This window comes from Nipponia nippon, unplaced genomic scaffold, assembly GCF_047370975.1.
Source record: "Nipponia nippon isolate SJK-2023a ecotype South Korea unplaced genomic scaffold, ASM4737097v1 scaffold_2, whole genome shotgun sequence".
Taxonomy (NCBI): Eukaryota; Metazoa; Chordata; class Aves; order Pelecaniformes; family Threskiornithidae; genus Nipponia; species Nipponia nippon.
The window spans coordinates 13,743,047-13,887,225 of NW_028262336.1; the positions used below are offsets into that span (position 1 = coordinate 13,743,047).

The 144,179-nt window shown below is 39.5% G+C and overlaps 4 protein-coding genes across 12 annotated transcripts; 2 read left to right on the plus strand and 2 right to left on the minus strand.

The window, feature by feature from the left end:
• Positions 1-23,731: 23,731 nt before the first annotated feature.
• On the minus strand, positions 23,732-59,484 carry PROS1 (protein S). The gene is made up of 15 exons (XM_087758833.1): positions 59,327-59,484; positions 54,621-54,778; positions 53,536-53,560; positions 53,118-53,204; positions 49,129-49,251; positions 48,847-48,969; positions 46,794-46,919; positions 39,189-39,310; positions 36,533-36,651; positions 34,262-34,451; positions 33,106-33,273; positions 31,883-32,051; positions 30,140-30,288; positions 29,116-29,329; positions 23,732-26,194 (listed from the first exon to the last, which is right to left on the minus strand). Exons 1-15 carry the CDS (start codon positions 59,403-59,405, stop codon positions 26,049-26,051), a joined length of 1,998 nt encoding a protein of 665 aa, XP_087614959.1. The 5' UTR covers positions 59,406-59,484; the 3' UTR covers positions 23,732-26,048.
• A 665-nt stretch (positions 59,485-60,149) lies between these two features.
• Positions 60,150-111,967, plus strand: ARL13B (ARF like GTPase 13B). 7 transcript variants are annotated; one of them, XM_087758743.1, is made up of 11 exons: positions 60,150-60,357; positions 65,269-65,444; positions 67,168-67,238; positions 70,529-70,778; positions 96,097-96,202; positions 99,512-99,714; positions 102,153-102,249; positions 103,485-103,716; positions 104,198-104,314; positions 104,764-104,832; positions 109,855-111,967. In XM_087758743.1, exons 2-11 carry the CDS (start codon positions 65,386-65,388, stop codon positions 109,929-109,931), a joined length of 1,281 nt encoding a protein of 426 aa, XP_087614869.1. In that variant the 5' UTR covers positions 60,150-60,357; positions 65,269-65,385; the 3' UTR covers positions 109,932-111,967. The 7 variants fall into 7 exon arrangements, with proteins under 7 accessions (XP_087614869.1, XP_087614870.1, XP_087614876.1 ...); XM_087758744.1 differs by having other exon boundaries at positions 65,272-65,444; XM_087758750.1 differs by lacking the exon at positions 104,764-104,832 and adding an exon at positions 106,505-106,548 and having other exon boundaries at positions 109,855-109,945.
• STX19 (syntaxin 19) lies at positions 80,193-92,273 on the minus strand. Of its 3 annotated transcripts, XM_087758116.1 has the most exons (4): positions 91,984-92,273; positions 90,381-90,479; positions 88,739-88,818; positions 80,193-81,798 (listed from the first exon to the last, which is right to left on the minus strand). In XM_087758116.1, exon 4 carries the CDS (start codon positions 81,712-81,714, stop codon positions 80,836-80,838), a length of 879 nt encoding a protein of 292 aa, XP_087614242.1. In that variant the 5' UTR covers positions 81,715-81,798; positions 88,739-88,818; positions 90,381-90,479; positions 91,984-92,273; the 3' UTR covers positions 80,193-80,835. The 3 variants fall into 3 exon arrangements, with proteins under 3 accessions (XP_087614242.1, XP_087614240.1, XP_009465012.1); XM_087758114.1 differs by lacking the exon at positions 88,739-88,818; XM_009466737.2 differs by lacking the exons at positions 88,739-88,818; positions 90,381-90,479.
• A 4,604-nt stretch (positions 111,968-116,571) lies between the features above and the next one.
• Positions 116,572-135,830, plus strand: NSUN3 (NOP2/Sun RNA methyltransferase 3). Its single transcript, XM_087757346.1, has 6 exons — positions 116,572-116,673; positions 118,059-118,168; positions 119,789-120,132; positions 121,871-122,025; positions 122,568-122,689; positions 135,565-135,830. The coding sequence occupies exons 1-6, from the start codon at positions 116,572-116,574 to the stop codon at positions 135,824-135,826; spliced, it is 1,095 nt and encodes a 364-aa protein (XP_087613472.1). The 3' UTR covers positions 135,827-135,830.
• The last annotated feature ends 8,349 nt before the right edge of the window (positions 135,831-144,179 follow it).

Genomic DNA, 144,179 nt, shown 5'->3' on the forward strand with positions numbered 1-144,179 from the left:
CTGAAAAATTGTTTCCCTTTGTATCCTTGATTCCGTCTTTGCAGAAAGGGTGTTTTCCTGTGTGTGCGTAATAGGAAAGAAATATGTACAATTTGACGACATATTTCACGCATGAAGTGCTGACAAAATTAATGTAGGGTTCTATTACAATTTATGGTGCTGCAACTGGCCTCAGTGAATGGGTTCCCCTAGCATTTCTCTTGTGCCTCTGTCTATCCTTTCTCTCCAGCCAGACAGAGGACACTTTTTTACATAAAATTCTCTGAGTAGAAGGAAATCTGGGAGGAAGCCCAAAGAATAAAAATCATCACATACAAAAAAAAAAAAAAAATTAATTCTTATAAAATTGTTCCAATTAGCCTGATGTTGTGGTTAGTGGTTAAAACAGCCATGGCTATACCCTCTTTTCATTTAACGTTCTTTTAACACTGGTCCTTCTGTAACCCAGTGTATTTGATCGGATTTTATGTTACTAATCAAGGTATAGACCAGGCTTGTCTTTCAAATCAAGGAGTGCAAGTGAGTTGAACCATAAAATGGCTTCAATTAAAATAGTTTGGGACAGAAACTCTAAGATGAATCTGAAGAGTTTTTTAAGTGTTGCTTTTTTTTCTTGCATTCCCCAGATTAATGCACTCCTCATTTGGTGTTTCTTGAACTTCTGTGTTACCTCTAGTCTCCTGTTCAAACAGTAATAATTTTACTCTGTGAATTCAGGTAGAGATGTAAGTATTTATTATATTATAATAATAAAACAACAAATGATAAAGAAACACAAAATACAAGCCTTACTTTCAATTTAGGAAGGGGGAAAATTTTAGCTAGAAGAAATCATCTGTTTAGTACTCACCAACTTTTTATGGACAGTAACGCTGAACTGCTTAAAAGCATGGTATCACACAGAAAGTCTGATCTGCTGATCATATTGGTGATGTCTTTCATTTCCCAATGGGACACTCGAACGTTGATGTGAATCTTTTGCCTTGTGCTTTTGAAGGGCTTGATCATACAAACACAACTTCAGAAAGTGTCTGTAGTGCTGCACTGTGAACCTTCCTCCTGGTTCCTAGAGAGCAGTAAGGAAGGAAAAAGAAATGTGTTCACTCAACAGAAGAGTTATATTTTGCTCACATTTCAGTATAAGCCTGCCTATTGTGTTTGTGAAACATACTGAAAAGGCAAAAGCTGAAATTACAGTCTGATCATCAAAACAGACTGATTCATGGTTTATATGCAGCTAATTGCCTACTACTTAACCCACTTCTAGCTACATCCCCATATGCAGCCTGTTTCAGTCTTTAAATGCTTTCAAGTCAGCTGAGGAATATTAATTTGTTCCTCAACCCAGAAGGGTGTCCAATTGTTGGGTCAGCTGTTAAGAAAGGGAAAATAGTCATTTGCACCAGGCAGCTTGCTTTCTTCCATTTGATCAGATTACAAATGATTAATCAAAACTATAGACTTCTTACGTGCAGGCAGTTCTCCGTATTTGAGGAGAGTCCACGTTATTTAACTCACTATATGCCTTTTGTGAAGAATCGTTTGCCATTATTTTGTATTATTTATCCAGTAGCAGCCCCTGAATGAATTAACTCATACTCTGCTTTAACTTGTACCATCAGAGCTTGTGGTTCAAACAGGAACAGGCGGCCCCTATATTATTTAGGTAAGGGAAGTTTATTACTTTACATTTATAGAGCCTTGGTGCCCTATAATCATAGAGGCCTTTTACTAGCATGACCAGGAAGTGAACTCACATCCATTTCTAAAGGAATCCAGACTCTTGCAGCAGCTTGAACACGAAATTACAGCTTCTGCTGCTCTATAAGAATATATTGTGACTCAGATGACTTTCATCCTGTTACATTACAGTGTATTTTAAAGCCATTATGGACAGTTTGGCAGCTGCTAGAAGTCAGTGTATTGCTCTCAAAGCCAAATGAGTTTCGCTTCTTAGCAGAGTTTGCTGGGGACTTGGCCTCTTCTGATTCCTGCAGAGCAAGACATTCGATGTGCTCTGTGATTTTGGAGCATGTCCTGCTGATGGTTTCAAATGTGTGTTCCTGAGTTCCTCAGTCCATTTGAAACTCTCAACTCCTGAATCAAAAATGGAGAAAGAAAACTAATGTGTCAGGTTGCACTTACTTGTTCAGCACTGCCAACCTAGAATAATCACATTGGCAATACTTGAAGTTCCTCTGGATGGGCAGTAGTGACATTTAGAGAACAGGCCTGTTACAGGTGACTTCATTGCTCTCTAAAGAATCTGTATGCTTGTAAAATCAAACAGGTTGTCGTTCTTCTTGTGGCTCCCCCGTTCAGGAAGTGTGTTTCCCATCAGTAATCTAATTCCATCTTGATAGAGGCCCTTGATTACATCTCTCTGTGAAATTTGCTTAGTTAAAGGTTCAAATACCTCTTAAGAATTTGATCTGGGCAGCCGATATGTAGCTTGTCTCTACAGAGATGTAAGCCATGGGGCAAAGGCTCAAGAAATCTTTGCTTGCATTCATCCTCCTACTCGAACGTTTGTGCGTGGGCACAATCAGCATTTGTTCCTAATGAGGCTATAGCTGCCCTGGAGCGAGAAAGCATGCTGGGTGGAAAGCCCAGCATCAGCACTCACACTGAGCGCTGAGGCTGGCTTTGTACACCGCGACCCTTCGAAGAGTAGGCGCATTGCATTTTGAAAGTCCACAGTCCCTCAGGGATTCTGATCCATGTAGTGCGAAAATGAAAGATGAATTTTCTAAGTACAGGCTTGCTCTCAAAGGAGCACGAGGGTCAGCTTCACAGTGCTGTATGCAGGTACTTCAGTAAATCAAAATGGTTTCCAGGGGCTTCCAGCTGTGTTACAGCTCTTCTGTTGCTACTCCTGGAATATTACCGGAGAGAAAGGCAGCATCTTACACAAGGGCTGTGATCCTATAAATGTTGCTGCTCAGAATCCACCTACATGGAAGCATTTTTGGGGTAGAGAACTTTGGTTTCTACATGAGTAACCAAAATCTCTAGCTCTCTCTGGGTTTGCTTAGCCTGATGTAGTAGATAGGAAGAATGAGGGAAAGATCTTGTTTGCCCAAAGGCAGGATTTTTGTTGTTCTGTCTGAAATCATAAATGACTAGTTGCATGATAATTTAGGGGGCTAATTCAACATGACGTTTCTGTTCATTTACCTCACTGAGACCTGTTAATAGCACCTCAGACCTAAAACTTTTGTGCCTTAATAGTCAAAAGTTGCAAGAAAGCAACATAAGAAAAAAAAAGGCAATTAATTTTTCAAGATAATGATTCACATTAGCAATAGCTTCCATCTTGTGTTAATATCTGCCTCTCGTGCTAATGTACAATCTTATTTTCTAACTTTAAATTCATTTTGAATCCTGCCTGTTTAAGCTCTGTAAAATTTCTAGTGGTGACCTCTACTTCTTGCATAATTACTGCTAATGAAAAGCTTAAAATGCCTCATTGAGTTGGAAAGTTATTTAAATATATGTTATTCAGCCCAAAGTCTGAATTTTCCCCATTATCTTTGTGTACTTTTGCTTAGAAGGACAAGTTTATGAGTGCTAGCAAACTGGCTGCACTGGAGAATTGGTCCAGCTGTCAACTACAGGTGGAGGCTGAGTGGAGGCTCAACTTCATCCTAAATGCGATCCATGCTCCCTTCATTTGCTAAAGTAATACGCTAGCAAAGGCAAGATTTTATGGAAAATAGGGAGGGGGAAATAGCGCTGCTTCTCTACCCTCTCTCTCCCTTTTTCATGATGAGTGTCACCTTTTTTCTGCTTTACATGACTCAGTCTCATCTGGGTAAGGGCTACATATAAGGAATAAGAAGTAAATATGATATGTGGGCAACTCTTTGGTGAAGCTGTCTTGGTTTGAGTGATTTTCTGCACTTGAATAAGTGGAGGATGTGGCCCAGAACATTCTCTCTAGCTGCCCCTGACTGAAATTAGAACAAACTGAGCTTCTGTGGAGAATTAAGGCTTGAGTCTTGGATCTGAAAGCTTTACCTGGTCTTCTTTTTATTAAAAGGGTGTTCAGATATCATCTCCTGCCTCCAAACCTGACTGAAGAAAGAGTGGTTGAGTGGATGAGGCACTCAAGACTGGCCTTTGAGAACCTGATCTGCTACACCACAGGGGTCCTGTGTGACCTTTGGTGTGCTACTCATTCTCTCTGCACCTCAGTTTCCCATTTATTTTAAAGGTGCACGTCCCTGCTTCTGGGAGAACTGTAAGGACAAGTACGTGAAAAATTTCTGTAGTGTCTGAGCCTTTCTGAATGGGGCTGTTACAGAGAGAGGTGAGAGCTGGTTGGTTGGAAGAGGCTGTAGTGGCACAAAAGAAAAGCCATTGCCTTAGCCTTTGTCTGGTTGGGAAGATTTTGACATCCATGCAATACAGCATGTTTTTTCAGCATGGCTCCTGCTATTGCAAAGCATACTAGTCTTGGTTCTGATCTTTTCCCAGGTGAGAAGCTGGGGATAATGGTATATCAGTGAGCCTTACTCATCCCATGTTTAGCTGGAAACATGGATAAAGGATAAGAGATTGGCTGAAGCTATGAGAACTGATTCCTGTAATTTCCCCAAGAGGTGGACAGGTGGAGAATGCACCCCTCTTCCCCGACAAATATTAGAAATGAAAAATCAGGAGTGGCTAGAGAAGCAAAACCTCCTAGTTTTGAAGGAAAAAAGTACCTCAGGAAGGAGGAGCTGAGGAACTTGTTTTTATTTAACTGCATGGCCAGACAAGACCAAAGGAAATTGGCTGGGACAGAGGAGAGACAGACGGCCGGTTTAACCGTCTCCAATGATTCAGAGAAAAATTATAAACTGTAAGAGAAAGATTGAGGACATCTCTGAGGACTTTGCCCTAAGCCTAAGGGTGCTCCACTTTGGTGAGGAAACATAAAAAAATGTGCCCATTTTATTGATCCACAGCCTTATACCTCACATGCATCTGTCTTTTGTTGAAGACCCATTCACAGAGGCAGTTTGTGCCCCTCAACTCTCATTTTGCCCTGGAGGGTTGTTTGTAAGCCCCAGGGTAGGTGGAGGCTTGAGGGGCACCCCCCCTCTGGCAGAGAGAGTGTGTAAGCCCTGGGCTTGGTGGGGAAGGAGGGTGAGTCATCACAGGGTCTTTGGGGCCACACATGGTGACTCTGTGCTCCCATTCCTGTGAAAAGAGACGCTGTACCCTCCAGGGAGGTGGGCAGGCCCTGAGAGGACTTTGGACATGAAGGGAAGAGTACATCAATCCCCATCAGCCTGGTGAGAGCCTGAATGGAGGGGAATTCTATGTGTTGGGGTAGGTAGGGGCATGTGCTGAGGGATCGATGGTAGCAGCGGTCCTGCCTGTATGGCAGGATGCAGGAACACCTGGTATGAACGTGATCTCGGGTCACGCTTACCACATGACAAACCTCTTGGCTCCAATTTAGCTTTGTCTGGCTTTTAAGAAGAATCAGCGCCTGCTAACTCTGGCTGGCCACCCACCTCGTGCTCTCATCCAACTAGAGTCTGTCACCTTCCCACTGTTGAGTCCTCTGGCTTCATGAATTTCACAATATGGACTGTAATCTGGTTTTCACCTGAGAATCTCAGTTTTTGTTGGAAAAGAAATACATTTTTGGCCCTTGTGGCTTTAGAGAAAAATCTGAAATATGTGAACTTTATGTACTGTGAAAGGAGGTGGGCAGATTAAAAGAGCTAAGCATTTATTATTTTTAAGTCTACTTTTTAGCACATCTCAGGAATTTTGAGACTTGACATATAGTTGGGGTTTCTTTTAACACTTTGAGGTGATGGTGACACATCTTTGAAACTCTTGATATAGCACTGTGGAAAAAGCAAGACATGAAGAGGCCAGATCCTGCTCTTTGCATGTGTTATGTGTATCTGGAGCCATATCATGGAAGTGAAAGGGATTACTTCTGGTAAACAGGAGGTATATTTCTGGCCTCTGGATTTGGGGGAGAGTTTCTAATCTCAAATTTCCTTTATATTAGCTCATGTAACCGTAATTACCAGACACTGGTCCCTCTTATCCCAGTCCCCTATCTGACATCTGCTCAGAACTCTGAAATCCCAAACATGTTGGTGTGGATCTGTGCGATTCCTCTGGTTGTGGGATTTTTTTTTTTATTTGGGGGTTTTATTTCTTTTTTTCTGATCAGGTGCACAGCACACTCCTGGTTCCCACAATGGAGAGGAAGCAGTTTCTTGGTGTTCACTCTCCTGGGCAGTAATTACAATTTGTCAGGAATGCAGTTTATTTTGTAATTCAACATTTCCCCATAGCACAATTGTGTAACACCTATACAAATATTTGTTCCTGTTGAAGACTTGGAAAAAAAATACAACATTATAGTGGAGGTCAGAATAGGCCTAAGCTACTTACAGGAACAAAACCTTTTCTTTCCCTGCCCTTGAACCTGGTCCAACATTCATTAAAATCACCAGTAAGACTTCCATTAACTTCTATAGGAATAATTTCAGATCCTAAATATTTGTAGTTCCTGGCGGATGTTATATTGACGGCCCTAATCTATTTATACATTCAGGTGGCATAGTAGAGGTAAAACAAGACTGTCATCATTGGCTAAGTATAAATCTTAAGGGACAGCAGCTGGGCATCAACATGGACCTCGGTTCCTGTGCTCCTGCAATCAGTGGTTTCTCTGATTACAAATCTGATAAAGGAACCAAAGTAATTTTTTCTGATTAATTTTGTACTGAAACTTCTTATGGTGTCAGGATAGTACAATTTACACCATCTTTTATACTCTGTCAAACAGCCCCAAAGAAGAGGTTAACATGACAGATACAGCAGTAGTGGTTACTACTTTCTGGGCCTCTTTTAAGTCCTTAAGGGTAAATATTTAGAGCGGAAGAAAAGATGTGAAATCTGGTAGTTGCAACCCAGGATTTCTTGTGATCATTGGGTAGTTGTAGCATTATGCAAAACAACAGCAACAAAGTCAGAAAATGAGAATCTAGAGCAAGCAGCTGTGACTTTTTCCTAATTTTCTTTTTAATTTCATTTGGAGGGAAAAAGGCCAGGATAAGAAATGGTGTAGGAAATATATTTTATTGAATATTCATAGCCTGCTGGTGAAAAATGACGTGGTTATTAAAATATCTGCTGCTCTCATATGGAAATAAGGCCATCAGATGTCTATCCCCATCAGGAAGCAATGCAATTGAAATGACTGTCAGACTATTTGCACAGTGATGGCTCTCATTTAAGCTGCCACCCCTACCAAACTCCCTTCAGTATTACACCCCTCCACTGCCTCATGGTGTCCCACAAAACAGGCAGAAGTGTAGACACTTCTAGAAGAAAAAAAAAATGTTCACAAAGACTGTGGGATTTCTGTCCATGTTTTGGATGGACTGTATGAACTATTTGAAATGTTGTGTTTTGGTGAGTGACATTTCAATATAATCCATTTAAGTGGAAAAAAAATCATTCTCACTTTTTTTTTTTTTGAGCACATACTCATTTGCATGAAGCTTTTATTTTTTTAGGAGTGGCTCCTTTTTGTTTTCCCCATATAGAATGGGAAGTCGCGTTAGCTTTCCTGATTAAGTGATAAAAGTGTTTTATCTCCTTGTGTCCCACTCATTCTGTAGTGTCTTCTAAGTCCCCGTAGAAATCTGACTGGCAGTCTTCACACTTTGAATCAGGGCACACAGAAAGCACAGTCTTAGTATATTCTGCATCTTTTTTTTTTTTTTTTTCCTTAAGGAACTAATGCTTTTTGCAGACATAACGCCTTTTCATGTCAAGCAAGATCCCTGCTCATAGGTGATTTTTACTTGGCTCAGGGGTCAAAAACAAAATGGAAGACACATCCAGTGGTGGAGCAAACAACTTTCTTGATGTTAGGAGTACCATTAGGAAATTTTGAAGGAACTGAGAGCCAGAAAGCCAAACTGGGGCAGAGCATTCCAGGAAAGCTTTGTCATGTGGGAGGTACCAGCAGCACTCTGAAGGAGCCACCTCCCTCTCCAAGGGTGGGGATCAACCGTTGAACTGAGTAAATACTCCCCATTAGATCGCTCCATCGTGTCTCTGGGTATGTGGATTACCGTAGGGCTGGCACCACTGTGACACAGCTGCTGTTGTGTGACTTTGCCTGCATGCTTGAGCCATGCTTGACTTGTTCATGAACCATAAGAGGCTCAAGAGCCCTGAATTCATGATCCTTCATCTGGCTGATTTCTGTACCAAAGATTGTCCATTGAGTTCCAAGCAAAATAAAGTTGAGATTCACTTTAGCTTTGTAATTTTACAATGCAGCTGGAACTTTATATTTTTGTGTCAAAGAGTCCTAAAGGTAATGACATTTCAAATTGTTCCTCTGAAGCACTTTGGGTCCATAAGAGCCAGATGAAGCTATGATCCCCTATATGTGTGTGCATGCACGGCGCTTACAGCGATGAGAAGAAATCAGATACAGAAAGCTAGGTTTTGGTTGCCCTTGACTGGAAAAAGGGAGATAAAAATAACAGCATTCTCAAGTGCTCACAACTCAAAAATGAGTCCCTAAAAGCTAGGAAATGAACCCCAAATCAGAAGTTTTAAATTAAATAAAAAGAGATGCCATTTATTTGGATTCCAGTGTTAAGCTATTAAGCGGTACATTTCCAAGTTTTTTTCAACAACCTTGAGGGCGACATGGCAAATATATATTTTACTGTGTTTTAATAATAATTGTATTTCTGCAAAAGATATTTCTTCTAGGTTATCTGATGTACTCTAGCCAGGTCCCTGGTGGCAAACCCCTTGCCTTTTTTCTACATTGGACTTCTGCATCATTGAGCAGCTTGTTTCTATATAAAAAAGGTGACTGGAATTTGCAGGTATGTTAGTTATTGGTGATTTCGCACTTGCTGTGAAGCCAGACCTTTGACAATTATAAACAGATGACTCTGTAACACATTTAGTTCTGCTCAAAAAGTGGAAAAGTTGTTTTATCCTCTACTAGAATAATAATAGTAGAACTATATCTTCGCTGTGAGTAGTAAAACTTATGTAGTTACAGTCAGGAAAAAATCTTCATGATAAAACTATTCATAGTTTCATTCAATTGCAGTATTTTCTGTTTAACTCAGTTATTTAACTACACTTTGTCCAGTGCAAATATTGAGCAGAAGTGGAGCTGGACTGAGGATGTTAAACCTGTGATTATTCGTCAAGAATGACCATTGCCTGGAGCTGCAGGGCCAAATTCAGTGGGTCTGCAGACACAGATTGTACTATCTGAGAAATATTGCTTGTCCTGTGGGGCGGGGGGGCAGGAATTCAAATATTCCATGTAATAATACCTGATCTACAAAATTTTATCTTCTGAACACTGTTGTGTTGTAGTACTCTAGAAGATAGACACAAATGAGCTTCCAAATTGAAACAGTGACCCAGACGTAGACTGTAATGCCTCAGTTAACTGTAATCCTAATTTAAAATTGACTATGGGCAGAATAACTAAACCAGAAAAATCTTAAAAAACTAAAATAAGTACTACCATCTAATGTTTGAATGTTGTTATAGTGGTTAATAATGCTTTGCAGTAATGTGTGTGCATTTCTAGCTTTTCAATAATAAACAGATTGCATAAATACTACACGTAGAAGCTCCTGTAACCTGATGAGTCCATTATGGAATTATACCTTTAACTCACGTGTAAAACTAATCATATGAAGAATGTTCATGCTGCAGTTGGTTGAAAAGAACAATGGTAAGTTAAAAAGCTTTTTGTCTTTTTTTTTAATCTGCTGGTGCTTTATTCTATATGAACTCACCACTAGAAGACATCAAAAATCTTTAAAAATCAAGTTACACAGGTAACAAGACTGGGATGTACACAGAAATCTAAGTTTTGATGTATTTATTTTTAATTAGCGAGTGCTTTGTGTAGTGCAGTGAAACAAACTGTGTTTGCTAGTGTTTCTCCATTTAATGTGCTTTAGGAGAAAAGTCCACGTTTTGAAGCATTTAAATCAATCTAATTGCCTTTGACATGTCTGCCGCTTTTCGTATTTTTCTCTCCAAGGTCTATTTCTCTTTTTGGTACCTGATTCTTCCTCTATCTCTGTTCTCTTTCATCTTCATATGCCTTTCCTATTGCTTTCAGCTTCCTTTTCTTTTCATCAATGAAGTTTCAATGGACAACATTCTTTGAATCAGAAATTTAACACCACTGCACAATGAAGGACCAGACACCATAAGGTTACAGGCTACTCTACAGTCATAGGACAATAATGTAGATAGCCACGCTAGCTTTAAACTGTCTCGCTTGGTTAACAATACAGGTCTAGCCACCATATGAATCAGCACGAGCTAATGGAACCTCCTAAGAAAAGTCTGCATAATAGCTGTGCACTAAATCCTGCAAAACCTTCTTCGATGGGAAATTACACTGTGCGGTGATTTTGAGGATCCCTGTTTAGATCAGGATTCTCAGGCTCGGAAGATCACTGCTGGGTGAAAAAGTGAAATCTTTTAGCATCTCTGGTGCACAAGTATTTGTAAGTCTTAGGCGTGAACTGTCTTTCCACTGCATCTGGATTCCCGAAGGGGCTTTCCTTCCTCTCCCAGTCAGACGAGGCCATCTGTGCTAGAAGAGCTTCTGGTTGTGATCTGGATTCACACTTCACATAAGTGTGGAGATTAATTAAGTGAGGGACGGATACCCAAGACACTTATAATTAACGCCTTAAGTAAGTTATAAACCAGGGCTCCAAAGATGAAAGCTCACTGCTTGACTGATTTACTAAATCACATGTTCCCTCTCGACCACTGTTTTAAGGGCACAATCTTTGCCAGCTCCACGCACGCGCTTTGAGAATTATTCACTTCAGAGCTTCTTGCATTATCAACATCACAGCATTTTTTCCCAAGCACTGCAGTTCATGCTCACGTTAAATTCTTTGAACTTGCATCACTTCGCAAGATCTGATTAAACCTTTTAGACCGGCAAGTAGATGTTTTGCATATTGAAGAACTTAATCTCATACCTAAATCTTTCTGCCTCCTGGGGTTCCCCACATGAAAGGTATTCTCCGTCAGCTTCTCAGATGCTTCTATTTTCATCCTGGAAAACTATGATGACTTTAGGGGGGATCTAAGAGGGAGCAAGTCACTTTGAACCTTGGTTTTCTGCTGCAGGGTGGGCGTGCTTTTCAGTTTCAAACGTAATTAAAAAAAAATAAAAATCTGGCAGCTTTCAAGAAGTTGGGTATTTTTTTCTTTTTCTTTTGGCATTTTCAGAGAGAGGATTTGGAGTCTGGTCCAGTACTCCTGAAGTCTAAGAGAACTGAGGATGAGAAGGGGAGCCAGTATGGCTAAAAGCAAACTAGGGAGGTTATTAGAAGTAAAAAAGACATCCTTCAAAAAGTGGAAGTCCAAATGAAGAATATAGAAAAGATAAAACTTCTGGCGAGTTAAACGTGAAGCCATAATAAAACTGGACAAAAAAGATTCTGAGGAGCAAAAGTGCAAAATCTAACAATAAAACCTTTTTTTTTCCAATACATCAGAAGCAGGAAGTTTGCCAGCAAGTTGATGGGGCCAATATATTACTGAAATGTAGAAAGACCACTGTAGAAGGACAAGTCTGTAGCAGAAAAGCTTGAAGGTATTACATTTGTGAATGCTCATTACGGAGAGGCTGAAGGCCCTGTTGGAGCCAATTGTTGGGGACTGTCCTGAGGAACTGCTGAGAGTGAAGTGGTTTGATAGTAAAGGGGATGGGAATAAATCAACACAACAACAGTGACAAGGGCTGTGCTGTAAGTGTGCAACTGGTGCGAAAGCTCTGAAGAAACTCAAAGAGCAGTCAGCTTTTCTTACATCTTAGCACTTAAGTCAGCCTTGGTTTAGAGATCTATCATATTATGTATCTGATGCTGCTTTTCGAAAAGGCTTCAGGACAACCAGGAAACTACAAATGTGTGTACGACTTCCATATTTCCAAACTGGTATAATCTTCCCTTATTATAGTCAAAACAAAACCAGAACAACAACAACAACAACAAACAAACAAGCCCATGCTTATTACAAAGCAAACCAGATCACATTTCCAGCCTCATTTCTTTTGTATGGATAATTGTTCCAAAATCAGTTGAAAGTTAATACTGGGTTTTTTATCATTGCTTGACTTTGGACAGGAGACTACCTTTTATTCTAGCTTGAAGTCTTACCAGGTTCTTCAGTCTGAATCAGATTCATGCACCGCACAGTTAGGATAAGGAGTGGAGAGGAAGAAGTAATACTACCGAAAAACTGAACAGGGACTGTGAGACATTTGGTGGTTCGTATGTCTGGGAGAAAAGCTGGTGTTCCCACTTCCCTGTAGCATTAGTGTAGCTGATTGGAAAGACTGGCCTCAGCTCTGTTCCTCATCCCTAGTACTCAGGGGAAAAATAAGGATTAAGGTTATTGTAAGTGATATTTTTGGTTAAGACATACAAGGGCCACCTGGTCCCTGCCTGATCACCAGCATAAGTCAGAACAGCCAGTTTATATCCCATTTCCCCTGGTCCCTGTGGAGCTCTGGAAAGCAATGAAAAAGCCTAAAGCTGTGCACTTTATCTTCTCTTTTCTCCAGCACTCCCTCTTCTGTTCCTTAGTGCAAAACCTGCCATCCGCATGGGGGACTGAAACACATTTGAGGATAAAAACGCATTCTGCCCATCTTGTGCCTCCTAAGAAGCTTCTGCATAGGCAATGACTTCACCTGGCCTTTTTTGCCGTCTTTTTTTACAGCCAGTGGCATATACAGACTATACATAAACATTCATATGACCTGTGAATAGGTAAGACCTATGTTGGTAGGGCTGTGTTCAATAATAGCACAGTCAAAGCTCCAACTACAGTGCAATAAAACTCTTGCTGTCTGTGCGGTACAGGGCTATGGCTTTAGAGACATTTTGCATGTGAAGATGCTTCCCAAAATGCCTGTTGATATAAAGCAGATGTGCTCATTTCATCCCAGCGCATTTTGACTACAGAGAACGTTGTTGATCATAGTATGTGGACTTGCTACTTTCATTTTGGGTTAGGGTTTAGTTTTACTTTTTATGCCAGGGTCTTGATGTAGCTTTCAGAAATAGGGTAGGTGTTTCTAGCTAGAAAGTTTTGACAGACCTATCTGAACATACAGGAGACCCTTACCAGAAATGGTTGATGGGAATACAGCTGTACAGAACACGATCTTAAGCATTAACTTCTGATCCCTTAACACACCCCCTTTCCCTTTCCCTTTCCCTTTCCCTTTCCCTTTCCCTTTCCCTTTCCCTTTCCCTTTCCCTTTCCCTTTCCCTTTCCCTTTCCCTTTCCCTTTCCCTTTCCCTTTCCCTTTCCCTTTCCCTTTCCCTTTCCCTTTCCCTTCCCTTCCCTTTTCTTTTTCCTCTCCTGTCCTCTCCTCTCCTCTCCTCTCCTCTCCTCTCCTCTCCTCTCCTCTCCTCTCCTCTCCTCTCCTCTCCTCTCCTCTCCTCTCCTCTCTTCTCCTCTCCTCTCCTCTCCTCTCCTCTCCTCTCCTCTCCTCTCCTCTCCTCCCCTCCCCTCCCCTCCCCTCCCCTCCCCTCCCCTCCCCTCCCCTCTCTCCTCTTTCCTCTTTCCTTTCTTTTTTCCTTTTTTTTTTTCTTTTTGCTTTTATCATGAATAACGTATGGAGCCATGTAACTGTAAATGAGCATCTCCAGGTGGTTCTTGCCTTTGTTATACCTTGAGCAACTGCTTTCAGCCTCCTTTACAGTCAGATACAAGACCTTAGTTTGGGTGCTGCGGGTGCTAGAATTGCCTGAAAAGCCTTCAGGAATGACCAGACCATCTAGACACACTTGAAAATATAGCTGGAGAGTATCCCCTCCTTACCTGAGATTACCATCAGAGTATATTGCCAGTACTTTTTTATAAAACATTTTGGGTTAGCTAAAAAACAAAAGTAGGTAGTTTCTGCCCAATATACTTCAAATATTTCTTTTTCATTTGTGAAGATCGTAGCTGTCCAGACTAATGAATTCTTTGCTTTTATCCTTATTTGCCATTTATAGTGGTTTTTTTTTTTTTCTGATTTTATGTGTAATTTGTAATTGTTAAAACTCTGAGATAGAACCTCCTTAGCCCCCTTTAATTCAAAGACAATACGAGTAGCGGAAGGGAGGACGAATTTCCCCAGATCACTTCCGATGTGCTAGAGTTACTCCACGAAATCTTCAAATGCTATTTCAAATGTTCACCCAAACTAAATGCCTGCTTTTTACAACGGTGGGGAGAAGCCCTGTTTGCCCATAAATAAAAAAGAAAGAATGTTCGCTGTGTGTTTACAGGACTTCGCAAGTCTGAAAATGTCAGGACTTTCTGAATTTGTACTGTAACTCTCCTAGAAGATGAAATGCCGTCGGTTTCTCCCGAGAGCGTTTCTGTACAAAGAAGGAATCACCGTTTTGCCCTCGTCTTTTTCTTGCTCGAAACGCCGCGGGGACCGAGGCTGCACAGGAGGCGGCGGCGGCGGCGGCGGCGGCGGCGGCAGCGCCCCCGGCCCCGCCCCGGCCCCGCCCCGGCCCCGGCCCCGCCCCGGCCCCGCCCCGGCCCGGCTCTACTGGTCCCGCAGCGCCGCCGCGCGGCTCCCGGCCCCGCGCCCCGGCCCGGCCCGGCTTCCCGGGAAGCAGGACTACTGTATGCCCTAGCGTTCCCAGCCTGCGGGAAGCGGGGAAACAAAAGTCTTTAAAATGCTTACTGAGCCTTTGCAGGGAGTGTGAGCCGGGTTTAATACGACCTTGTGCTATTCGGAAGCTCTGCCCTCTCTTCCTTCTGTTTACCCCACTGACACGCTTGGCTCCTGTCTCTTCTAGCTGGAGTTGGCTGGAAGTTTCCTGGCTGCGGAACTGAACATCTCCTCTTGTGATTTGATGGGAAACAAACTGTTGGTAAAGCCTCTGAGCCCCCAGAGCCCCACAGCCAGGCGGGCGCCGGGGAGCCATCCCGCCGCGGGGAGAGGGCTCGGGGGGCAGCTCCCACCCTGCCCACCCAGGACACCCGGTGCCCAGCTCTCCACCTACAAGAATCATCTTTAAACACCGCATAATATTTCCTCCAAAGCTGAATTTCACAAACTTTCCCCTTTTCTGTAATTCCTTCACATTTCTCGATTTCACTTGCAATACAAAAAAGAATTTTGGAGGAAAATCAAAGAAGTTTTTCATAGATGGCAATGCATGCACATGCATTTTCTGTACCTTGTGTAACCTTTAGAAAGTGACTTTATTTCTGGAAACCTGATTTATGGAACAGCAAATGGACGGATAGCTGATCCCCAGGGAAAAAATTTAAGTCATCACTGACAAGCACGTGGAAAGACCACCAAATTCCAAGTTGATGTTGCCAGGCTGACAACTGTATTAGCAAATATTTTATATAAGCCTATCTTGTGTGTTCCCTGGTAACTATGTTGGTTTTAACAGCTTACATAAACATAACGGATACAAGCTTTTCTTTAAGATCTGGTGTATCACATTATATCAAAGCATTGAGTGAGAAACTGGGAATAGGTCATCCAAAATAATGCTGTTAGACATGAAAGGAGTTTTGTCAGCTAAGGTAGAAGTTCGCGGGGGACGGGGGGGGGCTATGTTTTGTCCTTAAAGTATCTGATTCTTCACACATACACACTCCACTGACAGCACGTCAGTAGTTAGCCGTGTGAGAAACACCCATTTCTCATTGGTTTTAGTCTCTTAATTAAACATATTTGACCAACGAGGCAAAGGCAGAGTGGCTGAGCGGACACGTCGCTGCAGCTGGTAGATGCAGACAGAAGTGCTACACGGCAGATATATCTTAATATGGGCCATCACCTCTTGTCATGCCGTAAGCAGAAGCTCCCCTGCCCCACAATGCAGATGCTTTGTATAAGACATCTTATTTGCGCTGCCTCAAACCATCACATGCTTGTGTTTCTTTTCAGATGAACTTCAATTCTGACCCTGCTGAGGGTGTATTGCTTGGTTTGGAAATACTTGCAATATCCCTAGAATGTTTATTTTCCACCCCAATACGCTGCTACGTTCTTGCAAGCTTTCTCTGGTTGTAATGCAATGCTTGGCTGGGAAACAGAGAATACAAATGAAAACCAGTGCCCCAGTCTTGGGGAAGCATAATGAACCTATGACAGAAAGTGTTCTATTGGAAACAAGACAAAGATTTCCAGAGAAATAATAAACAAACAGCTGGTCAGCATCCTCGTGAGACCAGCAACTTCAGATGTGTGTTTCCTGGAAGGATCAGAGTATTTTTTTTAATTTTCTTCCTCTGCTTTCAGCAGGTAGGAGAAGCAGAGGGAAGGTCTAGTGATAATGTTCCAAAGCAGATAATTATTTAATAAGCGTAGCAACAATACAATTTCACGACCAGCTAACCATCTACAGATTTTTTCCAGTAACGGATCCAAACCGCTAGCTTTCTCCAGGTATTTGTTGAAGACCAGCACTTAAACCAACAGGAGAGAAAGAGTCAGGCTCCAAAGGGTCAGCAGTGGGAAAACACTTCTCCCCTGCAATGCTATGCAAGAACTTGTCCAACATCAATGTTGACACTAGGATCCCTTTTGCCAGGGTAGTAGAGTATTGGAAGGGTCACGACGAGACCTGTGTTTTCTGAAACAAGGGCTCAACCCCTCAGCAAAAACCCAGAATTTCCCAAAACCAGTGTCAGAGAACCTGAAAGCAGACCCTGGTGTCCATGAAGTCATAGCACCATCAACTCCCTGCACGCAGGCTAGATAGAAGTGCAGCCATTAAGGTGAGTCCAGATACAGCGTCAGACCTGAATTCAACAACAGCCAGTTATGTCACCTGAGAGGGCTAGACAGGAGCCTTGCTGCACTGTCACTACCCTGACAGTGCTCAAAATTCAGGTTCTCCATGATAGCTAACATCTCTCCCTTCAAAACTGTGTCACAGAGGGACACGACATCTCAGAGAAACCCTAGAAGAAGGACATCCCCTTCTGATAGACCACAGATGGGTCCAGGGGAACAGCGGGGGATCATGTTCTCCCATAAGTGCAAGTACAGCTTGCAGAGCTATATAACCGAAGTATTAAAACTAAAATGCTGTTGGGTGGCACCAGGTGCTTTGAATCCCACTTTGTGATCAACAACAGAGGAAGGGAAATAAGTGTGATGCAAATCAGAAAAGGAGCCTCAGGTAGACATTTCCTCATTCAGAAGCATGAGGAGACTTGAAGAGCCTGGAGTTCAGAAAAATTGAATGAAAGGGCTAGAAATGAGGAGGTTTTACAAATGCTGAGAAAGAGGTAGAGTTCTATTGGTCTTATATAACCAATCCAGTCATAAGAAAGTGAAACAGATTGTTTTCTTGTTTATGAAACAGCAAGGGAATTGATAACTAAATACCAGTGGTGGGCTCCGCAGTGCAGATGGTGCCTGACCCTGGAGGAACGCAGCGTGCCTATTACGCTGCAAGCGAAGCTGCTGCGCTGGCATCTATCATAGCCATTATTTTATCGCTAAGCTAAGCAGGTCAGATATGTACATTCACTGGGATCTCAAAATGCTTTGTTTGTACTCAGATGAACTTCGTGTGAACATCCAGTGAGCAGCAGCACATCCACGGATCTGCTTTCACTGGTGTGGATGATGGATGCGAAACCTAATACATGGAAGGAGGGGACTAACATAGAATAGCGAATTTGCCTTCAGGACAGTGTTTGGACAAACTTTTTCTTGCTATAAAGGCAAAATAAAAGGGTCAGAGAGTAGGATTGGCTTTTGTCCTGTAAGGAAAGGTAAGAAAATTGTACTCTAGCGAAAAGTCAACCTTGTGACCAGCAGGACAAAGCAGACGAATCCTTGTAGCTAATATGAAGACGCAGAATTGCTGTAAGAATATTTGCAAATCAACACAAAAACATTGCAGTGTCTGTGGAGACAACGGACAGGTAGCCAGAACAGCCGCAGCGCTACCTGGGCCTTTTCTCTCCTTTACAAGGCAGCGCAAATGGGCTTCCACCATGCTGCGTGCTGGTGTCAAATACAGCTCGTTTAAAGCAAGATGGGTTATTGTAACACATCATTGCTTCCTGGAGTGTAGATGTATCATCTATAGGCTACACATCCTCTGCGCTCCGTGCTACGCAACAGTTGAGCATCCAACGGTACCTCTAGGCAGCAAGCCTTCATAACCACAATTGAACATAAACCCCAACCAACCAGATGCGTACCATCAGCTTGCTCTCCTCTGCTTGCCTCACACGGCCAGCCAGCATCTCCTTCCTGCTAGGAGGACTGAGTGACAGCCAGCTAGCTCCCCTCCAATGCTCAGAAACAGCCACGCCAAGAGATTGGACTTTTGAACTCCAGTGGAACAGGCATGGAGATGAATTTTGCTAGCATACTAGAGTCCCCAGCACTCGCTGGGGGAGGGGTGTATAAACCTAGCTGCGATTTGCAAAAGGCATTAGTGTCATTGCAACTTTCTTCATCAGTAGGAACTGAAAATCTGGATAGAAAGTTTCTAGCAGGAGTTTAAACTTGGCATTGCTGTGTAAAGCCAACATGGCATATGTTCAGCACTTAATACTTAAAAATGTATTACACTATGCTTTTATATATAGTACCATGTGCAACAGACATGGGAAGTCATCAGATTTCTGGATTGTCTGGAAATTTGCTTTCTCACTCTCTATATGCATCATACTTAGCAGGGACAGGTTAAAATTGGTCTCTGAATGCAGTACTGTCACAAGCATGCTTTATTTTTGTTTGAAGTCAGAGAATTCTTGGATCTATTGCATTTCTCCTCTGACTGCAAACATAAACCTCTGTATCTGTGCCCAGGTAGATCCTTGTTCTGGTAAAGAATAGCACACGACTTAAGTTTTGGCTTTGAGATACTGTGTGTAGATCAGGTTCTTCTGGCTGTGTAACAAGACAGATTTTCAGAGGCATGAAGGGTAGCGGGGTGGTTGACTTTCAACAGCAGGTGGATGCCTAATGTCCCTTTGCACCTTTGGAGAACATTCCTTCATGTATGGTTTTGCCACCTGCCTACAGAAACACTCTCTGCAATTTAGGAGTTAAACCAACACTAGCAGCAGAAAAATCAGTGCACATAATGAAGAAAACCCAATTGGTTCTGGGCAAAGGCACAAAGTGCTTCGGGGGTCTGTTTAGTATTAATTGTGCATATTCCTGAGGAACTAATGTCCACTTTTAAAGTTTCACTGGTTGGTTTTTTGGGGGGTGGAGGGTGTTTTTTATATCAAGACCTACAACAGGGTATGAGGTAAGACTGATTAAATCAATTTCATCTTTTGCTAGCAGCAGTTTCTTCAGGCTTCTGGCAGTAGCCAGACGTTTGAAATATTGGCAAAGTCTGTTCTTACTTTTTCATAGATAAGCTAAACTACATTTTCAGCCCTTGAGATCATAGGTCATAGCTCTGCTTCACCAGCTTCAGCTAATGGCATCACTGACACTCAAAACAGAGCAAGGAACTGCTGAATGCATCAACTGCTAACATCACCAGTGGTGGGGAACCTGGGACTCCTGGTATCTTCACTCTTTGATAAAAGTCCAAAGCCAGTTCAGAAGGTTGTTACAGAGCACAAACAGGTGAGAGAGTAACCATTTAAGTTACCTGCTTTACAACAGCAGTAAAAAACATTTTATTTTCTGCAGGAACAATATATGAAAACAGGATTCACATAATTTAAAGCAACGATTGGGCTTTTCAGTGACATGTAAGGAACTTACTAAACCATCTTGCCCCAAATTATTGTGATTACATTCTGTCCGCTTGTTTGAAAAAAATTCAGCCTGTATTGCTAATTTTTGTCAGGTTATTTCTTTAAAGTCTTCCCCATGTAATTAAAGTTCAGAAAATAATAATGCAAGGCTCATCTTGCTTCAAATAGACCTACAGTAACTGTGCTCATCTTACTTGAAATGTTTGTTCTTGTCCATCACGTATTTAAAGAGACAATCTTTTTTACGTGGAGCATGTTTGGAAATATTGTTCCTTTATCTTTGTCTAAAAAGCTAAGTGCCTACAAAAGCAGCCTTCACTTGCGAAGACAGGACACCAGTCCCTCTCTGGACTGTTGGATCCGGACTAATCTCACTTCCCGTACGGGGTGGAGCACCCCAAGGACTGGGGCTTTTGGCCCACCTCAGCGGATGGAGGGACAGTTTGGGGCAGGCCCTGATGTCATCCTGGTTCACATCTGTGGAAAAGAGCAAATGCAGAGTAATGACTTCACTATGAAGATTTTGTGAAGCTGCCAATGAACTACTTAGGAACACTCTGAAAGACTGTGAGAGCATGTTATAAACCTTCACCAAGACACAAACTTCAGTTCATCTGTGCAGCTTGCTTAATGCCTCTATTGGCCAGTGCGGTAATATAAAGTCATGAATTACAAGGTGATAGGGTTTGCCTGGAACAGGCAAACAGGTTTGTTAAATCTACACGACCTTCTGTTCCAGAAGAAACCCTTTAAGCAAAAGGCTGGCTTCCACCCAGGTTTAAAAGAGAAGATTGCTTTTCAATGGGCTGCGTTAGCAGGAGTCCATGACCAGCTGGTGGGAATGATCAAGCACTCTGTGATAGGCTAGAAAAGAGTAAGCCTTGCTCTAATGGCAGCTTTTTTTTTTTTTTTTTTTTTTAAAATAGAGCTTTGGTTGATGGGAATCATACTAGAACTTGAAGAAGGGAAAAACCTTTCCTGGAAAGGTAAGTTACTGCTGAATGGCAATCGGAAATATTGGCTGGTTTATACATGAGCTGTTCTTTCTTGGGGTTTATCTTAAACAAAGCCATTTTTATTCTGTATCTTCTGTGCTACCCAAAACTTGCAACAATTCACATATAACTTAGCATGTGTCTTATAGTGGTCTTCTTATGTCCTGCTAATTAAGACCTGACCTTTAATTAATATTTTATTTACGATATCATAATTAAAACTACTCGTAAGTTCTAGAAGTATTGCTCCCCAGTCCCATGGCCCTCACCACCTCTTCAGCTTACCTAGGCCGGGAGTCAGCATCGCTGTTAGCACGTGCTTCCCCACTGGTGCTGCAGTGGGTCTTCAGCAGAGGGAGTTTGACCCGATCAAGGGAGAATGAGGCTGATTCTGGCTCTGTCTCTAGAAAACCTAATTATATGTTTTTTTGTAACTGCAGAATAGTGTAGGTATTGTTGTGTTGGGTTTTACTTACCTCTTAACCAGAGGGAAGGGAAACACAGCACCTTTATGAGCATTAAGATAGAAGGCACTACTTTGGAACTCTTAAGGCTTGCAAAAGTAAAGCAAGATTTTCAGAAGTGCTTCAAGGATCTATTTTGCTTACGAGGAAAGATGAGCAAGAAACTCGATCTGTAGCAGGTCTGGCATCACAAACTAGAGTCTTTGTACGTTCAGTGTCTTTGGCTCCTCTTCTAATGACAGATAGTCAAGGGCAACCTGAAGTCCTTGCTCGAGCTCTGGTCTACTGCAAGCATGCCTCTTTAAATACATGCATTTGTAAAGCCGGCCTCGGGGAGGCGGGGGCACAGCCCTGACTTTTGAGCAAACTGTTGCTGTCCTGGATGATGTAAAATTGCTGAGTGAGATTAAAAAGCTGCATTTTTTTTGAGAGAGGTGTTTATGTGTTTGGAGAGGCATAGAGCAGGAGAGAGGAAAAGAAGTGAAAACATCTATTGGATCAAATTGGCTTGTGGTTTTTGGTGTGTGTGTTGTTTTGTGGTTTGTGTTTGGTTTGGTTTTTTTTTTTGTTAGTGTTGTTTCTGATGTTTCTTTTTTTGAGTGTGTGTCCCTCCCCCAAGTGCTCAGCTAGGCTGGATAGAAGCCAGCGCACCAAGGCAGACTGTGTTTCTGCCTTCTTGGTGCTTCCAAAATCAAGGGACAGAAACAAAGCACTATGCTACTTCAAAAATCTTCCGGCACAGATTGCTGCATAGCATGCTTTTATGTTTGTATATGAAAATGTCAATTATGCCAACAGTACTTTTAAAAGTATTTTTGCACATCTCTGACTTTCCCCAAATGCACCTGCTTACAGGGAGGGGGGGCTGTTGTGCTGTGGTGTGTCTTTTGCTTTATATGTTGTTGCATTTCCCATGGTCCTCATCCTGAATGAAATGACAAGGCGGAGGGGGGGAATTTGTGGCTCTGCAAACCTACCTTGTGTGATATTGGTTTCTTGTTACTTGTGTCTTTTCTACTTTCCTAGTTTGCTGAGATGCTACAAATTCCTAAAAAAAAACCCAAACCAAAAAAAAATCCAACAAAAACCAAACCAAAAAACCCCAAACTTTTTTTTTAAAAGTGACATAATTAAGTCCTGACTTACATACAGCTGTGTTGATTTGCAGCCACTTGATTGATTTGATACAAGTGTCTGTAAGCAACATACTAGCTCCCTTACTTGGAACCAGCTTATGATTTAGCTGCTTATTCACATGTTCCTATTGAAATGTAACTACCCTTAGAGCAAAAGGGTGCGACCACTGTAACAATGTGGGCATAGTCATTTCGTGGATAGGAAGCGTTTTTTAAAAACACGAATGGTAAACCCTGTTACTATGAAGTTTTCGTAGGTAGTTTGGATGGATGTTTCTGTAGATGCTCCTTTAGATTTCCAATGATAGCACTGTAGTATTTTCATCTTGTTGGCATTTGCACCAACATGTCAGGTAATAAGCTATCTAAAATGACAGGAACCAAGGTCATTGAGCTCTGAACTGCTGCTGCAGGACCGTGGTCAGGAAAAGAATGTCAGACAAAACCAGAGTCTGAGTATCTCAGTTCTTTTTTATTCACAAAGTGATGCCTGCCTTACCCCTTTGGTATTAGCTCCTATGGTTTTCCTTGTATCTAATTTTTTTGGTACATAACTGTTCTTTTTGGCAGATGAAACACGAAATTGCTCCTAAATCAGGGTGATTATTTTGATATAACAAGGTTGCTGAGGCAGCAAAATATTAAGCATGTACACATGACTAACGACATTGAACGAGCAACATCAGTGCATTGTTCAGTGATAAGCAGGAATAGAAAGACTGAAACTGAGTCTTTGAAACTTTGTCCTCTCTCTCTTTGACAGCTCTAGAGCTAATCTTGAATATCAATAGTGGAGGTGTTTGCACACAACCTAGCCAGTTACCTCTCTCAGGAGACATGCAGGCATTAAAGCAAGTAAAGTCAGCTTAGATCAGGCATATAAGCAGGAAGCTGCTCTAGTATAAATGAGAACCTATTCCATGACTAGATTTCATTTCGAAGGAAATTAGGACTTACTGATTGGTAACACTTGGTGCACAGGAGCTGAAAAAGCCCAGAGGAGGTCCAGCTGTTCTGTGTAAACACTGAATGGGCCCTTGCTGAAATGCTTATGCTTAAAAATATAATTAAATACATCTGATAAAGGGGAAAAGATAGGAATCAATAACTTCCACTGATCTCCTTTCTTCCACATGCAGTTTTAAGCAAAGCTTAATTTCCTCAGGCAATATTGAACAATTAATAAACTTAAAAGTTTATCTAGAGAATATGGATGCCTATTTGCAGAGCGTATTATTTGAGCTAATTCTTTTCTTTGATGAAGATTATCACAACCTCCTGAGTAAGCCATCTGACCACTAGAACAAGTCTTGCACAGCGACAATGAAGAAAGATATGCAAATACAACTTAGAATGAAAAGAAACTTGCAAATGCTGCTTTATTTAATCCTTACAATAGGGAGGCACTTTTACATTAAAAAAAAAAAAGTTCAGAGGTTTCATTGTAAGTATAATACTCTAAAATATTCTTCCATGAAAACAAAAAGAAATGGTGTCTGCGTGGGAAAACTAAGTGATTTTTCTCTTCTTTAATTTCACCTCTATACCACTTATTACATTTAAACAAACAAAAGCTAAAAAACAGAACAAAACAAACCTTTTCTTCTCCTGTTTGCGCAAGCCGACATAAGCATTTAGAGCATTGCTGACACTTTGTGTTCCTCACATCACCATTTCTGTGTTTGTTGTACAAGGCAAAGAGGCTGACCCAAGGGCTTTCCAGAATTCAGTGAGTGCTGCTGAGATGCTATAAATGAAGTAATCGTGTATTTGATGTCAAAAGTCTCAATTCAGCCCCGCCTTGCAAACAAAACCTGCTTACTTCAGTCAAGTTACTCTTCAACTTAGGCCCAAATGAAGAACGTGTGTGTTGGGATGGGAGGAGAGCAGGGAAGGATGCTTTCCCGCAGTTATTTCCCCTCCGTGGAGTCTGGAGAAATCAAAGATTTTTTTTACATGCCATCGTAGAAAAGTAAACTAGTAGTTCACTTTTCTAATTAGCCACTGGGTGTCAGCTGTATGGTATTCCTGCTGATAAGCTGCTATGTATGTACCAGTGCTGGACAGATTCAGAGACTGTACTGAGGGTGGCTGGTGTGAAAGTCGGAGCAAGTCCTGTATTACATTACACAAGTGGGAAGTGAAGTTAACAATAACCTCAGACAAAGCAATAATGTTGAAAGATGGGTTCAGATTCTGCAATACTGATGTACTAATATTAGTACTCAACAATGAAAGAAACCTCACTAATGTCACTGGGAATATCTCTGGAGAAAGGCAATCCTCAAAATGAATATTGTCACAATCCATCCTTCTGTACATACATTTCCACTTCAATGTCTCAAGCGAAGAAAGCAAACCTCGGGTCAAGAATCCTGGCAGATAAATGTCTCTCTGATTGATGGATGAGAGTGTATATTCATTGCTCACAGCAATTCTTTTGCTATTTATTTGGTTTGGGGTTAACAAAACCACTAGGTGAGCTGCGCAGGGAGGCTTCTGGTTGTGGGAAAATGAGGTTGGAAGTGGAAAGAACGCTCAAAGGATGTTAAAGAAATATTAGAAATGCTTGAAATGAGCACACCTGAGGAAAACAATACTTTCCTAATTACCTGTTCCATTGAAGTTGGCTGAGCAGAATATGGCTTTACATTCTGATGTTACTAGCAAAATTTAGGCTTTCAAGTATGTCGGAAATACAACTGCAACAGGCTCACAAATAAACCTCTTCTGGGGCTCTGCGAATGCAAGGTTGTCCTAAATAAAGGGAATACGATGGACCATTAGAGGGTGCTCATATTGAAGAGTGCTAGATTTGTCACGAATGGAAGAAATGTTTGTCACAATTTCTCAGCTTTACTCAGCAAATTCCAGTTTGATGTCCTGTGATGAAGACCAGAGCTCCTTCTTTCAAGCCATCTCCTCTGTTTGCCAAAATTGTCTGCGGTGTACTTTAACCCACTGTGAAAGTAAATTACCTGACCCAATCCAGAACTCTCTTAAGTCTACAGCTGGGTTACTAAGACAGAAGAATTAAAGCTGGTACCGTATAACAAGAGCTATTTTCAAAAACTGAGCTACTTACAAAAACATTTCAGTTCTGAAGTTGCTTAACCAATATTGATAGAACTTGTAAACATACTCACAGAGAGCTTGGGCTCTGGATTCTGGGGTATTTTTCCTTTACCAAAAGCACATATTATAAAACCTGTAAAGATTTCTCTTTGTATTTTATGCTTGGAAAAGTTTAATGAGACTGGTTTTGTTTAGATTCAAATACATTAACAAAATTTGCAACTCGTAACTTTGTGCTGATATATGAAAAATAAGAAGTAAAATTGGTTCTAAACAGAACTTCCTGAACTTTCTCTCCAAACTAAATATATCAAGGGCATACTATGAACATGGAAGATAAATCTAACTTTAAGATTTATCACTGATATGAATAAAAGAACATTTTATAGAATTTTAATCTTGATTGTCTCTTTACAGCTGAAAAGAGGGGATTTTTTTTTTCCCCCATTCTATATAAAAAGGGAGGAAAAACACGCTGTTGATTATTTTCCTGGCACATCTTGAATAAAATAATACAGGCTTCATTATGGCATGAGACTAATTACGCAAATTATATCTGAAAGAAAAAAGTTAAATTAAGAACTAAATGGTTACTGCATAATCAGTGGGCACGAGTGAGATCTAATGTCATTGTGTTTAGAAATGGCTTCATCCAGATCCAGCTGTCTGTTGTTGACCTTCACCTCCATGCAGCCGTTATAAAAAGCAGTTACTAACGTAGCACCCAGAGGAACATCTGCACAGAAAGACATTCAATTTATTAGGCCAAGGCATGCAAATTCTTATGTATTTTTCAGATTAGCAAAAACATGGGGAATACTCCACTCCCTGTCCATTAGTCAGCCATGGGAGAAAAGAGCGATTTGGCAGGAAACGCTTAAGTTCTTCTCCCTTTTCTTTAAGATTGAGATAAAATCGGCAAAGCTGAGAAAGGTCAGTAAAATTTGAAATATGCGTTAGAAGTCTACTCCCATCCAGAAACGTAACCACGTGAGTGTTTTTCATAGTAGCATTTCCTGTATTAACAACAATAGTTTGTTTCCCGGAGTCCACTGTTTTTGTCCTGACCTACAAACAGATGCGTATGGGTTTAGAGGTCACAGAAAGAACCATCTTGCTTTTGCCAGAAAGCTACTCTGGATTCAAATCTGCAAGTTCTTGGATAGGGGACCCCTGGGAACTCCATTCATTTTACTGCCTCCTTACTGCTTCTTCGAAGTGAATTCTCTGTAAAAGACTCACTTATCTGTTGCTCATTTAGGTATTGGTTGCGTTATGGCAACATCAGATCATGGATAAGCTTCCAGGAAACAATATGTTAAGCACAAAATAAAGCAGGCATTGCTCTGAGGTCTTAGGGTACAAATGACCCAGGTACCTTCAGCAACTAGAATGAGGATGCCTAGAAGCTGATCTCAAGACCATAATCTTTTTTTTTTTTTCAGATGTTAGTCATCCTATCCCTCCTACAAGACAGACTTGATTGTCTGGGGAACAGGAAATGTTGCTTCCTTGTGACTTTGTTTTGCTGTAAGCTGAGGTACTGCACAAACAGTCCTGTAGAACTGTGCCCTCCTGCTCTTTCTACTCCAGTGATGGTAACACTGCTGTCATAGAACTGTGCAAGTCTCATTCAGCCTACACTGGTTGTGCTGAATTAACATAGAAGCATACTCTCAACACTGTTACTAGTTTGAAGAAATGTGTATCAAAAATGGGGACTTCTGGACTTCATGAAGTGGGTATTTTGTCAACCTTTTAACCATACAGTTCTGTGCACTGTAGCTCAGTGTGGGGATCCTTACCTCCCTTTTTATACTGCTCAGTAATCCCAGAGGCTTTTCAGGGTTCAGTTAGAGTGAGTAAATGAATCAGTGTAAGCCAAACTGGCTGTATGTGGGGACCTAAAGTAGTTTTCCTATATTACTTTTTCTTCTCTTTGGCAACAGAGGCTGTTGTGGAAGAGGTTCCTTTGGATAACATGGGGGGTTTTGTTGCTTTTTTGACACCTCTAAGTGGAAATTCTTTATGCATACAGAGTTTTTTGTTTTAATTGCATGTTGAAGATACCTTTTAAAACTGAGAGATTATACTTACTTTTAAGGAGCAGCAAGTACCTAATGCTTGCTTCTTATCTATTTGGGACGCATGAGTGAAGCCAAGGTCTTAGCTCTTAAGATGCCAATTACTCTGTGGCTAGCAACACACTAGAAAGAATCATTTAAATACCACAAAGATGAAGAGGTCTAAAAAATGAATCTGAGTTAAGTTACTATGGTTCAGTTAATCCACTGACTCACCTCTACTAAGTAAATACTAACTTAATTTCTCTTTTAAAAGTAAGCAGGTATTACAAAACCAGTGATGCTTACCTACTGTGGTATGTGATGGTACTGCACCATTAGTGCATTCTCATTCTACATATTCAATTTGAATTGAACTCACCTGGTTACCTGGTTTCCAAGATATTGCATATCCATTCAAAAACAAAATTAGAGGAGAAATTGCCATATTTGATTCCTAAATCTCGTAATATTCTTGATTACTAGTGTATGAAGACTTGTAGAGAACAAGTGAGTTCCAACATATGGGCCTGGATACTGAGGCAACCACCACTTCAGACAGAGGCTGTGGTACCTGCATGCTGCGCTAAACACCTTGCTTCTATTTTGGCAAGCAAGTCTAGAGGGTGGAACCATAATTCCAACTTCCCCTGTGTACACTACCTTGGAAGAAATCCCTAGAGAGATAATCTCCAGTTCCTCCCTTTTTCTACTCCTGTACAACCTTGTCTTCTGCAGAAGAAACATCCTGCAGATAAAGACCAGCTATATCTGGGGCAGTGCTATGACACTGCAGCCTACATGTAAAATGGATGTCAATTCAAGATTCTGTTAGTCAAACTCTTAGAATTTCCTTAGGAATTGTGACTTATTCTCCCTAAAATGACTTTAATAGGGGGTATAGAAAAGCTCTGCGAGTAGTACTGTTGTAACCATGGTGTCTTTCCTCTACCAGTTTTCAAGTATGAGGACCTTAGGCTTTGAAAATTCCTCATCTGTGGCAATACTATTTTTCTTCATGATTCACCATGAAGTACAACTATTTTACAGACAAGCACATGTATACTTCCTGTACAAAATAATGCTTGTACATGTTTTAAGACTGGGGATACACTTGCAGGTTACTTTAAACAAAATATTTGCTGTTTCAACATGTTTTCTGTCTCATAAAGATTGCCAGTCATCTATTGCCTGGAGTTTAATTGCTGAAACCATATTCCTGACTTCTTCTGCACTTCTGACACTTAATTTACTGACAATTGCCTGGCTTTCTTACATGCTTGATGCAGTCCTAAATCATGCCAACTGGTGGCATTTCAGAAATATGCAATCCTCGCTCCTCCCCAGCTCAAAAATCAAGACATTTTCCAAATTCAAACCTCTAGAGAGAGACTCATGCCTTTCAGGCCTAATAATGCTATTGTTGAAAAGCAGGCTCCCTCAAAAGCTGAATAGAATGGAAGAAACAAGAAGCGCTTGGGGAAAAAAATCTGTTTCTTTTCATACAGTGGTAGGCTTTTTCTAGCTTGAGTAAGGCTGAATATTATCAGGCTTGTACAAGTAATCAAATTAATGGAAAAAAAATATAATTCACCTGGCAGGCCGCCCAAGTAGGTAACAACGTTTGCCATCATTGCTTGATGCAGGATAGACAGTTGTTCTGAATTGCTTCTGTCCGTGTGTGAATCAACAGATAGCTCAAGCTGCTGTTTGGTTACTACAAGTCCAACCAGCACTTTTCTGGGTGTACATAACTTCTTTGATTCCAGATGTGCAACAGTGATGTTTCCAATGGTCACAATGATTTTCTAAATAGAAGAATGGTAGGTCACAAAAGATGTCACATGTAACTTTAACACACAATTTTACTTAGTTCTGATGCATTTTATATTTGGAAGTAGAAGAAAAGGAAATGTTACAGCCACATTTTTAAAACTGGTACCTTATATTGGAAAAGTTACCAACGTTGATGTATAATCATCACCTTTGGTGATGAATGCCATTCATTTATATTCTTAAATTTATAAGCGAGAACATTCACTGTAAAATCTTTGGCTATGGTTCTGAGGTAAAATCCTGTTTCTCTTCAAGGCAAAAGGAGTACTGCTACAGCTTCAAAGGTAACCAAGTGTTCACTATAGGTTCTTATTTCAGGCAAAAACATGGATTAGCCATGGTGTATAATCATGCTCTATCTTGGGATGCCTGATGTAAACAGATGTAAATGGAAACTTAAGGACAAAAAGATCTGTTTTATAAATTGAAACTAACATGATGCCATTACTATAGTATCATCATTCTACTTCTGTCGTATTCTGCTTTCTGCTTTGTGCGTTTGGAAGGAAAGGTTAAAGAAGACATGATGTAATGGATAGTACCTGACATAAGAGTGCTTAGTGCTTAGTCACTGCTGTAGCAATCATTAATGTATTTTCTGTACATCACTATATGATCTAAGTGCTTTTCAAAATATTAGTTCAGCCTACCAGCTCCGCTGCTAGTGTGAGTAACTTTTTTTTTAGTCTGATTTTTCACAAATGGAGTAGTAAGTTAAATGAGACAAAAATAAGAGGTATGACTCATATGCATATCAGCTGCTATGATAATTGTAAGATCACCTGTGAGTCAGAAGAGTTAGAGTCCACTATGGACAAAGCAAGAGGCACTGCTTCATTAGAAACCAAGGCAAACATAACACCAGTGTCTGCTGATGGGCGAATAGTCATAGTCACATTTATTAGCCAATCTTCAGCACTGTCAAGATTATCTGTTTTAAAAAGAATAATTGAAATTAATAAATTCATCTGCTAATGAAAAATTAATATAGTGTTAAAAATTCGTATTTAATCTGCTCCCACTGTGGAAAAATTAGTACTAATCTCCAGAAAAAACAATGAACTTTGGAACTTTTAGAAAGAAGTAAAACAAACAAACAAAAAAACTCACCAAAAACCTTTAATCCTGTGTCTTCCCTAATCTTCTATGCTTATTGGACTTTTTTTTTTGCTGCCTTTTCCATTCTAATGTGGAACAGGTGCCACATTCATTAGAGGTCAGTTCAAAATTAAACACAAAAAACTAATTTACTCATAAATTGCTGCCACTGATTAGAAGATTGGCAGTTCTCATACACTTTTACGTTCTAAAGCAGTTCCACTACTAAAATAGGAATATGCAAGTGCGTAAAGTAAATATGCAGATGGTGCAAATATGAATTCACACAATGCATTCATAGTGAAGCTAATATAAAAATTACTATTTAAAGAGGTATTTGTCATCTTTTGTGTCTTTCCTTCCTGTGTGTCTTCCCCACCCACCCAGTCAAATCTAGTAGTTTCTTGATTTCTAGTAGTTTCTTGAGAAAGCAGAAATCCTAAAATATGAGGTGAGCTTATATTCCTACACAAAGCCAAATGGGCAGGGAGACAGTGGGCTATAACAGCTCATAGAAGGGCAGCAGTAGGGGTGGGCAGCCTCTCAGATTTGGGGGGTAAGGGGGTGAGAACAGAAAGGAGAGGGAGTGAAGTCATGGCAGCAGCCCCAAACACAAAGGTGAGGAGTCACGGCAGCATGGTGTTAGTGAATGGATAGGAGGAAAGTTGAGGACACTTGAGTGGCACAGGAAACTCTAATATAAGTTGGTTGGAAGCACAGAATATAAAAAGCTGAGGAAATCTTTTCAAGTGGGCTAGGGAATTTAAAGAAAAAGCCTGGGAAAGAATAGCAAGTCCTGGGATGAAAAGGATTGGGGATCAGAGCAGGGCTGAAGGGTAGCATAGCATTTGGGATGGGGAAGAGTATAATAACAACAGGATTTGGGATGATGCTCAAGGGATGTCTCGTTTTGGGCTCTCAGGTGTGCACAAGGGGATCCTGGATTGGAAATTTTGAAATTAGGGCAGGAGGTCAGGCAAGAAAGTTCTGGGTTCAGGAAGGAGCAAGAGATTCACCTAAAACCTCTAGATAGGATGTTCATTTAGAAGCAGAATTGCATACACAAAACTATCAGCCATCCTTTTCTTCATCCCCAGTCTTTTTCTGTCTGTAATATGATCACTTTCCCCATTGATGAACAGGGGACAGAATTAGATCTTTGGAAAGTGAATGTGTTCAACAGTGCCAATCCTTTGCAAATAAAGAATACGCTTCCTAACCTAAAGCACTTCAGAAATTAAATGAATGACACCAATAGGATCAGAATTCTCATTCAAGCAAACTTCTAACAGAAGTTATGGGAATCATTGCTGGATGCCGTGGTGTATAGCTTAGTTTGTGTGTCTCCTCTCTTTTTTCTTTTAACAGTTCATCAGTTCCATCAGCAGTCCAGCAAAAAATATAGGAATAGACAGAAAAATACTTACTATAGTTTATCTGAAACTTTGCTATTCCAGTGCCAGGGTAGAAGGATCCTCTCCCCACTGCTACTAAACAGTGTTTGCTTTGTTTTTCTTGAATAACTTCTTTTACACCTGAATGTCCCTGATTCATCAGGTTCCAGGCACGAATACATCCATCTAGCCGAGGGTTAATCTGTAGAAGAATCACAGCACTAGGTGTTTGCATTCAAAGTTGTTTTAAAAATGTTAATAAGGCATTACTTTACATATCAACTTATTTCTGGGTAGCCAATAATAGCCTTATCGATGCTATAGGTTACAGCACTAATGCTGAGAGAAAACAAATGTCATGCATTTAGTACCTCAGCCTTCAAAAGGTCTTTCTGATTTAATAACACTTCCCATTTTGATGCCAGTGATGCTGTACAAAATAGATTGCTTCAATTTTTAAAGCTCACGCTGTCCTTTTGTTTAGGTCACAACAGCTTTTCTGTAGCTGAAAGACAATGATCACTAGCAGAGTTCCTTGTTCAAGGTTTCATCTTCTTGTACCAAAGTACAAAGAAATTTCTGGAATTACTTTCTATTGGGTAAGGGGATGTTGTATTGCTTCATATTTTTTCTCTCAGCTTCACTTTTGAACAAAAATGGATTTAAAAAAAAAAAAGTGCATCCTTTACCGTACAGTTACTTTTTGCCTCTCTGTTTAGACTGCCAATTAGTTTGAGGGCTCCTGGACTGAGAAGCAGACAGTCACAACAACTTGACTGTACCCATCGCCAGCGTAAGACACAGTTGTTTAGGGTGGAAGACTGAAAGAATCATGGGCCTTGTCTAGCCTGGGCTATTATAAAACCTATGAAAGCTCATTGTGCTGCCTGCACAGTGAATTCCATACCTATTCAGAGCCTGGCAAAAGCCAGCACCAGAAACATGAATCACACTGAAATGCTCTCGCAGCAGAAGTGGTGGTGATTTAGGGAATCTTAAAGCTATATTAGGAAATAGGCTACAGAATCCTGAAAGATTAGACCATAGGTACTGTATGTTTATATCTGAAACCTAACTGAAGACAGACTACAAAGTTTCATGCATGTTTACTTTCAAAACAGTGGTTTAATGACTTGATTTTCATTTTCTAAATGGGTTCCATGCCACTCTTCCTTCTTCTGTGACTACTAAGTAAACAACACAAAAACAAATAACAGAACAGTATTAATCAACATTACTCTTATTATTTTAGTTACCTGTTTAACTAGAGTGTTGCCCACTTTGTGAGGTAATCCTGCAATGTACACCTTAGTTTCCAAGAAACCCTGTGATTGTTTAAAAAGAGTTCCTGGGCTGTTAATACTCATCACGGCTTCTTTAGCTATTTTTACACTGATGCTGTGTTCTAGTTCTTCAATGGATATCTAGAATTAAATACAAATAATTACACATATACACAAATGAACATGTAGAATATTTTAAATACTAATTACATATACCTATATGAAGCATTACTAATGTTTCTCTAAACATCTAGCTTTTAAAATAGTTTTAGAGCAGTCAGTATTTACAGTATATTTAAACTTCAATTATGACAACTGTCCATATCCATGGACACTCACAGGAGGATGATCTTTCATTCTACCCCCATCCTACCCTGGGAATACCTATGCAGCTGATCAGTTTGTTTTATGTGCTACAGAGCTTGCAAGGAGCTGATTTCTACAATTGCTCTATATCCAATCCGTATTTGGTGGACTACTCTCCATGTCACTGCAACCTGCTACACAGGATTGAATCTTCAGATGCGACATAGACAAAATAGGTTCAATGCTTGCTCCTGCTATTATTAGGCATCAAAGTAGATTTTTAATCTCAAGGAAGCTGTACTGAACTGAAACAGGAGGTCTATGCAGAATCCCAGCTTTGCTCTTCCCCCTTTAAAAGCAAACAAACAAAACCTAACTGATGTTAATAATTTGGTGTGATTTATAGATGGTGTAAGTGAGCAAGGCCTTTCATGTTAGGTATGCAAGCTTGAAGAACAAGATGGATTTCTGGTCTAGCAAATGTAAAACTTGCTCTTTAGACAAAGTACCTAATAACTATGCACTTGACCATGCAATCATGCTTTTTAATATTCTGCTGCTTCCTTTTTCATGATTACAAAGAGTAATTCCTATGTTGCCAACTAGTGGTAATTACCTCTTTCTTGATCGTAAACAGGTGCCATGATTTCCCAGATGTAAGGCATTCTTGTGCAATTCTTGGTTGGTTTTTAAATCTGGGATTTGAGGGCATCATTTTAAGCCTTTTTAATAGTTGCTTAGTTTCTCCCTACTTTACTTATCAAGACAGAATGTTCCCATAGTAGGTTAAAGGAAGGAAAGGGGAGAGGAAAACCCATCTTACTATATGCCACAGTCCATCATTAATGGCTTTGCCTCCACTGGTGACTTTTGTTACAAATTCATTCTTGAATTGAATTTCAATCTTCCCGTCACGAAGAGCAAGCAAGATCCATGCTGTACTGTCAAGGGATTCTGCATATAGTATAACGCCCTCTGCATCGTATGTCCGGAAATCAAACTCTGCTGTAAATCTGAGTTGTGAAGAAGGAATCTTAATAAGAAGACAGGAAACATGAAATAGCCTAGATAACTCATTAATAGGGTAAAAAGAAATTCATAGATATTAACCTTTCAGTAACTCTTTATCTGAGCAGTTGTGATATTTGCACACAATGTCAAAAGCATAAGCTAATGTAAGCTTTGTTCATCCAAATCCAGTGGAAAGTTTTGAGATAAATGCCCTGAGCTGGGATTTGAAAGAGCCTTGGTTCAGTTCTCAAATCTGCTACGAGCTTCACATGTGAAGGATATCACACCCCCTTGAGTAAGAAGATAGATGTAATATTCCTATTGCATTTCGTGGAGATGCGATGCAGAAAAAATACATGATCTATGATGTGCTTTAGTACAACAAGGTTGCCAAGTGTTGTCCTAGAACAATTATAACCTAGCAATTTGCTTTGGTTACTGCTGCCTTTTATATGTCATTCTCTAATTTGAGGATTTGTTGTCTGGATCTTGGCAGCTGGTTGAATGTGTACATGTAGCAAAATTATGGTTTACATTATAGTAGCTGTACAGTGGAAGAAAGAGTATCGGTATAGTGAAAAACAGTCCTTGTCTCTTAGAACTTTTGGACTAGATAAAATAGATTAAGGATGAAAAGGGAAAACAATTAAAACAAAGCATTTGGAAGTTAGGATTTGATGAAGACAACAAAAGAAACAAGTAAGGGAGCTGTAATTAAGAACTCGGGTCGCTTTCAATCTTAGTCTTGTTCTTTGTCCACTAGATGTCATTGTCTCTCATGCAGACCCACAGAAAAAATCATTCTGTATTTACACAGAGGCTATTAAGATAGCTTCAAACGTTTATCACCTTAGGAAGGTCTTCCAGGAGAGCATTAATGCCTGGTCAACTTGGAATAGGGGCAGAGGAAAAAGTTCTCAATATTTATGTCCTTCTGTAAGGTTCTGAGGCTCTGGGGATCACCAGCTCAACAGCTACTGCTGCTGTTCCCCCTCAAATTGTTCGGTCAGTAAGTCAGGGAACGCTGCAATTTCAGCTGCCACAGCAAAGAAGTCCAAGAATAATAAAGGGGTCGCTACCATCAGCAATTGTTCTGACAGCTGTAAAGGAAATCACACAGACGGCGCTCTAGACAAGGTACTGTGCTCTACCGGTGTCCTTGGAACACGCTGTGAAAGGAAGCACAGGGGTAGGGGGGAAGGATGGGCCTGTTTTGTTTCTCACCGGTACGTGTGTAGCATGTCATACCTTCTACCCAGAGCAGAAGTGAAGTAGCAGCAACGTCCAAATGAAAGCCATTTCCATATATAACTGGAAGCTGTACAGTAGTTATTTTCTTATATCATCTGAATTTTATGTTGAGAACTCCAAATGCCTTCCTGTATCTGTATCGCTGCCTCCCACCTTCCCCAGCCCCTTTCCTTCAGGGGAAGAATAAGCTTCTGTCATGAGGAAGCACCAATATTTTTGCTCTCTTGTCCACAAACCAATGGGACTTACTGCCGTCAAGCCTCTTCCTTTTTTGCCCATTCAAGTCTGGATCTCTTTAAATTCTTTCTCCCAGTCCATGCACCTCTCCCTACAACAGCACTAGTAACCAGGACTGTAATGGCTGGAAGACTCCAACTCTGTTATTAATATGATCACATCGGAATGCCAATAGCCCATGTCTTGCCCTAGCTGTGCATTGTTCCCTGGCTGGGACAGAGCTGCTACTGCCTTCTCCCTGCTTCTGAGGTATCTGGAAGAAACTTGCTGACCTTTTAGTTTTGCCATTTAAGAGAGCTGCTGTCTATACTGATGAGGTGGCTCAAGGACACGGTACAACCAATAAGATATGCTGTAAACTGATACCAGGTGCATTACTCTTGCCAGTCCACTGTCAAGTGACTCCACTTTCCTCTAAGTCCTAGTATATGAAGGAACCAGAGTTAATTCATTCTCCATATAAAGGTATCTTAACCAGTGGGGAGACGGTGATATAATTTATGCATGCAATGCACTGTTTCTAAATCCTCAGAAAATTAATGGAAACAGATGTCCATAATTTCAATGCATACTTTTATCAATAGCAAATGCTTACCTCGTGACATTTGGCAATTTAAACTTTAAGTACAGAACAGGAATTCCTATAAATTGCTCTGCCAGGTAAAGCAGTTCATAATTCTTCTCAAGGTTCAGTGGGATACAAGCAGTAACAGACTGAAAATGGCAAAGCATAAAAAAGCTGTTAATGCATTGTGATAGTTCGTGAAGCAACTCCTGTTCTTGGCTGTTACCTTGTCCTTTTTTATTTTTTTTTTTTTAAAGCAATGGCCTACCTCTGGTTTTTCTTTTTTTTTTTTTTTCTTTTTTTAAACTTGAATACCTATGTACAAATGAAGGGATGTCTTTTTCTTTTTGCTTGAAATGTCCATTTATTTAAGCTGTTGGAGGGTAATTCAGGCTGAAAGACAATTCTGGTGGATTGCAACTAATATTTAAATATTTAGTATTTGAATCAAGAATTCAGATCTTCCATCAGGCACTTTCCTTTCACCAGGGACCTGTGACATCCACCTACTAGGGTCCTGCCAGGCTCTATTATTAAAGTTGTGTGGAATCTAAACTTGATCAGGTTTTAGAAGGGAATGGGGCCAGAGCTGTGTCTTGAGAAGATTTAATTAAAAAAAAAAAAAAAAAATCACCTTTTATTTTCTTTATCAATATTTATGTACAACTACTCATAGCTGAACAATCTCTAGTACTACTAGAATAATTTACCTGGAATAAAGAGTAACAATTTACAAGTGGATTAAGTAACAGATTAATAGAAACATTTTCTGTCTGGCTGTTCCTTGAATGTACTTCTCCTATTTGAGCTCTGGAAGGGAATATTGATGAAATTAACACCACAATTCCTGCTGGAATAGCACTGAATTAATATTTCTGGGAACTGTTAGTGGGGATATGAAGCTGTTAAGACTACATTCTCAGGAAAACGGTACAAGAAGTCTTAAGTATTTGTGGCAACTGGAAGGCCTACAACAGTATGTAAAACTGGGATTAATCCTAATGCTCTAGCCAAAATCAATGTGAGTAATCACAGTCAACCAAATGTAATTGCAATGAGACGGGGAAAAAAATGGTGCTTATCCTTTCAGGTATTCATCTACCTGAAGTTTTAAACAAGGATTTTTATATCCAGGAATAATGTATATTCTATGAGTGGTGCGAGTTGAAACTAGTAAGACATTCAGTAAACAAATGTCAGGTATCCATTCTAAGGCATTGTTGATGTCTTCGTCTTCTGAAACTGTGATGTTATAATTAAAGTAATATCTACAGTTTTGTTTTAAAAGGAAAGCACTCAGATTTCCTTTAGGTACAGGGAGCTAGGCTCTGCATGTGAAGAGAGGTGGGAAGACTCTTCCAGAATGTGGTTTAGAGCACCTGTCTCATTGACTAGTAGGAGCCTAAAAGTCTCTTTGACCTAAAGTTACCCCTCAAAACACCCCTTGAATATCTTCTATATAATGGCAGTATAGTAGTCCTACAGAAGACAACAATCAAGAATAGGCATGAAGGGTTTTTCTGTTCTCCAGAGAGAGAGAACATGCTGTACTTTGGTCGAAGTTAACAATGCAGTTCCCAAACTCTGACTTCTGTATTCGCGATGCAGTAGTTTCATTAAATGTATAGGTGTTCATCCTGAATTTTATGGCTACTTCATTTTATGTCTGCTAGTGTCACTAGTCTTTGGATTGCATCTATTTTCAGCTGATTAAACTGTTTTGTTTTTTTTTAATTAAAAGGCCTGAAACTAACTTCCAGATAGAGAGTTAATAACTTTTGAACAGCAGCATTGAAAATAACATGTAAGGAAGCTATAAGATGCTCTTCCTATTTCATGAATAAGCAAAATGAAATATAACGACTGCAAGTGTTGTTCAGATACATCTTGCTTGTACTTTCTGGAATTTACTAATACATACATGCTAGAACTTGCATCAGACCTTGTCCCTACAGTTTAAGCCCAATTTTGTTATACTGCGTTAGAGGTGTTTTTTTGTTGGCAGTTATCTGAGCTCACCTCCCATAACAAGTTTTAGCCTGCCTGAACCTTTCAAAGTATATGGAGAACCATTCACAAGAAAATGCTTGCACTGGGATTCTCCAGAGTTCCAAATTTTCTGCCACTAAGAAGTGTAAATTTTCAAACTGAGCAGGAACAGCCCATTTTGGCTGTGAGATGCTCTTCAATTGGCAAGTATTACCAAGTGCTTTTTCTTAAGCTATGGCAGATGAGAACTGTGGAAAACAATCCAGTTTTTTCAACCCAACAGGCAAAGCATAGAGTAATTCTGAAAGAGTAAGTGAAAACTTTTGTGCAGCCTAAGAAAAACCTGGGAACATATGGACAAATGGAGTATTCTGGCTCTGAGTAAGCTGAACAGAAATTATTTGTTTGATAGGAGTAAGCTGGGGCTTATTTTGGAAGCAGCAGGGAACAAAGATGACTGGCTCAGGCAAGCTTCTCTTGACAGGATTCCTGTAAATGAGCATGCATGAACCGAATGGCATCCAAATCCCTACCAGGTCTGCTTTGTGAGCCAAATGACAGCTCAGAGTCCCCAGCTTTCTCAGAAATTTTTAGTCCGTTCTCAAATAGCTTCGTATTTTCCTTAATCTTATCCCGTCATCAAGAAATACCCAACTTTTTGATTTTCCACATGGAATTTTACATAGTACGGTTTTACCTCACAATTCTTCATGTCCTTAGAGAGCTTGAACCCTTTCTTGCCATCACAATAGCAGCTATAACTTCCTGGAGAGTTTACACAGAGTTGAGCACAAATATTTTCAGAACATTCATCAATATCTAGGAGAAATGGAAGCATACAGAAAGATTTATTCAGATTATTCATGGCCCAGACTGAAAACAAACACAATAAATTAATGGAATAACAGACAAGATGGGTTCTCTGACATAACATGAATCCACTAAGTGACTGCTGCTAAGCTAAACTAATGCTAATGGATGTCTCCTATGTAAAATTTACAATCCAGAATTACCTCCTGGGTATATAAGACCTAGTAATCTGATAGAGGCCTTGTGTGCAGAGCTGGAGAAGATTTGGTCTGATTTGTGAGGCAGTAAGAAGCTGAGCCTGTAAGGTGGCTGAATTAGGGAGAGAAACGTGAATAAATCACTACCATTTATGGCAGAAATGATGTTCTGAGTCAGATCTCTTCCTTTCCCTATAGATGTCATGAAAACTTAGAGTATTAAGAGTATATATGGCAAGTATGTGAAGGAAAGGACGTGCAAGTATGTGGAGGAAAGGATGTGCTTTATTGACATAAAACCAAAATAATCTCAGGGCAAAATACCTTTTAAAATAACACAAAATAGTCTCATAAATAACTAAGTTTCAGACAGCATCTATTTGTGGAGACCAAACTGATTTGAGCTGCAAGTAAGCTAAACCAAGTAAAGGAACTTCATTTTCTATTTAATAGGTTGTACACAATAAATAATTTTGAAAGAAAAGGCTGTATAAAATGCCAATGTAACTGTTACATTTCTAACACAGAAACAAACAAAATCTCTCCTGGATACAAGACTCTAATGAGGGTGATTTTGGGCCTCAGATTAAAGAAACTACAATACTTGTTTTAAAACAAATGGCGCTTCTAGTGGGAATAAACAATTTTGTACTAATGCATGCATTTAAAAAATCTGAATAGAATAGACTATTTCAGTTGGAAGGGACCTACAATGATCATCAAGTCTGACTGCCTGATCACTTCAGGGCTGACCAAAAGTTAAAGCACGTTCTTAAGGGCATTGGTCCAAATGCCTCTTAAGAACTGACAGGCTTGGGGCATCGACCACCTCTCTAGGAAGCCTGTTCCAGTGTTCGACCACCCTCTCGGTAAAGAAATGCTTCCTAATGTCCAGTCTAAACCTCTCCTGGTGCATCTTTGAACCATCCCCATGCATCCTATCACTGGATCCCAGGGAGAAGAGCTCAGCACCTCCCTCTCCCCTTCCTCAGGAAGCTGTGGAGAGCCATGACATTGCCCCTCAGCCTCCTTTTCTCCAAGCTAGACAAGCCCAAAGTCCTTAGCTACTCCTCACAGGACATTCCTTCCAGCCCTTCCACCAGCTTTGTTGCCCTCCTCTGAATGCATTCAAGGACCTGAACATCATTCCTAAATGGCAGGGCCCAGAACTGCGCACAGTACTCAAGGTGATGCTGCACCAATGCTGAATACAATGGGATGATCGCCTCTCTTGACCGGCTGGTTTATACTGTGTTTGATGCACCCCAGGACACGGTTTGCCCTCTTGGCTGCCAGGGCACACTGCTGACTTATACTGAGCCTGCTGTTGACCAGCACCCCCAGATCCCTTTCTGCAGGGCTGCTCTCCAGCCACTCCTCTCCCAGTTTATAGTTATGCCCAGAGTTACTCTGTCCCAGGTGCAGGATCTGGCATATGTACTTGTTAAATTTCATCCCATTAATCATAGCCCAATGCTCCAATCTATCTGGATCCCTCTGCAAGGCCTCTCATCCTTCAGGAGAGTCAACAGAACCTCCCAGTTTGGTATCATCGGCAAACTTGCTAATGGTGCATTCAACTCCTGCATCTAGATCATTGATAAATATATTGAACAGAACTGTCCCTAGAATTGAGCCCTGAGGAACACTGCTGGTGATCAATCATCAGCCAGATGTCACCCCATTCACTACAACCCTTCAAGCCCTGATATTCAGCCAGATCTTCACCCAGTGCACAGTGTACCTGCTCATTTCACAGTTGGACAGCTTGTCCAGAAGGATGCTGTGAGGGACAGTATCAAAAGCCTTACTAAAATCCAGAAAGCCTTACTAAAATCCAGAAAAACTACATCCACCGCCTTCCCTTCATCCACGAGGCAGGTGACCTTATCATAGAAGGATATCAAATTGGTTAAATGGGACTTTTCTTTTGTGAACCCATGTGGACTGTGCCTGATGATTGCATTATTCTTTCAGTGCCTTTCAGTAGTACCCAGTATGGTCTTCTCCATAATTTTTCCAGGTGCTGAGGTTAGTCTAACAGGTCTGTAGTTTCTTGGGTCTTCCCTCATGCCCTTCTTGTAAATTGGAATAACATTGGCTAGCTTCCAGTCAGCAGGGACCTCCCCAGATTCCCAAGACCTTTGGTAGATGACTGAGAGGGATCCTGCCATAACACCTGCTAGCTCCTTCAGAACTCTGGGATGAATCCCATCAGGCCCCATGGACTTGTGAACATTCAGCTGATACAGCTGGTCCCTTACAATTTCAGTGTCCACAAATGGAAAGTCACTGTTCCCACACTTGTGGTCCTCAGACTCAGGGGACCAGGTAGCCCAAGGTCTATCAGTATTATTAAAGGCTGAGGCAAAAAACGCTTTGAATGCCTCCACTTTTTCTTCATCCCTATTAGATCACTAACAGTGAGCTCAAATCAACTGCTCTGTACGTGGTTCCACTGCCTGTCCCAGGAGGGTTCTCTGAGGATACACTGAGTCATAAAGACACATGGAAGACCTCAAGCCTTTGACCAGCAAGTGTTGCCAGAATGCTTTGCTCTTCTGGGGAAAGGTTTGATACATACTGGAAGACAGTTCCTAAAATATAACTGGAGAGTTGATGACTGGCTTTTTGGATTGTTCAAGTTCCACCTGGTCTTAGGTACATAGCTGCAAAAAAGGTTACATAGGAGTTTCTTCTGCTTCTTTCTACTCCTTCAAGTGCCTCATCCATCCAAAACGTCAGCTAACTGAGTAAAAGGAATTGTTAATATAGAAATATAGTACTGGATGTTTCTTCAAGTTGATCTGACATTTTGCAAATGTTTTCTGTGTTGCATCCTCATAACTGAAATTAGTTTTAAATTATGAGCATATAAATTAAATTGTGACTGTGTCTGAAATTACAGTCTCTTCAGAGGTGAATGTTTGCTAGTGTTAAGAATTTTATCTTTGCTCAGATTTGAGAAAGCTGTCCTATTAAAAATCGCTACTCAGCATGTATACATGTATGCGCACATGCGCAGACTCCTGCAACTGTAAATTACCAGCCCTCTACTCATGCTTTCATTCCTGTTTCATTCATTTTGGCCTCTGTCGCCTGTAGTACTATTTAGGGGAGTAAGACACAAGGGTGGATTGCAACATCTAAGCATATATTTTGGAGTCTTATTCAAACTTCTTTCTGTATGCTTTGGAGATAATGCCTGCACATTAGTCACATGGCAGGATTTGGTCAACTGTTAAGAAATATTCTGCTGATGCCTATGTGCAACTGATTGACCCCTCCGTTTTCTCCAGCTACAGCTAGATTACCTCTTACTCTTTTGTTTGGCATGTGTACTCCTTTCCATTTAGAAATCATTAAACTGTTCATGGTCTTGATGGGGGTTGCCTAACCCTGTAGATTGCAAGCTCAGCTTGGTGAAAGGGATTCTGCTGTGAAAGTCACTTCCTAATAATTTCTGGTGACTGGCAATTCAATGTCTACTTAAAACTAAGACTACAAGATCATGTGTTACAATGTGAAGCTGCTTTTGTAACTGTTGTTTGTGCATCCTAGCAAACATGCAAACGAGGCAATGACAAAATCCAAAATGTAGCCTAGCCATACTATGCAATGGGTGAGGAGAACACTTCCTGTGTCCTTTCCTAACCTGCCTGTTTTGGCACAAAATAAAAAAAAACATTCCATTTATGATCATTTTGGGATCTGAAAAGGCCAAAAAATCCACCTAGGCCTAAGCATACAGAGAGAAAGAAAAAACAAAACAAAACCAAAAAACACCAACCCTATAGCCTGCTTCACTGTGGAGATGTAAAAGGAAATAAAAAATTTAACACCTCCCAAGAGTAACCGGAGTAGAGAGACGCTGAGAAGCACCTCTCTTCCCACACCCTTCCCAGAGGAGCATGACTCGGTGTAGACACTTTAGGAAGCATTGTTCTCTGAGAAAGATCCTGTCCCCCTTCCAGTAGTTGAAGAGCTAGCAGTACAGAAGTAAAACTACAAGCATTGGTTAACCAGTAGCACTAGAGTAAATCTGAGTGCTGAATTCTCTGAAAGCAGCAGTTAATTTTGAGCACATTCCTCAGGCCCAGGGCCTGCAGACAAACAGAGACTTAGGAAGTTATTATGAAACCTTATCACAGTTTGACAGATGAATTTCTATCATTAAATCAGCTACTCGGAGACTTGCACCAGTCTTGCGGGGGTGTAAATTTCCATTACCAAAATGAACCTACTGCTCAAGGGTAAGGTCCCACTCCAGAGTGTACTATAGTAGCAGAGGCAAGCTTCTTGGATAGGTATGAAGTCTCCTTCCTCAGCAGATGTTCTGGAATCCCTGATCGGTCCAAATGGCAAGATCTCCCCATGCGGAGCTAATTGTTCTGCTACAGAAATGCTGACATGCACAGGCTGGAGCGGACCAAGTCCTTTGGAGGTTTGTTTTAATCGTTTATGCTATAATTATCCTGCTTTTTTTTTATTCCAAGTTGTAGTCAGCATCTTTGCATGTTTGAGCTATTTCAAAGGCTTCCCACAGATGTGTCCAAATGTCAGTCCCACATCATAAAACAGTCAGCAGAAGCTATTTGCACAAACCCATGAATCTGAGCAGCATCCTGGGTTCATACAGCTGCTTTCAGTGGAAGGCTAAAATAGCTTGCTTTGGGTAAGTTGCTAAGCTACGATAAAATCAGCCACAAAGGAGCTGCATACCATGTCCTAGAAGGGAGCTACTCTATATAATGCTAGGGAAACATGGTGATTTCCTCAGAGCATGGATGTGGGTAGGCAGGGTTTTGTGCGTGTTAAACAATTCATGTGGGAAGGGGAAACCCTGATTCCTTGTCTCAAATTTTCAGATGATGTGGTAGGGAAGGACTAATATCTGAAATATGTGGACATACTCTGTGCTGTTTGACTAACTGATTCAGTCACTTCTTTAAGAGAAATTCCCCCTTCAGAGAAGGAAGATTAATATGGGGAAAGACATGCCAAAACTTTGGTCATTCTTCAAAAGATGGGTTCATCTTGGTTTGTCTCCTTGATACTGACTGTAAGACAGACCGCTCTAGCACATTAAGCATGCTTACTCATTCCCACTACCCCTTTTTTTGGCAAGGTGTTTGAAATTGCAAAGGTGGTGAGAAGAAGATAATCAAATTATGTATCTAAAATTGTATGGCTTCTATGAAACAAAGACTGGACTGTACAGATATTTTCCACTGATAATGTCTGCTAAAAGGTGGGGATGAAGAACTATAGCAACATTCTCCTACGAATGGGTGAGGAAAAAAAAAAACAAACCCTCTTCTATTCCACTCTAATTGTTTCCGTCATCATAGAGACAGTTGTGCATAAATGTATGTAAACTTGATTTTTCTAATAAGCATAACTGAATTCGGCCACCTACATTCAATATGACAATGAAAAGCTAATATCATTTAGTATTTCTGTAAGGCTACATTCCTGTCAGTCTGCACAATCCTATCCTTAGACAGGATTTGGTGACTCATTTAATGTGGTTACAACAAGGTCTGAAAGCTTAGCAGCATAATCCTCCTTCTAGGAGGTAAGACTTTGCTCGTTTTAATGTCCTCATCTTGAAAGCTTCTGGAATCCATGTTTCGGAAGAAAAACAAAAAGAAATTCAATTTGATGCAACTCATGTATCTGCAGAAAGTACTAAGAGGAGCGAGAATTAGATTAATTACTGTGAAGTTTTTCTCATTTCAGTGCATGCAGGGACACAAAATTGTCAGTAACGTTTTAATCCCATAGTAACTGGACAAAGAGCAGACATCTGAGTACATAATCATTACCACTGTGCAAAGCTTTGTCACAAGAAAGCTGCGTGAAAAGCCATGGAGCAAAAGATTCACAGCCAGCAAGAAGCTACTTTTGTGTCCTTTTGAACAATAATATAAAGGCAGCATTTAAAATAAAGATCAGTCACAGATGTATTTTTCTTAGACTGGCAATGTAGAAAATTCCTGTTCATAGTAAAACTCTAAGAGCTTATATATTTCTTCTACAATTGAAATTTAATTTCTGATGTGTGTACTAAACAGAAACTTTAACAAATAGAGAGCAATAAAACACATTCTATGACAATTATGCAAATACTTTCAATACTTGAAAAAAATTACTTTATGATGGTCTGTGTATGAATGGCTTCTTGCTGCTTTACTGCTAGCTATCAGTACTTTTCAACTTTGCTATAATTGTTACAGAACTTTGTTTTGAAATGCTTTCTTCCAGATTTTCATTTCAGAAAAGAATACTCCTGAGGAAAGATTCTTTTGGTGCAGCTCCTTTTTTCATATCTCCTTTTCTGGATATTTAAGAACGTTTTTATTTTAAATGTGGGGTCTTTATACAAAATCTTTTATACAACTGTCATGCTGTCATTTCCAGCCTAGAATGGAGATCAGTTCACTCTAACGCTGTTATTGTCTGGCATAACTAGATACCCCGAGGAAGGATTAGATGAATGTTATTTTAAATGGAATTCAGTGACCCCAGTGAAAAGCTCTTCCCAATATCTGAGATCTAAGGACATATAAAGGACAGAGACCGAGTCCCTGGCCATGAGGGCTAAATAAGCACCTAAACAGCCTATCAGATGGATAAAGACAAACTTTTTAGGTTTCTGAGACAACGTGATTAAGCATGGTTTTCATTTCTGGCGATTATCTCTTTATAAATCTTCCTAATTGTCTTGCCCAGTTTGGAATTGCCAAATAAGTACTTTTAATTGCTTTTGCTATAACTTGTCTTGAGTTAGGGGTATATATCAAACTGATTGACATCAAATATTCCATCCTTTTAACTGTAATGATGCTTAAAAACAAGGTATAAGACATTCAAGTAATGTCTAGATCCTCAACACACTGCTCCAAGTTATCTGAAAGAAACATACTAGCTGGTTTGAGAGCTTGGACAGAAAGTCCTCTCTACGGTGGGACAGGAGAGCTCCCATGAACTGAGAAAGTTATCTGGCATACAGCAGGACATGAGAGTATACCGTAACACCCTCCAACATCTGGGAATAAGTCATTGCAACTGTATACACTACATGTAATATACCCTGACTGAACCTCTGAAAGAAAAAACAATTGAGTCATACTGTAATAAACAATATGAAGATGAATAAATACACCATTAGATGAAATGCTGGAGTTTGGTATAGCAGTGGATTAAAAAAAAAAAAATCAACCCATAAAAAAGGGAAGATAACAGAAAGAGAAAGGGGCAGGGGGCAGGAGCGTGGTGGGGGAAAGACCTACCTTCACAGTTCTTGGAAGTTGAATTATATGTGTAGCCTTCTGCACATTCACATTCATATTTCCCCAGGGTGTTTTTACAGATGGCTGTCCCACAGATGTTTGGATGTAACACGCATTCATTTATATCTAGAAATACAAACAAGTTATTAAAAACAAGTCACTCTCTCACATACCATTTTTTCCTAACCCTATCCAAAACTGTGCAAACTGAGCAAGGCTGGCTAACTGGCTCTTTCTTTCTAGGTCTACCATGCTTTCATAGCAGACTATAGCTATAGCCATAAAGATTTCCAGAGGTCTCTAAAAGGCACTGCTGCATGCCCTCAGTGGAAAATGAATTCTCTGCCTGCCTACATTTCTCATTCTCTCATGTGTTCTGTGGATAACAGGAAAAGGCATGCATGTCCAGGAAGGTCGAGAGAGAAGCTGTCTGCAGATTTCCTATAAGCTAAACCATACTGCATAATAAAATCCTATCTCAGAAAAAGAAATCCATAAAGACAAGAGAGGATTCTATTAGGGTTTCTTACATGCTACAATCCATTCATGTCACAATCGTCTTTTAATTAGTTATGCTGACAGGTGTTCAAGTCCCTCACTGTCTCTCTATCCCTCAAACCATTTTAGTGTCTATCTTCTGTGTTGTTTCCAATTTTTCAATGTGATTTTCAAAATGCAGTTGTGACAACTGGATGCAGCATATAGTATCAATCTTACTAAATATCTTGTAGACAGAAAAATATCAGATCCTTGGTAGTACTTCAATCCCCACTTGTATGTGCAGGGATCATTCTAGTTTTATCTGTGGTTTTGTAGTAGTTGTGGAAATGGTGCTGCACAGGGAGAACAGATTCTGCCACTAGCTTGCTAGGACTCCCAAAGCGTTTTCTAAGTCAAAGCTGTCCTGAATTCAGCCTACTTTTCTACAGTTACCGTGTGTATTCCAAATTCCTAGGTGTATAATTTTGTAGTTAGATGTAATGAAACGCTTAAATCCAGTTTATCAAATGACCAAACTAGTACTCTGGGCACTAAGTTATATTAGTGTATCTTTATCTTTGATTATTTTTTTAACCAACTTTTCCAGTACCCTCCCAAGAACTACAGAGATTCTAACCAGCTTATCTTCTTGCCCTTTTTGACAAAAACAGCAATCTTGTGTTCTTCTGGAATTTCTTTGGAAATTATTCATTCGCAAAAAAAAAAAAAAAAATAGACTAAAGGAAGTGACAGCAGGAGATGGCCCTCAAGCGTGGCCTCTTATAGTAGCTGACATTACCCAAAACTGTTGGCATAGTTCAGCAATGAAATATATGACATTAAAATGGAATGAGGTGTATTTTTGTTCTAACTATACAGTGCGAATTGCTAATTATGTTAATACATAGTCTTTATCTGGAATGGAATGAAGCATGTAGGTCATGGCCAAGAATAAGAGACACAAGCATGTGCAGAAAAAAATTACGCTGGGTGAGTAAAAGACAAATCTTTCTCTCCATTACGAGCATTTTCAGATTCATTAATAGTTTCTTCTCCAATGAACTTCAAACTCCCAAAAGAGCAGCATCACTAATTAGGAGTGATTCAGCCTAAACCAGTGTTTACCAGACAGGATTTCCATGGTAACAATGTTAGCTGGTCACACCACTCTAGATTCTTGTTTCAGTATGCTTAAAGGGTATGTGAAACTGCTTAGTGACCAAAACAAGCTTTACAGAACTCTAGTAAGGAAACAGAATCTAATATATAGTCCTTCTCTTTTTTTCTTCTTCTTTTTTTCTTTTTCTTTCTGTTTTTTTTTTTCCTGAATTGGTTTCAACCCACCCCACTGCCTTGATCTGGTTCACTATACAGTTGCTCAAGTGCCTGCAGTGGTGTAAGGCTGCAGGTGGAATGAGTAGCCAGGTTGAAGCAGGGCTGCATCTTTCAGAGGCAACACAAGCTTCTGCCGACTTGGGGCATTTATGGAACTACTGGACTAAATTTTTTCCTTTCTAGTCCACAGGCGATGTACAGTCATGTAATGATGTTCTCCTTAAGTCTCACTTCCTACCTCCACAATCCCGTTTATTTGAATGCATGAAGTAGCCCTCTTCACATAAACAATGGTAGCTTCCAGGTAAATTGGAACAGCGTTGGCTACAACCTCCATTTAAGTCTTCACATTCATTTATGTCTAGAAGGAAAACAAAATAAAAATCTCTGCTTAGGGGAAGGCATTCATTGACCAGCTGTGTGGGGGTAGGTATACTTAAAGATCTGATACTATTCAATAATAGCAGGACTATAACTGTGTTCCTGAGAACTAACATCGTAATGAGATTAGAGACTATACCTTCTTCACATTTCTCTCCATGCCATCCCGGTTTACAGACACATGTATATTTGGCTTGTCCATCTATGCAATCCTCATATCCATCTTCATGGCATGGCAGAGGGCTACACTGGTTTGAAATCTCTGTGGGATGAAAAACATTGGAAATACTTGTTATTTGGGGTTATTTTTCCTCAAGGATCAGTTTAGTCTTTCTTCTTGTCTTCCCACAGGTACCTTTCATGAAATAGGAAAGGGCTTGATGCATAACATCAAGTACCCATACAACCGTCTTTCTACTAATTCTGTTAGCAAGAATTTGCAAGTGACTGAGAAAAAACAAAGCCACCAGTACTTCTCCTCTGTCAGACAGAAAACAACTAGAAAACAAATGACTCACCAAGACATGTTAATCCCTGCAAGAGGTGACCAAACACAGACTTGATACTATTTTTATTACATTTTAAGGACATATTTCATGATTTAAAGAACAGTGCTCTGCCCCATCTTATTACCACAAATTTCGCTAGAAATACTAAAGTTTCAAGAATACCAAGAATTCAAGATTAGAGAGATCAGTTTCTCTGTTCAAGGAGGGTCACATTTACAGAGAAACTAACACCTCGCGTTGCCTTGGCTGTCCAGGTCCTGTGGGTAGACTGGATACATCAGTGTCCAATGCTGTCACCATTTACAAACATTAACTTCAATGACAAACAAATTTGCATCATAAAGAGCAACTGAAGACTCTCTATACATGCTGGCAAGACCTCAGAAAGCAAGGCTCAAAATACATAGAGTGGGGCAGAGAACACAGAATTCACTGCCTTTTTTTGCTCTAACCAAAATACATAAAGTGCTTTCAACTTTTCCCACCATTTTCATAATTTTGCATCAGTATACCACATAAGGCATCATTCCATTTGTATCTTCTGAATATGCTGGTAGCTTTATGGACTGTTTTTCTGCAGGCCTCCAAACATTACAAATACATTGTTTCTACTTTAAAGTTATGTTCTTATAAAGCTCTGGAATGTCATTCTGAGAGGTGCTTTTAAAAAAAGTAGTGTCCTAAAAGAACAGATAGCAGAATGACAAGAAGAAAGGATTTAGTAACGTTCAGATTCAAGGAATTGGGATGAAAGGCAAGTGTTCCTGCAGACCGAAACTTGCTACGATTATGTACATAAGGCCTCACTGGATTTCTTAAATGTTTCTTACTTCACTCAAAAGAACTAAAGAATTGAGCCACATAGAATGATAAGTTTAACCTTCTGTGACTAAGAAAGCTAAATAAAATCTGCGTTTAGTATATTTGTCAATTCAATCTACTTCTAAATTCTGCTGCAAATAAAACCAGAAGCCCAGGGGACAGCCAAGCTCCAAAACTGTAGAACCCCTCGAGAAATAGGTGCTATGTGTCATGTAGTACTCATATTGCAAGCCAAAGGACTCCAGTTGCAGATGAAGACTGACAGAAGAAATTGCACAGAGAAATAAAAGAAATGGGGTTTATGTACGGATCCTTCACAGCAATTTCCAAGTGTAAGTTCTAGAACTCCCTACGTTTGTTTTTTCTCTTTTTTGATTATTTACTGCTTTTGTAGGTCTAGGAACAAGTGTGTGAACTAAGCTTGGTATGAGCAAAGCATTTTGTAAGTGATAGATGTGGAAGTTGCCCTTAGAGTGTGGAACTGGGGAACAAACTTGATTGTAAGTGTTTCTGAGCAAAAGGCAGTAATGGCCTGTGAAAGTCTGAACTGAGGGATTTGGTTGGCAGTGTGAAACACGAGTAGGTGGAATGAGGTGAATTAAGGATATAAAGGGCAAAATGAGGAAACCAATGAATGAAAAAAAGGAGAACTAGTAAAATACACTAAAGGAAAAAGACAAGACAGGATGGACAGGACTGGATGGACAAAGAGGTTATGTCCACAGATGAATGATTAAGATACCACTACAGGAACAATAATGTAGCATCCACTTGTTCTGAAAGCAGGCCTGGTGTTCCTCTTTTCCCAGTTCAGGGTGCCTTCTGACCTACTACCCAGTAATGCTTCTTGATAAACATTTGCGACAACAACTAAATGTCAGACGATATACAGCCTGCAACAGAAAGGGCAGATGGCAAGAAATATATTGTGGTACCTGCATCCTCTGCCACTCAGAGGCTCTGGTATCCATGAGATGTGTCATAGTGAGCTGGATAGATGTAAATGCAGGGATTTTTAAGTGCTTATTTTCAAAAGCAATTAAGTATGCAGATTTACAGGATACAGATGTTTAGAGACTTAAAGATGCTGCTTAGATACCTGCTTGGATTAGAAAAGTATGAAAAAGGGTCTCCTATTCCTGTGAAAATTTTCCTTTTCCTTCCTTGATAGGGATGAAAAAGTGAATGTGTTCACTAATTTTTGTAACTGTTTACCCAGAAATGTGTGTTCAGAAATGTGTGCTCATTTGTGTTCTGAAATAAGTCATTTGGGCAAATCTGAAAACATTGACATTATTTTTCAATTCTGTTTGCATTGTTATTTTTATTCCTTGATTTTTCTCAGCTTGAGATTCAAACTAGTCACTGTACTATTATGAACTAGTGCCCATTATTATTTAATCATTTCTGATTAGGAAAATTTGATTTTTCATTTTGACAATATGAAAACAATTTGGATCAGAAAGACATTCATAAAGACAAAACTTTTAAAATGATAAAAAATCTGTTAATATCAGCATCACAAAATCTTTGTCTCAATGAAAACATCTTAAAAAATTGTGATACAGTTTTAATGCGAATTTTAAATTCCACTTTTTCAGCAGTAGCTCTTTTCCAGAAACGTGCATAGATTTCGTTGTACGTTTAAGCCTTAGAAACACTTGAAAATTTTACTCATACTCTCTTTACTTTTCCTTTATCCTGGTGACTGACCAACACTAACAGCTTTTTAAATTTGACTTTATAATGTGAACCCAAATGGGGAAATACAATTACTACCAAGTAAACTAGTTGTTTTCACTGGGTAATACAGAAACACTGCATATTCACACAACTCTGCTATATCCTTTCCTCTCAGGACCTCTAATGAGAGTGAAAAAGAGTGAAATGAATAGGAGTACATTTTAGTTTGTGGCAGCAGTCATGTTGGCCAAGTGATCTGGAAAATATATTCATCCATGACCATGTGCAGTGTAATTATTAAGGATTTTTTTTGCCCTTCGTTGCTTTCAATGACAAAAACAGTGTCAGATGGTTAAGTATCCCTATTCAAACTAACTGAAAGCTTCTTTGATGTAACCAGGCTGTAAAGGTTTAAGAGGTTTAGAGAGATGTTTCAACTGTGACAAGTAGGGAATATGGTACAGGTTGCTTCCTGTGAATTTGCTAGAAAAAACATAATTCAGACTGGACTTATGAATGTATAGGTATAAAAAATAAAATATTTGAGCAACAACACAAGTTTCGTACTTTGTGACCTTTCTGAGTCTGGAGGCAATTACTATGTTTTCCACTTAATATTTGAATTTTTCAGCTGGTAATGTTACCCACTTCATGACAGGCTACAGTGTAACTATGGGCCAAAGACTGGCAGAAAGGAGAATTAACCAGATAGTCCCTTTAACTAATGGAACAGGACTTGCTAGATGCACAGAGTCAGGCATAACTATTAAAGACATGGCAGAGTACAGAGGACTTACTAGGGAACATCGGTGGGTTGGCGTAGGGCACTCTTCGATGTTTCTGGAAGAATTCTGACTTCCATTTTGCAGTTAATTATGTTTCTTTTCCAGCATGCTTTATAAAGTTAAAAATAGTCCCTTATGCTACTTGCTCTGAAAATGCTCTGACTCACCTAATATTTTTTTTGTCAATTTCTGTGTCCAGATAATTGAGTTTGCCTGAGTTAAATGGAGATTCGCCTCTTTTTCTGCTTATGTGAACTGCTTTCTAGCCATGTACATGTGTGTTCTTAGACCTGAGTGCATTAGGTAAAGTATCTAACAGCAGCACTTACCATTGACACAAGCCCTCAGGTCAGCTGGAGAATCTGGAGTAACTGCAGTAACCCTGAAAACCCCTGCTCGATGGGAGGCAAGGCAGCCTGCAAATGCAAACCCACACAATCTGCTTATGATACAAACACTCATTTAGACTGAAATTACAACAGCTTATGCATAGCATCTTCAAAGAGTCTGTTCTCACAGCTTGAACTAGAAAACTTGTCTGGGCATATTAAGGACAGCTGATCACAGACCAACCTTCTGAGTGCCTCTGCTAAGATCTAAGCACACACAACTGCCTAGGAGCTACCAGGCATTATAACCAGCATAGAAATCACTCAAGCGCTATGGGCAGAATAACTAAACTAGTATTACCCAAATAAGATGACTGGTGAAGGATATGCTAGAGTTGTTCAGGTTTTTTGTACTTACGTAAATATTTGGGATAAAAATACTCCTGTAGAAAGAGGAGAAAAATAAAGAGTAAGAAAAATGTAAGGTAGAGAGAATTACAGGAAAATATATCACTGAATACATTCTAAAATATATTTGCATTATAACTGTAAAAGAAGCAAAAAGAAAAAGTCACTTTGACTCATAGAAGATGTTTTCTGTATCACTACTGTTTAGGCTAAGGCAGCAGATTATTTAATAAACACAAGGCTCACTGGAGAGATTAAGATACTGCACTGAATTGGACACTTTTGAAGTGAAGGAAATGAAAATAAATTGGGTGTCAAAATGACTTTGAAAACTGTCTCTTTGAATGGGACAATCTTGCTCAATGTTGTTATTGGATTCAGAGCAGCCTCCTTTATTTCCCTTTTTCACCCTAAAACAAAAACACCTGGAATAGGTTGAACATCGCACATGCAATTAATTCCAAATAAAGTGAAAAGCATGAATTGTTAAAAATTATTAGAAACAAATGATTACTGACTACTCAAATGACTTAATCTTAACAATCAGAATATGCAAATACATCCAATTTTATCAAAGACAGAACATGGAACTGATACATAGTTTTCAAAATAAGAATTCGTTTTAACCACATGTATTTTGTAATAACCCTTTTACAGTACAAAACTGAATAAAATATACCTAATACTAAATAATGTGCAATGGGAATGAACGCAGGAATAGCATTCTCCACACTAGGAAAAAAGCTTGCAGTAATATGTTTAATCCCTTCATTAAAAAGACTGCACTGCCATGCGTCCTCTGTGTAAAATTTTAATTGAAGCCAACAGTTTCCCCACATGGAATGCTTGCAGACAACTGTGGTCTAAAACTGGTGATCCGTACTTGAAATTAAAATAATATCTACTCAACTATTCTCTTTGCTTATACAGTCTTCGTTATTAATTGTGCAAGTTCTATACACAAAAGAATTTCAAACCGGTTCTTAGTCTGCGTGGTGGGGTTTTTTTAGCTTTGCACTGTGAATTCTATGTTCTTCTAGCTTTCCCTCTGCAAAGAACTCCTATCTACCTTGTAGATATTCATCAGATACTTACAGTTTCAGGATTATTTTCAAAGATTTCCCTGGCTTCTTCCTTATTGCATAATTCTTCAATGCACTCTCTTTCTAAATGTCCCTTCTTACTTTCTTCCATAAAAGAATTTGCCCGACGTTTCCTCACCAGGAACTGAGAGGCATACTGCTGGGACAAAACTTTGTAGAAACAAAGGAGCTCTGTTGTTATTTTTTTATTTTTAACAGATGAAAAACACTGTAAGCACTGAACAAATACAAGAAACTAACACAAAAATCTGAATTAAATGCTTACTTAGGAGTTGCTCTTTGCTATCATTTTGGAAAATGGGCAAGAAATCCTAGGATTCTGTTTTCTGTATGTGGGGTGGCTGTTTTTGACCAAAAAAATCCTGAGTCACCAAAAAAAAGTTTGTACAATGCTATGCCTGAAGCATAATTTAAACGTCATATTCAGGACAAGATTTCATTTTTTTTTTAGCTATGGATATTACAAAGTGAGATATGTGACCAATAAGTGGAAAAAAGCTGTGAAGCCTTTTATGTTACTTGTTTCAGTGATCTAGAAGTAAATATTCTGATCCTATTTAACTTATCTGAGTCCAAAAACGTGTCTTATAAAATCAGGATACCTGTTACATGTAACTAACACAAATGTTATTTTATCTTTCAGAACTGTAAAGAACAAGACAAAGTGAAAGGTGAGAATTATATCCTGGGAAATATCAAGGCAAACAACCTACAAATACATTCACTTTTTACCAAGATAAAATACAATCCTAGCTAACTTTTACATTTCAGATCCATCATGTTATGTGTCATTACTTAATTTCCATGTATCTGTTATTGTCATTTTATTGACTTTTACACAAACGGTGAACAAGTGAATGAGTTGAGAAATGATATTAAAAATGAAAGATGTCTGTTTGCTTCGATGTTCATTGTAGAGCACATAACTCTACAGGAACAGCAACTAAATTAGACTGCCTCATTAGTTTAACTTTTGGACTTACCTTGTGATTAAGAGAAAAATGGATGAGCATAATTGAAACAAGTCCAGCTCATTGGGTTAAAGAGCATGGCTGACACATGTTAACTAGAGAGCACCACACTTCTACACCTGCCCTTCTTTTATCAGCCTTTGCACAACTTAGCCTCTCAGACTAGCACAACTGTGTGAGGGTCATGACTCCTGCAGTGCCAACCAGATATGGTGCACATAGATATTCATCTCGAGTCTACGAAGATCAATTCAAGCAGACGTAGTCAATTCAGTACTGTTTATGGGCACGTAATACCTCAAACCCAGAGCACCTTTATGAGACATGCCAGCCAAGAGTCAGAGAACAGCCTCCCGATGTCTGTGCAGTAACAGGAAAGAAAAAAACTTTAAAAGCCTATTAGAAAGAGCAGCTAATGAGGCCCAGAACTTGAAGTGAGAATAGCTTTCAGGTAACAGATGTAACTAAAACCGTACCATCCTGAACACGTTACTAAAGGTCTCTATCAAGTGACGGGGAACGTAACTGAAGCGCTCTGAAGTGCTGCAACAATGGATAATGACCTGAAGAAATCTTTTTGTTACAGCATCCTACATGTATCTGACGTGGGATAAGCTTGTCGCTTCAAATGGATCTACTTGCTTTCATTCTGGTAAGACTACACTTTCTGGTATGGCAATAGGTACTGTTTCCTGAGCGTAAGGTGGACATACTACAGCATACCTCCCAAGTTTTGAAGCACACCTCTATCTCAGAGAGCAACCAGCAAGTTGCTTAGAAATGCAAGGAGGAGAAGTCAGCTTGTGCCCTTCCCTGCTACTACGTATATGAGCAGGCAAGGGTCTGGTATTTTGAGGATTCATTTCTTCTTATTTACATGTTGATCTACATGGTGGTCTTACTAGAGAATGGAAAGAACTCTGTAAGGTGAAGACTGATCCCCACGGAAACTGCTCGGAGAAAGACAGGTCTTAACCTACTTTCTGGGCCCTCACTTCCAGAAACTCTTGGCACAAAAGAAATAATTCAAGCCTGCTTTCCTCTTCTACTGTTTTCCACTTTCACACATCTTAAGGTATGCCATAAGCACATCTCAAGGGCTGTTAACAACATATTTCAAGAGCTGGATTTGTTATGTATCCTTCACACAGCAGTTAGGAGGAGCAATGAATTGGAAACTGCTGCAACTGTGGATCTCGTAGATCTTTTCTCTCTATCCGTGAGCCCATCACTATCATGTTGTCTGCCGGGAGACTGCTGCAAAAAGCACGGTGAGATGGCAGGACAAGAAGGGCCTCATGAGAGCCCTTCTGAGCCCTAACCACACCGTAAAGCAGAAAAACATTTTGATAATTTATTTATCACCAACTGTTGCTAGCAGTGTTATTTTAATTGATTTGGGTAAATGGCTGTATTTGTCATTACATAAAAGCAGACTAGTAAGAAGGATGCAGAAAGTCCACCTGTTCTGAGACAAACAGGAGTGACAACAGAATAGTAAAACTCCGCATTGCACCGACCGATTTTGCTTACATTGGAGGTTACTACCAGCGCAAGCATGCTCACATAGCTTTGGGGAAGAGGCTCTGTGGCGTAGATGAGGCCTAATTCACAGCTTACTTTAAACAATCTTGTTTTGACCTTTAGCTACATAATTCTGATTTTGATACACTTTTTCAGTGAACAAAGAGCAAGAAAATTCCAAGTAAGTGCAACGTTCCTGAGGACGCTACACCAGATCTAACGCTACCTACTTCATGTTTTGAATACAGTGGGGTAATGGAAGCAGGTCTGTTCCTCTACATCACAGCAGTTCATCCTTCTCTTAAGCTGATTTCCTATGACTTTTGAGTTTAAATAAGACATGTAACTCAATGCAAATTCCGTATTTTTATTGCAAATGCTTCAATTCACATGCATAGAATTAGTAGTGTGTGTATTCAACTGTTTTTCCTTACAAAGGTTATGATAGGACCTTTATTAAAAAAAAAAAATCCTCACTGCTATTGCTGCCAGTTCAATTACAGGAAACTCCAGGGCACCTGACCCTGCCAAACCAATAGTTAACCCTTAATGAACTCGGTGTTTCATTTGATTATCACTGAAGCCTCATGGAAATCCTAGCTGTGATTTCAATAGGTGTTGTACAGGCACTCTGCAGTGATTACTTATCAAGCACTTGTTTAGAAGTAATGCTACTGAAAAAGAAGAAAAAATGGGGGGAGAGGATGAGATTCAGTGGTTCCTTACAGCTGTTTTGTAGTGCAGATGCAACTATAAACCTGTCTTAAGTGGGCTAGTTTAACACAGCTCAGAGCTGCCTACCTAATACCTCAGTTGTAGCCTACTCAGAGTTGTAGCTCTCTCTCAGAAACTCAGAAGACCCAATAAACTGAACAAAAAGGAAATGCGATGCCACCGTAGAAAGTGGCGTTATTTGCACAGCTGTTGTATTGCAATCAGCTCCGTAACTCCAGCGACTAGAGTCTCCCAAAATGCTCATCAGTGACATAGGCTTTATGCAGCCAACTGCTAACATTTGCCCGTTTCTTCTCCATCTTATCCAAAACTTGTCCCTCACTGGATGTTGGATGAAATGCAGCTGCACTAAGACTAGCAGAGAGGCAATTTCCCTTTATAATTATTGAATGGTACAAGCTACATTATTAAGATCATTCTGTTTTCTGGAGTTTTTCACCTGTCCCAGAAATCACTGGCATTGTTCAGAGCCAGGGATAGGAAACTGGACTACATGAGCCACAGAATTTTGCAACTTCTAATCTCCCCCTGTTCATAAAAGAGAAAACTGACAAGGTATGCAGTGGGGGAGATAAATGGGACAGAAAATATGATGAAAACAGAGAAATGAACATGACAAAAGATTTATTAGAAGATTTATTTTTAGGACCTGTTAAAAAATAAGTTATAAAGTGAACTTTCATCTTTCCCTACCGTTCCCTTCATAGTCAGAATCCTGAGCATTCAAACAGAAGTCTGACTAGTAAACATTAGGTTTTTCTTCTGCCTGTTTAATCATTAGTAAAACACGTCAGAAACAGGCTTACTTTGAGCTGCAATTCTGCTTGTTCCAGATACACGTTGTCTTCTTTTAGTACTAAGCTCAAAGACTTTTGTGTCAAAGACATAAGCTTTATTTTTTTTTTTTTATCTACATGTGAGAGCAAGTAGTTCTTACCTAGGCTACTAGGTCTGAACTTATCAAGAGAGTCAGGGACTTGCCTGGACTCCACAATAATGCCACTCTCCTGAGACTATGATCTATCGAGTATTTTTCTTCTAAGCGAATCAAGCGCCCTTTAAAGCCACACTTTCCTCCGAGCTGCAGAGCTGCGTTTCGGCCGCAAACAGCTTCCAAGCCGGGACCAGCCCCAGGTTACAGCTCAGCTGCCCCAATAGTAACGGCCGCCTTCCAGAAAGCAGCCAAAACCGACGGGATCGAGGAGCCCCGCCACGGCGGTGGCTCGGTGGCACCTACCCGGGAAGGGAGGGCGCCGTGCACCGGACCGGCGGGGAGGGCCGCCCCTCGCCTCGGTGCTGAGGCGGCCGCCTGCAGCCCCCCGTCCCCAGACCCACGGGGAAGGGCGCCGGCCCCCCGGTCGGTCCCTCGCCCCCGGCCGCTCGAAGCCCCCGGCGCTGAGGGGCGGGCGGTTGGGAGCGCAAGGGGCGCTAACGGACAACCCCCCCCCCGCCGCCTCGCCTCACTCACAGGTCGCGGCCTCCGCGAGGGCGATGGCCACCGCCAGGCCCGCCAGCAGCGGGAGGCACCACCCGCATCGCCGCCTCATCGCTGCCGGGGGGCGGCCGGGACCGGGACCGGGCACGGCGCCGTGACTGCGCGGCGGCTCCTCTGCGCGGCGGGGCCGGGCGAGCCTCTGGGGGCGGGAGGGAGGGGCAGCGGGGCGGGAGGGGGAGGCTGGGCCGCGTCCAGGCAGCGGTGCCCTGCGGGAGCGGCAACACGGCGCCGGCGGCAGCGCCGCGGGCGGTTCGCGCCTGACCCGCGGCCGGGACAAGACGGGCTGCGCCGCGCCGAGGGGCGGCCCCGGGGGCGGCGGCCGCGGGGGTCCGCGGGCATCCTCGCCGGCAGCGGCTCCCGGCGCGCCGCGCCGCGCCCAGCGAGCGGGAGGGCGCGCACCGAGGAGGGCCTCGCACCAGCGGGAGGGGGGCGGGCGGCGTTACTGTGGGGTCGCGCTGGCCGCCGGGCGCGCGCGCCGTTGTTTACTTTCGGGCCGGGGGTCCGCGGGGAGCGTTCTGTCCTCGCCCCCTTACAGCTGATTGGCTGAGCCTCCGCGGGCGCGGGGGGAGCCGCCCGCTCCTATTGGCTACCCGCGGGCCTGCCCTCTCGCGCTTCTCCGCCCGAGGGTCGGCGGTGCCCGTCTTCGCCCTCCGCTGCCGCCGACAAGTTTGTCCCTCCCCGGCTCCCGTTAGCGGTAACCAGGGGTTACCGGCCTGGTTACGCGTCCCCACTGCCTCGGAGATCTCAGCTTCGACCAATGGGCGGCTTCGCGTAAGCGGGGCGCCGGGCACGTGACCCCGGCGCGGCGGAGCGGAGCGGAGCGGAGCGGCCGCCGCCGCCTCCCCCCCACCGCTCTCCGCGTTCGGCCGCGGCCTCCCGTCGTCCGGGGCCGCCGCCGTGGCGGGGACGGGCTGGGCGGCGCGGAGCCCCCTGGGGCGCGGGCGGGCGGCGCGGAGCCGTTAGCTCTCGGGCCGCGCGGCTTCATCGCCTCCGCTGAGCGACCGGTAAGTGCCGCCGCGGTTGGTGGTGCGAGGCGGCTGGCTGCGCGGCTCGCCCCGGCCCCCGCCCCGGCCCGGCCGGGGCCTGTTTTTCCAGCAGCGCCGGGTCCTCGCGGGGCGCGCGGTGTTCGCGCCTGCGGGGAGGGCCCGGGGGAAGTCTGCGCTCGGCGGGGCTGCGGCATCTCCCGGGCGGGCCGGCGGCTGGGGTCGCCGTGGCGGAGGGGCCGCCCCGCTCGGCTGCGGCCGAGCGTCTACTCGGCTCCCGGCTGGCGGAGCTGGGGTCGCGTTTCTTCCAGCTCCGCTCCGGTGTCGCCCTATAAAACACCTCGGTGTGTGTCCGCAATGGCAGCCTTGGGCTGTGGGTGTTTGGCAGCCTGCGTGTAAGTCTTCGAGCAACACAGAGTGGAATGTCTCTGAAATGTTGATTTTCAAAAGCAAATAAAGGACTCCCAGAGTGGAAGAGACAAGCAAAGAAAACAAGCCTGAACGAAAGTCACTGGATTTTAGGGCTGCTTCTTTTTTGGAAACACAAGAAGGGTAGGAACGTGGCTGGAAAGTGCGTAAACTCACTTGAACTGATAGTCTTGTAGTAACTTTTCTTTACGGAAGAACTGATGGTTCTAGAGCTATTTTTAACAACTACTTGTATGCTTCAGCCTTTCAAGACGTTACAGTTCTTGCTTGTGCTTCATGCACTTGGTAACTACACTGCAATTTTGGCAGAGAGGATGGTGTTCAGACGTTTGCTGAATGTGCCTTCTTCACTGCTCAGTCACTTGGTTTGCTGTTCAAAATACAGCACAATACAACTAAACCACTGTGTTCTTATAACTAAAATTCAAACAAGTAGGCAAGGAGCATCATGGTAGGAAATTAAATAATTAAACTTTATGAGGAGGGTCAGCTTTAAATGGTTTGTTTTAAGGAGAATAATATTTTAAGGAAAGTGAGAGTTTGATATGACGGTGGAAAAATTCTCTACCATAAAAGCCTCTACCAAAGGCAGAACGTTTAATTTCAACTCTGACGGTGAAATGTGTAAAAAAAAAAAAAAAAAAAAAAAGTGATTGTTGTGTACTTTGTTATGGAAGTAGGTAAACTTATTCATCAGATGACTTTGCATGTTGGACTTGCTGGTATCTGGTACTTTGGGTCACATAACATACGGGCTGCTAAGTAGCTCTTGATCTAAATCTAGAGGGTAAAGAGTCAATGCAGTTATTTGTCATGTTTTTCTTAGTCTCTGTAGTACACTTTTCTGTTCTCTTACCTAAAAATGGGATCTTTGACATTCTTAGTCCTTTACACTTGCGCTGACTAGCTAAATGGTATACTAGCTTAACTGCACAGTTTTACATATTTCTGAGCTTGTGGGCATGTTGGTTTTGCTTCACCTCAACAAGCATGAAGAGTTCGAGCTGACAGATATAATACCTGGAACAACTTCTGAATGTTAGTAATGAGATATAAAATACATGTAGTATGTTCCATACATATGTCAGAGATCAGTTTTTTTGTCTATTGCTAGTTCAAGAAATGCAGTCTCTCCAAAATAGCATAACACAATGTGATTTGCCTCCCTACCATAATTTTCTCAGCAGCGTTGAATGCCCTTTCTTTCTATAGTGGCATGTTTTGGAAATTTTTTATCTTATTTGTCACCTCCTGCCCACCCCCCTTTGGGGTTTTGTATTTAAACGAGATTCCTCTGCTATGATGTAGGCATCCTCTGCTCTTCGCTCTTTAACAAGTTTTCTTCATCTCATGAATCCCATTTGAATGCTGTGGGCCATATCTGTGCTTTAGAGCAATTTTCTGACAATTTGCAAAGCTAGACAGTCTGTACAATATAGGATGGGAATTGTTCTGTGACGATGCTCAGGCACTGAAAATGCTACACTTTTGTCAATGCGTTGTTCGTTAAGCTGTTACATTTTGCTTTTCAACAGAACTAGCTGAAAATTTGTGTAGCCGTGTTCTCAAAGTTAGCTTTGTTGGTACTTGCTTATGGGTTGAGGCACCATACTCCACTGCGTGTGAGGTTTTTTGAGTTTTTTTTTTTATTTTGGATTCTTCAGAGCCTGATTTTAATACTTGTAATAGTTGTAATCATCTTGCTTTCCTTTTTAGGAACTTCTCTGTTCTTCACACACCAAGCTCTCCTGTGGAGAAGCTATTCTCAGGTGCTCTTGTGTAATGGAATATAAATATTTAAAGAGTATCTGTTGTCTTTTCTGTGGAAGAAATCTGACCTGTTTCTGACATTGAATGATGGCAGATCCACACAAAGGCATCCTTGAATACAGCAGCTTCATAAGATCAGGAGGAGTTCTCAGTTCCTACTTGGATAAATTATCTAAACCATCATAGTTTGCTAGGGACGTAATATGTTTGTTAGGGATAGTTCCTCAATTTTTTTTCCACTTTTATTGGTCTAAATTGGGAAGATGATAACTTTGGAAAGTTACCATACTTAATTATTCAGTTTTCTGCATTGTTTGAAATTACCTTAGTTTGAGCTTAGTTATCATTTAAAATATGAAATGATTTTTTTTTTTTTAAAAAAAGGTATTTTGAGAAACAAGCTTTAGGAAACTTGCTGTGGTAACTCAAAGTGTCACTGCTCTCAGTTAATCTGCTCATGGAGGCAAGTGTGCAGTAGGGAATATCTGTCTACATCTAAGCTGCTCCGATATGAATCCAGTTGGGTTTTTTAGCTTAAGCTGCTGACCAAAACGTGAGCTTAGATGGTATGAGCCTATGAGCTGAGGTGATAGCACACATTCCTTTTGCAAGGGTTGTGATAATCTCTGGAGGAGAAATTGGTATGTCATTAACAACCATCCCCTGTCCCACGACATATGCACGGATATTATTCCCCTATTCCGTAGCCCCCTGCCCACACCACTTCCCCGAATAAGAACAGTTGATGACTTGGGCTCCATCTCTGGAGGTGGCATGCTGGACTGTTCGGTGCCAAGACCCACTTGGACTGAGTCACTGCCACACTTGCCCGGTTCCTCATGGGGCTCATCCTCCTTTGGTTCAGGCGGTTGCTGCTGTACTGTTCCTGTAACATACAACTCAAATCATGGGTTATTTTCCCCAAAGTTTAAATCTCCTTGAGAGACACACTGGATTTCCCCATCCTTCCACATTACCCACCAGCTGCACTTGAGCAAACATAATCCCACAAATGGCTTTGCCTTTTGCCAAGGGAGGAGGAATCTACACAGCCTTTTCCAGCCACTAACAAGCGCTGGACTCTAATATGCAGTAAAGTAAGCAAGCAAGCTCAGTGACCAGCACAGGAGCCTGCCAGTTAACAACTGTAACATGCTCAGATCAAAGCTGTCACTATCTTTAGCCCCACGTGGGGCACCGAGAAGGACTGTCATGGGTTGACCCTGCCTAACAGCTAAATGTGCACCCAGTGACTTGCTTACTCCCCTCTCCCACGGGATGGGGGGAAGACAGAAGGAAGATGAGAAGACTCATGGATAGAGATAATGTCAGTTTAATGGGGAAAGCAAAAGGTGCATGCTCAAGCAGAGCAGAAAGAAGAATTAATCGCTATTTCCCATCAGTGGGCAGGTGTTCAGCCACTTTCTGGAAAGCAGGGCCTCAGCACACTTAACAGCTGCTTGGAAAGACAAACGCAGTAACCATGACCATTCCCCCTTCCTCCTCTTTTCCCTGAGCTATTTTTTGCTGAGCACGACATCATATGGTATGGAATATCCCTATGGTCAGTTGGGGTTGGCTGTCCTGGCTGTGTCCCCTCCCAACATCTTGCCTACCCCAGCCTGCTGGCTGTGGGGAGAGGAGGGCAGGGCAGAGTGGGAAAGAGAGAAAGCCTCAATGCTGTGCATGCACTGTCTGGTAATAGCCAAAATATTCATGTGTTATCAGCAGTGTTTTAGCCAAAAATACAAAGCACAGCGCCATACAGGCTGCTGTGAAGAAAACAGCAGTCAGACTCAGTGCATCATCCTACCAGGAAGGTTGTGGATTTGAACTTGTGAAGTAAAGTTGCCCAAAACTTGCTGGTGAAAGGCCTTTACCTGGACAACTGCTGTTGTTCGCAGTAGGGCTATTGTAGCTGAGTAACTAAGGGGGTTTTAAGCTTTTGCGTCTTTGTGTGCTTGACTGCATAGTTTGTGTAAGCTTTACTGTTTCACAGCTAAGTGTACATACAAAGAACTAAACATGCACGTCATCACACAGTTATTCTCCATTGCTTGTTCCACAGAGCAGCACCAGAAAGAGGAATAGTCTCTGTTTTTTTTCTCCTGCTTGAAGAGTAGAAAGTGGGATTGTAAAATGATGGAAGTACTTGATACTTTCATTTAATTTAGTGACAATTACTGGATATTAAGTTGCCAGTTCCTCAAAGCGCTCACTAGAGAGCCCAGTTTCCTTGTTGCAGGATGTTTTTGTGTAAAAGAAATTGACAGTTAAATGAATATATTTAACAGGTAGGACATTCCTTGTTTGCTTTTAATGTCTTATCCTGTTATGTTCTTACGACTTACTCATGCTTGAAATTGGTCCTTATTTTCTGTCAATCAGCAGAGCTGTGGGATGTGTTAGCAAGGCAAGCACTGGAATTTCATAGCTTGATGTGTCTTACTGCTCTAACTTGCACGTTTCCTTATGTGCAGTGGTCTTGCATTATTATTTTGTACGAGTACTGTGTTGTTGCTGCCCAGATATGTAAAATGGGGGCAGATGAAGTGTGAGAGGATGGAAAAGTGAAAGACATAATGAGACTGTCATGGGGCTGACTGAATATGACACACTCTGAATAGAGAGCCTGCTGCTGGGGAAATGGCTTGCCTTGGTTATACATAGGGGCTAACTATGCATTTCTTCTTTTTTTTTTTTTTTTTTTTCCCTCCTTCTTTTTCTTGCTAGCAGTGACAAGACAACATCTGGGCCCCTACATCTCTCTCCCAGTCGTGTCTTGGGTTGCTCTGGCCTGTCCACATTGTTTCTGTAGCTTTCGTGGCTCTGGATGGCTACTGAAGAGGGATGTTCAGTCTAATGGCCAATTGCTGCAGCTGGTTAAAACGGTGGCAGGAACCTGTCAGGTAAACATGTGAAAGTATTTTACATTTCTGTGCTGACCTTCCCAAACTGTATTTCTTGTCCTCTCACCTATGTTTTACTGTATTTGCAATATAACATTCTTTCGTATTTTCTAATTCTGAGACAAAATCCATCATTTTTTTTTCTCTAAGAGAGAATTGATACATCTTCTGAACTTAAAAATGGAATGTTAATCATCTCTAATTCAGGTATCCAGGAGAGTATAAAGTTGAAAATATTGTCCTTCGCATACTGTTTTCTCAAGTTAAACATTATGGGGTGATGCTAGAATGTTTATGTAAATTTTATTTGGTTTTTGTCTTATTGATTTAGTTTCTGCATTTTGAGATTCTGAAGTGTAATATGTTAAAACACGTTCTTGTCAAGAGTAGACTGTAGCCCCAATGTAATACTAGTTTTCTTACTATTATCTAAGTATTTTAATACTGCATTTTGTGGGTAGCCCGGTGATCCATTCTCGCTTATGGAATTCTACTGTTCTCATTTGTTTCTGTTACTTTTACTTTGACATCCTGCATCCTTTTCCCTCCAATTAGTAGAGATGCACAGGTAGTGCGTAGTTTGTTACAAACTATGGGGAAGGGAAATAAAGAGTATGGCACAGTTATACTTAACAGTCATGTATGAGGATTTGCCCTTTTCTTCAATGCTACATAGTTTAGGTTTTACATAAGGTGCTGCTGTTCAAAGAACTATATTGCACTGAATAGCTTTCTGACACCACCAATGTATTATAGACAGTTGTGAGTTTATAAATGTTTGTGGCTGTTCTGATTTTAGCTTACAGTTAAAGTATAATTTACTATGATCCTACTGTTCATTTTTAGGTTCTTTTCTCAGAGCTTTTTGGCTCTTTTGAAAGAACTTGCATACATTATACTAATATATGATGCTATTCTAGTTTTAAGACTGGAAATAACAATGTTTTTAGTATTCCTTCACTTAAAGAAGCATAAAATTGAGCAAATTATTTTGACTCCTCTGAGTCTTGTTGAATAGGAGGAACAATTGAGGTATACACATAGATATGTTTTTTTTATTGCTTTGCTTAAAATCCTATCCTGGTATAAATTCTAACCTGTATACCAGTTTGCTAATGTATTGTACGTACTCAACACCACTGGTTTGCACATTTGCAGTCTAGATTGCTCCTGCTTGAAACAAAGGCACTATGAGTACCAGCGCCGCTTATTTGCAGCATCTGATGTTGTCTACACAAGTGTCATATACTGTATAGTGTTGTTCAGATGCACTGGTTGAGACAGAAATAAATCTCTAGTATAGGCACAACTTTGAGGCAGAGAGACTGTAAAAATACAGGGGAATGGAAATGAAATTACAGAAATTGTTAAAGAGACCATGACCACACCAAAAAAAGGATAAAATTTACAGTACTGTGAAATTAAATTTCAGCAGCCAAATACAAGTTGAAAGCAAAATCATTGTCTCATGTGAAACTTACAGCACAGTATTAGACTTTTCATTTCATACCTTTTGCTGCTGTTCTGTCTAATGAGATGGTCTGACATATTGAACACCAGATAAACAATTGTAACAATGACTGCTACTTGGTATTTTGATACCTATTCTTTCTATGACTTTGTGGTAAATTTGCTGTGCATGTATTAAAAAACTGTCTAGCTAGAGGAAAATAAGATTTGAAATATTTATCTTTTTTTTTTTTTTTTTTTTCTCCTTATGGAGGAAGGTGACACTAATAATGGTGGGTCTTGATAATGCTGGTAAAACTGCTACAGTCCGAGGAATTCAAGGAGGTAAGCAATTAATTTGTTTATCATCTAAATGGAGCATTGAAAGAGAGAGTATAATTATTAATTTTCCATCATTTTAATCTAAAGATATTGCTACATCCCTTAAGGTTTATCTGTCCCTCCCTTATTATTGAAAGAAAATTTTTGTGCTTGTACCACCAAAAGTGGTACAAGTGTGGTTGCCAAAGTGAGCATGTCACAGGCCCCGTGCTGTGAAGACCTGTAGATGAGAGGAAAATTAAGGGGTCTTACCTTTGAAACATAAAGATCCTGATTTTTGATATCTGGCAAGTCATGCTAGGCTGACTTAAAAAGTAGGTGCTCCCAGTCACATGCTTTATGCTCAGGAGAAGTAGAGAGAAAGCTCTGTGTTTGCTCATCGGCCACTGCACTTAACATCATGTTGAGCTAACGTGGACCAAATCAGTGGTAGTTCCAACAAAGTTGCTACCATACTGCTACATATTTTTCAAAGGTAATAGTATGGTGTAGAGGCAAGGTAGATAGTATGGAAAGGGCTGCCTCTTAAGACATTGCACCATGCAGCATTAGAACCCTTAGGCCACTGAGACAGAAAAAATTAGTCCGTGGGGGTGTTTAATTATCTTGGAAACACTAAGACCTAATGTTCAGAGTAGCCTGAATGCTTATGTGCCTTGAGTTGACCACTGTATCATTAACTGTGCAAAATGCTAAATTGCAACAAAATCTGTTCTAGGTTCATGTTTAAATTTCATGAGCATCATAGCTCATTTTGGGACTAGAGGAAGGTTTTTTTCAGCAGTTCAATAAATAGCTGAAGGAACATTGTAACTACAAGCAAGCCGACTCCATAAGTTGCTTTAAGTGAAAGAAAGTGTAGGACAAAAACTCTGAAGGCTGTAGACCGCATTCTAATTAATAATTACTTTGCATTGAGGCAATGATACAAAATATTCTGGTTAATGATGTGTTTCGCATCTTAGTATACATTAGCAAAATCAATGGACCTGACTTTTTTTTTTTTTTTTTTTTTTTTTTTAATCTTGTGTGCACCTGCTGAAGATGCTTTCAGGTGACCATCCAGTAATGCGCATACATCAGTAAACTTTCTATAAAAATCAGTGTTGTAAGTATGTATAATGAGGAAAAGGTTCAAAAGAAGGAAATTGCATGTGTATGTATATAACATAAAGGATGGTTCTGGTGATACATATTTTATATCATTATTTATCACCAGAAAAGCGCTAGCAATTTTCTAGGCACTTACTTCAGTAAGAGACCACTTGATTTTGGAGGGTACTTTGCACCATCCAATGACATAGGCAAGCAGGATATAATTTGAGATAAAACTTGTGCTTATGAAAACAAAAATTCTCTATTTTTTTTCCCTTTGTGGGATTGTTTTTCTAAATAACTTTCATCTTGTGTAATAACAAGAGAGTACTTAGTAGTGTTTTGGCAGACTTTGGAGGCTCCACCTCGACTTTCTGTTTATGCGTGTTATGCAAGGTCATGGACTTAGTAAAATGTGAATAAAGTTATGAATATTCTCTCATTTATACTCCTGAATCTTTGCCCTGAAAACATGAGTGCTTTGTTATTTAGCCTTTCATTCTGTTTCAAAATCAACTTTAATGCCTTTATCAGGTAAATGTGACAGTTATTTCTAGAAGTCCTTTTTTTCTGGGAAAAAATGGGATAAAGATGGGTATTTCTAAAGGGAAACTCCAGGAAAAGATAGTTCTGACTTCCATGACTGTTTTCCAGGGCTTGAATAGTGCTTGCCTTAGAAAGCAATTGTTTTTTTTTTTCCTTAACAGAGCTTGCAGAGATTAGAACCTTCATTTAGTCTTTAGGGTTGATAAAACCAGTACTTCTGGCTGTGCACCAGTCATACAGCCTGTAGGAGGTGACTGCAGTTACAATTGCTGGGTTTTAGCAGAAACCAAATACATTTCAGTTCTTAGGACTCTTAAACCTAGGCAAATCAGCACGGTCACCAAAGTCATATTTGCCAAAATGGATCTGCAGCTATGTGGCAGACCCTGTTTTTACATTGAAGACTCTTTATTATTGGAGACCTCACTGTACAATAGGAGCAGATGTTTCAGCAATATCCCCTTAGACTCAGCACCATCAATAACTTTCACCCTTAACTAACACTCATGTTCACATTGTTCTCTCTTGTAAGAGCACATACTTACGGCTCACAGTGCAAAACGTTCTTCAAAATAAAGCCTGTTGAGTTTTGAAGCTGTAGTTTTTCACAAATGGGGGTCCCAAACCCTTCTCTTGCTGGCGTCTTGGCTCACCCTGTTCCAGCCAAGGGGTCTGTTCTGAATCCCCATCTCGGCTGTGTGTGAAGGATTTGCTCAAAAAAGGAATGCGGTAGCAGAAGGCTGGTGGTGATTTAGCTTCTGCACTGCTCTTCAGAGCTCAGTGCTTTTGACCATGCCTTCATTTTTTCCTCTCAACAAGATGAATTTTACATCTCTTTCTCCTGCCTTGTGCTACCAAGCTACATAAAACAGTTGCAGAGATCCAATTAACTCACCCCTGCAGAGACAGCTTCGTGGTGTGAGGCAAGTACAGGCTTTCCTTGCCCTTCAGAAAGGGAGACAGCAAGCAAAAGTATTAAATTAAATTAAAGCTATAGTTTTTTAGCATATTGCATGGCAAACTAAAAAACAGAAAATAAAAATAAACAAAGGCCAAAACCTGATCTTGAATAAAGGGAATCAAGTAGTTTACATGTCAGAAGAACATGGTTTCAGTCACTTCATCTCAGCCCTGGTTTGAACTTTTGAAGCTGTTTTGGCAACCTTGAGGGATAAAAAATAAATTTGGCAGGGCACAAGGCTTCCCAGGTCATAATGCATTAACTATTTTGTTTGTTTTCCTTCTCAAACTTGGATTAATACCATGCAAATGCTGTATAACTGTTCAGATGGGAGTGTTGGTGGTGAGGGGAAAAGTAAAAACTGCAGTACACTGAATACCACTGCAGTTTAACGATGGTGTTAAATATTAAAAATTGCATTTTTGCCCCTTCCCCCCTCCCCAGTGCTCCTATCTAAATTAATGTCAAGTAACTGGTAGAGAGAGTAGTTTGTTAATTTGAAATTACCTGAGGAGAAGGAAAATCTTAATGTAAAAAAAATGCATGGTTAGCAATATGGTGTCACTTAACAGGGAGGGTTTGCTCCATGTTTTTAAAATATGAATTTTGCTACACAAATCACAATGTAAAATCCTCTTTACATAACTAAGGACACTTTTTACTGAAGGCTTTCTTCTTTGAACTCTGACAGAATCTCCTGAAGATGTGGCTCCAACAGTTGGGTTTTCCAAGATTGACCTTAAACAAGGACGTTTTGAAGTCACCATCTTTGATTTAGGAGGTGGAAAACGAATTCGAAATATCTGGAGAAATTACTATGCTGAGTCCTATGGTGTAATATTTGTTGTGGATTCCAGTGACATTGCAAGAATGGAAGAAACAAAGCAAGCCATGACAGAAGTTTTAAACAGCCCTAAGATATCGGGAAAACCCGTGTTAGTGTAAGTAGTGTTAATAAATGTTCTCCTAATAATGTGAAATTTTGTAAATTTTGACCTTCAATACACCTTCTAAAGAAGTATTTATGTATAGTATAAACATAAATATAAAGTACACCAATACTACTGTAACTTCAGTACTAAGCAATCTTACAGTTTTACAGTATTCCTGTAGTATTTATTTATGCCAGTCTTAGTATCATACTAGTGAACAAAGCCTTTGCTTGCTTGCTTGCTTGCTTTCTTCCCTCCTTCTTTCCCTCTTGAGTTGTACATGGTGATATACTGAATCCATTCATTGCATCTGACATTAGATCTTATTTAGTCCTTCTCAGGGATATTTATTTGTCTTCTCTTTCATTAGCAGTGGAAAAATAAGGTTTGGGTTTTTTTTTTTTTAAACCCTAATATTACACAAAATGGTATGATAGATTAAAGGCTTTGCAATTTTGCCATGGCAACATAGTGTACAAATATTGTTACTATTTAGGCCTACATCAATTACTTAAATTGTAAATGGTTGATTATATTCTGCAATACCAGTAATCTCTCAGCAATAAATGACTTGTTCACTTAACACATGGTGGTGCTGCTGATACATGGTCAGCAGAATCTCATTAAAGAAGGCTTACTTTAATAGTATTTGGCGTGTGCTTTTGTTTCAGTGCATGTGTTTTAATTAAAAAAAAAAAGTTGAAGTTTCAAAAGGTCTAGAGACATTCTTTCACAGAACAGATAGATTCATGAACTTCTCTGCTTTAAAAACTAGGTTTTGTAAAATATTTGGAAAGAACATATTTTATTAAATTCAGCCACATAAAAGGCCTTTGAGAACAAATACCCTTTTGAAGTTACAAAATAAACCATGAAAGTTTGAAATGGTTTATCAGGACAATATCTTTATGTCTGGTGAGCGTAAGACCTTGATAATGCAGTAATTACACAACATTTCTGTGATATCATAAAGAGTCTGTAAAGCTTAAGAGGAGAGGCCTCTTACTGTTAAGAAGTAATGATGCTCTGGTGGTTTGAGGGTGAAACTGGCTAATCTGTTTTGATCAAGTGGAGTGCAGCTCAGCAAGCTAATAGTATATATATTGAAAAATAGATTACATTTTAACTTCCATTGCTATCTGAATGTTATTAGTACAGGGAAGACAATAAAACCAACTTAATGCAGCTAGTTTAACTCAAATCTGTTCGGAAAATGCAACCGTGACAGTTGACAACTGTGTAGTGTTTCTAAATAAATACAACTGTAGGGTTTTTTTAATAGAAATCTCTATGCCCTAATCCTATAATAGAGTTTATTTGGGTGGCTGGCTGTACCTGCAAAGAGCCCACTTGCTTCCCGGGGACTTGATCCTGCTTTTTGGCCCGTGTCAGTAGCTAATCAGAAGGCAGAGTGTATTAACTGAGTCTAATGGTGACTAAACTGAGTTTATTGATGTTATTGCCTTCTAATTGATTGAGCCTTAAGCCTGTGCACAGAATTTGCTCTTGCAGTGTCCCAGTTCTGTGGAGGGATCCAGTAGTTTTTTGTTTTATGCTCCCTATATGAGCCTGCGTCTCAAGTTATGAATTCTTTCCTGTATTGTCTTTGTTTTCTCTTTGGTGTCTGTGTTCATGGCATAGCTATGCTACTCTTGGCATGTTCAAATCACATAAACCCTAGAATTTGCTCCAGTATTTGAAGCACTTCTTATATTGTGAAGCCTACAAGCTGTGAAGTGGGAAGGCTTGGTCAGTAAGCACTGGTGTTTGTGATATGGAAGCTGAGTGCTTAGCAAATGAGATTCAACTGGTCCCATGCACCTTCCCTTCCCTGAAGATGCCTTTGGTTGGAGATGCAAATCCCTGTCACTGGTACTTGCCAAATAAGAGTTCTGTGGCATAAACTTTTTTCTCTTAAGTCCCTAAAACTGAAAAATGAAAATGTATCAAGAGCAGAATAAAGGAAAGAGTAGATTTCCAAATTTATGGTGAAAGTTAGCCTTTTTTAATGTTTTCCTCTTCTAAGGATGTTCAGCTTTTGTTTTATTTTTTTCATTTGTTGTTTTTGGTGTGGTTTTTTTTTAATAATGAGATACTTGGTATCCGTATAGCAATAAGTTCCCTAATATCTTGCTAAGTTTCTAATTAGTGCGTTTTAGTCTATGCATGTATGTGTGAAGGCCAGTATTTACTGAAAGCAATAGGGACCTCTGTGTATGAAAGCCAGGGAAGTTGAAGTTTACTCTATGTAATTCCCTTCTCTCCCGTGCTCTTGCAGTGCAGAGCACAATCTATTTCTCTTTTCATAGAATACTGTTATAATTTCATGCCAGAGGAGAGAGATTCCTTCTCTGTGGTTTGCACACTCCACAAGTGTGTCTCTGGTCTGGACAAACCTGGCTTTGCTCTTCCAGCACTTGAAATAATCAAGGAGAAGCAGAAATACAGGTGTAATTTGTTTACTCTCTGCTGTCTGTAGGTGCACAGATTTCTCTACTATGTTATTTGTATGCTTAAATACAAAGTGCTTATTCATTAATGTTTTATTAATTACCACTTACCATCTTCAAAACTAATAAAAGAAACAAAACTAAAGGAATGAAAAGGAGTGAGCTATAACTTCAAAATGTGTGTGTGTGCTGAAGAATGATGAAAGATGTATTGGTGACTTGATCAGAATGAAACAATTAAAATGTTTATACTGGATATTCATGTTTCTTTTTAAGCATAGATTGAACCAATGTACCAAAATTTCAACAGTCAGCACTGACTTTTAGTCTAATGTTATTTACCCTAACTTGTGCTATATGCAGTATCTTGTACAATGAAGTATATATAAGTATGCTGTAAGACTGGGCGCAAGTCCATTCTGGATTTTGAAGGCAGCAGCAGAAGTTGCTCGATATACAGTATCAGGTGTATCATTATGCATACCTAGCATCTGCTTGTCTTAGAAATAACCTGCTGGTTATGCCTTTTTTTTTTCCTTTTTCCTTTTTCCTTTTTCCTTTTTCCTTTTTCCTTTTTCCTTTTTCCTTTTTCCTTTTTCCTTTTTCCTTTTTCCACTTCTGGTAGATAATAATAAAAAAGACAGAATTGCCTTTTTCCTTTGCATTTATTTATGGGCTTTCATCTGTCTGGAGAAAGCTAATTTTGCCAGTTGGATCAGGGAAAAATAAAATCTTCATGACTGGTCGCTAAGATGGACCTTTAAATAAACCATTGCTCATCAGACAATTAAATTCATGTATTTGTAAAGGAACATTCCAGTTATCAGTTTATCAATATCATATTTGTGGCTATGCTCTGTAATATTTTCCTTATTAGTTAATAAAACTTGGAAAGGAGCGATACTGGAGTGGTAGCAATGGTAAGGAGGCAGGAATTTGCCTCTGGACAAGAATTCTGATCTGTCAGAGCTCTCTTCCTAATCTGCCTTCATACCATGGTCTGCCTCAGCATATATAAAAGAAAAACTTGAAACAGAAATTGCATTCCCTGTTAGGTAAATTAAGGCTTACTAGAGCTTTCATCCTGTTTTACTTGTAGAGTTCCTGGTGTTCAGAACATTAGGATCGGATTAAGAAGAGTACTGTTATTGCATGCTTTTTGGAAAATTGGTTGTTCAATAATAATTCCAAGGGGAAATAAAATACAATTTGTAGAACGCTGTACTAATGAATATACACATTCCCTAATATACTCACATTTCTTACGTACTCTGACCTCTCTCCCTAGTTCCTGGAGCCTTATCCTCTTTCTCCTTCTCTCCCCTTCCTCCATTCAGCGTTTCCTCCCTGGCTGGTTAAGCACATGCTGTGTTTGGTTATGGTGCAACAAGCGAAGCACTCGGCTGTCTGCTGCCTTTGAGAATAGGTGAAGTGAATGAATCAAAACTAGTTTTGGTCTCTCTCTTCTACCCGTATGAATTTGATATAGGTCAGTGGTACGGTTATTGTAGGGGCTAACTGTCCGTGCAAAAATGGTCTAAAAAAGTAGTGGGGAAAAAAACTTTTTCTACTCAGGTAAGCAAATTTTGATGTTTGTAATGGGTAAAATATATGCTGAATCATGAAGTTCCTTTATCTAAATATATCTCCTTTTTATCTTTAAAGATTTAAAAAAAGAAAATTACATCCTAATTTAGATAACTGTTATGTTTTTTCCTCTAAAAAGATAATGTTGTTTATAACTGTGGGGTCTGGTTCAGTACAGCAAAAACATCTCTGATAGTAATATTTAAATAAAAGTATTCTCCAGTTGTTTGCTGTTATGTGATGGCAGATTTGTCCTCTGCTCTATATATTCGTTCAATGCTCTGTAGATTCGTTCAGTTTCAAGATTTTCTCACTTGCTGATGTGGAGTTGGAGTTGTTAAAACAAACAAACAAACAAAAAAAACCCCAAACCACTCACAAACAAAAAACCCACAAAACAAAAAAGAACCCACATAAAAAACCCCCAAGAATAGGAACAAACTTCAACAGCGATACACTTAATAGCCACCAGGAAAGGCTTGGGAGTCTTTGACACACAGTTCTTAATGAAAGTAGACAAATTAAACTCCTCCCCCTCCCCCCCCCCCCCCATTTTGAACAGCAGGGTAATTATGTGGTTTGTCTACGCTGAGAGATTACACTGAGTGGAGAGCCATTCCCTCCCTCCCCTCTCCCCTCTTTTTTTTGTTGTTCTTTGGGTGCTCTGACCACAATGAGCCATACTGTGTGTGTGGCAGCTGATGATGGACTTATTCCTTCTTGGAGAGAAACAGTTGCGTGTCCTCCCTCTTCCTGAGAGGACGTGTCTGTATAACGCTGTAGTTTGGTCAGATAGTAAGGGTGTAGACCATACCAACTTCAGCTCCTACTAATCAGGACAGCTGTCCAACATGGCAACAGCAGGGCTTTCACTCTACGTGCCCTCATGCTATGTCCCAAAACTTTAAACATATGATATCAGCATGAACAATTCTTTCATTAGATGCATTGCACTGATTGTTATTTTGGACGTGTTGAATTAAAAATAAAATAATTTTATATATGTAAGTCTTAAGGCCAGAGCGATGTCACATGTAGCCTATAAGAGACTGGGGTCAAGTGCTGTAGTGTGGATGTGACCAAGTCATCTCCAGAAGGGGGTCTCAAAAAGCGCTTCACTCCAAACAGCATATATGGGTGCCAGTCCATACCACCTTATCCAGGGGCCAGAGCTTGCTTTCTGGCACCGTCCACAAAGACAGTGTAGCTATAATTTATCACCCAAGTGAGCAACTAAGTTAATATGTGTATTTGGAAGAAGCAGGGGAGGAGAGGTGGGAGAACAATTTTGGATATGTTGTCCAGCTAGGACTGTGATGTGTGCAGTAAAAGTGTTTTAATCATAATGTATAGGGAGGTGTGCAAATTTGGCCTTCCGTTCTTTCATGAAGTATGTGGAAAATTATATCCACAACAAATACTTTAAAATCCTTCTAGTAGAAGAGTAGGTCCTTGAAAAATGTATGTGTTTTATTCTGGAAAATGTAACTTTTTTTCTTAAAGTTAAAAATGTGGGGGTTTTTAAATGCTAGCTTTTCCTAGTAAATATACTATTTCTGTTATTTCTTTGAATAACAGAACGTTTCCCCAGAATATTTTTCCTATTTTATTTTACATCTGCCAAAACAAGCAAGATTCCTTTTTGAAAACCACTGGGAATTAATGTCAATTTACATCACTGCGTGTCGTCTTAGGCGTCTTTTGTTCGTAATCAACTTTATACTGTGAGTAGTGCTAGCAAGGTACCGCCGTGAATTATCATGGGTAGATGGGTCTCATTTCACAATGAAGAACAGGTTCCATTACTAAAGAGTTTGAGATGCAATCTTCATTACAGAGCATAGTCTTGGAGTCACTGGCCCACTCTTCCTTTTGCCGTCTTTTCTTCCATCCTGATCTATTGCATTATGGTATGCCCTAATCTGCTAGTACACCTATGCATGTGGCAATTCTGCTTTTGCCAGGGATAAGACAGATGCACTGCTGACAGAAGGAAAGTAAAGGGGAAGTCAACTCTTGCTCCTCATCCTCCCTGATAATGGAATTGATAGTGAGCCTGAGCACTATTCAGGGAGAAGTGGAGGCCCAATAGCCTGGAAAGAGAACAGGCTGAATTATGCAATGTGGGCATAAGATTGGTACAACACACTGTATATTACAGTAATACGGGAATATAAGAGGTCTGATATTCAGTGTGATACTTGCTTCAAATTGAATTGATACCGTGGTATCTTATTACCTATCACCGCCCATGGCAGTATCACAGTGTCATTTTAAGATAGTTTTCCTAAAGTGCTGATGGTGTTGGCTGTTATTGACCCTTAGTACAAATTACTTGAAGATGTTAAACTTTATATTCGGCATTTTTTTTACTGTTCGGCATTACTACTTAATTTATGTTTGCTCATGTAGGCCTCGTTTGACACTCAAGTGTTTAAGTAGTTAATCAATCTGTTACATATGAGGAAATTGAGTTGTAGAAAGTAAGAGTTGTTGCAGTTCTTACATTCATGGGTCAATTCTTCTGTCAGCATCCTCAAGACTTACACAGGTATGCAAGTTTAAATTTTCTTCTCTTAGAATTTTTTTTTGTCCTTCGTTTATCAGAAAGGAACAGTTAGACTTCATATTATGGAGGCAAATACTGGGTTTGATTTGGGTTATTTTTGTGTGTGTTTGTTGGGTTTTGGTGTTTTTTGGTTTTTTTTTGTTTTTTTTTTTTTACTTTGACATGAAATGCATGCAAGAGGAAATACAAGTCCATGTGCTATGGCTGATAATTTTATACCAGAGAGATTGCTGGGCAGGTATATTTTTTTTAGTAGAAAGATACTTCCTACCTGTTATTTTGGTGATGAGGGATTATAGCTATTAATATTTCACATTTCTTATTAGAATACTAGCAGCTCTGCTTTAATTTGTTTGCTCTTCTGCATAACTATGTAACTAAAAAAACCCACTGGAAAGTTATTTTAATGATTACTGCAAAATTTCTGCTGTTAATCATTTTGAATGCTCAATATCAAATTCTCATGATGTCAATGTAAGTCGTAGTTCATACTAATTACTTTCAGTTAATAGCACCTCATATTAAGAAAAAGCTTTCCACAAGTCTTTCTGGTTTTCTCTTCTTTCTTCTGCAGCATGTCACATATGTTTCTGGTTTGCCATTTTCTAACCAATATACAGCTGAAGACTATTTGAATTATTTACTTGTGTATGGATAGGCTGCTGTCTTCCTGAGTATTAGTAAAACTCGGGTTTTCTTCCAGGATTTAAAATACGGCTCTTGTTTAACAAGACCATGTTTACTTCAAAGAAACACATCTGTTGTGTGAAGAGGAAGGGCTAGCCCAGGACCACGTTTCTCTCTCAGATAAGGATGCCTGTGTGAACACTCCTGCATGGGGGCTGCTGTGTAAACAGGTGGTGTTTGGTGTATTTTGGTTTCCTCTTCTGTCAGTGCTGGCTGCAATAATCCTTCGTAATGCCATTCTTTTTAAGGGTCCAGGAGAGAAGGAAAGGGCTATCTGTTATGTACTTTGTTTTTTTCTAAAAGTAAAAACAGGAGAAGAAGATGGGGTGGTGTTTCTGTGTAGTGCATATTTCCGTGTGTATTATATACATTTATATACATACATTTATATATATGAAAGAGCATGTTGGCCATAGCAACTTTTTTCTCTGTATTGCTTACTGACTAGTTTCTACTCTGCCCTTGGAATGTAAAGGTAGCTTCCATATATCTAGCACTTAAGGGAGATTATTTAATGTAATAGTATCAGTGGTGTCATTATCTAATTTCATTTTTTGTCACTACTGTGTAAACAATCTTTTTCACTTTAAGGTTCAGACCTCTGATTCTATTTTGATAACAGTTAATTTCAGTTGCAATTTTAAGCTGGGGTGGAAGGAATCCAACTATTCATAAATATCACAATGTGAAAATAATTCCGTAGTCCCTTTTGATAGTAGATTAATTGCATCTAGTGGAAAAAAAATCAAAGACATCTAGCTCACTTAATGTCTTGCAGAACTGCAGTGCAATTTGCTAATTTGCTTCGACTTCTCTGACTGTATCCAGATATAGTGGTATTGATTGTGTCTTTGCACAGCATAAAGGAATTCAGACATACGTTCCTGGTTTGGTGTTTGGTTTTGGTGGTTTTTCTTTTCTTTTTGGAAATAACTTTTTTATCTCAGTTGCGTTGTTATTTTCTGTTAAGTCGTGTTAGAGCACCATCTCTCATTCGGTTCCAAAAGGGGTTGGGTACAGGACAGAAGCCAGCTATTGGGACTATGGAAAGCAAAAGCACTCCGCATCTGCTTGCTTCTGTTCACTGCAGAAATAACTGCTGCTGCAACATGAAGTAGTGGTATACTTCTCTTGCTCATTCAGCTATTTTGTAAAGAACATCTAAGTTATCTACAGGGACAGGTTGAGTCAATGGCTAGCTGCTCTGTTTTACAGGGAAGGTATTCATATTTACTGCTTTAGGTATCTGTCTTGCATACCTACATGAGAATCCTGGGCTTCTACAATTAGCAGAATTTCACAGAACCATGTAGAGTTCTGGAAACTCTCGACTAGTTCTTCTGGCCGCTCCTGTAGCGATACAAATAACCGCATGTCCTATACCATGTCGGGTTCTGGACTTCCCACTACAAGACGACTGTGAAGACAAATGTTGACTATACTATAGTGAGTCCAGACTGCTTGGGTATTGGAGAGTGTGACATATGAGGAGGGTCAGAAAGCTGCGTTTGTTCGGACTTAAGACTAAGGGAGAGATTTTCCTGCTGGCTACCAGTAAGGTGTGGAGTTAACAGAACAAGGCTCTTGTCAGAGGCATGGCGGTAGGACGAGAAGTGGTGACCAGAACTGCAACCAGAGAAATTCCTGTCTTGATTTGAGCAAGAGTTTGAGCAAGAGGTTGGTCTGGATGTCCCTGAGAAGTTCCTTCCAACCTAAATCATTCTCTGGTCCTAGATTCTGTTTGTTTTTATAAGGATGGAGTTCTATTTTTTTATTATATTTTTTTCCTTCATTTTTGTACCAGCGAAAGCAGGCAGAGGCATCTGCATATTTAGATAGGCTAGGCAGTAGTAAGAACGTGTGTTATCACTGTCTAATAAAGTATCATATTCCCCTATCCTTACCTGCTAGGGGTCTGCCTATGCAGCTGAAAAATGTGAATATCTCTATGTCAGTTTATTAATGCTTGGCTTCTCAGCAGGCTGCTAACAAATGTCCCTGTAGGTTTGGTGATGTGGTCTTCTGCTGCTAGTGATCTTTAACGTGTTCAAAAAATATCAGCTCAACACCTATCTGTAGGAAATACAGAATGGTGTTATTAAAATAAATAACCCAGTGTCTGTTTTGCATTCTATAAGACAGCGTGTGCTGTCCTAGTATAACAGGAGCATTATTTCATGGTGTTAAGTAGGTAAGTAAGCCTGTAAGTAACTTTTCCTATAGAGGCAGCATTGAAACACTCCTGATAACTGTTTTCTGACTTCTTGTTTGGATTAGGCATCAGGTTCTGGTTTGTTACTAACAATTCCTGAAAAAAATATTAGAATTTGAACCGAATAAATATGAGTGCTAAAACACCACAAGACAATTAAAGCCACTAATTATTATTTTATAAAAGGTAACTAAACAGTTTTTATGAATACTGTCTTTGAGATTAACAATATTTTCGATGCTTCCCAAATGCACAGGCAGTTTGTTGCTACATTGTTTTAGCTTCTTATGAATGGAAGAACAAAAAAAGTGTCACTTGTGTCCTTTGGTCCTTTCCTCTAGTTCATGTGTTTCTGTGCAAACCGTAAAATTCAGGGACAGATGAAGATCTCTTTGCATTCTTCTAAGTCTGTTTGGAAAAACAGATGCAGTTTTTCCTGAGAGCTGTGTGGAAGGGGAAATGGGAAGAAAAAATGAAGCAATCAAGGGATCCTGAGACTGTTTTACAAGATCGGTTTACTAAATAGGAACCATTGGTATTTCAAACAGTTCCTTTCTTTTGTCATTTGCAGCATGGACAGCACCAGCAGCAAAGTGCTTTGCAAGGGTTTTTTTTTCGATACTTGACTGCAAGCCCAAATTTTTCTTTAGATATTTGAGTGTATTCTTGAGTGTTTTTCATACTCATTTCAATGTTGTTGATCATCTCCCCTTGCTCCTCCACCAGAACTGATATCTGGATAAAAAGTTCCTTTAAGTCTTTGATCTGGTTCTCCAGATTAACTAGTTCTTTGTGTCTCTGTTCAATCTCCGAAAGCTGGGCTTTGGTAATTCTGACTTCAGTGAGTAGATTTTCATTGAAGATCTCCCATTTTCCTTGCTGGAGCATGTCATTGACTTCTTCCTCAGATACCTCTTTACCAGCTACTTCAAGCTGACGGACAATAAATCTTCTGCATTTCTCTTGCTTAGCAGTTATAGCATCGTTGTATGAGAGCATAGCATTTAGGTAACACTGGGATAAGAAAGCGTGCTGGGAAGCTAGAATTCTTACTGTGGCACGTGATGGCCCATGTTCATTTTCAGCTTTTTTCACTGTTTTTGACAGCTCGTCCAAACATTTTCGTATGTGTTCTGCTTGAATTTTTATTTCTCTTGCTATGTTAGATTCCTTTTTAAGAACACTGAATCTTCTCATTGAAGATACTAGGCTTTTTTGTTGTTGACTGAATTTATTAACTTCCTCCACCAAATTATTAATTTCATTCTGAAGCTTCTGGATTTCATGCAAGTGCCTTTCAGTTATGGGCTCTTTTTCATAAATAATGGCCTGCTGTTCAAACTCCTCCTGCTCTTCTTCTTGTACAGGTGCACCGTTGTTTTCTCCAGCTATCTGTAGTTCCTTAGCTCTCAGTTTAAGCTCTTGGAGGCGGTCTCTCATGGTTTTTGGGTTCAGGTTTTTTTCAGGTTTTTTTCCCCTCTTGCAACACAGGGAGTTAACTCCAATATCGTTTTTCTTGTTTCACTGTAATCAAAGTGTAGCAACAATCAATGTTAGCAGTTATCTGTATACATGAAAAGTAGTTTTGGAGATTAAAGCTACTTCCCTCTGCGCAAAAGGTAAAGTAAAAGTAGCAGTGAATTGGAAATGGTAGGTATTCTGAACAAATGTACGAGATAGGTGGTGTCAGTGCAGTTTCTGTGGGACTTAATCATAACCAAAAGTTTTTAATTTATCGTCTTATGGGTATGGTTAACAGTCTTTCCTCAGCTTCTTCACTATAGTGGTTTTTCCACATACAGTGATTTGTAGCCCAAGCCCATTTTTGTGGTAGATTTGTGGTGTAGGGTCCAGAACTTAGAACAGTGAGGAATACGGCATGTGGAGAGGACATTTATTTTGGGGAGGAAGAGAGGAGTAACTCAAATTCTTATTTTATCATAATTACTTATTTGATGAAAACTAATCAACTTTTAAATCTTTTTTGGAAATAGAAGTGAAACTCCTGAAGCATTTTGGGATTCTCAGTAGGAAATACACACTTCAGCTTTTGAGATTATGAGATAGACTATCTAATGAATCAGAGTTCTGGCATGAATAAGCTACTTTAGGCTTTTAGTTTAGCCACACTGAAAAATCTTTCTCCATTTTCCTTGCCTTCCCTTGCCTGGGGAGTTAAACTGATAGTAACTGAAGCAGTTAACTGTACAGCAAAACAGAACTCTAATAATTTAGCATGAAAATGCATATTATTTTTAATGTCTGAGTTTTAGTAGAGATGGATCCATATCACTAACATTGTGGCTTGAAGATTTTCTAAGCCTTTTTTGGATTACTGTCATCTATTCTTACCTTGTCATTTGCAGTCATCATAAAATTTATGCAAATGTACTTTGTACACCATAGTGGGACACAATTGTTTTGTATTGTTTCTTATTTAATAGAAAGTGGATTTAGTTCTGTTTTCTTCCCTAGCTGATGTGCAAGCTGTACTGAAGATGTAACTAAGAGAAAGTTTCTATTGTGTATGTTTTAGAAAATATCTAAATTCAACTATTTTTAATTACAAGGAAGAAAGTATTTTCCTCAAACTGTACATGAATGTTTTCCTTGGACTATGATCAAGAATGGAAAGTTTCATTAAAAAGTAAAATGTTCAGGACTAGAAGATTATAGGATTTTTACTTAGAGTCTTCTGGTTAAATCAAATGTCTGTCTTTTGAAGGGTTGTTCAAGCATAAATGTTAAACAGTACAGTAGTAACTTTTGGCTGTTTTCAGAGGTTTCAGGGCAGTCTTCCGAAATAGAGTAATGTGTTATAGGTGCATTTCTTCCTAAACCCCAATTCTAAAGTTTTGGAGGGTTTGTTTGGTTTGGTTGGGGTTTTTTTGTTTGGTTGGTTGTTTTTTTTTTTCTTTTTAGTAAGCAAATGCAGTATTTCTCTATAGTATCCAAAAGGGTGCATTTGTAATAACTACAAAGGATCAATCCAGTAACCTGTCAATATGCAAATGATTTTGTTACATTTGAACAGCTTCAAATGATACTGCTGTGGTATCTCTGATCCCTGATGCATATTTAAAGTCCCTAAATAGATTTTTGTGTATTATAAGTCATGGAGTTGAATAGTGGGAACACGTCTTCCACAGACTGAAATCTGGCTGTCTGCAGGAGGATTAGCTGAAAAACAAAACTTGAAATGCTACAATGCTAATCAATGATGAGAAAGAATGTTGATATTCTACCCCAGTGTGGATTTCCCTTACTGCTTTTTTTTTTTTCCCTCCCCTTAATGCCTTAATATCTGAATTTAGTGTTTGTTGATTCACATCAAGAGAATCCAAAAAGCCTGGCAGTCATTTTAAGTTACGGTAATGTACTGAGACTTGTGATCAAGCAAGCTTGCAAGTAATTTATTGGAAAACGCTGGTCTGGGGGGGGGGGGAGGGAAATGCAACATGTATTGATTTTTGTTACAGTACTTCCTCTTCATTGCCTAACTTGCTGGGTATCTCCCCAGAGCAGAAGTCAGGCAATTTCTTCAAGATTACATTCTTTAGGAATGTTTCAGAGCTGCTTGGCACCACTGAGGCTGTGGCAGGGAAAGTTCAGTCTGGGGCATGTGAAAGGAACCAGGAGTGCTAAACAAGGCTTCAGAGAAGTGACCTGAAAATCTGTTTTAGTATAGCCTAACACATCTGTTGACCCATGTTAATTTAGCATGGCTTGACAAGCCTGTGATTAAAAGCAAGTTATAAAGGCACCGCTAATGCTTATATGAGGTGGCAAGACTTTCTTGTATCTATGAGAATGCAAGTAATTACTGAAAACCTCTAAAACATGCGTGCAGTCATCCAGTTACTCCTTCAGAACACAGTAAAATTTCTCAAAAGGGCAGTTGCCAATTTTTCATATGATTAATCTCCTGTGGTTTGAAAGTAAGTTAAACACAGAAGCATAAGAAGTATAATGGGCTTCATCTTCAATTTGTGTATCCATTAATGATTGACATCTACTTTTCAATGTTTTGGGTGTATTGGTCTTGAAATAGCTGTATTCTGGGGCGGGGAGGGGGGGGAGAAGCAACAGAATTGCAAATCTGCAGATATTCTCAAATATCAAACTTGCAAAGAATTTAGCAGAAAATACTTAAGATTGCTGTTAATGGAATTTTTTTCTTGTTTAAACATCAGTCTCACTCAAGTGTGGAATGTAAGCAATTGAACCCTAGTTTCATATCTTATATCCTATCGGGCTTGCCTTCAAAACCTGCCACTGAACATGCTTGTGAATAAATGTAGTTGATTATACTGGCAACTGAAACACATGCTGGTTTCAAATAAATAAGGATGTCTTCATGACAAAGATAACCTTGGAAATTGTTGGCTTGACTTCTTGAGTGTTCCACAACAAGCTTTGTTCATATACTGAGTCTTTGTTGTTGTCCTACATGTTTGTGTATATGTATAGGGGCATGTCCTGTTGTTTTGATTGAAATGAAAGATCTATTTCCTTGAAGTTTTTGTCAATAAAGAGAGAATATGCCTATTCTTTTAGAGTTGAGTAAAGGGTATATGTGGACTGAAAGCACTCCAGTGATTTAGTGTGTCCCCTACATTCAAAAAAAGATCTTAAAAGATTATCCTTCTGAAGTGATAAAGTAGCACAGGCTAGCATATCCTCATCAGGCTTTTTCTTCATTGAAGGCTGGAAAATTTGGTTTAAAATAGCTAAGAGACTGACTGCAGTAAGGGCAATGCAAATCAGTAGATGGAAAAGCATTAGCTTGTTAAACTGTAGCTTCAAATTATTGACTATGTTTAGAAATGGCCCTAAATGCTCTTACACGTGTAAATCTGAAGAGCATCGGTGAGGTCTGCCCATGCTTCTGGCCATTCCTTGGTCATAAATGCTGCTGTGTCACCTTTCTATCTGAACTGTTACTGATGCTGAAACTGTATGTTTGGAGCCAGAATCACAAGCTGCTAGCTGGTCTTTAATAAAAGATAATCTGCAGAAACAGAGTTGCTCTAATAATATGGCTGCAATAACTTAGTCAAACTGATGTGGCACTGTGCTTTCTCTGTTCACACTTAGAAGCAATGTAAAATTGAAAACATAGCCAAAGAACAGACAGGGCTACAGGATGGATTTGGGGAGGGGGTGGCAGGGGTAAGGAAGGGAGAGAAGGAAGAATCAGACCCGGTTTTGCCCATACCTTAGTTGTACTCAGAGTTTAAGGATTATTGATGTGCTTTCATACACGTATTTGGGGAGCAAAACGTAGGAATGCACATGCGGCGTTTGAGTTTGGTCACTCTGGCATACCTTATCTTCTAGAAGGGTTTCCCTCCCTGTCCCGCAGTGTTTTTATCACGCAGATCCACTGGTGATTAAGTTTGTATTTGTTCTTTTGGTAGGCATCTTTATGTACGGTTGACAGGTTCAGGAACACAATTTTCACATCCTTGTCAAATACATTTTAGGGGTATTGCAAGAGTCTTTGCCTTCTGATAACTTTACTGTGTTGCTCATCAGGTTTATGAATCTCTCCAGTCAAACTGATGACATCTGGCTGGGAAAGTCTTTATAACGACAATTACCTCAGCACACTGACTAGGGAAATAATAGATCCTGATGACTGGACCACTATTATTAATCTGTCATGATGATAAATTATGTCCTAAATTGAAAAATAATGAATTTGATGGAAATGAAAATTTTTATATTATCTCCTCTTATTTTTTAAGGGGAAAAAAAAAAAGGCAAGTTGAAAAGTCCTTTTGCTTAATTGCAAAGCAGCTGTATAGAATATTCTTCCACCTATCTAATTTATCAGTAGACCCAGTAAACAGGGAGCCTACATCCAAAAATGAGATATGGACTGCATTAAGTTAAAAGGCATAAATGGATATGTGAAGTAAGTAAGTTGATCATATGAAACTCTTGTTACTGGTTGTAGTTAGATTTAATGGCTTCTTTTTTGGCTTTGATGAATTGTTTTATTTCCTCCCCAGTCCCCTGACTTACCAAAAACTCCTGTTTATTTTAATTTCCATAGTCTTCTTCACTATTTCTTGGTTATTCAGCACCTTCACTAAGCTGCCTGACACAAAAGGCTCTGTTTGTATTTGATCTGTGATGCAATTTGCCTGCCTTCTTACATTCATTTTCACATACTGCGGTCCACCAGGAGAAGAGGACTTCCAGACAATCAAGGGATAGAATTTTCTCTTTAAGAGCTCTTTGAGATGTTGTTTTGCATCATACTCCTTTCTTTACCTCTGCTGAAATAGCCACTGTTTTGCTTGTGTTTTTTTTTTACGACTGAAACAAAAATAAGGGTCAGTTTGTTTTTCTTAGTTATGAGTTGATTAAGGGCACTGGGTAGAGGACACTTTCAGGCAACATGTCCCAAAGGAACTCCAGGTTACAAGTTGTTGTTGTTGTTGTTGTTATTATTATTATTCTTTTAATCCATTTCCAGGCTGCAGTGAAGTTACATTATAGCTCTGTTATATGGTGCCAGCAAACCTGTATAACTTTTAGTTTTGAGCACAATGGCTCTGAGTAACGTTTGGAGTCATACTCTGATCCGGAACTTGATTACTACTTTAAGTGTCAAGTTTAGCAACAAAAAATCAATGAGACGCATATACCATTTAAATGCCTACAGTTTAAGATACTCATAGTAGTCTGTGGGGAAAACCAGGGGTTTGAGCTGAAATTTCAGTTTGCTCCAAAGGCTGTGCTCTCGTATATTCTCACAAGAAAGGAAGGAACTTGTTTGATGGTATTTTGGAATCTTGCCCTATTACCGTAACTAAAGCAAGCAATCTTGCTACAGTTTTCGTTTATTTTCTCTTTTGTTTACAAGTTTTCCTTTAACTTAAATACCTTGTAAACACACATGCTTAAATCGAGGATTATCATGCAGCAAGGCAGTTGGATGAAAATATCTTCTTAAAGCATCGCTGTCTTAAGATGATAAGTCCTTGGAAAAACATACTTTAAAATAGTTCTAAGTTCAAGTTTCTGTTTGTGGGAAGTGTGGGAGTGGTTCAACAAGAAAATACCAAAGGCAGAGAGCTTACCCTGGTTATGAGCCAAAAAAAAAAGATGCCATTATATATGGAAGGTAGCTAAATTGTATCAGAGTATATGCGATCTGATAGCACAAAATTAGTAACATTTTCAGCACAGGGGACTTAAGTGTTAATGGGTATCTCATTCTTAATATTAAAAAATACTAATATGCAAAGGTCATTTGTATTGGTCAGCCTTTGTCTCTGAGAAATAACCTGTAGCACATTGCTTCTGGCATTACCTACTACGTAACATTGAGGAAAAACAATCCGGTTGCTTGAGACAACATTACCCACCATAACTGCTGTAAAGCTACTGACTGAACCCAAAATGACCAATGTGCAGAAGCGTAGAAATTGTGCATTTGAAGCAAGGTAGCTTGGGAGTTGTCTAATTAGTGTGAAATAGATCATGGGAGGTGCAGAAATGTTGATACTGAGTAAAAACATGAGATTCAAATGGAATAAAACAGGTCTGAGTATTCAAGGAGTTAAGATGGGTAAGAATGAGTTCAAAGTTGGTGGAAAAGTGTAACCAAATCATGCTGCTGGAGTAAGCCCTCCAAGGGAGATGTGGAGGGGGAAAATAGACCTTAGTTACTTAAAACAATTGAGATGTTCTTCGGCATTTGGCCAGAAATCCGTAACAGAATCATGTTGTAGGAGATGTAGCTGTCTTGTGTTGACTGTGTGGTGTTGCGTGATATGGGAAAGAATCCTGAGAGAGAAGAGGAGGGAGTAATACAAAGCACAGACTTTAGCATTAGCGGAGTGGGAGAGAATATAGTAGTTTGTGAATCATACAAGCTTTTATACTGTCAAAATCTCTACGACTGTCAGTATTTCTCTTATGTTCCAATTAGAAAAATGTGGCTTTATTGCTGTTTTAATGAAGTATTTGGTTCCAAGATGCACAGTGAATCAGTGGCAAAGCTGAGACTGTACTTTGGAGTTTTGGAACCTTTGTTATGAATGTGTGGCTGCAGATGAGGAAGACTTGAGGAAAAGCATCTACCACCGTTTCCATGTGTACAGACAGCAACTGTCACGTTCCCCGCTGATACTTTGGGTAATGGAAGGTGGTGAGTTCATGCTTTTGCGCTGACATAAGTCACAGTTACGGTGACGCACACCGCACCTACAAGTCCTGAGTGACAAAACAACGATCTCCGTCTGCAGATCAGTTAGTCTGTAGATTATTCTCTGTAATTGGTAAGGGAATGGAGTATCCCTTGATTAAAAGCAAAACTGAAGAACTTATTTAATGTTTTGATGGTGGATTTTTCACCTATTGAAGTAGAGATTTACTGTCAGTAGTGCTCTTTAAGAAACCTCAGAAATGAGCAGTAGAGAGAAGTAAATGTATACATTGTAGATACCTGGGTTTGTTTATTTCAGCAAGAATAATACTAGAAGTCAGCACCTTCACTTAATTAGCTGGTGCAAATATGATGGCCACCTGTAGATCACAGAAATCCAGAAAGAAAATCATAGTGTCCTCTGCCAAAAGATCACATAATTAAGGTCCAAATGTTGATATATTTTAAAGCAGTGTTTGGAAATAAGTTAGGAGCAAGAGAAAGGGCTGCAACACGATAGAGGATAGGTGATATTCTTTCCATTTAATAGGATATAGAGTTTGAACTCCTAGTTAACGACTTTGTATTGCTATAAATCAGTTTCAAGATTTTTGTCTTCCTGACAGTAGAATTGCAGGCTCAAAATTTGTACTGTCCAACATCCCACCTACTTTACATTCCCATTTCATCTTTGTCAGACCTATAGCTATGTATCACAGCGCTGGAACTCACCTGTAATAAATGCAGGGATTTCCAGGCAGCTTTTTTAAAAACGTATCTTATAGGCAACTTTGACTAAACAACTTTAATGTTTGCCTTGGTGTTGGTATATCAAGGTGAAATAGATTATAAGAAAATAATACATATTTACAATTTTTTAAAATATCTTACAAAAATATATGGCAATATTATTTATTGTCATTGCTTTTGGAGTTACACATCTGGAAGCTGAACATAATGTTCTTGATGTGAGCTCAGACATCTCTCTGGATGCAGCCTATTTGATCAATAGGTATGATTAAACTGATAGCAGAGCAGAGTGCGTCAGAGAAATATGGTTTCAGTAAATAGGAATATGATTCAGACCTGAGGTGAGAATGAGGCCACTTAACCAAAATGAAACAAATTATAATTGTTGACATTCTTGTGACCACTTCAAAAGGTAGGACGAGAATGAAGTTGCTCTATAGAGTTGCCTAGAGATATTATAAACAGGATGAGTTTAGCATCTTATTTCTAATTATTCTCTTATTTAAATGTGACCTGGAGGAACTGTTTAGGGAAAAGGTTGAATTAGAGAAATCTCTCTTACCTCTCCCTGCAACTGCATGAAAGCAAAATCTTAATTGATGTTTTCAGATAATCTTGTAGCACTTTATTCACCGGTTTTTGCTTATAGCTTACCCTAGTATTCAAAGGATTGTTTTGCATAAGAATTGAAGGCGTGAAAACCAAGCTAGAGAAATGAAATAAGCCAGTTTATTTGAGAAAGAGCCTAGTGTCAATCAGTAAAAAGTTACTGATGGGCTTGTAATTGTTGTCAGCAATCCAGAAGGCGCAGGGGCTTAGAGTGCTAAAGAATGTAGCTTAAGATCTGTTAACACCCACCATTTGGATTATTTCAGTGTAGTTAAAAGCTTTTAAAGGCAATCCACAGAAAGTCTACTGAAAGAGGGGACTCAGAGCTTAATCTTAGAGTGCCTTATGGTCTCCCTGGGAGGCCTGAAACTGTTGGCTAGTTCTCCTATTTGCTTGTTTGTTAAAAATATCAAGAATTTTGTTTTCTGTGACTTCTTCGAAAAGCTAATGAACTACCAGTAACTGAAGAGGAAAGAACAAACAAAACAATCTGACAAACAGACATCTTTTCTGCCTGTTTGTGGATCAGGAGTTTGACTTTCATGGATGTTAACATAAGCAAAACATAGAGAGACTAACAAACCTTTTCTTGCTGTATCTGCTGAGGCCTCATAAAACATCCTACTGATTGCTGTCTGCAGGATTGCCCAAGAAAAAACTTAATAGATGAGAGATGAAATTTCTGAAGGAAAAAAAGGTAGAACAGCATTTTTAGATAGAAGAGCGACCGTAGACTGAAGAATACGTCATTGTTCTTTCCCTTGTGTAGACTGCTCTTAAATTCAAAGGTTCTCTCCCTTTGTTTTCCCAGGAATGCTAATTCAGTCACTCAAAGCTATGGCTTCTTGAAATAGCCTTAAAGACTAATATTCTTGATCTTAGATAAATCATTATCACAAAGATACATTTTTCCTTAAGTTGCTTTTAATCATGTTGATAGTTCTGGTACTGTAATATTTTGACCTCAGGGATGCTTTGCTCTTCATTAATTTTGATCGCCACCATGCACGTTTGACCCAAAATTTTGGGTTTGTGGTAACTGACTCTGATTAAACTTAACCCCAAAAGCAGCATCTCTGAGACACTTTTACAGATTACCCCCCAGTGTGTACCCTCTACAGTATTTAATTTTCAGTGTTATGTTACTGTATGAGAATCCCACACAAGTGGAGAGGAATGTGTAAGTTGGAAAGTAACAGTGTTTCAAAAAACCCTCGAAGTCTGCAAAACGAGAAAACACACACATGCGCCTGCATATCCTCACACAAAATACCCCTCTTCCTAAATAAACCCTTTCTGTAACTCTTCTCAGATTTTTGATGAAAGCTGAGATACAAATGTGTCCTTTTCATACTGGATTTTTTTTCACCAAATCTTTTGGATTGTAAAGTAAACTTTAATACTGATTGTTTTTTTTTTCTTTTTCCTCTTTGCTCAGTAATTTACATTTTAGAAACAGGTCAAGGAACACACATAGTTTGCATTCAGACTTTGTTTTTCTCTGGCATGTCTTCTGGCTTCTAAGAGAAATATTGTTACTGGACTGTAGATGTCAGTTGTGCCAATGCACACATACACTCCCTTTCCACATCGTTTCCCATGACTCTTAAAGTTCAAAAGCTCTCTAAAGTTGATTAAAAAAATCCTACTTGATATAAAACCATTTGCTACCTTTTCTTTTATTTCTTGCATAAAGTAAGTTTGTTACACTAAGAAGGTTCCAAATATACTTTATGTGAATTGAAATAAGCCAAGCATGATTTTATATATGAAAGCTTCTCACTCAGCAAACTTAATGTGATAAACCAACAGACACTCTCCTGTGCTTTCAAATATGTTTTGATGTATACCTCCTACAGTTTTTTAAACATGAAAAATTGCTATATATGAAGTTCTACTGACTTGGAAAATTAAAATTAAGGTCTATCCTTTAAGATAACTCTGATGTATTCCCTAAAGAAGGAAGTTTTATGCATAAAACTTGCCTCAAAATGTAGCATTCCTGTGCATGAGCAGCAGAGCTCTGAGACTATATTCACCTAGAGAAATATCCAATACTTTGCAGGGTAGACATCCATTATTTCTATGTCTTGACATTTAGGCACATTTCCATTCTAAACCACACTACACAGCCTTTTTCTGATATTTGCAACTTAATAAACATTAACTAAAAGAAAAGTCTTTACCTTTTAATCTTGTGCTGGTGGTTTTCTGTTTTATACTTTACAGAGGAACTCCTGAGGGTAAGCTTCGGTATGATCTGAAAAACATTGTTTCAAATATTTGCCTAAGTAATGTGTCTTGAGTGGCATTCCATTAGGTATTTTCTGCATGCCTTCTGCTTCTAGTTCTTAAATAATTGTCCAAGGGTTCATCTTCAGGAGCGGTGTAAGAGAGAAGCTGACTTCTGCAACCGCAGTAGACAGGCAAATTGATTACTTTCTACTTGGGGAATCTGGTTCTGCCTGTTTGAAAGGCAGCCTTGCTGGGAGGCGGATCGCTGCTGGAGCTGCCCAGTAGCAGGAAGTGTCGAGGAGCAGCTCCCTCCTAGATGGAGGCCTTGCGAGCTGGAAGCGGAGCACTGCCTACCTATGAAGCACAAGCGTACGCGCAGGGATTGCTTGTTTCTACATTGCAGCACGAAGGAAAAGGGAAGCAAGGCTAGGTCGTTTACTTGAAAGAGGAAAAAAAAAATCAGCATAATAATACCCTATATCACAGTCGGTACCTTAAAAATATTCTGACTCCATTTATGTTTGACGTAAAGGCAGGGGTGGACAGCAGGAAATGTACGGCCTGTGCAAAACCACTTCAGTTCTTGGGGAGCATAAGGTGGAAACAGCTATTTGGATATGCTGTGTTTCCAGATACAGCAGCTCGGCTGTATTTTTTTGAATACAGTCAGTATTGCAGCAGGACTGCTGTGGAGAAAATGAAACCTAACTGGCCAAAAAGTTAGACTGATCTTACACCTTTCAAGGTATTAGAGGTTAAAAATCAGCAGCTACTGCAAGTTCTAGGACACTAGTGTCACACTCACACTGAGCTATGCAGCTTACCGACATTTCATTTTGCTTCAGCTGTGCTTTGTAGAATGTGCAGTCTAATAACATAGTAAAGAGTGCAGTTATTTAATCTTCAGGTGAGAAAGGAATAGGCTGTGGCAACAAACTCTGCGTTCAGAAATATTTTCTTCAGTTAGATCTAGATGAATTGACAGCACTGGTGAGGAATGCTTTTTGAGACTAAGGGGCAGTGCAGAAGGATTTTCAGACTGTAACACAGACAGGTTATGTGGGGGGGGGGGGAAAAAAGTGGAGATAATTGTTTCCAATCTTTTAATTACTTTCCACAGCTTTCTAGAATTTTATTTCAGATTTTCGCTGGTTTAGCTTTGGCCTTATTTCATAGCTAAATACTGAGAGGACATTACTTGTTCTAGCTGTTTGGTGAGAAGGATTAGTGCCGAAGTATCATAAGCATATTGAAAATGTCATAGGTTCTGTATATGCATTGAACAACAGTTAGGGAGTCTCTGCACTAAATCATCAAAAGTACTGTAGAAGTACTCTTTTTGTTGAGAAGCGGGAATGGATTATCAAAGGAGGGGTGGGGAGGAGAGCCTTATGCTCTTTCTAGCTCTGCAGGCAAGTCAGCGAAGTTTTAGATTATCAGTAGGATGTAGGGGGTTTTATCCCCAAGGTAAATAAGTGAACCTTTTGGACCACAAATAGTTAAGACTGATGAAGACTGAGAGAGAATGGACATTTGAGAAGCTGTCTTTCTATGGTGTCCTTCATAAACTTCTTGAAAAGAAAGATTAGTTAATGAATCATAGTGCATGAGGTTAATGGTGACAAGGAATGGGTTTTTGTGCTGTAGATGCAACACGGTTGGTTTTTTTTTAATGTCTCTTTGAAGTTAAAAACTCTCTTTGGAGTAAAATAATTAAGAATTGAGGCTCTCATACTGCAGTTCTGGGAAATAGGAAGGAATAAGGTCTTAGATCAAACTGAAGTGCTGACAAGTTTTGCTAACTATGAAGTGAATTCTTACCGTTGTTCCTTCCCAGCAAGGAGTATGATAAATCCAAAGCACAAGCTTTGGCCTAACATTCCCTAAAAGCCATTTGAGTTAATGACAATGACTTGAGATTTCAGAAGAAGGGCTATGATGTCTGCTTCCAAAACCATCTGCCGTTGCATTCATGGAAGCCAAATATTTGTGATTTTGCCCAGAAAGTTGAATCAGAGTTCTCATGTAATGGAAGTGTTGCTAAATTTCAGAACAACATTATTTTAGTGGAATTCCTTTATTAAAGAGAGGGAAGTGCAATTTTCAGATTCCCTAATGCTATGCAATACTCCTCTTTGCAGCTTTTGCACTTAGCTTGGATTATTACTGTTGCAGAAAGTGCAAAATAAGATTGCATTGTATGCTTATATTCCAAAATGGTCTACACTGGTTCAAAGCAAACAGTACCAGTTTTCGTGCTGAAAAGCAGTAACTTTGGACAGGAGTAGTCTATTGCTCGTAAAATATTATTTAATATCTTTTCGTAATTCCTAGAGTTTTACCATACTAGCTTTTAATTAAGAGCAAGTAATGGGAGGGGAAAGACTGTATATCCTATTGTCATGAAGAGTTTTTATGGAAGATGGGAACAACTCTTTTGACTTGACCTCTTTTGTGAAGTTTTGTTTATTCCTAATAAAACCCTCAGAGCCTCAAGAAACATGAATGATTTCCTATGTGTTTCTTTTTGTCATTTTTGTTTGTCTGTTTAAAATATACGTTTTGGATTTCTACCTAAATTTCTCCATTTGTTATTAAAATTTGCTTGTAAGTGAACTCAGAAAATCGTTGACCAACATGACTGCAAGTTTACTTTTTAAAGTTTCTTCTTAGGGAATACATCTGCTTGGATAACACATTCCTAAATACTTAGGTAAACTTACCTTGTTAATCCATCCTACCTTCTTGGATGCTGACCAATTTAAATCTATATTTTAATCGAGAAGTTGAGGTCTTGAGGATAGTCAAGTCCTGTGAATTTCATGAAAATTATTACTTGGATAGCTGAGAGAAATCGCCATAAGGGAAAAGATTTTGTCTTTCTGTGAGAAGTGGTTCCATACAGGTTTTGGCAGTTACCCTTGCTTTTTCTTACGTGTAGTTTCTAAGGTACCTTTTAGGGCTTTAGATTGGAAACTTTTCCAGTTTCATTTCATATATAGAGGAGTTTTCAGTGAAACATTACAAAATTAGTCTTGATAAAAGGAAGTAACTTGCATTTCTGTGGTTAGAACATAGTATCACCAGGAGTTTGCTGAGGTGAAGAACTCAAGTGTTTGGGACTTGTGTTTATAATTCTGGACAGCCCTCTTATCTTTGTACTAGTTATTGATAGCAGTGTTGAAAGGAACATTACAGCCTCTGCTGCAGGGTGTGTGTCCATATGAAAGTGTGAAATAATGAATAACATTATTTGGGTGGTAAATCAGATCTATTTTGTGCCTTTTAAAAAACACACGTTATTGGCTGTAGTGTTGGATGCAGTTACAGAGTTTATGGGAGACAAAGCTGATCAAGAACAACACTCCCCCAAAAACTTAAGATGTTTATATTCTAGAGTCATCTTTGCTACCATATCTCTCAGAAATAAGACAATGATGGCACTTCATCTTACAAATACTTATTTCGTAAGCTGTTTCATACACCTTTTTTTTTTTTTTTTTGCTTCCCTCTATTTAATAATGAAGTATGTTTTTTAGAGCCATTCATGCAAGTTCCTCCCTCTGAGCTATGAGAAGAGCAGGTTTGAAACATTACATATCAAATTGTTTGGCATCAGAGAGAAATTCTGGATAGCAGGCAGACCCAAGATGATTGTGAAGCAGTATTATGTGGGGAAATGCGCATGGTTTGGGAAGTTGCAAATTCTGAACTTTGATCCATAGACTCCAACAGATTGTACTGTGTAGCTTTAGATGTAGAACGATAGTGTCTTTTACATCCATCTTCTTTGCTGTAAAATATAATTGCTTTGTCTATTAATATTATTAAATAATTACTAAGCACCTTAGTAATTATCTAATGTTAGTATCTGCTGAAAGTAGTGCACGGACTATATTAAGTAGAAAGAACAACTAAGAATTAAAGGTGAAACAAGGCATTTTCTCTTTACTTTCTCCTTCTTCCCCTTCTTCTTCCTACTTTCATTAAAAACATAGGTTTTAGAGATCTGAGAATCTCTCTTGTGTCAGGGTGCTAAGTGTTTCTTTTGATCTTTTCTTTAGGCTGGCAAATAAGCAGGACAGAGAAGGAGCTCTGTCAGAAGCAGATGTAATCGAGTCCTTATCTCTGGAAAAGCTTGTCAATGAACACAAGTGTCTATGTCAAATTGTAAGTATATTTTAAGATGCTTCATTTTCTAATATATATGTAAAGCTTCCAATAAGGTAGAAGATTGTTCTGCATAGCATAAAACTGAAACTAAAACCCTGCAATCCCAGCAAAGATACAGTACATATATCTGTTCTGCAAGCAATTCTGCTGTTCACCTTGACATTCTGATTCTGGATCTCTTGAAGAAATCTTTATAACAAGGATCCTCAAAGTGTATCTGCTGAGCCATTCTGAAACCATGTAAGAGTAATTAGTTACTGATGTGGTTTAAAACTTGCTTAATTGGACAGTAAGTTTAGTATTGCACCTTTTTAAAAAGAAGCGGGAAATGGAATTTGCCTACTTTGACATTCAGGAAGAATCACTGTTTGGATATGTTTGTCTCATTTCTGTTCATAGATAAAACCATCATTTAGTCTGAGTCACCATCTGGCAAACAGTAAGAACTTAATCTAATTCCTGGGGCATCTAATTCCCAGCACGGTAGTCACCAAATAACACTATTAGAGCTAGTTGCTAGTTAATATTTGTCGTAAAATAACTATATTTCAGTTGTAGTATTCACAGTCATGTTAAAAAAAAATTTTAAAAATCATAAAGGGGTGGGGGCCTAACCCAGAAATCTGTATGAAAGCTACTTAATATCAGTCAATATTTCACATAATTTATCCAAATAAATAGTCCCTGAAATTTTCTTTAAGCCTTTGTTTTAATCAACCAGTTTGTTAGTTAACTAGTTGTGGGCTTTACTTTAATAATCTTTTTCTAATTACAATAAGAAACATTTTAAAAGATAATGAGAGTTATGCTGTTATTAACCAAAATTAGAAGGCAATTTTGCAAAACCATTCCAGCTGGTATTTGGGTTTTAAAATTTAAAAAATACTTTTGATTCCCTAGGGAGACTTGCAAAAATCATAGGGTAATACATATTGCTACTATTTTCTATAGGAAATTGAGTTATAGCAGGGCATAGCTATGTTCATTATGTCATGACTCTTTGAGTGCTTTTCTTCAGTCAGTGGATTTTGCGCTATGCATATGTAGCAATCGTAAAAATAAAAATTGCAAGCGTGCCCTTCTTTTTCCAAGGGACTTCTGTGACAAAAATATTTTCTTGCAAAGTATTATCAATATAGAAGACCTGAAAGATTCTAGTGTATTTTTCCAATGCTTTAGAATTACTTAATTTATGACATGTTCCAGTGCAATGCTGTTCTTGTTCTCCATTTATGAAGTTCTTGGGTGTAATCAACAAAGAAAGTAGATCACATACTCTAAGTCATTTTAGCTGAAAGCAGCTGAGTGTCTTATGTACTCAAATGGACAGCTTCTTTACTAGGCCCATTAAAGGTAAACATGGTTCCAAGTTATTTCAATATCATGACTCATAGGGTGAATTTAAACAGGGGCATTGTGAAACAAGATTTAAATACAATTAGGCAAGGACCAAAAAAACTTTTTTTTTTGTTCTTATTCTTTTAATTAGTTTTATTCTCGATCTTTAAATTTCCCCACAAAATATTAAAGCAAATGGAAGGAGTCATTTGTCTCACTGTCACACAGTGTCAGTGAGAACAACCTTTCTCTTTTTTAATGTCTGTATATTCTATATTTCTAGATTTCTCTATTTTATAACTGAACTACAGCAACAATAATCTTGGTGCAAACCGAGAAGAAAATTGCCACAGTGCTGTCTATTGTTTTATCTTCGTTTCCTCAGAGAAACAAGGTATTATTGGCTATACATCATCTCGCAGATTAGGTTCTGTTAGAGAGTATTGTAGTGTTCCATAGTGAACAACACTCATATTTGGAACTTAATTTAGACAAAGTAGGAATGTATTAAAAAGCAAACTGAACCCAGTTCAGAACCCCAGTTTGGCGCTCTGGGGGGACATAACAGGTCAGAATTATTTTTTTCTGTTGTAAGTTGTACATACCATATCTGACTATGGTGCCATTTAAAGGCTTGTCAAATGAAGAGATAACACAGAGAATTTTTTAGGTGTTGACATTGGAGGGTTAGTCTTTTTTAATCTTCCTTCATTCATGAATGCAAATCCTGAACACAATCAGTGTGAAATATCATTTCTTCATGTCAAATACATAGCTGGATCTATTCAATTATTATTCAGAGAACAGTTTAAAAGACCCATACAGTGCTCCAAAACATTCTGTAAAATAGTTCTGAAGAGGTCTTGAGAGGTCATCTGGTCCTTTTCCATGTTCTAAGCAAGAATCAAGCTATATTTCTTTTGTTCCAATTAAAGCCCATTATAATTCTCCTCCTGATAATGAACATGAAGAGCAAATTATTCTTTTCTGATTTGCAGTTATGCCTTATGTTTTTGAAGGCTGTTATCATATCTCCTTGACGCTTTTTCATACTCCTGTTCCTTCAATGTTTTCTTACCAGATGTGTTTTCATAACTGATTTTGTCTGATTTTTCTCACTTTGCTCCTCATGATTCCTTCCAGTCAATCCTTTTCCTTGAATTGTTGCATCCAAGCTAGATAAAGTGTTCCAAACTAACTTAGCAATGGGTTTTGCACCCATCTTCCAATAGATTTGCCTAGATCATGTTTTTCTTGCTTGCTGATGAGAATATCATGACAAGAGTTTTACTCCAATCAAGATGCATTATATTTTGCTTCACCCCTATCCACAATACCTGTTCTGATCTAAAAAATGTAATTGGTTTGACAGTTATTCTGACAAATTCACACTGGATTTTGTTTATCCCCTAGGTGCTTATAAACAAGTCAAATATTTCTTTCCTGAACTGAAGCTAAGCTGATTCTGTTGCACCTCATTTTTTCTATTTTACTAGATAAATATGATATGGGCTATTTGTAAACCAGCAGCAAAACAGAACATACATATTTGGGGTTGATAAAGTATATTTCTATATAGATGCGTAGATATTGATGTGTATAGAAACAGGTGTGTAAATATACATATATACACATTGCAGGTGTATATGTAACAGCTGTGTGTATACGTGACAGCTGTATATATATGTCTAGAGAGATAGACATGCAAACGTTTTTCTGTCTAGTATTCTACTATTTTTGAAATGGGATTGGAAATAATGGAATTTGGTAGAACTAATGTGATTTATATCTTGGCAAAAAAAAGTACCTAAATTTATAGAATACTTAAATGCAAATTTGTTTCCAATACTTCTCAGGGTTGTGCAAGCTTCACAGTAAACAGTAATTGTTGACTGATTTCTTGTTTTCAGTCAAGGAATGCGGTCTGAACTGCAAATAATTTTCCCCTCCTTCTCCTTGTATTTACAGGAACCTTGCTCAGCTATCATGGGCTGTGGGAAAAAAATTGATAAATCAATAAAAAAGGGTTTATATTGGCTTCTACATATCATAGCAAAAGATTTTGATGCCTTAAATGAGCGCATCCAAAGAGACACTACAGAACAAAAAGCATATGAAGAACAACAGAAACTAGAACGAGCTGAGCGAGTGAGAAGGATACGAGAAGAAAGGTATTCTCTCTCTAATTTCTCCTACCTCCCCTTCCTCCCTGTCTCTAAGATACTTGATTAATTCCTGTACATAGACCTGATGGGAACGAAGCTATCAAGGATTTAAAGCTTACAAATGAAGAGTCTCTGTATTAAAAGTATGGACCTGAATGCTAGAGCCTTTCTTTAAGACCTATAAGTTTTTGCCTGGTTCATCCCGTTTATTTTATTCGCTCTATGCCGGAAATGTACCGTGAATCAGAACTGCAAGGTAGTTGTGGAATAAATTTGGCCTTGCTAATATAACTTTGCAGCAGGCTAACCTAAAAAATAAATCCCGTCATTTAATCTTAAGTTACCTTCAAGTGTATTCTAAAATAAACTTTTATTAACTTAAGTTAGACTTTGTAACTCATGTGTGAATATCAAAGACTAGATGTGAAACTTTATTCAACACTATGCTTAATAAACTTCAGGATGTCCAGCACGTGAGGCATGGAGAGACTTAAGACGATGCAGGGAGGGGAAGCAGGACGAGATTTATTACTTCCCTTCAAAGCCCTTTGTGGTCATCAGCAGCCCAGGATGGTTCCTATTACAGACTGATGTGAATCATTTTACTGGGGCATTCATAAAAAATTCGCTGAGCACCCCTGTCCCCGTCTCCCCCGCCCCCATCTGCCCTATGTATGCAGAGATTTGGGAGTCTCAATTACTGTGAGAAGTAACTGTGAAGCTACTGTGAAGTGTCTTGGCTTGTACTCTTGCTGATTTGGTTTGCTTCAACAAGTAAATTACTTAAGCACGTTTTAAACACCTGGAGTTTGACAGAGTCTTCACACAAGTTTCCACAAGCTTATAAAAAAATTCATATGCTGTTAGTCTGCCAGACGTCTCTGCATAGACAAAACCTTGTGACCATGTTGAATCGTGTTGGGTTTATGCCATGTTGAGAGGTGTAGCAAGGAGGACTGACTTTGAAACATGACTCAAAGAGATTGTCTGACAATATGGGCATTTTCCATATATTCTGTTCCTGCTCAGTGCTCTTGATTGTTCACTGGAAGAATTGGTTGGGTCTGAATTGGATTAAAGGCTTAAAAGTTTTGCTAAACTTCTTGTGTCCTAGAGGAAAGCTAACTAGGAACTTCTGATGGTTTTACCTGTAGCTGAGGGCTTGTCTCAGATATGAGATGGCATTAATTCTCATTTTGCCGTTTTGCATCAAATCGATTTCTTACTGTAAGAAACAGGTTAATCTTGATTCAAGTGTAATTCTGTTTCATTCTGTGTTTTAGTAATTCCCCAGACTGCTTTTTGTTCAGATTTACTTCCCTGAATGTTTTCTCAAAGTGCATTTCCTCCAAAATATGTTGGTAGCAATCGTTTTGTTCCAAGTGGAAAACCAGAGAGAGAGGTAGTGCCAATAAGACTTAAAAGAGCACTGGCCATTCCTCCCAAGTCCTTCCAAGGTTTCACAGGTAGATTGGAGACCTCCTTTTCATTCCCATCTGTGGCCCCGAACAACGGGGTTACTTCCTCGCTCAGTACTTGTAGCTGTACAGTAGGTGTGACAGTGACTCCCTATGCACAAGTACCATCAGATCAATTGATGAAAAGTATTTGATGAGCATATACTTTATTAATGATATAGTATTCAATACATAGTAAGTTAATATTTCTTACATAGAGATCTGGTACATAAAAATAACTAGTGCTGGTGCAACAACAGTACACTGAGTATTATGTGTCTTTCTGAACTCTTCTGAGTCTAGTTGAAGCAAATATGATTCTCTAACAGTTACTACATAAACTGAACAGTCTGACGCCAGTTCTCCCTTATGTATATTAAGAAGAATCTAGAATTATAAGAAACGGAGGTGTATTAAAAATAGAAGAATGTGGTTTAGGTAGTCTGGTTTCCCACAACGTAGGTTTGGGTTGTTTTTGTTTTGGTTTTTTTTTTTAAATGATTGAATACCTTGAAACAATTGTTATAAAAGATTACCAGGGTGAAAATTTCAGCATACTGTTGAACAATCAAAACCTTCCAGTTACAGATGTATTCTGTCACATATCCTGTCCTCAGAAACTGCTTCTGCTTCCCGAAGTGCTGGTGGAATATTCAGGCACACAGCAGCGTGTGTTTCTACCTCTGCTATAACATATACTTGTGCTTTATTGATGTTAGCCTGTCATTGTGATTTCTGTAGAATGTTTTTCAAAATACAGAAGCATATGGTAAAAAGCAGCTTGCATAAATTGGAGGATGAGTTAGATGACCTAATAAGTGTTCTCTATTATGTGAAATTTATGGCTTGCCTTCTTCATAATTCCTTGTTCGTCTCCCCCTCTTTCCCCTTCCCTCCCTCCGCCCCCCCCCCCCCCGAAAAAAAAAAACCAAACACACCTCTAAAAACTAAAACAACAAAAAAATAAACTCAACAACAACAACACAGGGAAAGAGAAGAAGGAAGAAGTGTACCTGATGAGGAAGACCCTGAGCCTGGGAACTCTGAAAACCCCTTCCAGCCTATATCTGCTGTAATCTCTGAGGTATGACAATATGTGGAAATCTGGATCATTTTAGACCTACTACTAACAAATGTCTGAGAGGTAATGAGAAAAATAGTTCATTTAAAAGAATCATTCTAACTCTGTATGCACAGCATTATTTAATTTTTTTTTTTAATCTTGGCAGTCTTGTGTGCATTGAATCAACGCTTTCATGTTAAGAAAATCCCCTATTATTGATTCAGGGACAAAAAGTTTTGTAGACACAGTAAAATAAAGGTATTGTAAACAGATGACTGAACACATTTCCTAATTAAACTATTGGATATTCAGGCCTAGAAAATATTCAAGCTCTTTTAATTTCTTGTAAAGTGTTTCAGTGATGTAGTGAGTCATAAAATCTCCCTGACTACTTCAACTATTTAGATTTCTGAGCGTAACCTGTTTTCTGTTGAAAGCTGAGACAATTGAGAGGTTTTCTTAGCTTTGAAATATGAAAAGCATATTAATATATAAAGTTTCCTTAACCTGTGTTTCTGAGTTCAGGTAGTTCTTATTTATTGTACCATATTTTTTTATTCAGTGGACTTAAGATAACATAATCTCAAGAAACACATAAACACTCAGAGACTTGTCCAGTAAGTAATTCAAACATTTGCTTCTCTCCCGGACAAAAGCGCCCATATCTTGTAAAGTCAGCTACATGCACAATAATATGCTTTATAATAACATACAGAGTAAGAAGAGAAGGGTATAGCTGTGAGTATTGCAGAGACAGTGATTTAGTCACATAGACCCTGGGAAACAGCCTATCATTGAGTCTGTGTGACACAACTGGTATTTGACCAAATCATGGTAGCACTTTCTGAATACTTTAATTCTGTGCATGTGTATTTTGTTTTAACCTTTTTTTAAAAAAAAAAAGAAGAGGAAGAAATTAGGAGTTTTCTAACCTTTTGCTCAGGACTGTTGATGTTGTTTATGTAGCTAGCATTTTTTTTTGTCATGCGACCAAAAAGAAAGCAAGAAAATAGGCTTATAAACCTAAAGATCATTTCTTTTGCTGTTAATCTCCTTTTTTTCCCCTCCTTCTCCCTTTCCTCTGGACAGAATATTGGAAATTTAATTTCTTCACTTATTGGAAAATATTTTCTATGCTAGATGTGGGACAGAAAAATATTTTAGGAATATTTTGATTTTCAAAATAACCTTCTTGTCTTATTAGTCAGTTTACAGCATTAGAAGTTGTTAAAAAAAATTCTTACACTTTTTGTTAGAATGAAAAACAAATTGAAAAGGAAAAGAAGCGGCAAAGGTTGGAGACTGAAAAGGCTACGATTGTCTTGAAATCGCAAACAGAGCAGGAACAAACGGATGCCCAGCACTTCTCAAGTAGCAGTAGCCAAAATACAAATGACAGTAGACTAGAAACATGCAATTCTACAACTACACAGCTTTTGCAGCATGAAGAAGAGAATGAGCAGCAAGCCTCAGAATGCCTTGACTCAGGTAAAAGTGCTTCCTTTTAATGTGTCACTTAATGTTATTTTTCACATAGTTCTTCCCTCTGTCTGTATTATTTTTCACGATACCACACGTCAATTTAATCTATTGAAAACATAAAAATGCACCATTAGGTTATTGTATTGGAAAATCTGCTTCGAAAAAGTACATGTTTGTTGGTGTGACTGATACTGTAGCTGAAACTAGGTTCATTTTTATCATAATCAAATACGTGGTCCACTATCCATCAGTACCAAGCTAAGTTGAATTTCTGTATTAAAACATAGAGTTTGCATATATTTTATGCTTACAGTTTATTTTCTATAGCAAAATGTTGTGTAAATTTTACATTTCACATAATTTAATGTTTAAGTTTGGACTGAAAATGCTGATGTATCTTACTGCAACAATTGTATTAAAAGGTGATCTAAGAGATTCTATGAATATAACTGCATGATATGTAATGCTTTATTTCTGTTTGGTATAGATAACAATAAGAAAAAAAATAAAAAAACAAAATTAAAAAGGGGCCACAGAGTAGAACCTATTAATGCAGAGGACACTGTTCCCAAAAATCCTACACCACCACCAGCTCTTCCGCCAGGTAAGTGTACTAACAAACAACAATCGATGTCTCAATTTGTGGTTATTAATCCTTTAAAATATTAATTTGCGAATGATGAAACTGGAATGGTCTTCATATGGAGATATGCCACTAAACCTTGCTCTCTAGGAAATCTTTGATGCAGTTTCCCACTTCATGGTATGAACTTTCAGCAGTATTGATTTGATCTGTTCCATGTTATTTTCATAAAAAAGAGTGAGAAACTTGACTACTCACTGATGAAAAAGTGATTAAAAATATCAATATTTTTAAGGGTAAATCAGTTTATTTTTAAAGGATTTCATCATTATTCGCCACATATACAATAGATTACATGCTTTTGGCATTTCTAAATGCTTTGATTTCTCCCAAAGAGAACTGGCTTCTGTATGTTTCATCAGAATCAAGTGCAGTCGTGGCACCTTTTGACTGTCTTTGTTTTCCTTTAGTTGGCTGGGGAACTCCCAAACTTAATAGACTTCGAAAACTTGAGCCTCTTGGTGAAACACATCATGCTGGTAATTGAAAATACTTTGAGTTTTGTACTTTTTTAAAGCATTCTCCATTGTTCATTCACTTCTACATTCATTTCATTCTTATCTTTTTTTAATTTCTTAATGCAAATTTTCGTTGACCAAAAGCTAACCCTTTTGCTTAGTAGAAAGCATCTTTTTGATTTTTCAAGTCTTATTTCTTTTTTACCAAAAAGAGTAAGTTCTCTTAGATTCCCTTATGAAGTTTAAAGTGGCACAGGATATCGGAAGCTATAAGTGATCCGAAGTTATTTGCACAGCAGCATGCACCTAAATATTATAATGTGCCATATAACAAAGAGTAACAGGACCAGTTACTTTAAGAGTCAAAACACATTGCATTCAAAATAAAAGTTTCAAAGCATATTTCCATTGTCCATATATAGACAGTGCATCATTATTTGATGCAGGGGGGGGGCAGGAGTTGGGTTACCTGGTTACTGGAAGAAGTCTGAGTTATTCAGCAGAGAGGATACTTCAGGAAAACCTAAGCAGGACTGCAGAGATCCAGCAGGGCTTACTAATTTGGGATCCATAGTGGCTCTTCCACATCCAGGCTGGTTCTGCACTAAGCTGCCTGTTTGTTTCCACACTGATCCTATGCTCTGATCTGGAAGTGCTAATTGCTTCACAATATTGAACCCAAATGGGCCCCATGTATTTCTGTAGTTCTGTGAACCATAGCCCACCTCCAGATGAATTTGCTGTGTGTAAACTGACTCCTTGTGTTGCCTCTTGAGATAGTCTAAAATTCTTCTCTCTGCTGCTACTGTCTCCGTATGGTTTTAAAAGCGTAGCCTGTCAGATTTTTGTCATTGATTTGGGGGTGTTTTCTTGTGAGAAGGAAATCTAAAGACATGTGGGCACCTCTGAATTAAGTGCATTATGTTAGCAACTCCAAATGAGGGACTGCGATCCCAGCTATGATGAAAAGCCCAACATAAATTTGATTGCAGAAGCAGTGAGACTTCCAACTGAAAACTAGGTTTATTGGTCTGCAAGGAGAGGTTTCAGTGATAAAGCTTGGGATCTGCTGCTTTACCTGAAGAGCCAGTGTCCCTGAAAGTTCACAAACTGATAGGAGAAATAAGTTTAATAACTGGAAATGTCAAGGTGTAATAGGCAGATTCCTGATTTCTCTCTTCAATAATGACTATTTTCTGTTTTTGGAAGACCATGGAAGATTGTTTTTCATATGCTTATATTGGATCTTTTTCTCAGTTTTAGATGATAATTTCTTTCATTTTTCTTACATTTTTGTTTCTCAAATTTTGAAAAGCCAAGTGGAGACATCTGGATAAGTGAAGAGGAGGATAACCAAACTAAAGCAATGGGAACGCTTATACAAATAGAACAAAGAGAACATTAATAGAGGAACTTAGAGAAGGGAGCTCAGTGTGGCTGTAGTGATCCTTCAGCTTCACCCTGACTTGAACTGCCTGTACTGCTATCATGTAGTACAGCACCATGTGGACATACCTGCTGAAGTTCTGAAGCAACAGAACATGGAGTTTCTCTGCCAAAGAATCAAAAGTTGCCTAAAGGGGAATTAAGATCTCTACAAACTAGATATTTATTTTCACAGGAGCGTAATTCATGTGTATAAAATGTAATTTGTAGTCTTAATCATAAAACCATCTTGCTCTTTTTCTTAAAGGCATATAGAGAGAAGGCCGCAAGAAAGAAAAGCCAGATGAAGAGGTAGGGAGGGGAAGAAAGGGAAGGAGCGATACTCAATTTTTATCTGTGCCTAAGGGAGGTGTTGCATTTTGTAGCAAGAGCATGGGTGGGGCAAAGAGGAAAAAGCTGCTTAAAAAGCTGCTTAAGCTAGGTTCCCTACTCACAAGTGTGTAAGTTAGTAACCTGAGATCTGTGTTATTTTAGTCCATTTGTAAAATAAGGATAATAATTAAAGTATTTCAGAATCTAACAATGGAAAAGATGTTGGTAGGGTAACGATCTCTTGACTAGAGGTGTAACCATTGAGATCAGAGGAAACTTGGAGTGCTCAGAACTTTGCAGCTGAATTCAAGACATTGCGTGCTCTTCGCTGAGTTTTGTTTTTTTCAGGAATTTTGAGACACTCACAAGATTCACACAGATACAGAAAATCCTGAGAAAGCAAGAAAACATCTATTAGGAAAGCACTATTTAGAAATGAAAAAAGCTCTTCAAACGCATGGTCCAGCATTGTCAAACCCTTAGTTAGGTCCTGATATCAAAGAGCATCAATTACTTATTTTGCTTAAAGCAGTTGTTTTTTTACTCAGACCATTTGAGAGCCATAGAATCATTTAGGTTAGAAAAGACCCTTAAGATCATTGAGTTCAACCGTTAACCTAACACTACGAAGTCCATCTTGCACTGATTTTAGCTTGCCATCTGTCCTTGCCCGTTTTCTGTCACGCAACAGTGTTTTTCAATGAGTTTTTAATATATTTTGCAGCCAGAGAACCTGCTCCTGCTTGGAAACTCATTCAAGTTTTCCTAAGACCAGTGGAGCTTACCTTTGATCCATTTTTTAGAATATTGCCTGAATTGCATCTTTCTGAAAAACAACTTCTTTTTGGCTGTCCCTTCAGCAGAGAAATAAATCAAGTTTGATTCCCCCCCCCCCCAGCTTTGCCCAAAATTCACTGTAAAGGTGGTTTTAAAAGTTTTTTTAGCCATTCAACCTTTGTGAAATAAAAAGGCTTATTTTCCTTATTGGTTTCATGGTTAATTGATATAAATGTCTCGAAGGCAGAGTTTGCAGTGAAAGCTTAGAGTTGTTTGTTTGGTTTGTTTGGTTTTGTTTTTTTTTTTTTTATTTCCTTTGCCTGGGACTTCAGTAAGACTTTCTTTTCTGTGGCTCTTTTGGATTCTCTGAAGTGCACTGTTTTCTATAGCAATACTGCATTCTGTTGAACAATTTGCTTTGACAAACTGTTATTGGCCAAGTCGCTGAAAAGTCTTTGTATATGGGGCAAATGAACACCTACCTTCCTGTAGGCCAGGCTGAAAAACCTCAGTTCCAGTAGGATGCCCAGTAGATGCTTCTGTCGGGACTCCAGGTAAAATTGTTAGTGTGCATAAGAGCAAGGAAAGAAAAAAGTATTTAACGGCCTGCTTTTAAAAGTTTAAGGAGCCTTGGTTATACATAGAGGTGATTTTCACGAGTACTCTCAAAGACATAGTCCAAGAGTGTATCGATGAAATATTTGATAGCTCCCCAATGTAAGTCAAGAAACTCCCTTAAGCTTCAAAACAGATATGACTTTTTGTAGTGTTGATTTCTGCTAGTGCATGGAAAAACACAGGAACAGGTGTCTCTCAGTATTCCCATGCATTCTAGTACAGGTCTCTGTCAGTTAGGATAGCAGTTATTCCTTTGGTTTTGTCTTAAAAAGGATTTTTTTGAAAGCGTCACAGATATGTGGTAGACCTTGCTGCTGAAATATATAAAATTAGTGTAGTGTGAGGTTGAAACAACCTCCAAAGGTCTGGTTTTTAATGCTAGGTGTTCTCAGAGGCGTAAATCTGTCTTAATGATTTAATATGCAAACTGAAAAATTTAAGTGCTAGTGAGCAGGCTATTTAGTATAGAGTCAGTCATTTTTGTGTCATTCTTAGCGGAGAACATTATGTTGGATGTTTAGGCAGAGTTAACAGGCAGTAGAGTCAATTATATAAATCTTTAATTATACACTTATTTTCACTAAAGACTGCAATTTTTCCAGTCATGCTAATGATTCTAGCACAACACTAGGTAATGACTGTCTGTTTATTGTCACTGGAGGATACATTTGCAAGAATGATAAACCTCTCTCATTATAGGAGGTAAAATTGCCTGCCAGTCCTCAAGTTGTTTGCCAGACCTCAAGAAAGTGACTAATAAAAACATCCATTGTACAGGTTTTCATTTACCCTGTAATCATTTGTTGCCGTTTTGTTGCTTTTTCACATGCTGCTGTGTAACACTGAATTAGCTCTATTAAAATCAAAGGATTTACAACAATAATATAAAAGTGTTATTATTTTACTGATTAAACATAAGGATAACTAAAGCGTTGATCCTACAGACCTGTACACATATTCTTAGAGTAACGTAATCCAACTTGCTTGCTTTTGTTAATTTTAGCTCAGGAATGCAATTTTAACACAAGTTATTGCATATGTAGAACAAGCGGAATATATTTTTCTTGGAAAATTATGGTTTATTAAAGCTGAATTTTGTGTTGGCAGGCCATCAAGGCTTTGTTGGAGACGAGTTTGTCTGTATAAACGAAAGAGAGATTTGAATGCTTCAAAAACCTGCTTTTATTTTTTCTTGATTTCTACCTGTTTCCTCTTACCATATGTCATGATATTACTTTGCTTGTGAAATGCTTTGCATGTACCAGTCTGCATGGTTTTTTTCTTTTATATCAATTCCAAATATTTGACGATACTTGTCATTCTCTTCTGGTGTACTTAATAACTTTGTCTTGAACAATTTTACTACATTAAACTCCTTTATTGACAAAAAGAAATGTTCCACTTTTATCTAAAAATTCTTAATATAGTTCTTCTAGAAAGTTAGTGTGGCTTTCAAGATAGGTGCTATGCATAAATGGTCCCAAAATTTTGGATGCTGCATAGTATTAGTCACTTAAAACTTTATTGCAATGCAGACTTGACTACAGCAACATTCAAATTTTGATACTTCATTTTTTCAGTTGTTATTTGTACGCTTTGGATGTCTCATTTCCTATTTTTCGCGATGTTTACAGATTACTTTTGGGCTTGATCTTGCACATGCTGATACATGTATAACAAAATCTAATTAAACCCTGTTTTGGCCAATATACCTCCAGACATTAATTGGCACCATGTCTGAAAGTTGCTTGTACAAATTAGCTCTAAACTTGTAGGCTACCTAGCTTTCATTAAGGAAGCAAGAATTTACCTTATTTAAACAGCCTTTAAGCAAGGGAGAGGGTAAATAACAGATTAATGTGTTTTTCTTCTCTGACATTTCTTACGCAGATTTCTATGGAAAGCCTCTGCCCCCGCTGACTATACGCCAAAGACCCAACAGTGATACCCATGATGTCATTGCTTAAATGGATAACAAAAAGCACTTAAAAAACTTTATTAAAAAAATTATATCAGAAACATTTTTTGCCCTTGAAGGAAAATTTTTAAAATGACAGTCTATCAGCTTGTTGCAAAATAACTTGGTGACAATTAAACATGGAGTTCATTCTATCGTACTTAGTTGATCAGACTTTGTCATTTACTTTTCACATCACCAGCTCTTCTTCAGGATTTAACATGAAATCAGGAAAGGTCTATGTGCCCACGGATGCTCGTATGAACACAGTATTGAATATTTATTGGGTTTACTTGTGAAAATACATAGCTGTAAGCCTGAAGAAAAATACCTTCAAGATCACATCATACTGGATTGTACGTTCTCACCAAGACCTGTCTCCAGGTGCTGCACGGTGGTTGGTATTTTTGCAGCTAATAAATGGTTCTAAAGCATTTTGTAAGATTCATGTATGATAGAGTGAATATAGGAAAGTTATGCAACAAATATTGAGTATATTTTTCTAACTTTTATACAATTATTTGAAAGTTTGAGTGGACACGCATACCTACTACCAATAAAATGATACCTAGAAAGCATTAGAAAGCTGATAGTCAAATGCATACAAATAGAGTATGTTTGACTTTTACATTTCTCTTACAGTAGCAATATTTCTTATTAGGGATTACATTACCAGATGCATATTTTGTATTTCTGGCAATCTGAAGGGGGGAGAACGTCAAAAGGGAAGTTTAAGATGAATACGTTTTATAGAAAATTATGCTATTTGAATTGTCCGAAAGTTTTCTTACGTGTTGTGTTGTTTTCTTTGTTTTGTTAACTGAGTTTGGCATAGGTAAAAAATGCAGTTGGAAAAATAGAGCTGAATATTGTATTGCTACTACATCATACAAGAAAATTGCACGTAGTGAAAGTTTTGCGCTAATTCAGTCATGAGTTGTGATGGAAAACTGAATCAACCACTATGCATATAAGCTCCAGCACTTTTTAGTCTCGATAATACTAAAATAGCATCTTGAAAACAAAAGAAACTCCAGATTTTTGAGGACTTATATAATATTTCCGGGTAATGCGTTAATTTTACATGAAAAAAATCATATACAAGTGATACATAAGCAACAAGGGTTACAGTTGGATATATTCCTATTTGAATGTTCTGTATATGCTGTTCTTCCTCTTACATTGGAGACAACCGTTGGTATATTGTGTAAAGGTATATCATTATGCCACTTAGTTACAGCAAGGATGAAACCCCCATTCAAAGGTTTATTGAAGAAGCATTACTTGATGATTTTTTATTACGCTCTCAGTCTTCCATAACATATTATTACCAAAAGATTTTAGTAGATGTTAAAACAATGCAATGTATATATTCAGCATTTTGACATTAGAAATCGTTAGCATATACACCTTACAGCAATGAGTTACACAAATAAACATCTACCATATTAATCAAAATGAAATTATTAACTGAGATTTTTAAAGAGTATGGTTGGGGGAGGGGGGGAATCAGTCTTAAGAATATTAAGTTTGGAATGGGTGGAGAGGAGTATTCCAAGTTTGCTAGTGTAGTGTAAGGATGTAAAAATTTTTATGTGACCATCAGCATGAGAATACTTTTGTTGTATTCTAATAGTGTGACATGGTTCAGTTTGATTAGTCTCAGGATTTAGTCCTTTTCACTTCAAACAAACACAATATTAAGTGGAGGGGAGGGGCGCATAAAAGTTTACTTATGCAATCTCAATCTGACTGTCTTTAGCTATGTTACCACTTAAATTTTTTGGCTTAAAGGCTTTAAATTTGCAGGCTTTTTTTTTTACAGCTTCAGTTTCTAAAAATGTATTATTCTTTTATTTTAAAACTAATTAAAATAAAGTAATAGAAGTCTTTATTAAAAATAAAGCTAAATACTGCTGTGGAAACAAAATTTGAGAAAGAGATATGGAAGATGTTGATACTTATATGCGAACTGTGTGTTATGCGTGTTGTGTGTGTGGACACATGTATCAGTTTTGTTTCTGCTTTTAAAATAAATTTTGCAAACGTGACCAAAGTACTAAAAAATGTTTCATTGGTTTTTTTATTAATATGCTCTGTAATTATTTACTGTAGTAGTTTTTTCAGTCATTTATACTACCTTGACTTTTTATTTGCTCAAGATGACATTTATGTATAGAATAAAACTAATGCACAGCATCAACATGTTTCCCATATTATCATAAATGTACAATTTTTTGGAAGCAAGTATAGTTATAAATGTTTAATGGCTGCAAGTCTCATTTACATTGCTAAAATGTACAAAATAGACACCTTATAGACAGAATCTTTGCATATTTTTACAACTGCAGTGTGATAAAATTTAGAATATATTGATAGATTGGCACTAAGTTATATATATATGTGTACATATAAAGCTATTTGATAGTGCACTTAATATTTGAGAGGTAATAACTTGCACAGTTATAAGTTGAGAGGTAATAATTATTACACAAATCACAAGATTTTGTCAGGTTCTGATGCTTTCTGTTGTCAATAACATCACTTTCAAAATGTATCAGTGCATTCAGGTAAGAGTATTTGTACTTAAATACATGAGTGGTAAGTACACAGAAATATGCTACATAAGCAGAACATTTTGTATTATCTATGTACAACATTTTAAATACGTTTTAGACAAAATATTTTAAAGGTAAGTTAAATGTATCTGCTAAGATAAGGAATAATAATTTTCGTGAGCTGAATTAATGTAAAAGGTAATCAGTGCTTCAAAATAAGTCATTCTCATTGTTGTCTTCCTTTTTAGCCAAAACCTAGAATCCACAGAAGGATGTTTAAAGGTTTTAATAATAAAATTATAGTCATTATTTTCTATTTAAAAGTAGGTATATTTGATATCCATTAGGTCTACTTTCACGTCTGTGACGTGGTGTCTCCATGTAAATAATGTACAGTAAGGGAGGGACACTCATTTTGAGGTGAGACAAAAGCACCGCGATTTTAGAGGAAGCTATTTGATAATCTTGTGATCCACAGTCATGACGGAGAATTAGAAAGCTTTAAAAGAATTACCTGCAATAGACAGCTGATGCCGGCTTTGTAATGGCCCTCTTGTGAGCCCTGGTTACGAGGATGAAGACGGAGGCAGCAAGGCACCCGCCGAGAGGGCGACATCGCCAGCGTAACTGGCAGTCCTCGAGCACATCAGTCACCCCCCTGGCTGTCAGCGGGGCCATGGAAGCCCCTGTGCAGCAGGCTTTAAGCCCGTGTTACCTCTCGCTTTCTGGGCTGTGAATTCTGTGTGATCTTTATAAAGGCTGTGGTGGTTATCCTTTCCTTGAAACCCAAAGAACTGTAACTCTGTCCTCTGGAGGCCTATCTGTCACTTAAAAATGGATTTCTCAGTTTTGCTACTTTAGATGACTTTTAAAATAAGGTTGCCAGGAGTGGTCTCACGATAATTTTCTTCTCCAGTAGAAACCAGTATATTTCCTGAGAACAATTATTTTTGCGTATAATGATGTCACATTAGAAAAGATTGATGGACAGCAGCAAAGCAAGCAGCACAGGCTTTTTTTTTTTTTTCTTTAAATAACATTCAAACAGTATTTTTTCCACTATGATATGCTAGTATTTTAGTTGAAAGGATAGTACTGTAACTTCAGGATGCCACCCACTAACTTTGCCATACTGTCTCATAGCTTCCTAGCTTCTGGAATTCATTCAACTTCAAGTACTTTACTATTTTGACCAGAACATACCCCACGGTATTTCAGTAGGTGCATCTGTAAATGGAGTGAGGAACTACATGTTAAAAGTAAGTGTAATTTGAGACAAGTTTATCTCAGGACAGAAGAATCTTTTTCTTGTTTGGTTGGTTTTGTGAGGGGTTTTGGGGGTGTGGGTTTTTTTCTAGTTTCTCCCCCTACTGTTCGCATAAGCTGTATTTTCTTACTCAGAATTGCTCTGGCAACTGCTCTATGGTAACAAACTCTGTGCTTTCCAGAAGATTTTAGGGAAGTGGACCATGGAATGGTTAGCAATCTATGTATACTCCCCAGTGAATATGAATTTAAGATCACTTCAAATTTTCTTCCTGCTGGGCTAGTGGAAAGATTGAGAGGGAAAAGCTGAGTGAAGATGAGTAACAAGAAATGAAGTCCTTGCATCAAGCCAAGTATGTGGGTTAAACTTGTGAAGACCAACAAAGCCAGGTGAGCCTGAATAAGGTAGCCGTGCTACTGAAATAATGATTCACTGATGAACAACTAGATAATAGACTGAAGGACTGAGGAAGAATAGGAGACTCAAGATTGTGAAGCGTATACATACACTTAAAAATTTTCTTCAGAAGGCAGTACATTTTGCAGACCTGAAGCTGATGCTTAGTCAGTCTTCCCACCGTGTTTGCATTTGCTACTGCAAAAAGCAGTGTCCTGAAATTTATCATGCAGAAAAATAGAGTCTGAAAAAAGTTTCCCAAAAAGGACTGCATCCCAATAGCATTAATTTACATGATCTTCTAATCTACGTATTTTTTATCCTAAAAGTCATGCTGTCCATGACTTTGATCTCCATAAAACCTAGCAAGCTTTTGCTAAATCCGTCCTAATATAACAAACATGGAGAATATTGTTTGCTTGTGTATTTCTAAATTACTATATAATAATGAAGACTCAGTTTGTGCTTGCTCCAGGAAGCTGTGGACACCTGAAACTGAACAGTGAAAGTCACAGTAATGGCCTGGCTTTTCTGTTTGGTGGGCTTGGAGGCTGCTGATGTGGTGGTATTTCTGAATATTGACTCACTAATTTTAAGGCATTTCATCCATCCTCCACTCTCTGAAGGTATCAGGTGACAATAGGGCACACACTGTGTCCTCTTTCTTTGCTTTCCTGAACGCAAGGACATGCTTAGAAAGCACAAGTTTGACCTAAAGTAACTCACGTTTAAAGGAAATGTGTTAGCTTAAGAGAATTGTGGACTGAGATTATAGTGTTGTTGTGGAGATACAATGGATTTTGCAGAAATGAGATGCAGCTTGTGGTTTGTGGTTTAACAGGGCACCCAGGTATGCGTGTGGTCACTTACCGTGGCAAGTGTAGTTGCTTAAGTGACAGAAATCTCATAGTTTTGGATTGCGTTTTCTTAAGAGGAACAGTCGCCTGCCTTTCAAAACGTACTGAAGTTGATTCCCCCAGGGTCAATCCATCTCTTCTGTAGCACATGAGAGAGATGCAGGTTGCAGTAGCATTTTTACTGTTTTGTTGCAGTTTGTCTGTGATGGTGGTGTTGCTAGTGAACAAACGGTTTAATTGAAGTCCTTTCTTTGCTTCTGATGTGTTGGAAATCTTACTGGTTTCAGACATGTTAAACAATGGTGACAGCACCATCTGCAAGTGGAATACAGCCCTAGATTTAGGGGAAGGTGACTCAGCACACTTTTTTGTTTTATTCGTACAGTTAAATTCAATTATTGTATGTATTTTCTTGTATGTTACTGGTCTTGGCAGAATTACAACCGCAGAGAACTGTACTTTTTACACCAGTTTTGTTCCGTATCTATTGGTACAACTCATTTATCAAAGAGCCTTCCTGGTTTCCTTTCTGTTATGTAGGAGGTCTCCATTTTGCCTACTGGCTCTTTGTCAGGATCCTGACTGAAACGTTTTTAAATAAGCTTTCAAGTTTGATGGTGATTTGCATGAGGTATGCATAAGTGTTCTTAGTCTTCATTAGTCAGTGCCTGAAACTCAAATATTTATCTATCTGATAGCACTCCTGCCTTTACCTTTGCACCCCTTTCCAGCCTGGATTTCAGAGGCCAGTTTTGGCGCGCAGAAGCTGTGCGGGCAGCCATTAATCGAAACTACCGTTAAACAAACTCGCTGTTTCCACAGGCGTTGCTTTTACTGAAGGAGTCGGCAAATGGGGAAGGACAAGCGAGCTTTGAGGAGAGAGAGGGCATGCGCTGACTTTGTTTTGCTAGGCCAGGATTGCAGCAGGAGATGGCCCACAAAGCAGGACGCCCTTTCTCGTAGGAGGAGTTTGCAGGTCTCCGTGGCTCTGTTCAGGTGAAGCGGTCAGATGAGGAGCTGCCCGAGCATTTCGTCAGCCTCAGATTTTAGTGCTGCTAAACGAGTTATAGTTGGCGAACTGGGGTCTGATGGTTCTCCTGGTTACTGTTCCCAGGGAATGGGTTAACTGAAAACGTGTGCAAGATGTTTGTGTGAGTAATTCCCAAGTTTCTATCGATATTTCTTTGCAGTAGCAGTAGGTTACGCCAGAGCTGGTCTCTGGTCTGGTTTAGAGGAGGCTGTCGAGCAGCTGAGTAGCAGCTGCACAGCCTGCAGAAGCCCGGACCAGGGAGGAATTCAGGACTGGCGAAAGGCCGCTCACAGAGGCCTGCCGGTGGCGGCAGCAGCGGCCTGGGCAGGCTCTGGGCTGAGGACGTTTCATCAGTTGATTAACGGAGGGCCCAGCCGCCGCGCAATCCGGGTTTCTCCCCTGGTGAGGCAGAGGGGACTGGAGGGGACAGCACCGCCTCCCGCGGGACAACCAAACCGACCCGACCCGCCCCTGCACCTCCCGGCGGCGACGGGGCCGGAGGCGGAGCTGCCCCGCTCCCGCCGCCCCGCCCGCCTCCCGCCATGCGGCTGCCGCGCGCGGCGGCCCGGCTGCTGCCGCCGCCTCCTGCCCGCTCCGGGGCCGCGCTCCCGCCGCGGCGAGCGGCCGCCCGGGCCGCCGAGCAGGTGAGGCGCTGGCGGCCGGCGCGGCTCGGCTCGGGCTCGGCAGCCGGAAGCGGGGCGGGAGGGGCCCTCTGCGCCTCCCGGGCAGGGTCCCCTTCCGCGGGCCCGGGCCCCTGCACCGGGACGGGAGTGGTCCCCGCCGCCGCCGGCGGCGGGAGCGGCCCTCAGGCGGCGGCCCCTCCTCTCCTCTGTCCGAGCGGGCAGGGCAGCGCGGAGGGCCCGTCTGGTGAGAGCGAAGCTTCCAAGCGCGGAACGGCGGCCTGGGGCGTTGTGGCGCTCCTGGGGGCGCCGGTAGCTGCAGAAAGCGCCCCGGTACCGTCTGGTGACCGGTGCCGGGGTCCCGGCCCGCAACGGTCAAACCGCGCTTATAATCCCCTTGTCCCTTCCGTAAACAAGCGTGCGCATCTCCGACTGTCGTACTCTGTCCTGAAAGCGCCCCGTACCCAGCCGTGCCTCCGGGGCCGCTCCCGCCCGCCCCGGGCCGCGCTACGGCGGTCGCTCCGGCTGTGAGGCAGCGCGGCCCTCTTACACGGGAGCCGCGTACTGCTGGAGACACAAACGCCGGACCCACACCCGCGCTGTGAGGTTTAATTAAGAAATTGACGGACAAGAGAAGTAACTGGGAGCTTAGCAGGTCCTTCAGGCTCTGCCTTCAGTCAGTTAGGTGTGTCCGGTCGGGGGGGCGGGTGCTTGGCGGGAAAGGGAGGCAGGGTGGTGGGAGGGGGGCTGCTGCATCAGGGAGGGAAATCCAGCAAAATTTAGTGTTTCCCTTTGGGGTTTTCCTTCCGAATAGCACAAGTTTGCTTAGAAACCAAAAGTTCTCCTCCCCCCCCCCCCGCCCCCCCAATAAAATACACAATTTTCATAGGTTTAAAAAAAAAAGAACCAAGAAGTATAGCCGATTTTTTTTTTCCTTATTCCTGGAATAAATTATTTATTACGGTGCTTTGTGGCTTAACTCCAGCTGACTTCCACAATGATTCAAATTAATTTCTTTCTTTTAGTTAAGCACATGGGTACATCTTGGCAGAGGTGATCATAGTGCAGGATCATAGTCATGCCTTGCTTATTTTGCTCCTGGTATATTAGGGTCCCAGGACCCACTGTATTATTAGCACAGTGGGTATGGAGGAGTACTGTCAGCAAGCTTTGAATGACCTCTTCACAGGTAGGGAAGGAGAGAGTACGCTAGCTTAACTTGTTTGTTCTCTGAAATTTCTGTTACGTCTTGATCACATGTGTGATGTGACCTTGATATTTGAGCATCGTAGTATCACTAATACTAAGTTGATTTAAATTGATGAAATGTTCTTTTAATAATTTTAGTGAGAACTAGGTAGGGTTTCATTTGCTTTTACTGCTTTTCTTTTTTACTTCTTTCTCTGAAGCCAGAAAATAAAACAAAAGGGAAACTTCAAAAGCAGATTTGTCAAGTCGTTCTGGATCATTTTGAGAAGCAGTACACAACGGAACTGGGAGATGCGTGGACCAGCGTCAGGTCTGTAGTTTTGGGGAGATGGGGAGGGAGAGGTTCTGTTATTTTTTAAGTGCTTCATAAAATAACTTTGAAGAGAGTCATGGACTGTAACAACTGCTTCAGTTTATTTTCGGTTTAGAACTAGCATAAAAGCATTAAATAACCAAAGACTAAAACTTGGAATTTTTTAGTATTTTCTTTGACATGATTCTTTTGGACGTGATGAAGTTTCTGTTCTCCTGTATGCATATGCACTGCAAGGACACTGCCATCCGATGTGTTTGTTGACTGTTTTGTAAAAACACAGTCCAAAAAGCATCCCTTTATACTTAAGAGCTGCTGTTAGTTTTTTTTTTTTCCTACAGCTTTATAGTATCTTGAGAGACTGGGACAAAGGTGTTAGGAGAGAAGTACATCCCCTGATTTCTTTCATTAGAAGAAATTGAATATTAGCAACATGTACAGAAAAGGCTATCACTTAATTTGGGCCTTGATCACACAGCTGCTAAAGAACTGGCTGTGGTACTGAGAGAAGACATCTTCCCTTCCCTGCTGGGTGGTGGTTGTCGCTCATAGGAAAGCCAGCAGAAGAGCCCTTCTGGAGAAGTTCATTGCTTAGCTTATATACTTTTCAACAGGAATTTGAACAAAGGTAGTTGACTGTGACCTAAAGTACATGAGGAGTGCTCCCATGATTAGTGACACATTACTTTGAAGGGAAAAGCATCTTATGTGATCAGAGTCTTAGAAACCATGTGATTCCTCTGAGTGACCTCTTTGGTTTAGCCTGTTTGGATTAAAAAGTAGTTTAAAATAAGTGCCTCCATTGTTTGGTTGGTTGGTTGTTTTGTTTTTGTTTTTTTTTTTTTTAAAAAGCATAGATGTATAGCATTAGTGTAAGTGGATCAACTTAAAAACTCTTTTAGGTTGGATCAATGCGTATTTTTCTTCTAGGCAGTGAATGTTCCTGAGGAGTATTTTTTGAGGCTAAATGAAAAAATAATGAGAGAAATTCAAATAAAAAATGGGGGAAATCCATGTGAGAAAGGTTTGAAAAAGTGAACTGAAATACGAACAAGTGTGTTCCTACCATATAAGCACTGCTTTTTTTTGCTCTCTTCCAGGAATATCTATTCGTTTAAGTTTTTCTGGCCTAATGTTTGCAGAACATAAAAGGAAATTTAGAAAGGAACACGTGTAAAAACTGCATTTTACCGTCTTGGCTGGAATAACCATTGCAAAGCCAATGTGATTCTTTTTGTTGTGGTATTTACAACTAATATTACAGTTGTTCTTTGTCCCTGGGAAGTACTTTATAGTCAGAAAGAGCATTATGCTTCATAACTTATAATCTCTACAGTCATTTGTTAAAGAATTAGGAAAAATAGAGAACATCTTGTTTCTGAAGAAGTTAGTATTTTAAATGCAATAATTAGAGAAAACGGTGGCTTGATTTCCTATTAAAATTATTTTCCTGTGTACTTTTCTTAATCGTATCTAATCAAAATGATTCCTTTTTGATTGTACCAGAATCATCCAATGGTGAGATTGTTACCCTTAAGTAAGAAAAGGCTCCCTACGGTATGGAAACCTAATTTTTTTTGCTAAGTTATTAAATAGCTTTTCCTTTTTTCAATCTAGAGATGTACTCACATACCCGCTGTGCTGGCAGCACGCTGTCCTGCTTAACAAGTTCAGCCAGTCCGCTGAACTGGAGAACAGCTTGCGCGTGAAGGGGTATCATCCTGCCTTTCAAGGACCTCTGCCCTATCGTCCGGCATCGCTGAAGTGTTACATCAGGAGAACTCCTGGGAGATTCCCTGCACAAAAGCACCACGCTGGTAAACTGAAAGAGTATTATCTGCTAAATGCTGCTTCGCTGTTGCCAGTGCTGGCATTAGAAGTGAAAGATGGGGAAGACGTTTTGGATCTCTGTGCTGCACCAGGGGGTAAATCAGTAGCTATACTGCAGTGTGCCTATCCAGGTAACGTATTGCGGTGCTGTTAGAAGCTGATCCCTGGCTCTGTGCCTGGGCTGTTCCAATTGTGCCTGTGTTCTGTACAAGATTTGGATTGGGGGCAAAAGAACAAACAACAATTTATATTCTGAGTAGTTCCATGCTGTTGAGTAAGGTTTTTGTGAAGTCTGCTTACCTAAAAGAGGATGAAAAATGCAGTAGTTATTTAAATATAGGTTACTGCAGACTGACAGACAAAAGTGGAGTAGCTCTATGTTTTTCTTCCTCCACTAGTTCCCTTGTTGTTACTTCTCAAGAAGTTACTTAAAATCGTGTAGATTTCTTGGCGCAGGGAGGTAAGTAAATCTGTAATCTTAGAATACTTGCACTTTTTTTTTTTTTTTTTTTTCCTTTTCCTCTGCTACATCTCTGGCCAGTGCTACGCAAATAATGTAAGTAAATTTAAGCGTACTGGTGTAAAACGGAGCATAGCAAATTAAATGTGCACGTTCTAGGAAGAGGGAGAAAGCTTATGATGAGGAACAGGTCTATGTCAGTATTTAATAAACTTTGTGTCTCAATTCACCTAGATGTTGCAAAAGGGCACTAAGATAATCACAGTGTTAAGAAGGCAACAGCAAGAAGCAGCTCAGTTCTTCCAGGCCAGGAAGTTAAAGCAAGCTGTGGTTGCTGAGAAGCAGCTCAGTTCTTCCAGGCCAGGAAGTTAAAGCAAGCTGTGGTTGCTGTTTCCAAGTTTATATGTTAGCTTGGGTAGTAATTGTCTTAAAATGTTCACAGCACCTTATGTTCTTACTGATGAGACCATTACTATAACCAACTGCACCTGTTGATTACAGCTGGTTCTCCCTCCCTCTTCTAGAGGAATGAGGTGATGCCAGTGAGGTAAATTAAATATGGATTGCCATTTCAAAAGGTTTGAAAAAACCCACATGTATCCCATGGCGGCTTCTGAAGATACCAAGTTGTTGATGAGAGCGTAAGATGTAAGGAAGTTGATTCTTAATATACCTCAGTGAATGCTAAGATGTACCATATTGTGTGTGGCAAACATGGTGTAGGACAACCTGTGGAGACATGAAAATAGAAATTTTATTAAATTAGGAAACAGGACTAGGAGGAAAAAAATATCATGCTGTGTTTCCCCTCTGGGTACAAGCAACAGCAGTGTTTCTTCTGAAGGGGTAACTAGTCTGGCTACATTGTTAAAAGTAAGTGCAACCAAAAGGCTTTTTTAAAACACTTCGAGCATAAATTTCAAATAAATAAGGGTTTGGACTGCTGGGCTTAGGATACACAAAAATGATGTTTTATTTATTTAACAAGCAATTAATTAATTAATAAGGGGTATGTACTTCATTTAGACAATGGCTCAAGGAGCCCAGAAAGGCACTCACTTAGCACTGGTCTTTGGATATGGATCATGTTTAAAGTTTCCTTTACTGTGGAAGTCTATTGTTACAGTAGGTATTTGCTAGTAAATATTTGTGGATTGCTCTGTAGGAGCACACTGAAATTTACTTGGGTTTATAAAAATTCAGCAGTGTTATAAAATGTGCAGTAATATAAGCACATAAGGTAATAATAATAGCATAAGCACTTAACATGACTCTATGGCAGTCATGGCAAAACAGTAGAACTTCTGAAATCGGTGTAACTCCTTATATTTGTAAAAAAAATAAAGCAGGAAAAACATAAAGGAAAACCTTATTTTAGGGTGTTTACTTCATTTTTTTAATTTTCTAAGGTCAGTTTCACTGTAATGAATATGATGATTTGAGGTCAAGATGGTTGAAACAGACAATAGAATCCTTCATCCCGGATCCTTTGATTAACTTAATAATGGTCTCGAAACTGGATGGTAGACAGATTGGAGATCTTAAGCCTGAATTATATGACAAGGTAATGTTATTACTTATTAGCAAATGATATTTCTGCATTCTGCTTCTTTTTCTTCCTGTGCTGCTCTCTTTTTAGTTTTCTTTTCTGGCCCCCACAAAAATATCTGACCTATCAAGGTGAACCAAGGTCATATACAGGGTTTGCAGAGCCTCAGGAATCACTTTATGAAGCCTGCTGCGCATTTATTCATGTGTTAGATGTTGTTACACATTTAGCCTTGGTAGTGAATTCTGAAGACCTTGTAGCTGTGTTCTTTGCATGATGTGTAATTAGGAAGCGGTGGAACAAGTGAGAGCTCTTCAGATAGAGGGTGCTTTAGGAGCAGTAATTTCTTACCTCTGCCCCGATAGCTCTATAAAAACATCTCAAAATAGTAATCATTTCTGCCGCTAAAATAGAAAGTAAAAAGGATATTCTAAGTGTTTGCAAAAGTAAGTTGAGTAGATTTTTGTCACACAGTGTTCAGAAAGTGAATATCTTCATGGTGAATTGTCTTATTCACTCTTGGCAAATTGTCTTATTTGCTCTTATCTATTGTGTAGGTACTGGTTGATGCTCCTTGTTCAAATGACAGAAGTTGGCTGTTCTCTTCTGATATTCAGCAAGCTACGCTTAGGCTAATGCAAAGGAAGGAGTTATCGTCTGTACAATTCCAGCTGCTAAGGTGAGAAGTGCAAAGGAAAGCTGTTAAAGGAGCTTTTCATAATTAATAAAAATGACATGAGGGCAAGATTTGTGATGTTTAGTAACCAAAACCAGGTTTCACCAAGGGAAAGGAATGTGAAGAATATGTTGTTGCAATGCTGTTTAGAATAAACAGTTGATCTAGGTTAATGTGAATATGGAAATTTATATGGGGTAATATAAGCAGTGAGACCTGGGTCCTCTACTACCACACTGCTGTACGAACCCTCTTAGCTTGCTTATTCAAGTATTATGTCCATTTTCAGATGGCTCAGAACAGTCTGGTACCACATCAAAATAGTTTTGGTGGACACAGCTAAAATGGTTTCAGATATATTCCTCAGCTGAAGGAAAAATGCGCATATAACTTTTGATAGTGGTTTTTTTTAACTATCTGTGAAAGTAGCCTATAAACCTCCCAAGCTGGGCATTCTTCCCCAAATTCGTTTTGTTGTTGTTGTTCTTTCACAGAATTATCCCTTACGGTTCTTTAGTACAGTCTTTTTGATAACTGAGATGTAAGTCAGGACTGGCTACCAGCTATCACTTAGGTCATTAGTTAATGCTGCTTCAGAATTTGCTTTCTGGGCTGTTTATATGAAGAGATTGAGTCCACTATTGCACGTTCTTACATGCTGCTTGAATTTAATACCCATTTGACTATTTGTAGCACAGAAAGACTACTGATCATAATTGATAGGGTAAAAATGTAAAAGAATGTGGGGCTTGGTGGGGGAGAGAGGATTGTTTGTTTATTTTTCAAGAACATCCACCCAGTAATCCAAATCAAGGTTGTTGTGTATTACACTTTTTAATGATACCAGCCACAGGCTAGCATTTGTGAAGCATTTTAAACTCTACAGTTGTTCTCATTGGGGGGGAGGAAAAAAGTGACTTCCCAGTAATACCTTCTAGAGTTGAGTGGTTTTTGCAAAGTAACAGTCACACCTGAAGTCCATCTGTCAAAGCAAATTGAGGGAAAAATAACATGTTATAAAAAAGAAAAAGGTTTTATGGAAAGTTCCCATTGCAGCAGCTCAAGATAGTTTTGCGTGACTTCCAGTTGAAAAAGGCCTAGCAGAAGCTTGTGATTTATAACAGAAATATGAGTATCTTATTGCAGTAATGCATCATGTCACCCATTTCCTTTGAAGAAATCAATCACATTTAAAGCACTGACCTGTTTCAGTTTTCCCTTTTCAATATTTGACATATAAAATCCAATTTGTGAACCCCTACCAAAAGAAAGCATATATCATGCAGAGAAATTTTGAGAATTTGCATAAATCACTCCAGATTGTAATCCTGAAGTGGAGAACTCATGACAGCAGGAACCTTGTTTTTAAAAAAGGAGATATTACTGTTAGCCCAAATCAGATTTAATTGAATTATTCCTAAATAAAGAAGAGAACTTCGCTTCTGTTGAAAGTATACTTTACTATAGCAACAGCAATAAGAGTTAGATTTGTAAGGACAAAATATTTTTGATATGTAAATTGAAGTAAAAGGATGGTAATTTCAATTTCATTGCTCAGGATAGGTCTGAGTAGTTCTGTAGATTGATCAATCTATTGTTATGTGCACTGGATTTTTTTTCTCTTTTAAAAGATTTTGGAGCATATGAAATAAATGGTTAGGTTCATGAGTTAGAGATTACAAGCGTTATCGGGTAAAATATTTGACATATACTTAGTAAATAGTATGGCTGTCCACTGTGTTTTTATTGTTCCTTTTATCTGATCACTTCAGAATGAATTTCCAATACTAAAGACGTCTCAGATCCCATGTGAAAGGGAAAAAGGAAATGATAAAATGAGACCAGGAAAGGCTAAATGATTCATGCAAATGCGTTAGAAGTTTGGCGAAACTAAAATTGTGGAATGCTACCCTATTCAAGCCTTTATTTTATGGCTAGGGTGCATAATTATAAATAAAAAACCTGAGTTTGAGTCCCGTCTCCGATACTTCCAGTAATCTTCAGGAAGGCTGAACCTATGTTAATCCAGCTGTACTGCATCTTACGTGAGTCAGCACACGCAGAGCTACCTCTGGCTTATCTATTCAGATTACCTGGTGCTTTATGCTCGTGAACGTTTCTCACCTGGGTTCCTGTATCTGTAAAACAAAAGTATAAAGCTGGATCCCAGCAAGGTTGTTGAGAGTAATGTAAGAAATATGGTGTGATTTGAAGATGAAGCTTAAAGTATAAGGACCCAGCATTATTTCAGTTTAGCAGTAGTATTAAGTATAAGGATAACACACAAATGAGAAGAATGAAATGCAAAGGGGAGTTCTATTTTCATTTCTATCAAATGACACTCAACATTAAGGAAGTGCTTCACTTGTAATCTGTTTTTCTGGGTTTGGTCATCTTGCTTTTTTTTGTTTGCTTGTTTGGTTTTTCTTTTGGTTTGTTTTTTTTTAGCAGATCTGCTTGGCGGGAAGCTGGGGATATCAGAGAGGAAGTGAAGGAAGGAAAAGTATTTTTTGCGATACAGTGTAATTTATTAAGTCCATAGAGGCTTCCAAGAATGATCTGGAAGAAGTGTTGAAACTGATGCAATGATCTTCCTATTCCAGTCTGAATAAAATCTGAAATGTAAATAAGTGGCATAAATGCTGAACAGCAAATTTTATAAGCAGTGAGGGCACCACTGATTTGAAGGAAATTGAGATTGTAATGATTGTTAATACCAAAACCAAAGCATCCCTGCTGAGTGCTATAATCCAAGAACACACTGCAAATCTTGTTATTATTTGGAGTGTTCATGCAGAAAACAAATTGCAAAGTAAGGAAGGAATGTTCATTTCCTGATACTGAATGCTAGCACAAAATGCAGTGGTTCCCGTAAGTGAATTTACCAATGTTATCAGTTCTCAGATAGAAATTAAATTTTGGGTTAAGCTTGAGTGCATAATAACTTAATAGTGAAACGGTTACGGATGTTGTAATTATTCCTAGACCAGTTACTGCAGCTGAAAGAAACCGTGTTAGGGTTCAGCTGAAAATAAATCCAACAGCATACAATTTAGAAAATGCAGAAAAGGCATTCGGGCTACTGTAACTCTTCTATACACAACATTTCTCAGTAATTAAACAGTGCTGATTGGTGTTCAATAGAGTTCTGGTCCGCAGGAGCTCAGACTAACTTTAAAAGATATATATTGGCTGACTTTCCTTTTTCACCTCTTTTTCTCCCTAGTAGTTAGCTACAAGGGAGGTTGTTTTGAGTACCTAAGACATGCACACACAAAGTTAAGAGATTTGGGGGAATTCAGGGTGCATGAGAAGTTTGAAGTATGCTTTGAATTACTGGTGGCAAAATAAGCCATACAAAATGCTCATTTTCCTAGTTGATCTCTTTTGAGTTTTATGCCTTCTCATTTTCCAGAATTGAGGATGAAGCATTAAACTCGGCTTGAGAAATCCAGAAAACCCTTTATTCTTCCTAGTTAAGGAAATGTTTCAGTCCCTGCTTTGCTTATAAATACGATTTTTAAGGAACTGTGTCTGATTCTGTATAACATACGTATCTCCTTTACAAACCCTATGCAAGTGGAGTGCAATAGTGAGATAAAATGAACGTTTCCTGCTGTACAAAGAACTTTTTTGCTTTGGATATCAATTATAAGATGGTATTTGAAATTGCTGATCTTTTTCAAGAAAAGGTTACTAGAAGTTTTGAGTTTTTTTTTTTTCTTTTTTTCTTTCTCATTGAGTAGTTTGGGAGGCAGGAGGGTTGTGCACATACTTTTACTTGGAAGGAAAAATAAAAAAAAAAACCTCAACCCAAATATTCTGAACCTATTTTTCTGAATTAAAGGGTCCTTAAACCATTAGTTAATGTCATATGTAAGTAACCGGGTGCTGTGGAAGCAGCTTCATAAAGCTTTTGATCTGTGTTTGTCTTGCTGCTTCAGTCCTGGAGCAGAGACTGCTGATGATGCAGCCACTAGTATGGGGGGCATGGGGGCTTACCAGTCCGCACGCATGGGAAGTAAGATGAGACTGACATTTTCCCTTAAGTCATCAGGTAGAATTGGCAACCTAAGTCTCTGAAGGCTAATCTACACGCCACAGGGACCCACTTTATTTTCTACAGTCCAGACCTTTGAAAATGTATGTTTCTTAGAATAAATGTTAAAACTTTTGGTGAAAATGTAGGACGCAAATACAGCAAACCTTAAGTTACAAGCTGCTCTGTTTTCTCTGGTGTGTGAAAATTAGTGACATGGTTTCATAGAATACATATGGTCATAGATTTATTTGTTGAAAAAGAGTCTTTTTCACATATTGTGTAGTAAATACTGTGATTTACCGGAAAAATCCTGATACTCCTCCTCCTGCCTTCAGTGTCACCTCTGTGTTTTCACTGAAATGTAGTTTTCCACATTTACCTAGAAGAGGAATTGTGTGCTCTTAATTGTGGGGTTTTTTTGTTGTTGTAGAGTGAAGGCAAAAATTTCTTTTTATAAATATGTCATCATATATTTAGCCTGTGGTACCGCAGTACCGTTTCTGCTTTGATTAAGACAAAGGCCTTTATAGCACATGGGCATGTAATGATGAAGTAAAAAGGAAGATACTCTCAATTAGCTAGTTGTCCTGTCCAGGCACAGTGATTCAGTTTTGTTTGTGGTTTGCTACTGATGAAAAAAATCTCGACCTTTAATGTTCATTGCAAAGGCAAGGGAGCCAGTGACTTGAGCCTTTAAAAAAATTTACCATTGTAGAAGTTGCTTGAGTTTTAGTGTCAGGCATTAAAAGGATGGCAAGGCTGAATGTTGTGGGGGAAGGAGAAGCACGAGGGAGTCCCTTAAGAAATACAGTGGCCGTCTTATGCCGCAGATTTCCGTGTCAGAGTATGCTGGACTTTTGCGCAGAAGCTCCCTCAGGGACATTCTGGAGTGACCTGAGGGAGTTCTGAACCATGGCACTGGAGGGGGAGAGGTGAGCTAAGGGAGGCAGTGAAGTGGATGCAATTTGCTGTGGAGAAGGGAAAGATGACACATAGGAAAGTCAGGAAAACAGCACTGAGGGCTGCTTCTCTGTACTGCTTTTCATCTCTTCCCCTGGAATTTTTCCTCTTACTCCTCTGTAGCTGACCGTTTAATCCACTCGTTATCCATAACTGTCTAGTCAATTAGCTCAACTGGGAATTTGTTAGAATTGCAACTGCCGGACCAACAAATCTTCTGTGGGTTGTGTGGATGGTTCCTTTTTTAACCATTTTCCATCTCGGAAAAGCTGAATAGTTTCTATAGACTGCTGGCCCCAGGCTCCAAATTGGGCCTGCTGTTCGGGGTGTCTTGCTGTGCAAACCATGTTCCCTCTCTGTGCATCCTTGCCACTTCAGATGAAAATGATTAGATAGCTGCTGAGTGGACAGGGAGCCTTTATTTTTTGTTCTGATTCCTTACGCTTAAATGTGGCATGTTTGTGCTGTGCCATTCTCCGAAATACTGTTAGTTATAGTGCTGGAGATATGAGTCATTTTACTGAGTTTTTTAGACTCATGGTTGGTTTGAATTTCTTCGCAAACAGTGAGTGCTGTGGCCATTGTTGTGGCTCTGTGTTGTCTTCCGTCAGAGATGTTATAATAAATAGCTTCTGATTTTAAGTACTGCCTGATGCCTTAAGCCTTTGGCCATGCCCTGCGAGTAACTTACGGATCAAGTCCCTTATGATATGTTGCAAAACAAAGTTTACTGAATTAATAAATAAGAGCACAAATAAACGAATAAGCTACCCAGCAGCTAGGCAGTTGTTTTGGGATCACAGCTTTAAATTTAGACACAAATTTTGCTTTAATTCCACCTTCAGCCTTTTTTTATGTGTATGTGTGTTTCGTAAGCTCTAAGGAAAATAACTAAATCTGTGTGGTAAAGTCTGTAGTGAGCTTCAAAGGTCTTTCGTTCTCCCTTCACTAGCTGAGAAGGTTCTGCTTGGGCTATATGTGTTTTTCGTCTTGTAAATAGTCAGTTTAAGTTGGGAAGAGGGATGGACCTCGAAGAGAGTATAAGGTAAGAAGGTAATTCTGGGATGACTAAAATGATGGAAGGATTGAAGGTTTGTCACAGCAGGAGAAGTGGTCTACCTCTGGCTGCTGGAGGCTAGCCAGCTAGAAACAGCCTTGCCAATAGTGATACCGAGTGTGCAGAAACCCAACATGTGAGTGCGCGAGGCAGCTGCAGCGTTGTGAGTGGAAGCAAAACTCTTGAGCGTTGCATTGGCACTTGTGGCTCTTAAATCTGAGAATGGGAAATAAACCAATCTGTAACCATTACAAGGGCACTGCAGTTCTGGTATTGCAAAGGATCTCTCATAGCCCTGTATTAACAGGATGAGTATTTCAGAAGTCACCATGCATTAGAGGAGAAAGCTCAATAATGTTAAACTGAAGGTTCAGTCTTTGCTTTAGAAGAATTTAAAATTGTTTGCTATAGAAGTGTTACTTATCAGAATTTTTGGGACAGATTTTGGCTAGAGCAGAACAGGGTTTTGGGGTTTGTGGTGTTTGGTTGTTGGGGTTTTTTTGGTGGCTGTGTCTACTTTTATTTATAGTTCAATCTAATGCTGAAGAAAAGCAGTTCACTTCATGTTTCTCCTGTTGCTACCATGTTGAACTGCAGCGTCTCTCCACCATAGCAAAGCTTACTTAGAGAGGAGCAGAGGGAGTACGTGCTTGGCGTACGGAGAGAATACTTGAACTGGTGTCTCTGTCTCCTGTGCGCCTCTGTTACTGCCCATCATTAAGTATTAAAAAATTTTATATTTTGGCACAGGAGGAATTTCCTTATCATTTTGATTTGGTTTGGAGGAAAAAAAAAAAAAAGGCAAAACCTTTAAACCTTTAACATGCAGGCCATATTACCATGATGTATCTGGACTCTTCTAAGAGGAAGAAGGAAATGTGCAATATCTTTAGTCAATAAAAAGAATGGGATTGAGGATAAAAGCAAATGCATGTCGAGATGCTTTGTTTCTTGCATAGCTTATAAAAGGGTTGGCAGTTTTTATTCTGATCAGACATTATCTTGCATATTGAGCAGAAATACATCCCAGTTGCCAAAAGATGGCACTGTTGAAGTGTTGTTTTGTTTTAAAATTGCCCTAAAATATATGTAATCTTTTTGCTTTAAAACTGAAAATGGTTTAATGATTAATATAATTAATGCTGACCCTTCCAATGGCATGCAACACAAACCCAAGCACAGGAGGAGTAGGCTGGACATGCAGGTGCTACCTATAGCATGAAATATATATTTATTGTCTGCCTATTTTTAAAAGGATGTTTGAGACACCAAGACTTTTAGAATGAACAAAATGTCAGCCTATCATGTTTAATTTTCTGTAAGTGTGAAAAATCCTCTTTCTGGGTTCTGGCTAACTACATTTTGGTTGCATGTAAGAGTTTTTTGGTTTTAGAGTTGTCATGTCACTCTCAATGGTCTTTTTACCCCAAGATATTAAATAATAATACTGCTCTGTTTTCCTTAATTTCTTGTTAGCATCTTCTCCATTGTTAGATTTAAAGTAAATCTTGAGAAATAAACTAACTAAAATTGCTTTAAAATAATATTTTCCTTTGAAAAAGTCTTATCCAGTACTCCTGTAATAGGAGGGTTTAGGATAGATTACTCTAATGCATCTTCTGTACCTCTGACTTCTGTAGTACAATACATGCCATTGAACCTCTATCCAAAGACACACCATGCAAAAATATAAAGTATTGCTAATACTCTTTGTCTTTTTTTTTGGTAAAACCTCATTTAGAATGAAGAGGGGAGCAATCTGCATGTGTTAAATTGTTTTAAAGTACTTCCTGAATGGGATGGACATCAACCACCCTTTCGTTTGGATTACAGATGTGTTTTGCGCTTATGTGCTGGGAAGATTTAAGTGTGGATTTGGTGGCTATAAAGTGATAATGTCAGTAGTTTAAATCAAGTGTGGAGAAGCATCAGGCAGGTTTCTACAGAACGATGTGCCGGTGAATCTCACTCTATCCTGCAGTTTTCAAGCTATTGTCATTCCAAGCTATTGACGATTTGAAAGTATCATTGAGATTTTGGACTATTTGATATCACTAAAGTCTCCTAAATTGTGATACGCTGATATGTACTAAAGTTGTGTTCAGAACCCCAGAAAAGAGCTGACTTTTTTTTTTTTAGTTTAGCATGTAAGTCGTCTTGTAACAAATGTGCAATAGTACTTGCAGTTCTATAATGTAATTACTTCTTTTGCATACTGTTTTATATCATCTCCTGGAAGAACTAAACTTGGAGATCTTGTATACAGGCCTTATATGGTAAATAGGGCATGTTAATGGATCGTTGTGCATTTCACCAGTTTTAGTCTTTTCTGCTATGCCTTGACTATCTTACGGCACTAAAACAATAACTTCACACTTCTGCAGTGGTGTAGTATGATAGCATGCAACATAAAAGCTGGAGTTACACGTCAGCTGCCGACAGTGGTGCTGCTTCTTTTAGGGTCTTGATTGCAAGTACTAAGGGGTTGTCATGTTACTAAACCAGAAATTGGCGTAGGGAAAGGTGAACAAGTCACGAGCCTCCAGGAAAAGTTCCCTGTGCTCTTATGTGTATTCTTATGTTTCATCATATGAAGCTTGACATTTTGCAGTATTAGTGCCTGTAACATGTAAAATTCATTATGGTAAACGTATATACCTGAATTTAAAATTATGAAATTAAGTATAACTAGATCTGTATTTAAACTGAAAGTTTTAGTTCTTTAATAAACATGAAGGTCATCTGTACCATTAAGAGGAAAAATAACTGCAAATTAATTACCTTTAAGTAATGTATTTTATTTTTAAACAATGTATTATAATAAGAGGAAGGTGAAAAAATATTTTAGGGTCTTCTGCCTGGCATCCTTTTTAATCATTCTAGATTTGGAGCACGTTTTTGGAAGTACAAAGTACCTTATAACAGGCACCAAATTCCTTCAGCTAAGAGTCGAGCTTTAAGTAAGGATTTGGGGGATAATCAAGAAGCCTAATGTAAGAGGAATCTCACATTCTTAGATGGTGGAGTCATAGTGGCAGTGGTGGGTTCTGCCAGATGTCTGTAAGTTAGGCTCCAGCTCTGACCTATCCCTTGGATAAGCTTGTTTCCCTCCATTGAGTACAGAGGAAGACTAGTTTCTTAAATTTATTTGAACAAATTCTCTTATGAATGAATTCTCTGTCATACTGATGACGAAGGGACCAGAATCCCTGAATCTGCTTAGCACAGCACAGTATCACCCCGTGACTTTGAGCCCAGCACTTCTTCACTTTGAATTTTGCAGCTCAGTGCAGGTTTATCAAAAGCCAAGCACGGCTTAATCAGGGATGGTGGTCGGTTGACTTTGAACACAGTCACTGAAACAGCTGTTGCTGAACTTGACAAGATGGATAGATAGATACATTGATTAACCTTGCAGCGTAAAGGAATCCTCCTGAGATATTTTAATTCCTGACTTAGGTTCAGGATAAAGATAACTGCACTAAGCAGCCTGACCTTTTTGGGTCATGGGCCAGTGAAGATACCCAAGGTAAGGAGGCTTAGAGTTAGAGGGGTTTTGATGTGAGATTTTCAGGATTTCGTTCAGAAGCCTGTGCTGCTCTTTCTTCTGAATCACTGCCCCAGCGACTCAGTTGTAGGAGCGCAGTGCCTTTGAAAGTGTTGTTTTGAATGGTTGTTACTTTATATATGGTAAGAAAAGGACACTTAGCAAGTGTCTAGGCTCTTAACCCTGTAAGCTGTAGCTTATCTACTTTCTTGGTATTTACCTTTACCTTTTACCTTTTCTGCCTGTACATGGTAAAAAAATTTTCTCACTTGTTTAAATGTTCATGTAGTATCCATCTTATAGGTAGGAAAGCAGTTGCTGTTATCTGCTTCTATGAGTAAAGTTATCAGGTATGCTAAAAGTACATCTTGATTGTCATGCAAAAACCACTTTCGCATTCCCAAGCCAACTAGCTGCCCTCTCATGGCTTGGCATTCCCCTATGCATGGAAAAGGTGTAGCTGGAGCTCTATGAAAATGAGCAAAGTAGGTGGTCTCTAATAGCACTGCGAAGATCAGCTCAACTTTGAGAGCCCATTTAGGCTTCAGCCCTGTTCTCTTTGAGTTCTAATGTGAAAGGTAGAAAGCAAGCAACTATTACATGGGAAAAAAAATGCTTTTATGTTTTCCAGAACTGGTATGAGGCCAAGGAAACAGTGGATCAGTGTGCGGTTCTCTTGCTGGCTTGTTGTTCATGAGAAAGGAAGGTTATACATTCCTGCTCTGCTTTATGATAGTTACCTTCCATGCATCTGGGCATGCTGTGGTTGCTCAGGTGGGCCAGAGGGCAGCAGCGTAAGCCCTGCCCTTTTAAATGCACAGCTGCAGCTACAGCAGGACAGCTGCAACCAAGAAAGGTGGCTGGAGAGACAGTGGAGACAGCTTAGGGCCTCGGGTCCAGTACTGGTGCTTTTGTAGCCTGCTAAGGAGTATATGTGTGTTGGGATGCAGAGGGGTAAAAGGATGAATATCTGGAGCTGGGCAATTCAAATGCATGCTGGTAACTGCAGAATTTTAGAAAATAAGATCTGGAAGGGATGTTAGGGTGACACCTGCTTGTTTTACTGTCTCAAGGTGGCGTTGTAAATGTCATCCCATATCAACCTGTGTCTGAAACATTCTTAAATATTTTTGCAGACTCTCAATAGCCACTCAGAGGTCTGAGATAAGCTTGCAGTTTCGTGATAGCTTTAGCTAATTTTGGAAGTATCCTAAATGAGTCCATTAGGCCCAGTTAAATAGAAAGTATTCAGGCTACCTAAGTACTCTGTAACCTGTTCTTTACCTCTAACAGGCTGAACTTGAACTGCTCACTCAGTTAGGCTAAATGTGCTAGCCATCTGTTCACGCACTGTCTTTTTACTGAAGACTGATACAACAAAGGCATTAAACAGTGATTTTTCTTTGAGCGTCATCAGTTGAGAGGGCTCTGTTCTTTTACGCTAACCTAAATTGGAGTAGTATGGACTCCAGTAAAAGATGTACTTGGCTTGCTGATTAACGTAACCAAGACTCATAGAATAGATGAGCAAAATAATGTGTACACTTCCCAGAGAAAGAGATTGGGTATAACACGCAGGAGTTTTCACCTGGGAAGGTGAACAGAGTTGCATTATCTATGTGTGAAATAGTCATTTGTCATGGTGTTTCCTTATTATTTCAGACAGGACTTTCAGAGTAGCTTTGATCTGTGATCTGCTTTGATCCTGCTTGTGATGAGGCTTTTCTTTATTGATTCTTTTCCTGAAAAGGCCCAATCCTGTTAAAAGGACTTGTCTTTTTCCCCTTGTATTTTCTTCTTTCCTTTCTCAACTGTTTTTGTTCAGATATCACCCTTAGGAAGTGCTTAGCTTGTCTCTGGAGGAATTGCTATTTCAATGGCATTGTGTTTGTTTATCTGGGCTTGGAATCAGGCTCACTGCATTTAGGGGCTGCTCACCTCATCTGGTTTAAGGATATGGGGTTTTTCTTGGGTTTTTATTTATTTATTTATTTTTATAATTTTTTCCTGTAGATTTGAGGGGGGGGGGAGTGTCAATGCAATATTGTCAGTAATATCTCCCAATCTAAGATTATTCAGTGTCTTTCCACACAGCATGACCTGTTCAGCTTCTCTTGTTTTTAAACAAAGAAGTTTTGTTTGGGGAACAGTTGTATTTTAATGTGGTATTTGCTTCAGCCCAGTTGTATCTGTTTTCCAGAAGCAGTGAGGTGATCTGTTTGAACACTAGCTTAAAACTCAGTCTTTGAGCCATTAAGTCCTTGAAGGCTCCAAGGTGTATGATTAAAAGAGATTACCTTAAGAGAGCATTTAAATAGCAAATGAACTTTTTGTGTAGCTTCCTCTTTCAGTTATATGGTGGTACCTGATTTGAAGAATGCTCTTCTGTGGTGCAAGATTTGGGGTCTTTCTCTTTACTCTTTTAATTTGCAATAGGTGAATATAGATTGCATATCACATTTCTATACTATCATAACTTATATTTTATCTGTCTGAAAAAGGACCTTGTAGATCTGCTTTAATGGAAAGTAAACAGTCTGTTTAAACTCGGTTTCAGTGGGAAAGTGAAATAACCTTTGTTCTGTCCATCCACCAGTAGTCGTGAAGCTTTCGGGATACTTGAAATCTTAGGCCACTATTTTGCCTTTGTTTAGTCAAAATTTGTCAGCAGGTTAATAGGTGAAGGGCACATAAACAGACAACATGACCCAGTAAGGCATATTTCCTTACGAAATCGGGTTGAAAAATAGTGGCTCAGTGAAACCCCTGAGTCCTCTTACCTGCTACATAACTTGTAGAATTTGCAGAAATGTTTGTAAAATTACAGCCCAGTAATTAGTTCAGGCTATTACTGCAACTGTACATTCTGGTATTTGTTCATGCAAGCAGCTAGCTAAGTATCTAACTGTCACTTTTGATGTGGTGTAACCCATTTTGTATCCACTGTTGCAGCATTTTCACAGTTGTGCTGCACATACAAATGTTTGAAGTATATTGTGCAACTCTGAATGGATGCTGCTTTCTACTTGTCACTGTTGTATAAAAAATACCTTCAGTTAACTGAGAATACATTAATAAGTGAGAAAGCAGAAATGTTTTGCAGGTAGTTTCCTGAACTGTCAATTATATACTGTTAAGACATTTTCATGATGTTATTTTTCTCATTTATTTATACCTATTTATAACTCTAGATTTATAAGTCTTTACGTGTTCTTCGACCCCCAGTATGTCACTTCTTTATGTTGAAATTTTTTTTTTTTTATTATTTGCAGGTCTGCTATTAAAGCATTGCGTCCTGGTGGATCGTTGGTCTACTCTACGTGCACTCTCTCAAAGGCAGAAAACAGCGATGTAATAAATCTCATTCTAAACTCCTGCAGTAATGTTATACCTGTAGACATAAGTGAAATGGCCAAAGCTGTTTCTCAGGAATTCACTTTTCTCAGTGGTACGCAACAGCATGAACTTCTGGTTCTCCCAGAGAAAGGGAGAGCATGGGGTCCAATGTACGTAGCTAAATTAAAGAAAATGTAGTCTGTCTGATGGCTGGTAGTTTTTTATAAGGGATATGTGATAAATTAATATTTATTTCTAATATAGTATGTGTATATGAACATGTCCAAGGCAACCGAATTTAGGGCATTGCAGTTTTGTGTCAGCTGCTGCCTAATAAAAAGGAAGCAAGACAGTTAATTTAATTCAGCTTAAAATACAGAATGTGTCTTTTCATGTGGACTTGTGGGCCTCTGTGAAGTCCTTATGAAGTCAAGGGAGCTTTGTATTATTTTCAAGGTGATGCTCTTAAATGGGTTTATATTTAGGTCCCAGATGACTGGAAGTTAGCAAATGCGATGCCCCGCTACAAGAAGGGTTGGAAGGAGGATCCGGGGAACTAGAGGCCTGTCGGCCTGACCTCGGTGCTGGGAAAGGTCATGGAGCAGATCATCTTGAGTGCCATCACGCAGCATGTGCGGGACAACCAGGGGATCAGGCCCAGCCAGCATGGGTTTGTGAAAGGGAGGTCCTGCTTGACTAACCTGATCTCATTCTATGACAAGGTGACCCACTTAGTGGATGAGGGGAAGGCTGTGGATGTTGTCAACTTGGACTTTAGTAAGGCCTTTGACACAGTCTCCCACAGCATTCTCCTGGAGAAGCTGGCTGCTCACGGCTTGGATAAGTGCACTCTGCGCTGGGTTAAAAAGTGGCTGGACGGCCGAGCCCAGAGAGTGGTGGTGAATGGAGTCAAATCCAGTTGGCGGCCGGGCACGGGTGGTGTTCCCCAGGGCTCAGTGTTGGGGCTGGTCCTGTTTAAAATCTTCATTAATGATCTGGATGAGGGGATTGAGTGCACCCTCAGTAAGTTTGCAGATGACACCAAGCTGGGTGGAAGTGTCGATCTGCTGGAGGGTAGGCAGGCCCTACAGAGGGACCTGGACAGGCTGGATCGTTGGGCCGGGGCCAACTGTATGAGATTCAACAAGGCTCAGTGCCGGGTCCTGCACTTTGGTCACAACAACCCCATGCAATGCTACAGGCTGGGGGAGGAGTGGCTGGAGAGCTGCCCAGCAGAAAAGGACCTGGGGGTGTTGGTTGACAGCTGCCTGAACATGAGCCAGCAGTGTGCTCAGGCGGCCAAGAGGGCCAATGGCATCCTGGCTTGTATCAGGAATAGTGTGGCCAGCAGGACCAGGGAGGTGATAGTGCCCCTGTACTTGGCACTGGTGAGGCCGCACCTCGAGTACTGTGTTCAGTTTTGGGCCCCTCACTCCAAGAAGGACATCGAGGTGCTGGAGCGTGTCCAGAGAAGGGCAAAGAAGCTGGTGAAGGGTCTGGAGCACAAGTCCTATGAGGAGGCAGCTGAGGGAGCTGGGGTTGTTTAGTCTGGAGAAGAGGAGGCTGAGGGGAGACCTTATTGCTCCCTACAACTACCTGAAAGGAGGCTGTAGCGAGGTGGGGGTTGGTCTCTTCTCCCAAATGACAAGTGATAGGACGAGAGGAAACGGCCTCAAGCTGCGCCAGGGGAAGTTTAGGTTGGCTATTAGGAAAAACTTCTTCACCGAAAGGGCAGTGAGGCACTGGAACAGGCTGCCCAGGGAAGTGGTTGAGTCCCCGTCCCTGGAGGTATTTAAGACGGGTAGACATGGTGCTTGAGGACGTGGTTTAGTGGTGGACTTGGCAGTGCTAGGTTAACAGTTGGACTCGATGATCTTAAGGGTCTTTTCCAACCTTAACGATTCTATGATTCTATATCCTAGAATAGAGGCCTGTGTGGTGGTTTTTTGCACTGTTTTTTCATTTGGTTTGGGTTTTTTAATTGCTAATTTGGTTTTAATACAGCATATTTTAAAATAAATGGTCTGAACGGTGCCTGCTTCTGAAGTCATGGAAATCCTGCATTCTCTCTCAAACACGTCTAGAAATCTGTTTTCCTGTAAGAACTGATTTGTATGCAGAGTGTGTCATCTTAAACACTGACTATTCCAAGCCCTGGCAAAACAGGTTTCATATTTGCTAAGTTGTTTACTGGTTAAAAACTGTCTTTTGTTTACAGTTGCAAAGGTCAGCAGCTATATCAACACTAGCTTTTTCTTTTTTTGTATTTTTGTATTTTTGAGCTTACAGAAATATAAATTGAAAGAGTAAATTACATTGAAATGTCCTTAAAACAGTAGATTTAGGTGTGTTCAGCTTTGGTACTCAGTTTGTGGCATAATGCAGTATATCCAGCAGTCTGTAGAGCACATATTTGAAACAGAAGCAGAATGATTAATAACCGCAATAATGGCAGAGTATTCAGAGAGTTTGTTACGTAATTACAGTCATGACGAGCAAAACAGACAGTCTGGAGAAGTGGCTTATCCACTGAGTTAAGATATCCTACGTGAATTCGTGGTGTCACATGTGTGGTGTGTAAGGAGAGAGGGTCCCAGTGAGAACATGTACTGATGTTGGTTTTAGGTTCCCTCAATTCTGCTACACAATGCTATAGATAAATGTACAGACATGCGTGCACATGTTCATGTATATGCACACGCAAGCTGTCTCTTCCTATGTACTGCCTGTGGGTTAGGTATAAAAGCTTCTGGTCCAGCAGTGCTTGAATTATGCCTATGAGTGGATCATGTAATGGTGTCTATATTAGGTTGAATGCTTGTTTTGAAGTAGAATAGAGCCCTTTCGTCCCTCTCCAAGTAAAGAGGAGTCCTTTCCCTCATTGAAGCTTATAATAAATGTTTTTAAGGAGTGGTGTTTTAAAGAACAGAGATTTTTTTCTGGTAGATGAGTCGCTTGCGTGGAAACGTGTGTGTGTGAGACTGTGTACATTTACATATTTCATGTTTTGTGTGTACATGTCTCTGTATATATGTAATTATAAGTTTTTTACAATCACAAACATGACTTGTTAATGCAGATTTGATTTTTTTTTTTTTTCTGAATACAAAATATCCATTTGTAAATACTGGAAAAACTACCAAAGTGGTGATTCTGCACCTTCTTAACAAAGGCAGGAATAAAGTTGATTGCCTAAGGTCTTGTGTGAAGAGCTTCATGCAACCACACTGGAAATGCAGTAGTTCTGCATTAAATTCTCCAGTGATTCTCTTGCTGTGAGTTCAGAAATACTTGATACAACTGTCTTTTGTCTCTGAAAAATTCAGTTGACTTTTCACTGCCTTTATTTTCTGCTCACCTTGTTACACAGATGAGCCTCGACTCTGAATTCACCAGTTCTCTGTCAGTACACCCGTGGTCATGGAGCCCTGCTCTGAGCATTGTGGCTGCTGGGAAGGTCCTGTCCATAGTATCTAGAGCAGTAAGAAGGCAGATTTCCGAAGCAGCACTTGAACTGAAGGAATTCTTAGCTGCCTAAAAGCAGATGCTGATTGTGAGCAGTAGCTTTGGTTCTTTAGGCTTCTGTGCCTAAGAGGAGGATGGGTTGGGCAGTTTGTCTCGCTGCTGCACCTTTTGCTGAAAGAAATAAATGCATAAGGTACTCTGCCCCTTTAGTGCATGAGCTTCTGTGGTTATCCTTTCCCCTACTTTGTGATGAAAAATGTTTGAGGTGCCCCTGTGGTATTAAATTGTCAGCAGTGTCTCTGAAAACTTTAGAGGATATAAAGCGTATGCAACTTGAGGCACAGACGTTACTAATGTATGCAGGTGATATTGTGTTCCTATGAAAAGACCTAACAGCATCTGTCCCAGAAACATTAAATGTAATATCCAGATTTGGAGTCATCTCAGGCTACTGGATGCAATAACAATACCCTTGTCAAAACGCTTTCCATCAGTTTTATTTGCCCTGTGGAAATTGAAATGGAAAACCAAGACTGTAACTTACTCAGGGATTGAATTAAAATATGTGGTTAAACTGAATGGTTGAGGAGAGCGTGGGCTAGGTAATCACAGAAAGAACAAAGGGATCCTTGAAAACTGAACTTCACGCAATCTCAGCATATGGGCGAGTCCCTGTGAACTGCATTGCATTAGACCTAAATTATGCAGCAAGGCCTCCTGATGTATGTAAAAGCTGCGCTGAGTTCTGCATAACCCTTTGCTGATTTCCTGGAGTTTCTTTTCAGCTAGTCTAAAAGTGCACCAAAAAGGCAGGAAAAAATGAGGCTAATTAATAAGTGATCTTTATTTTGCTTTGTAGCAGATGAATGCTAGTCCAGAGTGCTGTGGAGTTTTTTTGTTCTGTTCCAATCAGTTCTGGCTGGTGACAGGGATTTGGTAAGCACATGTGGAGGGAGAGGGGGTGAGAAGGGAAAAGCAGAAGGGATGGGAGGCATGCCTGTGGAGGTGAGGGGCAAGGTTTGCACATGTAGGGAAGCAGCGTCCTCTCGAGGGTACTTGAAAAGCTTTCTTGTCCGTTCAGGTACGTCTTAGATACTTCTGATGTCCTAAGATAACTTCTGCTCACCTTCAGGACAAGGCTGCAACATTTTCCCTTTTTGCACCTTTTTCTCAGGGAATTGTAATTTAACTCCTCTACTACATCCCACATCCTCTGTCACAAGCAACTCTGATGGAAATGGGGTAGCAAACAAGTCAGGCTCTCTAACTTAGAGGAAATTACAGCCCCAGGGGAAAAAGCAGGTGAGCAAGCTGAGGGCAAGAAAATGACCGTTTTTGTTGGATTGTGGAGTAGCCAGAGAAATCTGCATGATCTCTAATGAAGGCAATTAAGAGAGCGTTTGTCCGGCTACTCACAATCATAGTATGCATAGCACACATCAGTGCCAGTATACCTCAGAGGCAGCAGAGATAACGAGCTCAAATACTATCATGCTTTTCTGCCATTCCCTTTTCAAACATACAAAAAGTAATTTCCCTGTTAGTTTCGGGGAAGTTGGCACAATAAGAAATGAAGGCCTTATATAAAGGCAACTTCAGTATTTGCCAAATTTTATCCTTTATTCAGTGACACCTGACACAATTCAATTATGGCTTGTCAAAAGCATTCTCCACTGTGGAATAGAGTGGAAAAACAGGATTACACACAAATGGCTGTGGACCGTTACAGTCAACTGGACGACTAATGAACTCTTGGCTTTCTTACTAAGATATGCAAAGAGAAGGTGAAGCACGCTAAAAGAGGGGTAAAATGAAAGGATCAAGAATACAGCAGGGGAAGAAAAATGTGAAGCACTGGAGAAGAGATGCCATGGCTTTTAGCATGGAAGAGCAGTAATGCTGCACTCTGTGCAGGAAAAGGTCTGTGAGTGTCTGGGCGGTGGGGAGAGGAGAGTGCCTTTGGGGAAGAGTGGGAGCCGCCATTACCTATGCTGGGGTGTGGAGGATCCCCTTAGTTCATTTGGCTATCTTAAGAGAAAAATGTCTTTTGAGGACATCAATCATGAAAACTGCGGGGGGATCTTGCTTTAAATTTGCAGGGTATTTAAATTAGCTATGAGCCCTTAAATAGAGCATGGCTACCTGTTTCTTGTAAAATGAGTGGCTGTGTCAGTGCAGTGTTCCTATCAGAAAAAATGATTTGGTGGGAGGAAATTTTGAGAATCTGATCTGGCTTAAATAGTCCGTTCTGTCATAGAATATGGCCTGCTGGTAAACTGATTTCACTTTATGCAATATTGGCTATAAATGAGACTCTTTCTTCCAGGGGAAACTTGAGCAGCACATATTGGTGTAGTCTCTTAACTTCTAGGTAAAAACTCAGGCAAAAGTGAAACTTTAAGTTATCAGTTTGTCAAACTTGGATCAGAGAGCACAGGGCATACACAGTTACTAGTCTTAGCTTTTAGATGGTGCTGCTGTGTCCCCACCACATGATTTTTGACTAAAGATAGGTTTTTATAAGACAGATCATAGCAATCATGAAACATTTGTCAGAAAATGCTTTCATTGGCTGATCTTCCTGGCTGCCTCCTAAGATTTGAGGTCAAGGCCTAATGGCCTTGGAAGGTTTTATTTTCTTAGTAGTTGTACATAGTTTTCAACAGGGGCAAGCATCACAGAGCTCCCATGGCTCCATTTAAAAAAATGTGTTTCAGGCGGTACCAAAATAAAATACCTCGATCAAAAAGTCACAACTACTCTTGAGAGAACGGGATGGAACATAAACCTAGGTTTTGTGCCAGTCTTTGTATTTCATTGAGGAGTTTCCACTCCCTACAGCTGTGTTTAAGGTGGTCACTTATATAAATCTTCCTCGCTGTTTCACTTTGCGATAGCACAGCAGTATGGACATGGCAGTACTGTGGTCACTTAGCAGTGTGTCATGGTGATGTAACCTTTCATGGTCACAGAGGAAAAGGAAACAGATCTGCTACCCTAAAACTTCAGGTAATAATCAATTCTATAGTAAGAAGTGCTCCAAAAGTTGTTGCAGAACTAAGTCTTTTGTTAAAGAAGATAGAAATACTAGAAGGCAGCACAGCTACCCAAATTTGAATGAGGCTAGTGCTTCAGCTGATTAGTGACATTCTTACCTTGTTCTTCACAAAACGATGCTTCCTTGACATATGGCTTTCATCTTTAATGACCATAACAGTTTGGCCTGACCTTACTTCTGGCAAGGCTAATCAAATAAAGCAGTCAAAATAGGCAAGAAGCTCGTTTACGTGCAGCATCAGAGTAGCTCTCACAACGATCCAAACAAGATTTGGGTTAACTGTTGCTGTGTCTCAGTCACCCATGCTATTCTGCTGTAGTACTTGTGTAGCAGCACCTGCGTCAGGTATGGGCCCTGGCACGACTCCTCCTGATTCTCCCTTTGTATCAAGTAACTTTCTTTGCTACTGGGGAGATCTTGAGAGGCGCATGTCTTGCTTCAGTGAGAATCTGTGAATGAATGACTTTCAAACCATCTTTTGATGTACTTTAGTATGGCACAGACTAACAAGGCAAAACTTCTCTCTCTGAATAGGTGTTCTTGTAGCATCTTAGCCTGCTCAAGGTCCCTTGATTTGAAGGTGCGTAAAAACATAGCATATATTTTGGATGCACTTTTTCCCTTTTTTTAATGTACTCAGTGCTTATTAAACGTCCTACCTTAAAAGAGGAAGAGCTCTCTGCCCCAGCTAAAACAAGGTAAAGCCCAGAAGTGTGATAAGGCAGTATGGAGTGGATGGGCAAGGAGCAACATGAAAGTAACAACAGAATGACAGCTTCATTTTTAGTGCTTTAGGCCTTATTGAGAACTGTAAGACAAGCATGTGTGTATTACTGAGAATTAAATGGTGGTTTCTAGACTGAACATTTCATTAGATTTTGGCCAGAAATAACTGTGGCCCCAAACTCCTCATTCAATCAAGCTGACAGAATAAGGACTGCCTGTATCAAGGGGTTTGGCGTTGTTGTGCGCCTTATGAGCATATTATTGAAAAGGGTCTCCCATATCACCAGTTGCAGTTCCCTGCTTTGGTAAGTCTCCAATATGCCTGCCATAAACTGCTAAAACTTTACCTGAAAGATTTCAGGTTTCTTGTCTCCACTGGAACGCAGCTCTGGAATTATGTTACTCAAAATTCAGAGAGCTAAATGATCAGTTCACCTCCCTGCCTGCTTCTGGTGTTCACCATCAAACCAGTAACAAATAGCAGCTAGTACTGCCTGCATTTGGATGTGGTGGGCTATGAAAAGCAGGGAAATACATAAGTGATAGAGTTCTCAAAAGGTGTTTTTCTAATTGTCCCAAAGTGGAATAAGATGATAAGAGGAAATTCAGAGCGATATATCATGGTTTTTTTCATAGGGTTTTTTTGCTTTGTTGATTTATTTTCTAGGAAAAATCTGTCTTGGCTGAGTGTGTGATTAAGTAGCTGATGGAATAATTCTTTACAGGGAGGAGAAGTTGCCAGAACATTTGAGTGGTGTAAAATTAGACTGCACAGAGGATTAGAAAAGGTACGGGGAGGAATAATTTTGTGTTGGCAGGAAGTAGACTTAATAGTACTTTTTTATCTGTAATTTTTATGATTCTGTGGCTAACTGGGGAAATGTTTAATGTTCCTGATACAGCAACTGAAGGTAGAAGAAGGAAGATTGACATACCCAGCATTGTTATAATTCATTTCATTACTTCACACAGGGCTTTTATATTGTCACGCCCATAAAGCGCCAGTGTGTGTGCTTATAGCCAATTCATCTTTATATACTGCTGCTGATCCCATTGAAGTGAATGGCAAAACTCCCATCAATTTTAATGGCAGTGGGATATGGCCCATTTTGTAGATATACAATGTATATTTCCTGCACACAATATTTTTCGTGTATAACGTGCCTCTCATCTGAGTTTCGGAGAATGTTTCATAAAGCGGCTAAGTCACAACCATTGATGTAGTCTTCAGCTGATGAGATAACGTAGTCTGTCTTCAAAGCGAGATTTAAAGGTTGACATTTATTTATCTACTTATTTATT

What these genes read in the sequence shown, in the direction of transcription:
- PROS1 (XM_087758833.1), bottom strand. Translation starts at nt 59,405, where the DNA reads ATGAGGCGGCGATGCGGGTGGTGCCTCCCGCTGCTGGCGGGCCTGGCG. An exon ending in AACTTCCAAGAACTGTGAAG is followed by an intron (nt 39,311 to 46,793) that starts GTAGGTCTTTCC and finishes CATTTCTCCTAG; the next exon opens with ATATTGATGAATGTTCTGAA. An exon ending in AAAGTTTCAGATAAACTATA is followed by an intron (nt 30,289 to 31,882) that starts GTAAGTATTTTT and finishes TTTTTAAAACAG; the next exon opens with ATAATCTTGACAGTGCTGAA.
- ARL13B (XM_087758743.1), top strand. Translation starts at nt 65,386, where the DNA reads ATGTTCAGTCTAATGGCCAATTGCTGCAGCTGGTTAAAACGGTGGCAG. An exon ending in ACAAGTGTCTATGTCAAATT is followed by an intron (nt 96,203 to 99,511) that starts GTAAGTATATTT and finishes TTGTATTTACAG; the next exon opens with GAACCTTGCTCAGCTATCAT. An exon ending in CTCAGAATGCCTTGACTCAG is followed by an intron (nt 103,717 to 104,197) that starts GTAAAAGTGCTT and finishes TGTTTGGTATAG; the next exon opens with ATAACAATAAGAAAAAAAAT.
- STX19 (XM_009466737.2), bottom strand. Translation starts at nt 81,714, where the DNA reads ATGAGAGACCGCCTCCAAGAGCTTAAACTGAGAGCTAAGGAACTACAG.
- NSUN3 (XM_087757346.1), top strand. Translation starts at nt 116,572, where the DNA reads ATGCGGCTGCCGCGCGCGGCGGCCCGGCTGCTGCCGCCGCCTCCTGCC. An exon ending in ACTGCAGTGTGCCTATCCAG is followed by an intron (nt 120,133 to 121,870) that starts GTAACGTATTGC and finishes TAATTTTCTAAG; the next exon opens with GTCAGTTTCACTGTAATGAA. An exon ending in AGCCTGAATTATATGACAAG is followed by an intron (nt 122,026 to 122,567) that starts GTAATGTTATTA and finishes TCTATTGTGTAG; the next exon opens with GTACTGGTTGATGCTCCTTG.